The 104,404-nt window shown below is 40.8% G+C and overlaps 6 protein-coding genes and 2 long non-coding RNA genes across 13 annotated transcripts; 4 read left to right on the top strand and 4 right to left on the bottom strand.

Annotated features, from left to right (window-relative positions):
* The first annotated feature begins 8,898 nt into the window (after positions 1-8,898).
* On the top strand, positions 8,899-35,901 carry slc16a5a (solute carrier family 16 member 5a). 2 transcript variants are annotated; one of them, XM_085285322.1, is made up of 5 exons: positions 8,899-9,089; positions 16,060-16,528; positions 19,461-19,604; positions 20,687-21,526; positions 30,641-30,855. In XM_085285322.1, the coding sequence occupies exons 2-5, from the start codon at positions 16,162-16,164 to the stop codon at positions 30,715-30,717; spliced, it is 1,428 nt and encodes a 475-aa protein (XP_085141448.1). In that variant the 5' UTR covers positions 8,899-9,089; positions 16,060-16,161; the 3' UTR covers positions 30,718-30,855. The 2 variants fall into 2 exon arrangements, with proteins under 2 accessions (XP_085141448.1, XP_085141447.1); XM_085285321.1 differs by having other exon boundaries at positions 8,902-9,089; positions 30,589-35,901.
* Positions 35,902-37,017: 1,116 nt separating this feature from the next.
* On the top strand, positions 37,018-48,320 carry tap2t (transporter associated with antigen processing, subunit type t, teleost specific). Of its 2 annotated transcripts, XM_085285319.1 has the most exons (13): positions 37,018-37,339; positions 39,076-39,185; positions 39,554-40,103; positions 41,125-41,239; positions 41,350-41,480; positions 41,731-41,936; positions 42,088-42,285; positions 42,510-42,638; positions 42,715-42,894; positions 43,023-43,196; positions 43,739-43,898; positions 44,924-45,060; positions 47,307-48,320. In XM_085285319.1, exons 3-13 carry the CDS (start codon positions 39,599-39,601, stop codon positions 47,502-47,504), a joined length of 2,133 nt encoding a protein of 710 aa, XP_085141445.1. In that variant the 5' UTR covers positions 37,018-37,339; positions 39,076-39,185; positions 39,554-39,598; the 3' UTR covers positions 47,505-48,320. The 2 variants fall into 2 exon arrangements, with proteins under 2 accessions (XP_085141445.1, XP_085141444.1); XM_085285318.1 differs by lacking the exon at positions 39,076-39,185.
* LOC146568924 (uncharacterized) lies at positions 38,291-47,963 on the bottom strand. The gene is made up of 3 exons (XR_014893672.1): positions 47,235-47,963; positions 39,542-40,101; positions 38,291-39,260 (listed from the first exon to the last, which is right to left on the bottom strand). It is a non-coding gene; the product is annotated as an uncharacterized LOC146568924 (long non-coding RNA).
* Positions 48,321-49,279: 959 nt separating the features above from the next.
* acsf2 (acyl-CoA synthetase family member 2) lies at positions 49,280-75,855 on the top strand. Its single transcript, XM_085285320.1, has 16 exons — positions 49,280-49,492; positions 53,418-53,613; positions 55,573-55,701; positions 56,109-56,162; positions 56,290-56,408; positions 56,845-57,007; positions 58,443-58,538; positions 58,772-58,923; positions 60,572-60,663; positions 60,760-60,836; positions 70,846-70,953; positions 71,337-71,488; positions 72,345-72,486; positions 73,413-73,523; positions 73,609-73,677; positions 75,441-75,855. The coding sequence occupies exons 1-16, from the start codon at positions 49,377-49,379 to the stop codon at positions 75,489-75,491; spliced, it is 1,827 nt and encodes a 608-aa protein (XP_085141446.1). The 5' UTR covers positions 49,280-49,376; the 3' UTR covers positions 75,492-75,855.
* Positions 61,000-69,094, bottom strand: chad (chondroadherin). Its single transcript, XM_085285323.1, has 4 exons — positions 68,184-69,094; positions 65,429-65,592; positions 64,097-64,259; positions 61,000-62,051 (listed from the first exon to the last, which is right to left on the bottom strand). The coding sequence occupies exons 1-3, from the start codon at positions 68,967-68,969 to the stop codon at positions 64,112-64,114; spliced, it is 1,098 nt and encodes a 365-aa protein (XP_085141449.1). The 5' UTR covers positions 68,970-69,094; the 3' UTR covers positions 61,000-62,051; positions 64,097-64,111.
* A 2,891-nt stretch (positions 75,856-78,746) lies between the features above and the next one.
* On the bottom strand, positions 78,747-80,582 carry armc7 (armadillo repeat containing 7). The gene is made up of 3 exons (XM_085285324.1): positions 80,147-80,582; positions 79,314-79,457; positions 78,747-79,231 (listed from the first exon to the last, which is right to left on the bottom strand). The coding sequence occupies exons 1-3, from the start codon at positions 80,232-80,234 to the stop codon at positions 78,888-78,890; spliced, it is 576 nt and encodes a 191-aa protein (XP_085141450.1). The 5' UTR covers positions 80,235-80,582; the 3' UTR covers positions 78,747-78,887.
* On the top strand, positions 80,377-84,155 carry LOC146568919 (uncharacterized). The gene is made up of 2 exons (XR_014893671.1): positions 80,377-80,744; positions 82,736-84,155. It is a non-coding gene; the product is annotated as an uncharacterized LOC146568919 (long non-coding RNA).
* A 2,069-nt stretch (positions 84,156-86,224) lies between these two features.
* On the bottom strand, positions 86,225-103,931 carry ndel1a (nudE neurodevelopment protein 1-like 1a). 4 transcript variants are annotated; one of them, XM_085285315.1, is made up of 10 exons: positions 103,815-103,931; positions 101,713-101,809; positions 98,002-98,155; positions 93,863-94,011; positions 90,803-90,939; positions 90,501-90,674; positions 90,011-90,105; positions 89,775-89,911; positions 89,605-89,639; positions 86,225-87,282 (listed from the first exon to the last, which is right to left on the bottom strand). In XM_085285315.1, exons 2-10 carry the CDS (start codon positions 101,796-101,798, stop codon positions 87,272-87,274), a joined length of 978 nt encoding a protein of 325 aa, XP_085141441.1. In that variant the 5' UTR covers positions 101,799-101,809; positions 103,815-103,931; the 3' UTR covers positions 86,225-87,271. The 4 variants fall into 4 exon arrangements, with proteins under 4 accessions (XP_085141441.1, XP_085141442.1, XP_085141439.1 ...); XM_085285316.1 differs by having other exon boundaries at positions 86,225-87,279; XM_085285313.1 differs by lacking the exon at positions 89,605-89,639.
* Positions 103,932-104,404: the final 473 nt, after the last annotated feature.

The following is a 104,404-nucleotide window of genomic DNA, read 5'->3' as shown; positions in this document are numbered from 1 at the left end:
TCAAAGTCCTCAAAATCTTAACAAATTGTGCCAATCCTTACATGTTGCACCAGGCTGATTTATCACCAAAAGTGGAGAAGTCCGTGACAGAGGAGACAGAAGAGCAGGAGAGAGAGATGACTTTATGTCATCCATGAGGGATGCATTTGACATATGTTTCACATATTATAGCCCAACAAGTTACTTATAGCAATTTAAATACGAGCAATAACTTTTTGGCTATTGCAGTTAATAATACAACAGCTTCTTGCCATTTTTTGTGTTTCTTTTTATCGCTGTGTAACTGAGTTCAATTGAAAGCCTGCATGCGCTAGTACCTCTTGCCACAAGTTCCCAGAATCCTTTGCGGTTTTACCCCTGAATGACGGCACATTTTTGGTGGGCCGGTCTCTAGTCAAAATGCCCGGGCCGATTTTTTGTCCCAGTCCAGCCCTGCCTCCAAAGTACATGAGCTGCATGACTGTGCTGAGGTGGGAAATGTGACTGAGACTCGGACTAGACACTAGGGGGGGCAATCTAACCTTGCAAGTCTAATAGATTATTTTAAAGCTTAGAATATTAGTAACAGAAACTGAAAACATGCACATAAATTAAAATGCTGGATTTAATGACACTAAACCCAAAACAAAAAACATCAGAGTGTGATGTGTAATTGTTCTAAGAAGTGTCAATATACAAAATAGGATGAACTGAAAGCGTTTTCAGATTTTTTCCTCAGTTTTTTTTTATTTTGAAATAATTGCACTTTGGGTTCCTGCAACTGTGAATTTCTTAGCCCCATGTTGGCTTCTGCTGTTTTAATGCATTGCAATAGAACAGCATGTAAATGTTGGAGGGTCAAAATGTAGGACTGTGACAATGGACCTTGGTTCAAGAAATATCCCTGTCACTGAAATCTATCAGCAACATTTAAATGGTGCCTTATTAGTTTTTAACGAATTTAGAAATCCTGATTTGATTTTTTTCTTTAGAGCTAAAGATTGCAATCCTGTACTTATATATTAAAGAAGTGAACTTCAATTCTTAGAAAATAAATTACTTGAATTTTACCACAGATGGCCTTTGCTACAGGGAATGAATATCAGTTCTGTTAATCATCAGCTGATTTATTAGGTCAGATCTTGTAATATTTCTTTATACCTTAACCATTTGTAACTCTGGTTTTGCACATTATAGCAACATAATTGTCTTGTTGATCCTGCCAGACTATTGCTGAACATTAACATTACCAGCAATTGCTATTCCAGTGTTCTATAAATCCTCCATAAATCCTATATAAGTCCTCTCTCTCAGGTCTGACCAGAGGACAAGAGATGGTTGCCATGGTGAAGTGGGAAGAGTTGCCTTAATATTACAGTGAAAAGTTCACGCCATACAGGGCGTAATATGACCTGAGGGAAAAATCCAAGACAAATAGGAGGAGCCAAGTCTAAAGCCACGGTCTTCTCTCGACTTTCTGACCAAGCACATTGGTATTGAGTTTTTATGGCACATAATAAACTGTTTACTATTTGGGTGCGGCATCATTTGTCTCTAGGATTCCTTGAACGACAGAAAAGGTCTTTTTAGGAATCGTAGAATTAACTTGAAATAACAACTATTTAATAATAAATTTTGAACACTTATACTTTGAGCACTTTTGTCTTTTCACAACAAAACACAACACGACAGATGCCATCCCACAGCAGCGTGTGACCAAGCTGGTGAAAGGAAGCATTAGGAGGAGGTGCCAGGCTGTTGTGGCTGTGTATGGCTCTTCCACGTGCTACTAAAGCTCCAATTTGTTAAAGGAATACATTGATAAATTGCCCATATGTCATATTGATCATTTAAAAAAATGAAAGAAATACCTTGTGTTCAATATGATGTGTTCAAGATGGTTACCTCACATCTTAAAATGAAAAGCCTGGTCTTGTACCCCTGTCTTTCTGCAACATAAAGACATTTTCCCAACGACACCACCAATCAGCTCAATAATAACCACAATCGTTTTACAGACGTGACATTATGTACAGCTACTCTCAGTACCATTGATATTTATTTAGAGCATTAATTAATGTTTCAATCTTAAATATTATCAACCTATCTCTAATAATTGTACCACAGGCCTTCAAGGTGGCAGTGGTTAAACTGTTACTTAAATAGCCATCACTGACCCAGCTGTCTTAGCCAGCTCATCATCTGCAGAGGAACTGAAGAGTTTCAGTCAGGTTTCAGAGCTCATCACAGCACAGAAACGGCTTTAGTGAAGGTTACAAATGATCGTCATATGGCTTCTTACAGTGGACATATCTCTGTGCGTGTCCTGCTTGACCTCAGTGCCGTGTTCATTACCTTCAACCATAACATTTTATTAGAGCAGAGATTAGATTATGACATTTTAAAGGTATTAAAGGTACTGCAATGCAGTGGTTTGAATCATACCTATCTGATAGACTCCAATTTGTTAATGTAAATGGAGAGTCCTCTTTACACATTAAGGTTAATTATTGTACTCAGCCCTATACATCTTGGAGATATGGTTTCTCACACTGTGAACCTTTGAGCCATTTTTGACCAGGATATGTTTTTTAAATGCACATATTAAACAAATCTGTAGGATTGCTTTCTTCCATTTTCCCAATATCTCTAATATCTTTAAAACCCCTAACCGTACAATATCCTTTCTCAGAGTCATTCCAGAAAAATAGTTCATGGATTTATTTTTAGGCTGGACGACTGTAATTTGTTATTATCAGGATGCCCTAAAAAATCCCTGGAAAACCTTCAGTTGATCCAAAATGCTGAAGCACTTGTACATACAGGGACTAGAAGGAGAGAGCAGATTTATTCTATATTGGCTTCCCTTCATTGGCTCCCTCTTAAATCTAGAATCAAATTCAAAATCCTGCTCCTCACATATAAGGTCTTGAATAATCAGGCCCCAACTTGTAGTTCCTAGAGCAGGAATGTCCAACTCCAGTCCTGGAGAGCTACTGTCCTGCATTTTTAGATGCCTCCCTACTCCAACACAGCTGAATAAAATGGTTGGATTACCTCTTCAGCATGCCATCAAGTTGGGCAAAGGCCTAATAACAAGTATTCATTTGATTCAGGTGTGTCAGAACAAGGATGCGCGTAAAAGCTGCAATACAGTAGCTCTCAAGGACTGGAGTTGGACACCCCTGTTTTCAGGCTCCTTTTTTGTGGAACCAGCTTCCAATTTGGATTCAGGACACAGATACTATCTCTACTTTTAAGATTAGCCTTAAAACTTTTCTTTTTGCTAAAGCATATAGGGCTGATCAGGTGGCTGTAGCTCAGGTGGCAGAGCAGGTCAGCGACTAATCAGAAGGTTGGTGGTTCAATCCCAGGCTGCATCCTGGCTGCATGGCAAGATACTACTGGTGGTGGTGGTCAGAGGGCCCGGTGGCGCCTGTGTCCGGCAGCCTCGCCTCTGTCAGTGTGCCCCAGGGCAGCTGTGGCTACAATGTAGCTTGCTATCGCCTGTGTGTGAATGGGTGAATGACTGAATGTAGTGTAAAGCGCTTTGGGGTCCTATGGACTAGAAAAGCGCTACAAATGCAGGCCATTTACCCTGAACACTCCATTAGTTATGCTGCAAGTGGCCTAGGCTGCTGGGGGATTCCCATGATGCATTGTGTTAACAGACCTCTCTGCATTGAATCATTCTTAATCTCTGGCTCTCTTCCACAGTGTGTCTTTTGTCCCGTCTTCCTCCCCTCACCCTCACCCTTAAAATAAAGAGCAGTTTGGAGTCCATGGAGTTCGTTTTTCTTCTCACATGTTTACAATGATTTACTTGTTGCTGTGCAGGTTACCTGTTTGAATAACATGCACAAAGACTGCTTGTGTTTTAAAAGATATAAAGAAAACTTCTAGGCTTTTTTGATAATGTCAGTGATGCATCAAATCAAAACACAGTCATGGAATGTGGAAATTTATTCCCAGTTGTTGCTGTTGTGGCTTTAACAAAGCCTATATTATTAAAACCTTTCATTCATAATAATAATCACTGGTTCAAATTCACAGTGTGTTCATTCCTAAACTTATGGATGTCTCTATCTGAAAAATAAATGGTATTGTTACGACCTGTCTAGGGCCAGGCAATAACATGAGTGAGGCAGTCTCCCCCCCCCAAGACCTAAGCAGCCACATGAAACAAATCCGTCGTTATAATGTGATTTATTTACAATGTGGAAAAAAGGAACAACAAAACGGGAGTGTCAACACTTCAGGGTGAGCCAAGGCCAAAACAATAAACAAAACAAATCTACACAAATCCTGCACCCCTGACCTTACCAAAACAAAGTCAAAAATAAAGACAGAGGCTGACCTCCTTAACTAAGTCAAAACGGGAGAAAACGGGTGATCAAAAGAAACGGCAGCTCACCCCTACCCACTCCACTTCCACAACTTTTAAGCGCACTGCAGCCAGCGGCTGCCACAGGAACACCGCTTGGTTATGAGGAGAAACGCGAGGACCTCTTCCGCTGTAGCGCTCCAGCCTCCTTTTAATGGGCTGGTCCTCCAGCTGGAACCAGTCACATCGGGGTGGTGTATCCACGCACCAATCGGAGCAGGGCCCTGGCACAGCTGAATTAACATAAAAAGATATAACACCTGCACAAAACAAACACATGAACATGCAAGTTTGTAACAGTATACATTAAAAAAAAATCCCCTTAAAGTTTGTCAAAGGAATATTTATTGAATGTTAGATTTGTGTTCTCACGAGTTTATTAATATTAATTTTTCTTGTGTTGTAAAAGATGTTTTCTGATTGTCATTTTATTTTGGAAATGATTTTATTTTGGTGATTATAGGTGACTTCACTTTCTGTTCCGTATGTTGTGAAGCGCGAACTGCTAAAAATGAATGTATGGTTTTCCCTCCGGTGTTGCTGTCAGTAAAAGAAACGGGAAAAGTAAGCAACAAACAAAGTGTGTGCATTATTGAGAGAACATGGCCGAAGAAGAAGTAAACTCTTTGAGCTCAACAGGTTATGGGCCCAGACCTGACACAACAGGAGGAAGATGGCAGAGGTTAGTGTTCAACGGAGACGAAAACAGTTACGAACTTTGGGAGGCAAAGGCTACGTCCACACGTACCCGGGTATTTTTGAAAACGCAGATTTTTCTATGCGTTTGCACCTTTCGTCCACACGTAAACGGCGTTTTCGGTCACTGAAAACGGAGATTTCTAAAAACGCCGGCCAGGGTGGATAATTTCGAAAACTCGTTTTTGCATTTATGTGTGGACAGAAAACTTAGCGTCAAAGGTGTGCGCCTTTTCTGACGTCACACTGTGCGCCACGTTATTGTTTTGGTGAAATGAATTTCTACAATACTTTTACTGTTAATTGTACTCTCTGCAGTGTTTAAATGCTTACATATGCACACACAGTTACTGTCCCTCCACACATATGACTGTGCTGCTTCTATGCCCCAGCTTTGTTTACTATGAGGCTTCTAGACTTCTGATTGGCCAACATATCGCCACCTGTTGCTTTGGCATGTTCCTAGCAGCATTTTCCTTCATTTCTGCGTTTACGTGTGGACGGAATTATTTTTTTAAAACGAAAAAGGAAAATCTCAGTTTTCAAAAATACCCGTGTACGTGTGGACGTAGCCAAAGTTTCTCGGCCACATACGGATCATTGGTCTAAAGGACACTATATTATCAACCACTAACCCAGATGCAGAGAAGAATTCTGAATGCTACGCTGAACTGATTCATTTTCTCGATGATAAAAGCCTTTCACTGGTAATGAGAGATGCGACTGACGATGGAAGAAAAGCTTTAAAAATACTACGTGACCACTACGATAGTAAAGGCAAGTCCAGAATCATCGCACTGTACACAGAGCTGACGTCTTTACAGAAGAAACCAGATGAGACAGTGACAGATTATATTATCCGAGCTGAAAAAGCAGTGACCTCCCTAAGAAATGCAAAAGAAGTTATCAGTGATGGACGACTTATCGCTATGATTTTAAAGGGGCTTCCTGAAGCTTACAAGCCATTTGCTATTCACACAACTCAAAGCAGTGAAGATTTAACATTCACACAATTTAAAAGCAACCTACGAAGAAACAGAGAAATTTGATAACAAAGGAAAAGCGGAAAAGCGCTTCTCGTTTGACTCTCGGCGAAGGCAGTCGCACTTTTCTCCTCTCCTCCTTCCCCTTATCTTCCCTGCTTAGCCTCTTGTGTCCTTGTCTTGTCTCGTGTGTATTACTTTCCCTGGAACACTCTCTCACAGTCTGTTCTCTAAAACCTAAAAGAGAATTGTGGATTTGATCAACTGGTCTCTGAATGCTTTTGACACCCTTTTCTCAACAAGAAGTCTGGGCTCGGGAGAGGCTGAGTTCCCTGGAGGGACTTTCCCTGCCGGATACACGATGGACGGATGGCAGAAATGGAGGGTCGTGTGCCTGGCGGGACTGTCGATCGAGGACGCTGACGATATCTACCTCTTCGGAACCATGATAACAGGGTTCTTGCTGATCGGAGCTGGCTTGGCCCTGGCTTATCGGAGAATTAAGAGAGCGGAACCGGCTGTTCAAACCCCCCCAAGGCTGCCCGCTGGGATTGAAACGATGGGACGAGGCGTGACTTCTCAGAATGGGCTCACTGAGTGCAGCATGGTTAAGAGCTTGGAGAAGCTTACGGCTGCCGTGAATACTCAGAATAACACCTCTGAGCGAAAGTTGGATTACATCGTGGAACAGCTCACTGCAGTCGTGAGTTCTCAGAATTGGCTCTCTGAGCACAAGAATGACAACACCACGGAGCGCAAGTTTGATAACATCATGGAGAAGCTCGCGGTTCTCCAACGGGAGATTGAGAGACCAGTGTCGGAGTGTTAAAGAACAGCTTTGAAATTCTCATGAGCTGCTCGCATAAAAGAAAAATCAACAACATCAGCATCATAATGCGGATATCCCCTCAGCGCCAGCTGTTGGCTCAAGGCTTGAACCAAACAAAAACTCCCTGATAACGACTGTGTGTTGACTGTTCTTCCCACTCTGTGCAAGGCCACCTGGGTTGGCTGGTAGACTGTTTACTTAGCCTGATAGGGCGGAGGACACTGTCTCAGCTGAACTATGGACACGCACACACATACACTTACACTGATAAGCACTCACACATCCCCCCTCCCCTTCCAATGCCTTCGATGCTTATTGGCTCCTGGGAACATGAGGCGGGTCTGGGCCCGCCCTGGAGAGTCGGCGCAGTGGCAGGATGGCTGCTGTGTTGCCTGGGATTACTCCTTATCCCCTACCCAACCCTGTTGCTGGTCACGTGCTCCATAATGTTGTACTGTGGACATTTATGTGCTTTCTGTGCAGAGGAGTTTTTTTGTTTCCTGTTCTCATGCTGTCCTCTATAGCCCAGCATGAGTGGAGGTCTCTTTTGTTCCTCTTGTACTTTCCCATTGTAGTGTACATTTCAGTGTTTTTCTGTAATGCAACCGTTCTCTGACTTGTATCCCCATGTGATGTCTGTGTTGTGTGTGTAAGGTCGGGGGGCGGGTTCATTCCACTGCAGGGCAACCTGCCACTGCATGTGGCGAATAAAATTTGAACTTGAACTTGAACATTGGTCTTGCAACCACTACTCAGGAAAGCATGTATTTAACCCAACTGTTAAATGGCATGGACAGAAAAAGGTACACATGTACTAAACTGTTTGGGGATAACCAAGGGGCCATTGCTTTGAGTAAAAACCCAGTGAACAGACAGAGGTCGAAGCATATTGATGTGAAATATCACTTCATTCGTGAAGCGGTAAATGAAGGGAAAATCCGCATTGAACACTGTCCCTCAGAAGAAATGGCTGCAGACATACTGACAAAACCAGTTACAAGAGCAAGACTCAGAAAGTTTAAAAAATGGTTCTTTGGAAATGCATAAGATGCTATGGGTTAACAGCATGAGAACAAGGGGGTGGTAGATTTGTGTTCTCACGAGTAAATATATTAATTTATCTTATGTTGTGAAAGATGTTTTCTCATTGTCATTTTATTTTGGAAATGATTTTAGTTTGGTGATTATAGGTGACATCACTTCCTGTTCCGTATGTTGTGAAGCGCGAACTGCTAAAAATGAATGTATGGTTTTCCCTCCGGTGTTGCTGTCAATAAAAGAAACGGGAAAAGTAAGCAACAAACAAAAGGTGTGCATTATTGAGAGAACATGGCCAAAGAAGAAGAAAACTCTTCGAGCTCAACATTGAAGGATGTTTCAATTATCAGCAATTCGTGCAAGAGCAAAAGGTGTGATACAATTGCATTAACCAGAGTTAGGTGATGTAGTGCAGTTAGAATTTTTAAGGTTTAAAAAGTAAACAGAACGTCATAAGTAAGGTGCAGCACAGCCAGAGTAAGCAATCTCCTGTGCCAAAAGATGATCATTTGCCAAAAAAAAAGTGATTTCTGGTTTTTAAACTGCTATAAATCACCCTTTGGCCTGTAATATGTGAAATATATGTCTAATATAGCCCTCATACGTGAAATCAGCAAATCCCCTGAGACAGGTAGAAGCCACACCGTTTTTGGCAAACTGACTTCTTTATTTATCCATTTTAAAAATCTCACTGACATTAACCCCCCCCCCCCCCCCCTTTAAGTGTGAGGCCACGAGGGTAGCAGAAATATAACAAATATAACAATCGTTCTATGAAGATATTTTAAGTGTCCAAACATGGACTAAATTGATTATAATTTGGGTACAATAACGCGGTCATGTAGATAATTCCAAAACAGGTAACTTCTTTATTGTAGATATAGCCCCTTTGTAAACCCTGTTCACTAAAGTCTATTAACAATATAAATAAAGACACACATTACACATAGAAACACCAGATATCACTTTGGCACAAACACACAAACATCGGTGTAGCAGCTGGGGCCTGCGCAGCTCGCATCCCACCCTGCTGCTGTCTCCGCCCACGGACTGAGGATCTCCGTGACGAGCACACCCGCGGACTGCTGCTGCTCCTCCGACAGTCACCGTGGAGAGACGGCGCCCGTGGAGCTGCCGTAAAAACCCGGACACGGACGACCAGAATCGGCTCAAAAACAAGGCGAGTAACGGCTTTTATGTTTGTGTAGAAATTCACGGGAGAGGCTGATGTTTAAATCGCTTCCTCCTTGCTGCGAAAGTGCTGGATGTTAGGAATATTCGCCTGTCTGTTACACAGAAGGGAACAAAGCATATTAAAGGAACATTTGAGCCATTTCGATGGGGTCTGAGCTCTAGATATGCTTTAGAAATGCTTTCCTGCCATAAATAAGACGAAAAATGACGAGCTGCCACGTGGGTGAATGTGTGTGTGTGTCGGGGGGAAGTACGCATTTTAATGCAGATGAAATGTGGAGCAAGGGGAAATTCAATTTGAGTCTGATGAGTATATATACAGAGATACGTTAATATTAAATGCACTGAGTGACAGTTAGGAAGCGCTGCCATCCTCTCCGTGGGCTGTCCCACATGAAAGATCAGCTGCTCAGCATCTCTAATCAGCTGCTCAAAAAAAGGGAAAAAACTCCAGATTATTCTCCTAATATTTGCTTCCCCTCCTTTCAGACACCTCCAGCTACAGTCATGAGATGTGTAGAGTATCTGCAGGCAGCTGTGCAGTGTGCAAAGAATGAAAACGGGGAAACAGGATGTCAGACCTTTCATTTTCACCCACTCAGAAAGAGAGACATGTACACTTTATAGGGGAAAACACAGGAGGAGACGTAAGGAGCTGAAGCATGTCTCCCTCATAATAAAAACAAACAACAACATATGTGTGTTAAATTGTTCCCTGGGGTCTGATTTTTGTTTTTCTTGACATACATTTTCATCATAAATTAAGTGACAGAAGCTCTGAATTTCCCTGTGGGTGACTTCACTACTCAAACAAAAGCTGCATAGACGCCGGTTTTGCATAGTTGTTCAAAGCATGCCTAACTTTTAGCTCCGCGTCACAGAGCTAAAACCAAAGTACAATAGTACTGAACTCTAAAAGAGCGATGTAGCTTCCTGGGTTAAAAAAAAGGAACCGCTGTGTGCTAACCCTGAAAGTGATATCAACAATAAATCAAATGTCTAACTGTCAGAGTCAGTTATTTAGTTTAAGGTTTTGTTATAGTCGAGAAGTCAGAAAGCTACCACCAAAGTTATGTTTGACTAAGGTAAATCAGTGGCAACTTTATCAGTAATAGTTGTTCTTAAACCCGTTTTATCCTCAGACACGAGATTTGACAAGGTGCTGCAAACATTCCTCAGAGATGTTAGTTCATGTTGACTCGATAGCATCACACCGTCGCTGCAGATTTGTCGGCTCTGTGATGCAACTTTCCTGTTTCACCACATCCCAAGGTGCGTTTTCCAATTGAGATCTGGGGACAATGGGGACGTCATGGTACAGTAAAGTCCTTGTAATGTTCAAGAAACCAGTTTGAGATCTCAAACTGAGCCTCACTTTCTTCCCTAGCAAGCGTGACAACAGGGCAAATTCTCCCAGAGAAGTACCACTCACTGGCTATTTTCTCTTTTTGGGATAATTATCTGTAAACCTGCAGATGGTCCTCTTGAAAATCCCAGCACATAAATCACCTTTCTTCGCCATTCTGATGCCCAGTTTGAACTTCAGTGGTTTGTCTTGACCTTATCTACATGCCTATTGCCACATTCCAGATACCTCGGAACTTGGATATTGGAACTTGGGAGTGGCGTCACTCCCAAGTTTCAGGAAACTTATAGCATAATACTTATTTTTTTGCACGTAAAAATCAAATTCACAGATAGAGCCTGGTCAGTGCTCTGCATATGGCTTAGTAAGTCAAAAATACACAACAATGACTGTACAGATTCAGAGTTAACAGTTTTGGCACGGTTTACACTGTTTACGTTCAGTGCCGCCATCTTGGAATGCTAACTATGTGTGCTAACTATATGTTGGTCTGCTGGTCTCTTTACTAGTGGAAAATTCGAGTGAAGGGCATGCTCCACTAAAATTTTCTGACTTATCCAGAAACACACTGTTAATGCATTGCATATCTGTCAACTGATTGGCAGATTAGATATCTACATTAATGGACCATTGTAACATTAATTGAACATTGTAACTTAGCTGTAATGTGAATACAGCTAAGTTTAGCTATTTTGCTACAATTCTTTCTTTCAAAGTGATCATTTACCCAATGGAAAAAACATTTCAGGTGTCACCGAATAAAACAAAATGTTCACTTTTTAAAACATTGTCCACATTAGAGTGACAAAGGAGAATAAACCTTTTACTGGCTTGTGATTGAGTTGCTGTATGAGTGTATAATGTCCTGTTGTTTTACAGTTATGTGAAGGGGTTAGAAGGGTCTCAACAAACCCTTTAGTCTTTACCTTCACAGAAGGTGGCTAAGCAACATTTAATGTTATTCTTAACAGGTGCAAGGTCTGGAATAATGCTTAGGTGGGTGGTCTGGGCATTATAACAAGCTGATCAGGGTTACCAGTAGGGCTCGGTATCGTCACTGATTTCTAGAATCGATTCAATTCCGATTCACAAGGTCCCGAATCGATTTGATCCACGATTCGATTCAATTGATTCGATTTAAATCTGGGAAATTTTGCCTCAGACAGTCAGAAATGTTATAATTCAGATCAGTACATTTACATATTTTTGTATCTATAAAAAGGAAGCTGACACTCGCAAGACTTTATCAAAGGTGTGAGCATCACAGCACATGCCTTTGTGTCAAAGCAGCTGAAGATAAAACACAGAAAAACATGAAGGTGATTTTCTTTGCCTGGGATTTTATAAAAAATATTCTGCAGTACATCAAAAACGAAAGAAACACATTAATCAACTTATGAACATTACCTCTGAAGTTACAGAGGTTTTATCAGAGACACTGCTAAGCATTTTGCATAATTTTAAAAAGTTTAAATTTGTTCAGTAGCCCATTGAACAGCAGAAATTAGGTTTTCTTTTCGGAAGTAAGTAAAAGGGAAAAAAACAGCGGCCGACAGCGCTGTAAATTACGGTAGACTTGTGCGTAACAAGCAAGCAAATAATGCAGAAAACAGATTTTTAGACGGGAAACTGTTCTTGAAGTGTACTGTGTGTGTGAGAGAGAGAGGGAGAGCTGTGCATAAAGTGTGATTTTTATCGTGGTAGAAGCAAAACAGCAAAGGTCAGAGTGAATTCATGACGATGTTTATGTGAAGCGTAGTTTGGATCTTCTTTTGCTGCTGGTTCAGTCAGTATTGTTTGGAGAGAGATAAAACTAACAGCTTTAGAATCAGCGAAAAAATGACGTAAACACAAAGCGCGGAGCCGCCAAAACATCAGAATCGGCGAGCTGTCGGCTTTCAGCCTCGACCGTGTCCCTGCCGTCGGGTGAGAAAGGCGACATCTCACTGATTCTGATCTGCGGATCTGCGCTTTGTGTTTACGTCTTTGTGCAGTTCCTGCTCTCATTTACTGTTTTAGCTGATTGGTGGTTGTTGAAATTTTGTTAGGTTTCACCTGAGATTCTGGCATTTTGGGCAAAATAAATTTATATTAAAAAATCGATTCAGGATTTAATGAATCAATATCATGTTATCCAAGCCAGAATTGATTTTAATCGATAAATCGATTACCAAAACCCACCCCTAGTTACCAGCTTCAATGGTAAGTGGTTGTAATGTGCAAATTTCTGTTTGCATAGCACACTGGTGGTTAGGCTAGTTATCATGGCTTATTAAAGCGAGTGGAACCAGAGGGTGATGACTTTCGATGCCGTTGATGCAGGGATGTCAAACTCATTTTAGTTAATGATTGACACCCCTGCCTTTAGGTAACAACATCCACTTAAAACTTAAAGTTATAGTTGCAGTACTGTAAAGGTGCAAAATTGTGTCCACGTGAGTTGGGAATACAATCCGTGAAGATGTCTGTGAAGGTTCTCAGTCATCCAGGTCATCGTAGTCAAAGGAGCTTGCAAAGAAAAGCGTCTGGACTTCTTTAAGTTGCTTGAAGACGTTTCACACCTCATCCGAGAAGCTTCTTCAGTTCTAAGCCACTTCACAAACAGCCACTTCACAAGCGCATGGCACAACACAGAAGAGCCACCTCCACAGGACAAGACTCAGCAGTCCATCTGCATCTTAAGGATAAAGGACACTCTTTCGAGGATGCCAATGTTCACATTTTGGACAGAGAGGACAGATGGTTTGAAAGAGGAGTGAAAGAAGCCATCTATGTCCACTGTGAGCGACCATCTTTGAACAGAGGCGGGGGTTTACGACACCAACTCTCTGCCATCTATAATCCAGTTTTGAGATCCCTTCCCAGACGCCTTAACGCCCACTCACATCCTGGGCCAGCTGACCTCAGGAATTCGCATGATAAGGTGGGGCCAGGTTTCACAATGAACTCACCCGAAACTCTGGCTGATTGGGACCCACACCCAGTTTCCCACCTTGGCTCAGGCGATTAGAGGATCATCAGGGGGTCCTTTTGTCCCTCTGTGGGGGGTTACTCCCACTAGGTTTATATCTGGGACTCTCCACCATTTGACCTTAGAACTGAAGAAGCTTCTCGGATGAGAGGTGAAACGTCTTCAAGCAACTTAAAGAAGTCCAGACGCTTTTCTTTGCAAGCTCCTTTGAATCCGTGAAGATATTTCTCTGCTTTGTAGTTGACACAGCTGGAAATTGTATCTTTGGGAAATGTTTTGCCAGGGTACTTACAGTAAAATAGGGCTATTCATTCAAAGGTTTGCGTGAGTTCATGTTAGTGTAAACTTAAGTCTCCCTTTCCATGCCACGTTTGTCCCTCAACCTTTTTGACCCGTCTTTTGTCAGTGCGCTCACAGTCTAAACTTATTTTGAAATGCTGATAAGTGAAAGCCTTTAACTGGAAATGTAGACGCTGTAGTCCCGTGGGGGCTTTCATTCTGCACACAGGAGAAATCATGGGATGATTCATGACTGCAGCTAAATCATTCCTAATGATTGTGGCAACACAACAGTCACCCGTCTGTCGGCTGTTATGCGTTGCCAAGTTTAATTTCCTTTATTTCAGGATGTACAAACCTTGATTCCAGCCAGTGAGGTTATTATAACTCGGACATTCCCCTGGTTTTCCGTAACTGATTACCTGTTTTAATAAAGAGTCATTGTCTGATTTCCTTGTGTTTATAACCTTGGCTCTGCTGGCATTTTGTGAGTCCTTTAGGGTCAGAGCAAAGTGAGTAAAATTACAGCAGACAGTTTACCTTTTTACGGAGCCCTGCAGGGGACATGGGAGAAAAAAAAATTAAGACTGACTTTTGCGAGATCTCGCAAAAGTTCTCGCAAAACTTTTTGAATTCCAACAATGGCGGCAGCTACTTAGTTGTAATATTACTCTTTCTGGGTCACAAAATACACTTTTAAGATATTTTGAGACGTGAATGTAGTTGTGTAAACGTCAGATATCTGCTCGGTTTACAAGACATCACATATTTGCAAAAGTGCTCCGACGTTTTCAGAGATGTATGAAACTTTTGCGAAATCTCGCAAAAGTTTTGCGTCTTAATGTTTTTTTCCTCCCATGTCCCCTTCGGGGCTCCGTACCTTTTCAACAGTGGTTTGAGGTAAATATGGGTTCAATTAAGTTTTAAAAGCACTAATATTGATGAGATTTAATTGGCATTTTGTTTTTATTTTGTGTTGGTATTTTAATTCTGTTTTTAATATTTTCTTTTCTATTCTCATGTATTTTTATTTCTATGTTCCCCACTTTGGTCAGTGTTGCTGCTTTAGAAATAAAGATGACTTGGCTGAACTTTAAAACCTCTGGAACAGTGTTCAGTTAAAATGCGATGAACAACCTCAAAACCCTTTGTTAAAACTTTACCAAGGCTAAAGTTGTTTGTTTGATGTTTGTAAACATGCCCATGTGTCCTGTAATGAAGTTTAACTTTATAAAGGGATCTTAATGAAGCCGCTTAGCTTGCTAGCATGGTGGTTACTATGATAATAGGGCTATTAATTAAATTCAGTATGTTTAAACCACCAACTGAAAGAAGCACCTTAGCTTGCTAGGATGCTCGTCAGCATGCTAATACAAACACAACAATGAGGGTTAGCTTGTTAGAACAAACTCAATAAAGATGCTTAGCTTTTTAGCTGAGAGGCTATTCATTTGTTTATTTTGACTACTGTTTCAGGTTTTGACTTGTCATCTAATTAAATAGCTTTGTTATCTCTTAAGTATAGTACAGTATAGCATTTTGCAGAATGATATTCAATATTAGACCTGTTTAGTGTTTGAATGTTTTATTTTTTTGTTTAGCTTGTTAGCATGCTAACATGTATTAATATTGCTTGGACTTTATCCTGAGGTGAACATAAATGCTATATTTCTTAATCTTTCCTGTCATTTCACTTTAAACTCTTAAGACTTTGTTTAAAACATGGTTGGAGCCACTATAAAGTGTGGACTGCTGCATTTTTATTGTTCTTTGTTATTAACCAAAGTGACCACAATTGAGCTCTAGGGTGGAGTGCTGAAGTTATCAGATAATGCTACCTAGCTTAGTTAGCAAGGTGTAAAAGGTGCTGTTTGTTAAAATCATTTAAATCATAGCCTAATAGATATTTTGGACACCAATAAATCAGTATCAGCAAATAATTTTTATTTGTTGGCTGATAAATGAAAATTTTAAAAGTAAGAAATATGAGCATCTCCCTGTTAAGGTGTTTAAGAAATCAGCCGAGTCAAGTTAGGCTAAACATAAAGGTGTAATCCACAACTTGTTGTGATAGTAAAATTAATTGATTTTTAAATGCATTATCACATTATTTTAGTAAGATAAAAAAAATACAGGTATCAGATTTATAAAACACCAAATATAGGTATCGAGCTTGAAAATTATGTATCAGTTGGGCTCTGGTTTAAATCACATGGAGATCAGCACAGTATGTCTGTCGGTTATTTAGATAGTCCAACTAGTGCCAAAGTTTAACCTTACTTCTAATGAAAACCACTCACGATTATACCTGACATGTTGTTTGGTTTTTTTTGATTATAGGGTCTATAAAGGTTACAGCAGTTTCAGTGACATGGACAGCAAGTGCAATCACACACCCTCCAGAACTAACACAGGAGCCTTGCCTGAACTGCCAAGCAGAAAATGACTCAGAGAAATGGAATCAGCGGGACGAGTGATCGCATCCTCCACTCGGAGGCCTCCAAGATCTTCCAGCAGGCCAACGGTATAGACCATGAGAAAATCCAGGAGGCCGATGATTGTGAATTGGAGGAGAGGGGACAGGAAGGAGGGCGCCGAGTATCCGTGGCTGTAACAGGAGCAGTCGAAGCTCCAGATGGCGGCTGGGGCTGGATGGTGCTGGTTTCCACTATACTTGTCCTGGCTTTGACACTGGCATTTCCCTCCTGCGTGGGAATCTTCTACACTGACTTGCAGAATGAGTTCCACGCAACCAACAGCGAAACCTCCTGGGTGCCCTCCATCATGACGTCAGCGCTTCATGCAGGAGGTAAAGCTAGAAGACCAGGAAATAAACCAGACCCAAGTTTTTCCAAGCCTAATTTACTCATTTTGGTGTAATTTAAGAGAATAATAACTAGAATTTACCATACTACTGAAGTTGCCCTTTAATGCCCCCTGGCCTGAGGGTAGTTTTTAGTTTGCAGTTGCTGTTATTGTTCAGGGAAAGTATGAAACCAGATAGAGAGAGAAACTGAGGATGCTTTAACCTGTCTTGCTGTGTGATGTTGATTTAAAGGTTATTCCATGAGAAGCTGCAGTCCTGTCATTTCCCACAGCCTCAAGTGTTTCATTGACAGAAGAAATAATGCAAACCTTAGAGTGGCTATTTTCCTTCTGAAGTCTTCATTCCTGTGCTGATGAAAAGTAAAACTCAAAAGAAGCTCATCCTATCATAAATCAAAACTTTCAGATTTATTAGATTAGTTTAAAATAGCTGATTTAGCAATAAATTGTCACTTTTAATAGCAGTTAAACAAAACTAAACTGACGTACTTAGTCTGGCATGATTATCTAAGGTCTAATGTTTCCTGACTTTCAGAAGATATTACTGTTGACTTATTATTTACCGTGATCCTCTCTGTACTGTGTAGGGTCATGATAGACACTGGTTACCAAGAATAAAATGTACTGTATATAAATTATAAATATAGCCACAGTGACATCACCCACATTTTACATTCTCTTTTTGCACCCCCAGGCCAAACGGGTCAGAGAGGTCCAACAAAAACTCAACAGCGAGGTACTAGAAGTATAAATCTCAGTTATATTCTCCATAGGGATGTTGGTAATAAGCCATAATGTTGTATCCATCCAAAGTAGATTTACTATGAGTATGACATTATAAAACTATAGAAGTCTGTATATATCATCCTTAATCCTGTATACAGATGGATCGGGTATAAAGCAAATCAACCCACAGCTGTTAGGTGGAGGAATCCATCCACAGGGGCCAAAACTGAGAGACAGAGACTAAAATCAGGGACCAAATTATAGCACTTTTTTTATTTCTGATCTTCATATCTTCATCATTTTCATATCCGCAGATTGTAGATTTATGACAAGAAGGCGTCACACAATTATTCTTATTCTGTTGGCTTCCTTTTAAATCCATCCAAAAACGGAGATTAGTTTGGAGATTTAACCCCTGGTAACACAAGTTGGAAGGATTATGGTCCTTTATCTATGTCCAAGAGTCCTTTCTTCATTAGAAAGATTAGAAATAAGTTTTATGTGATGAGCGGGTGCACATAGTGCAACTTCTTATCTGTCTTATAAGTTTTGAACTGTCAATATTTAAAATGCTAGAATAAAAAGATAGTGGAAATCAGCCCATGGTTTATCTCAGTGTTATCGCAATGGTTGGATAAAGTTCCTCCTCTTTACAATTTCTTCACTCCCAAATAAATTTCAACAACATTTATCAAAAAAAAGTAATAAGCATCATAGTTTTTATTTGAGATGAGGGAAGAGTTCACACATTCAGTATAAAATGCAATTATATGCGAGCGTTTGATCAGAAGCAGCCTGTGGCCTACAACACCTGAACAACTGGTAACTGCCTGTTTAAGTGCACTCCTATGCAACTTAAGTTCCTCTCCTTCAAACTTCTTCCTTCCATTTTCTGAAAATACAGCACACTATTAGCAAAAACCCTTCATAAGGGCCATTTAAAGTCCTCACACGTTTACTGTTTACTCGAACAACATTACATCACGATGACTGTTAAGTATGAACAGGCGACATGCATTGAACAAAACGCAGACACAGAACGTAACATCCCTTTCACGGGGGGATAGTAAAATGAACATAATATATAAGCTAGTCAAAATAATCGGGATTTATAATGAATCTTTAAAAAACCCATACAGATAGTGATAATTGTTGTATGTGGCAATATTAGATTGACCGATAACAACGAGATCAACAATACAGGAGCTTTTGATGAAGAGGAAATTAGCTTTTATGTTATTTATGAAATGTAAAAGCAGAACTAGAGCATAAAAATGCCATTTGATACACATCAGAAAAATATGGGCTTGGGAAAGCTTTAACACAGCAGCACTTCAAGTTTATTTTTTAAGGTTTACGATGAGGATGTTATGCAGTAATGTCAGACTCATCCTTTAATGCTGCTCTGAACAAACCAGAGGTAAATGTATGTTTTGGTCTAAGATGTACACAATAATAGTTGTTTTGTTTTTTCGCATCCATTTCTATTCAAACAGTCAAGATGTGACTTGTGCAGACTTTTAGCTTTTTTAGAGGCTCAGAGCTAATTGGACAGGCTTAGGTTTATCTCCAGTAAATTGCATGAGGGAGCCTTGTCCCAGGCCTGATTTGTGAGCTTAAGAAGTGATTCATGAGTTATTAAAACTGTAACTTTAGAATAAACACAGTCTAAAAGATTCTGATAAAGAATAGCGTGATTAAATTTTTTTTTAATGGCGCAAAAACTGAAGTTTTAAACATGTTAGTTCAGTGATTTTCCCCCATTAATATCTAGCAGATCTGCTGTTTAACAACAGAGATAGGCCGTGTTAAATTTGACACCCCTGTTAGTGACCTTTAAACAGTGTACACTGCTATATTTGCTCAAGCTTTCAAGTATACACAGTGAGATTTTTTTCATGGCAGGCAGGTGAGTCAGGATGATGTGTTAGAGATTGAGAAATCTACACACAAAAGGTAGTGTAAGATGAAATCTAATCTCACTGGCAGGCAGGTGAGTAAGAAACAGATGTGTCATTATGTGCACAGTGTAAATGAATGAGCAGACATATTTTCAGTCATATGTTCGGTTCTTTTGAAGGTCATCCAGTCGGTGCAGATTACAAGTTATGTGAAATGTGCTGGAGGATTAAGGCCTTTGCCCACTCGGGTTCTGGTATTAAACTAAGAGCATTAAATTTGATCCACAGGTCCCTTTTGTAGCATGTTGGTGGAGAAACTTGGCTGCCGAGCGACAATCATGTTGGGAGGGGTCCTGAGCGGGCTTGGAATGGCTGCCAGCTCATTTACCCAGTCAATCACTGAGCTTTACATCACCGCCGGGGTCATTACAGGTCAGCAAGCACTCAGTAGATTTATTATCCCAGCACACATTTCATTGCCATGGGTACACACAGCTACCTGCCGAGCATCAAAGGGCAGGCACAGGTAGAGTTCAGCTGTGCCGAATATTTGTTTGGTTGTTGTAGACCAAAGCAGACAGATTTTGGACAACTGTAAATGCATCATTACATCTTTTATATCACTTAAATTTGACATACAGACATTCAAAAGAAGTTAAAACTCTAATTTCACTTCATAACAGCCTTGGTCTAATTTCCATAGTTGTGGCTGTTCATTTTTGTGGTAAACTCATAAAGATACAGATACAAAAATTTTACTGCTTTATCTTATTTTTTTAAAATGTTATCATTGGTACTCCCTGCATAAAAGGAGAAGCCTTACCCAAGGTACCTCTGGACTACTTCCATGTCTTTCCTCTTGGACTTATGCATCTGCAAGTGTTTCAAAATATAAACCTTTCATCATGATTTAATTTTCTGGGAGTGGACGAATTCGCAGTAAGTCAGATCTGTATAGTAGCACAGATGTTGAGTGACTTGTCTGGGGCCAGAATATGATATAAGAGGTTGGTGGACCATCTCTGAAAGTATTTGTCTTAAACTAAATAAATGGTCTAAGATAAAACATGCTTTCCATAGTGGAATATGGTTTCATAGAACCGAGGTTGCTCATGTAACCATGTTTCCTGGTCATGTTTCTGTCCTAATGAACTACACTTCAGGCTTTGTCATAGCTGGAGTATAAGTTCTCATCACGTGCCCTAATCCTAAAAATGAAAGCTAAATGTTTTAGTTTGAGGTTTGCAGTTAAATCACCGCACATGGTCTCACAATGGTCAGTACATGACTTCTACCAGCTGTTGTCCAGAGGTGCACAAGGAGGTTACCTTGAAGGGAGGTCTGACAAATTTAGAATAATAAAAATAATAGAATAAAAATAAAAGCATTAGCAAAAAACATTTAGTGTTACTCAGGATAGATTAAACATAATAGAACTTTTCTACATTTATACTTTATAATCCATTAGCACTATCGCTGATAATAAAAATGTCACTCATCTTTCATTGTTTCAGGTCTTGGTTTCTGCTTCAGCTTCCAACCAGCTGTGACAATCCTGGGACACTACTTTGTGCGTCGCCGTGTATTTGCCAACGCCATGTCCTCCACGGGGACCGCCTTGGGACTGTGCGCTCTGCCTGTCCTGGGAAACTACCTCCATACAGAGTACGGTTGGAGAGGAAGTTTTCTCATTCTGGGGGCCGTCCTGCTGAACTGCTGTGTGTGTGGAGCTGTGATGAGGCCCCTCCAGCCCAAAAGGCATCGTGGCCAGCCGCTGATGAACCACGGACCTCCTCCGCCAGATGAGAATAGTGAGAGCAAGAAAAAAGGGAGGGTGAGGACGATTTGGAGCTCCATGTTAGCTTTCCTGAGCAAACACATGGCCTTCAATCAGTTCTGCAATAACTTGCGCTACCGCGTGTACTCCATCGGCATCACGTGGACGATGCTCGGGTTTGTGGTACCTCTGGTGTATCTGGTTCCCTACGCCACAGCAAATGACATGGAGCCGAGTCAGGCTGCGTACCTGCTGTCCATCCTGGGGATCGTCAACATCGTGGTGCGGCCACCGTTTGGCATCGTCTTTAACATGCCATGGTTCAAAGGGCGACACGTTTACGTGTTTTCTGCAGCTTTGCTTGTCAATGGGCTCAGTAACAGCATCTGCTGCATCGGGCCCAGCTTCCATGTACTGCTGGCTTACGTGGTGATCTACGGGCTTTCCATGAGCGTGGTGGGCTCCCTGATGTTTACTGTCCTCATGGATGTAGTGGAGATGAGCTGCTTTCCCTCAGCCCTTGGCCTCCTTGCTGTCATGGAGAGTGTCACGCTGCTCATTGGGCCTCCACTGGCAGGTAAAGGAAATATAGATATTATCATGAGTGAGAGATGTGAAGAGAATGTAGGTCACACTTTTTTATCCCATGAAACCATAACCATAAAGCCAGTAAAAACCCTGGAGGTATAAATATGCAAAATAATTTTTGCCTGTAGTCTCTCTTCATGTTTTCTGCATCACTGGCTTAGATTTTGCATGATGTATGGGACTGGGGGAACAGCTAAAGAGCTGCTTAAAGGATTGGCTTAAATTTTTTCAGGGACTTCAAGGCAACCTCATGAACTCTGGAACAGGTTTGCTCAGGTTTATACTGGCCCTAAGGAGATTCCATCTAAGAGCACCATAGTATAAGGGATGGGGAGAAAATCCAAAGCCCTGTTAATACAATTAAACCTTCAGACTGAAGCTAATTTATGGTCTCAGGTAGACAGAAAGTATTTCCTCTTTGTGTTACTGTGAACTTTGTGTAGTATATATTCCAGACAAACAAAAGGAAGGACTCTGACACCTTTTTGTTTGGCTGCTGGAGCCTCATAACAACTTGAGACCTTTACCAGTAAGAGTCTGAGTGATGGAGCAATGCCAAAAATGCATGACTGTTTACAAGTTGCCAAAAAAGGGGAAAATACTTTCTATAGAAGTTTATCTTCAGTGACTTAAAAGTCCTTTCATACCCACTTTGGCCTTTCTCAGGACTTCACGTCACTTAAAGTTATTGCTTAGTTTAAAATGGATTTCGAGAAAAAAAAAAAAGACCAACAGGCTACAAAATCAAACATATCTTTCTAAAACTGACCAATCAACAGTGGGCCGCTCAACAGTGGGCCGCTCAACAGTGGGCCGCTCAACAGTGGGCCGCTCAACAGTGGGCCGCTCAACAGTGGCCTAAATGTGACCTTCCTTTTGAAATTAAAAATGAAACTGTTATGGTTAGATGCAACACATGACGAAATCTGAATCTGGTCTGTCTGGAAAATGTGATATAAAAATCAGTTGGTCTTAACCTCCTAAGACCCGAACTCTTCCACGGCATGCATTTTTAATTTCTCTTTGATATTTTGGCATATTGGGGTCTGATGAATGTAAAAACAAAGAATTACCAGATTTTTTTTTTTTTTTTTTACCTTATTTTTGTTTTTATGAAAAATAAGAGCCACATATGGCTAAAATTTAAAATTTTGATAGAACAGTAGCAGTATAATGTCCTCGTAAGTGGATATCAGGCCCTTGTACAGCAAAATAGAGTATTTTGGTCTAAATAACCCAAAATGTGATGTCCACATATGTGGACGCCAGGTCCTAGGAGGTTAAGCAGGCTCAGTTATTCCCAGGTAACCAGTATCATAGTTCAGACAGGGCAGGTGTAACAACAAAAGGTGCGTTTGATGAAGTAAATGTGTTGCTCAATACAGGCATGGAAACAATCCAAATGTCAAATGACAATGAGGCTGGGTAACGGCAGAAGCATAAAGAGAAACTCTAACAAAGGTAAACATAAGATTAGATAAGCACACTCAGATTAGAAAAGGTGGAGAAACCAGACACAAGAACCAGAAACGCCACAGAAACATCATCAAACCCCGATCTGAGGGGTGAAGCAAATTCAACATAGCCAGGCTTTCCTGGCAGAAGCTGATTTGACAAAAAATAAAACTCCCGTAAGAATGAGCGATTATCATGCCGACTGCTTCACTCTATATTCACATAAAAGTTTGTAATTCAGGCATCATTTAGCTGTTTTCTTTCACTAAACGGACAGATTCAGCGCCGCCTACTTCAGTCAGAGAAATGATCAGATAATGAAGATCTGTAAAAAATATAAAATATATGATGGGTAGCACAGGTGCTCCACTCACACAGGTGCGTGATGCTGCGGAAAAGCATTAGTGATTCGTAGTTTGCCGATGATTTTAAACCACAACTCCAGACCAGGTTAACAGTTCAGCTTAAGATCAAGCCAGGCTAAAAGAGCACTGTACTGAAAACTCGTCTCTCTAATTAGTTAATCTCGTGGCAGAAATACTTTCAAAATAAAAGTGGAGGCCAAAAGAACGCAAACTCAAACATATGACAAAAACATGATAGTTTGAGTCTTTGGTGAATTTTCATCCATTTTTTGCACCAGGTTGTTTCTTTATGGTTATTTTTTTCATCTATCCTCATGTTTCTTATCAAGTTACAGTGCACTGACCTCTATTGATCAGTGGCAGAGCTTTGTTGCTGTAGATAAGTCAGTTTAAAAGCCAGCAAGTCAATATTAATCCAGCTCCATCTAAATTCCTGCTCCATACTCATCTTTTCCTTTTATCTGGTTCAACCTATAAAAAAACAAAAAAGTAAAGCCTTCATGTGTGATTGCATACGCTTCAGTGCACATGTTTTCACATGTGTGTTATGTGAACGGCTGAAATGAAGGAGGAGGCGGCACTGCAGGGTGTTGAGGCCGTTTAGCACAGAGAAAAAAACAGTTTGTTCTTCTCAGTGGAGAAGCGAGCTCGAGCTGCAGCAGAGTGAGAAAAGGGCAGAGGCTTCCTCTCCCTCTCAGGGCTGCTTTCGTCTCAGATGACAGTTATGCTTAGACTGTTTATCTGGCTGCTTCTCCAGCTGAACAGTGACATAACCACAGAGACAAGTCACGGCAGGATTATGTTGCTTGTACATCTGACCTGATGTGCTGCTGATTATAACGGGGAAAAGGATTTTCCGAGGTCACGGTTATGGAAGATAAACACAGTTTGAAAAGATGTCTTTTTTTTCTTTTTCTTTTTTTTTGGTGGAGTCAGAATATATTATGCTGATTTGAATAGAGAACTTGCCTGTGAACAAATATCACACTGACCTCTAATAATAATAATAATAATTAAAGCTGCAAGCAGCGTTATGAGGGCCCTCGCACCCCCGGCACGTCGAGCCACTGCCAACAACTCAAACCGGCACGTCCGATGTGATGTCACATTGATGGATTTCATGCTTTTAATCACCAGCTAACATTTCATCTTATTCAACCAGGATTATAGTCATGCCACTAGGTGGCGCTCTAACCATTATTGACAAATAGCATAACAAACATTTCCAAGCTCGAGTCTCATCACACCTGCGACCTTTGGGAGAGATTGGACATTGTGTTTTTTAGTGACAGCAGATTACTGCTTTTTGCGAGTGATTGAAACTCTACGTGCCGCCATGACCACCCCGTTTCCCTGAACGGAAAAAGCTTCGCAATTTAACATCACAAAGGTCTTTAGATTCTACACACTGAAGAATGCTTCAATATGATGAAATCCCTTGGAGGAGTTCGTCAAAGTATGAGGCCTGAAAAGGGGGGAAAATGTCATCAAAATTACACATTAATTTTAAAATGGCTGACTTCCTGTTGGATTTGGGATATTGCTCCAAGAGACTTTTTTGTACATCTTGATATCTCCTATAAGCTTACCAGGTTTCAGAATCATACATAGAACACAGAGCAGGGGCTGTGGTTTTGAAATATTGTAGGGGGCGCTGTGGAGCCATTTCGCGCTATTCAATGAAAATGATCACATGCCAACAAAGCCTTCATCCATTTGGAGGTGTGTGCCAAATTTCAAGCCTCTATAAACTTTCCAAGCCCCTCAAAAGCCACTTCATCTTTCATGATGAACCGCGTTGCCACCAGGGTGCGCCGTTCAGTTTAAAGTCACAATTTTTGCACTGAAGCATCACGAGGGACTGATGGTGATATTCACCGCTTTTGAGGTGGCCACGATCAACCTGTGAAAATCAGTACAACAAAGTTAAAGCCATGACATTTCCTGTTGCCACTAGGTGGCGCTGTCCGTATTTCCGACAATGGGCATATCAATCTGTTCAGGGCGGGTCTGACATCATGCCTGTAAAGTCTGGTACTGATCAGACTGGATTTCATTGAGTTATACTAATTTGTTTCTTCATGGCGTGACATCAAAGTTCGCCATGCTGCTGGGGTCACACCCTTTGGCGAAAACTCACAGTTTTCACTGTAACCCAAGACCAACTCCTTAAGGCTTTCCTGGAGAAATTTGAGGCTGCAGATGTCACCCATCACAATACTGTACCCCAAAGTGTAAAACATGACATTTCCTGTTCCCACTAGGTGGCGCTGTCCTTGATGTCAAATATGGCAGTTGAAATATGTTCAGGGGTGGAGCCTTATCATATGTGTGCTCTTTGGTCCAGATCGGAACATGTATAACAGAATGAGAGGCAATAAGATTTTCATGGCGAGTCATCAAAATTCGCCATGGCGCCACGGCCTCATGGTATTGTGAAAACTCAAAAGCTCCGCAATTTAACATGGCACAAGGGTGTAGTTGACACTGTCCAAATTTGAAGCTTATAGGACCAAATCCCAAGGAGGAGTTCGTTAAAGTTCGAGGCATGGAAATGGCAAAATTAGAGCCAAAATGTCACCTTCTCTTCCAAATGGCGGACTTCCTGTTGGGTTTGCGTCAATGGACCCACAGACTTTTTTGTTCGTCTTGGCATGATACACATGTGTGCCAAATTTCATACATGTAGCTCAAACCATGTGGTCGTAGGGCTGCATTTAACAAGGCATAGGTGGCGCTGTAGAGCCATTTCCCAGTGCTCATATGTAAAACCATTAAAATACAAAATTTTTCACCAAACCTGGCATGTGTGCAAAATTTCATGAGTTTTTGAGCATGTTTAGGCCCTCAAAAAGGCCCTTGTTTGGGGTGAATAATAATAATAATAATAATAAGAAACGGAGCAGATACAATAGGGCCTTAGCACTCTCAGTGCTCGGGCCCTAATAATAATAATAATAATAATAAGAAACGCAGCAGATACAATAGGGCCTTCGCACTCTCGGTGCTCGGGCCCTAATAATAATAATAAGAAACGGAGCAGATACAATAGGGCCTTCGCACTCTCGGTGCTCGGGCCCTAATTAAAGCTGCAAGCAGCGTTATGAGGGCCCTCGCACCCCGGCGTGTCGAGCCACTGCCAACACCTCAAACCGGCACGTCCGATCTGATGTCACATTGATGGATTTCATGCTTTTAATCACCAGCTAACATTTCATCTTATTCAACCAGGATTATAGTCATGCCACTAGGTGGCGCTCTAACCATTATTGACAAATAGCATAACAAACATTTCCAAGCTCGAGTCTCATCACACCTGCGACCTTTGGGAGAGATTGGACATTGTGTTTTTTAGTGACAGCAGATTACTGCTTTTTGCGAGTGATTGAAACTCTACGTGCCGCCATGACCACCCCGTTTCCCTGAACGGAAAAAGCTTCGCAATTTAACATCACAAAGGTCTTTAGATTCTACACACTGAAGAATGCTTCAATATGATGAAATCCCTTGGAGGAGTTCGTCAAAGTATGAGGCCTGAAAAGGGGGGAAAATGTCATCAAAATTACACATTAATTTTAAAATGGCTGACTTCCTGTTGGATTTGGGATATTGCTCCAAGAGACTTTTTTGTACATCTTGATATCTTACACAAGCTTACCAAGTGTCAGACTCATAGATGAAACACAGAGCAGGGGCTGATGTTTTGAAATATTGTAGGGGGCGCTGTGGAGCCATTTTGCGCTATTCAATGAAAATGATCACATGCCAACAAAGCGTTCATCCATTTGGAGGTGTGTGCCAAATTTCAAGCCTCTATAAACTTTCCAAGCCCCTCAAAAGCCACTTCATCTTTCATGGTGAACCGCGTTACCACCAGGGTGCGCCGTTCAGTTTAAAGTCACAATTTTTGCACTGAAGCATCACGAGGGACTGATGTTGATATTCACCGCTTTTGAGGTGGCCACGATGAACCTGTGAAAATCAGTACAACAAAATTAAAGCCATGACATTTCCTGTTGCCACTAGGTGGCGCTGTCCGTATTTCCGACAATGGGCACATCAATCTGTTCAGGGCGGGTCTGACATCATGCCTGTAAAGTCTGGTACTGATCAGACTGGATTTCATTGAGTTATACTAATTTGTTTCTTCATGGCGTGACATCAAAGTTCGCCATGCTGCTGGGGTCACACCCTTTCGTGAAAAGTCACAGTTTTCACTGTAACCCAAGACCAACTCCTTAAGGCTTTCCTGGAGAAATTTGAGGCTGCAGATGTCACCCATCACAATACTGTACCCCAAAGTGTAAAACATGACATTTCCTGTTCCCACTAGGTGGCGCTGTACCTGGTGTCAAATATGGCAGTTGAAATATGTTCAGGGGTGGAGCCTTATCATATGTGTTCACTTTGGTCAAGGTCAGAAAATGTATGACAAAATGAGAGGCAATAAGATTTTCATGGCGAGTCATCGAAATTCGCCATGGCGCCACGGCCTCATAGTATTGTGAAAACTCAAAAGCTCCGCAATTTAACATGGCACAAGGGTGTAGTTGACACTGTCCAAATTTGAAGCTTATAGGACCAAATCCCAAGGAGGAGTTCGCAAAATTTCGAGGCATGGAAATGGCAAAATTAGAGCCAAAATGTCACCTTCTCTTCCAAATGGCGGACTTCCTGTTGGGTTTGCGTCAATGGGCCCACAGACTTTTTTGTTCGTCTTGGCATGATACACATGTGTGCCAAATTTCATACATGTAGCTCAAACGATGTGGTCGTAGGGCTGCATTTAACAAGGCATAGGTGGCGCTGTAGAGCCATTTCCCAGTGCTCATATGTAAAACCATTAAAATACAAAATTTTTCACCAGACCTGGCATGTGTGCAAAATTTCATGAGTTTTTGAGCATGTTTAGGCCCTCAAAAAGGCCCTTGTTTGGGGTGAATAATAATAATAATAATTAAAGCTGCAAGCAGCGTTATGAGGGCCCTCGCACCCTGGCGTGTCGAGCCACGCCCAACACCTAAAACCAGCATGTCCAATGTGATGTCACATTGATGGAATTCATGCATTTAACCACCAGCTAACATTTCATCTCATTGAACCATGATTATAGTCGTCCCACTAGGTGGCGCTCTAACTATTACTGACAAATGGCATAACAAACATTTCCGAGCTCGAGTCTCATCACACCTGCGACGTTTGGGAGAGATTGGATATTGTGTTTTTGAGTGACAGCAGATTACTGCTTTTTGGCGAGTGATTGAAACTCTAAGTGCCGCCATGACCACCCCGTTTCCCTGAACGTAAAAAGCTTCGCAATTTAACATCACAAAGGTCTTTAGATTCCACAAACTTCAGATCGGTCCAATCTGATGAAATCCCTTGGAGGAGTTCGTCAAAGTATGAAGCCTGAAAAGAGGGGAAAATGTCGCCAAAATTACACATGAATTTTAAAATGGCTGACTTCCTGTTGGATTTGGGATATTGCTCCAAGAGACTTTTTTGTACATCTTAATATCTTCCATGAGCTTACCAAGTTTCAGACTCATAGATAAAACACAGAGCAGGGGCTGATATTTTGAAACTTTGTAGGGGGCGCTGTGGAGCAATTTCGCGCTATTCAATGAAAATGATCATATGACAACAAAGCCTTCATCCATTTGGGGGTGTGTGCCAAATTTCAAGCCTCTATAAACTTTCCAAGCCCCTCAAAAGCCACTTCATCTTTCATGTTGAACAGCATTGCCACCAGGGTGCGCCGTTCAGTTTAAAGTCACAATTTTTGCACTGAAGCATCACGAGGGACTGATGGTGATATTCACCGCTTTTGAGGTGGCCAAGATGAACCTGTGAAAATCAGTACAACAAAATTAAAGCCATGACATTTCCTGTTGCCACTAGGTGGCGCTGTCCGTATCTCCGACAATAAGCACATCAATCTGTTCAGGGCGGGTCTGACATCATGCCTGTAAAGTCTGGTACTGATCAGACTGGATTTCATTGAGTTATACTAATTTGTTTCTTCATGGCGTGACATCAAAGTTCGCCACGCCGCTGGGGTCACACCCTTTTGCGAAAAGTCACAGTTTTCACTGTAACCCAAGACCAACTCCTTAAGGCTTTCCTGGAGAAATTTGAGGCTGCAGATGTCACCCATCACTATACTGTACCCCAAAGTGTAAAACATGACATTTCCTGTTCCCACTAGGTGGCGCTGTCCTTCATGTCAAATATGGCAGTTGAAATATGTTCAGGGGTGGAGCCTTATCATATGTGTTCACTTTGGTCAAGGTCAGAAAATGTATGACAAAATGAGAGGCAATAAGATTTTCATGGCGAGTCATCGAAATTCGCCATGGCGCCACGGCCTCATAGTATTGTGAAAACTCAAAAGCTCCGCAATTTAACATGGCACAAGGGTGTAGTTCACACTGACCAAATATGAAGGTTATGAAATCAAACCCCAAGGAGGAGTTCGCAAAAGTTCGAGGCATGGAAATGGCAAAATTAGAGCCAAAATGTCACCTTCTCTTCCAAATGGCGGACTTCCTGTTGGGTTTGCGTCAATGGGCCCACTGACTTTTTTGTTCGTCTTGGCATGATACATATGTGTGCCAAATTTCATACATGTAGCTCAAACGATGTGGTCGTAGGGCTGCATTTAACAAGGCATAGGTGGCGCTCTAGAGCCATTTCCCAGTGCTCATATGTAAAACCATTAAAATACAAAATTTTTCACCAGACCTGGCATGTGTGCAAAATTTCATGAGTTTTTGAGCATGTTTAGGCCCTCAAAAAGGCCCTTGTTTCGCCTGAATAATAATAATAATAATAATAATAATAATAATAATAATAATAAGAAACGGAGCAGATACAATAGGGCCTTCGCACTCTCGGTGCTCGGGCCCTAATAATAATAATAATGGATTGCATTTATATAGCGCTTTTCGGGGCCCTCAAAGCGCTTTACAATTCCACTATTCATTCACTCTCACATTCACACACTGGTGGAGTCAAGCTACAGTTGTAGCCACAGTTGCCCTGGGGATGACAAATGTAAGCTCTGGGTCAGTGATTTTCCACAGGTTTGCGCTTATGAGGACTGCACTATGAAGCAAGATTAGTACAACAGATTTAGCCAAGAAAAACCGCCAAGGATTTCTGGACGTCTCTGACGAGAAGCTATCATGAGTCAAAATGCTGACACTGTTGATGTTTTCTTTATTTCCAGGAATCCTGGTTGACAGAACGGGCCACTATTTCCATGTTTTTTTTGCCTGCAGTGCCGTTGTTGCCTCATCCGCCGTGTTCCTTATGGTGTCGTTTTGCTGGCTGGATAAAAAGGAGAGGAAGGCGCTGAATCAGGTGAAGCCACCCACGGCTCCCGACTCGGCGGCACCTACGATTGACATCGTTCCTGGTTGCCAATACAGCAGCGTGTCCACAGAGGGAGATAAAGACAAGGCCTCAGCTAACGGGGCGGAGTATATCACCAGCGTCTGAACCTGCTTACACTGTGTGTCACCTTTTAGCACACGTCACACCTTCGGTCAGACTGTTCTGCAAATGATTCCTAATATTTGCGGCCGCTTGCCTGGTGCGTCAGATGTGTCGAGGTTTATTTTTCTGAAAGATGCCACACATCCTAACATCTGGAGCACCATAAAAGTCAGAACAAATAGTACGAAGAGTAGGGATGGGTATCGTTTAGGTTTTATCCGATACCGGTGCCAAACCGGTACTTTTGAAACGGTGCCGGTGCTTAAACGGTGCTCAAACCGGTGCTTAAAGAATGGAGAACACAAAATTGGTCCAAAAACCTCTCATGTTTAGCTGGTTTTTTGTAAAAAGATAACAATGTTAGCCTTTTCTGCAGCTATAGGGCATATATGGTATCACTCTTGGCTGGAAGCAGTGCTTAAACAATGGAAAAAAACACAAACTTTGTCCAAAAAAATGTTTAACTGTTTTCCACTTTTTCTTTGGTCATTTTAGCCTTTTTGGCCAGGGTGAAGGGAGTATCTGCCATCAAACAAGAAGACAGCCGCATGTAGCTATGATGATGTTTGCTAGTTCACCTTACATGCATTAATGTAATAACGTGGTTAGCCTACTCAACGTAAATTACACACGAACAACGTTAAGCTACTCACGCAGAGAAGAAGTGTATCACAGCTCAGAAAAAAAAGCACCGAAATGTGCGCTGCTTTTCGGTCTGGTTACTACCGTTTATGTCAGAACCTACCGGTACCCATCCCTAACGAAGAGTTTGCACTGTTTGACCAAGGTTGCATCAAGAGATGTGCACTTAAAAACCACGACGTGATTGTACTGTTTATTGTCAAATGCTGCTGATTTTATCTACACAATCTATCACACATGAGGTATATCACTCTAATAAGCCAAGATACGTACATAATCCCTCATTAGAGAAATCAAATCTTTAGTAGTTGTTTGCTGGAACAGTTTTTTTTTTTCTCAATGGTGTGTTAGTGTACGATGAGCTTAGAGGCACAGAGAGTAGATACTCTTGAGCTTTGAAACAGAAAGGAAGGGGACGGTGCAGTAATATCAGTGGGAAACATTGTGGTGCAGCAACCTAGTGAGGCCTTATCAAGAGGGACATGTTATGTTTTTTTCTATTTCCTGTCATGTTACAGTGGTGAATAGTTGTTAAATACAGCCAAAACCAATGACCAAAAGATTTGAGTTTCATCCAGATCTTTCGAACAGTGTTTCCCACACCTAGACTTCACTTGGGTGTGCAACACAGGTATATGTTGCAATTATTTTTTTTATTTTTACAGCCATCTAACATCACTATCAAGCCCCTCACTCTTATTTTGACATTTCAATCGCTGTTAAACAGCTAGCTCTAGTCCTTTCTCTACAGGCAAGCTGGTCAAAGCATTATTCTGACAGGAGGTTGGTACTAGTTCTGCTCTGGAGCTCTTTCACAGCCCCGAGGGGCAGCTCTAGTCGACAGTTGGTCACTAGAGGACATTCGCTCTGTTTGCCTAGGTAACTCTCTAATGTAGAGTTTATGGGCCCTGCTTTGCCACAGGTGCATAAAATCAAGCACCCAGTCATGCAGTCTGCTTTCACAAACATTTGTGAAAGAATGAGCTCAGTGCACTCCAGAGTTGTCCTGTAACAAGATTCCTTCCTAACTATTCCACAGTCAAGTTTAGGTGATATAATTGCAAAGTGGAAAACTTTAGGAACCACAGCAGCTCAGCCATGTGACCACGTACAGTTACAGAATGGGGTTGCTGGGTGCTGAGGCATATACTGCGAGCTCCAAACCTCCCTGGCATTAACATCAGCACAACAGCTGTGCACCAGGAGCTTCACGGCATCTAGCAGCTCCTGTAGGTATAATGTGTAGGTGGCTCAGCACTTCTGTCCACCTACTGCGTCTATCACCTCTCGTATCAGTCTATTCTGCATTCTCACTCTTGTCTCAGCAGTTGCTTTAATCATTGACCGCAAAGTTAAACTTCACAAGAAGTCGCTCGACGTCACTCAATTTCTCAGTCTCTGCTTTCTGTGTGGGCGCCTCTTTGTAGACCATTCCTCTGTGGGATGAGGAACTTTCTTGAGAGCCAGGTGATGGCTCGGTATTTAATGTCTCAAAGTAGGGCTGGGCAATATGGCCTAAAATTCATATCGCGATATAATTTGAAGCATGTGCGGTAACTATGTATATCACGATATATTCTTTTCTTCTGTATAACGTATTTTCCACACTATAAGGCACACTTAAAATCGAGAGTGTGCCTTATGTATGAATTCTGGTTGTGCTTACTGACCTCGAACCGATTTTGGCTGCAGAAATCTGTTAAAAATGTTTTAGTACAACTTTGGTAAGCCGCACTGCTTGATGGATTGTCAGAGCATTACGGCTGCTGTAGTGAGGAGCTTCGCGGAGTAATCTGGGTCCAAAACTCAGCTGCATCCTACATCTATCTTGGCCAAATTTATATTGTTTCTATCGTATATCGTTTCTATCGCCCACCTCTATCTCAAAGTGTGATTGATATTATTTATTTATCAGTTTAGGACGGCGTCCTTTCACCTCTTTCTCAACAAAACCAAGAATAGATTTTTATTCTGTGGGAAACACCATTTCTACTTTAAGTATGATGTTAGAGGGGATAGCCTGAAAGTAGTCTCAAGAACTGAGTTGCGGGTTTGAGCATAGAAGCCCCACCCACTTCAGTTTCCAGCCAATCAGTAGAAAGTTGGCTTACCAGGAGAGGAATTAAAACACCTGGTTTGAGACAGAGGATGAGCTGAGGGGCAGCAGAAAAGCCCACTAAGATAAATGAGGATTATTTTGAATTGTGAATCATGCAAAGCTACTCTGGGAGAGTAAAAGAATAAAAATAAGGAGCCAGAAATGAGCAGAATAGGTCCCCTTTAATGGATCAGGGTTGTTTTTATTTTGTACTTATGACATTATAAAGACATCTTAAAAGACCAAAACCAACAATTTGTTATAGCCTGAGGATTAAGCCAGCAGACTGCACTATACACATTGATGTTAACAATCATAGAAAAGCTTTTCACATTTGGACTTCATGTTTTTTCGTAAAGTACCCACAGATTACTGAACACCGTGTACTTTAATGGCAATGTGAACAGCACAGTCAGACCTGTCGCTCACACATTTTTATCACTGATACCTAATCCAGAGTAAACAGGGGCGTGAAGCGCTTTAATGCCCTTCCGTGTCAGTGAAACTAAGCGAAAGCTGCACAGCAGAGTGTCGTGACACTTTTATGGTTTAAGGCAGATAATTTCAGGGGTGTGAATACTTTTAAACATGACTGGTGCTAAATAAAAAAAGGCTGTAGCTCTGAATGTGAGTTTGTGGTGACCTGTAGAAGGTGTACTTTGATAAGTGATTAAGAAAATAAATGAATGGATGAAAATTTAAACAACACCTCAGTTTAATGCGTTATTGGTTTGCGCACGCAACTGTTTTATCAGTTGCCACTTTAGCTATATTTCAGCTGTATTGAAAAACTCCATCTATTCTCCTTCACTTATTCACTGGAAACTATCACAGGAAAGGCAGGAAGTCAGGATATTTCCACAGCATGTGAAGTTTAAGAATTTTTGAAATTTATGTGCAGTTATTCAGTTTACATGATGTGCAGTGCCTGACATGGTGTTCATGTGTCCTGCTGTAACTCCAGCCTTTCATTCATCTAAATCATTTTAAGGTTAGACCTTTGTTGGTGTTGGCTGTGCCAAAATAACTCTTGAGAAGCCGCACCTGTTGGTCAGTGCTCACCTGATTTATGTCTGTACAGCACAAAAACACTGATAAACACACAGTTCCCAATATTAAAGCCTCTGCCTTATTAAATTTAAGTTCAATGCATCCCGTACTCAGTCTCGTGTTTGATAACAACTGATTACTTACTGCAGCATCACATGCCGGCATTGCCAACCTGGAGAACAGCCATACCGATTATGTTCAGCTTGTTTAAAAGCTAATTACCAGGAGCGGTCTGAGCGAAACTCAAAATTTATATCTTTTAAAATAAACCACAACTATACTTTACAAGTCCGGTTTTGTTCGTAGAAAGCGCCGAATCACTGCTGTCGTTTTTTTTTTTTTTCTTTTCTTTTTAATGAAATGTTTGTTTTTTAGCGGGAGTAAGTACCGTATTTGTTTGGGTCTATTTTCAGCTGCGGATGAATACATACTCGTGGCAATGAATGAACTGTGAAACAGTGGAGCTATATCAGACTTGTAGCATGAATTTATTGTTGCTTTTATTCTTGTTAGTGGTTGGTTCGTTTCAGGAATGATAAAGATGAAAAGGAAAGCAGACTGATAGCCCTGTGAGGTCTAAGTCATCATCGATGGTGAGAAATGACCCAGATTCTGCATTTCAGGAATAAACAGGAGCTTTGTGTTTAGAGGTGCTTAGACCTCAGAGGGAATTTTAACAAGGTGTAGTAAACGATATATTACTTTATTATTTTTGGCTTCTAAGAAGAATCATACATTTTCTTCCCACCTTGCTGAGCTGTTTGGTTCACTCAACATGGACCTAGAAAATTGTTGCCTGCACTTCAGAGTCATATATAGCAATTTAACATGTACTGTAATAGCAGTGAATTAATGATGTTTTTCTTTTCTTGTGCTTGCTTTTCATTCCTCAATGCAACAGTGCCTTTTTACATAGCTGCCGTGTTTCGTAAAAATTACCCACACTGATAATTTCACGTGCTTTCAGAAACAAAGAAGCAGATGGTTTCGCTTTTCATGTCAGACATTTGAAACATTTCTTCGAAGGAATATTTCAAAGGCGCTGATCACAGCTCACACTACAAGTACAAGCTATTATAACAGAGTATTGAATACACTTTTCAGGTATAAACTGTATTGCAGTAAACAAAGATGTAAGCACCAACAGAGGATTTTAGTAATTTTTAGATGCTTGTCTTGCTTTAATTCAAATAACTTTATTATAAATTCTTTATTTATATATTATGATTCTGGAAAATAAATGTTTGAATATCAGAGATGTCTCTTGGGATTTTTTTTTAATTTTATGTATTTTTACGTGCCTCGGTTATTATTGGAGAATAAAACACAGCCTCTCAGACTGAGAACTAATGTTCTTCTTATTTTTTATTAGTACACATAATATTGGTGCGTATTTATTTGAAGTATACTGAAAAAGGTTTGAGAGGGATTTAAGCTCCTGAAGCCCAGCAGTTGTTGGTAAGTGCCCAATAAATTAGTGGAAACAGTCAAAGTTTGATCTTACTAGGAAAAAAGACCATTTGATTTTATACCTAATAAAATTATAAAAATGGATAAGAGACACTTGGGAGAAACTCTGTTTCTCTGCTGACATTTTTACTTTGGCCCAATCAGTGACACTGTGTGTTTACACACTATAATACCCTTAATATAGTCCTTAGGGCTCCACAGCATATGATACCTGCTGAACTTGGTCCTCTCTCTATGTGCAAGAATCATTGAATGTCATGCTGAGGAGAAAGTAAAACTATATTATATGTGTTCTCTTCAAACTTGTTTTCATAAGTGCTTGTTTAAAAACTAGAACAAAAATAACAAAAAATATGTAATACAAGGCTTTATTATCAAATATAAGCCTGTATACTGTTTATTTTTTCTTATAGTATGAAAGGGTTGACACTGATTTTATATTTTCTTATAAGAATTAATAAATTCCACAAAAAAAATTTTTCATGGTCAAAAAGTTTGGTGTCAACATTTTATGATCAACTGTTCAAAAATGGTTGATCGGTCTCTGCTGATGCTGGTAAAATTGCACTAGTGTCTGTCTGTCTGTCTAAATTAATATAAAAAACTGGGATCTGACTTGTGCTGTAAAGGCCAGGCAATATGATAAGAAAATGACATCCAAGTGTCCCCTGTTATGCTACAAGAATCATGTGTAATGTTATTATTATGCTTTTATGTATTATACTATTTTTAGAAAATGCAAAAATGGGAATTTTCACCAGTAAACTGTCATATGAAATATATAAAACCTAACTTTCATGTAAAAACATTTTTTTAAGAGTTTTTGCCAAAATTAGTGTCACACTGTCAAAAGGGTGTAAATCTTTCCTACACAGACAATTAAACAAACCGCCGTGCCTTTATTGTGAAAGGGAGGAAGTAGTTTCCAGCAGCATAAGCAACGACGCAAACTGCTGCCATCTTGTGGCCAATGTGTGAAATGAGCCGTTTTCTTAGTGTAAAACTTTCCACAGCTGTCCCACAAACGTTGATTCGTGGTACAAAAACGATAGTTGAACAGACATGAGGACAGAGTTTGATATTTTGTGTAATGTCGCTCTTTTTTTTTTTTTAACGTGGTCTGAGCCGCGCAGGTGTCAGCTAAATGAAAGTGAAAGTAAAAGTGAAGCGGGTGCTGCAGACACTTAAGCTAGCTGTGCTCTGTGGAGGAGAGAGATATACGGTAGGTAATCTAAATCAATCCCGATGAACTCAATTTTAAATACATTTTAATGCGTCACAGGTGTATACACAGGTAAATGTGAAACGGCAGGTAGGAGAGCAGGTAACCTAAACGGCCTATTACTGAAGTTACCACCTCAATTAAGAAAGCTACAATGAGAACCAGCAGCTGCAGATATATTTTATGCTCCAGTTGCATTAAATATCTGTAAGGCTTTGTTAATATAACTATAACAGATATTAGTGTTAACGTTTTGCTCATATTTTCCATAAGTGTGATGTAGACAGTTTGAAAAACAGCACCGTTTTATCCCCTGAGTCACAAAATGTGTCTCTGTGGTACTTAGAGTAGATTAAATTAAAAATGCAGGACCTATATTTTTACTTTTTTGCATATTTTATTCAGTGATTAAGGATATATTTGTTGAGAGTAACCCTAATACTGCGAGAGTGGGTGCAAATAAACAAAAACTGAAACCAAAAAACGACACAAAGTATAACAAATAGAGAGGAAATGTGGTTATTTTTAGCCTTTTATAGTTTGGTCCAGTTTGTTATTACACCGTCTCAGGTGAGGTTTTGGTCCAGATGTTTGAGGCTTGAGGATGACCTCATGATCGTGAGCCAAATGCTTCACAAAGCGCTGTGTTTGTACTGTAATCTCTCCTCTGAAGTCATGAAAAATTAGGATCCTGACTAGTGTTATTACAGTATAAAATTTCATATTACTTTACCTTTTTTTAATTTTAAAATTTTAGTTTCAGTTTACGCTAGTTTCACTCTGTTGCCAGATTTGATCCTTCCATTTTGGAATAGGAAAGGTTTAGTTTCAGTTCAGTTTTACTTTTTATTTTCTCTGATATTTTCTATCGATATTTATGTTCTTATAAAACCACTTAAATGAATGTTGGGCCACAGTAGCAAAAGGTCCTAAATTAACCAAAAGTAATTCAGGCACACACACAGTCATACATACACACATTAAACTTGCGCAAATTATGTACCAATGAGATAGAATATCTTAAAACAGAATTACATGGAGAGATGTGAATTTAAACGTACACCTATGAGATCTAGTTTCCAGCTTCTGTGTGTGTGTCAGGCTTTACAGACCGATGCATGACCACTGATAGGAAACTTCATTTGCGGAGAATGGTTCCTTTTTTATTTAAATGTTTGTGATGAAGATTAACAGATTAGATATGTCCTCATCAGCCACTTGTATCGAAGTAGCAGAGGAGGCAGTTGATAACTGGCAGGTTCTGAGTACTAAAGACTGTAGAGGAGCTAGAAACACTAAATATCATGTAAACATCTCATGCACATGAGCTAGTTGCACACCAACTTTCTGCTGCTTGTTGGAAATGTGATCACATTTACATTTTTAAATGCATAAAGTTCTCGTTTTCCAAATTCTAGTTATTATTTTTATTCCACTAACTAAAAAATTTTTTTTCACTACTAGTTGCAATTTTTTAGTTTGTTTTAGTTAACTGTAACAGCTTCAGTGCTGACAAATACCCTTCATACTACAATAATTAATTTTAAAAAAAAAAGAAGATGAAACAAATTAAGCAAACACTAGAAACTAAATGAAACTAAACGAAACCAGATAGAAATTAATAAAGAAAATGTCTATTTAGTGTTGACGTTTCTATTTTCATCTTCTTGTGGAAGGAAAAATGTTAAGGACCATTTACACAGGGACCAATTAACTCATCATGCATTGCTTTGCAGATGATGGTTGGCCACTAGTGGACAGTCCGGGCTCCATGTAGTATTTACTACCAGGTCATATGCCAGTCAGTGGTTTCCTGTGCACTCCTTGTTAGTCGCTCACCTTGAAGGTAATGGCCGTTTGCTTCCTGTATGAACGGTTTTTGGTTGAAGTAGAAGCTTTTCAATCTGATTTAACTATTTTCCTGAGAGAGAGAAAAAGAAGATACTCAAATCAACCAATCAGAACGGTGAAGTTCAAAAGAATCACCTTCCCACTATGAGCTGCTCACACCTGCAATAGTTAACTCTGAACCTTAAGTCCTGTTTGCCCGATTTTCCCCCTCTGGCAGTTTCCACTGTCATTGAGATGATTGGGATTAATAGTTAAATATTTTACAAAAAGACACACGTTTGGGAAATATAATTGTTTTCCTGATAAAGTAAATCTAGATTTTAACACATCTTTTCTGAGTGACTGTAATACTTGCTGTTGTAGGATCCAATTGAGCCTCCTGCGTTTTCACCGCCAACCGAGGGTAAAATGACGGATGTGGCAGCCTCAGGATTTTTCGTCCTTGTTTTCGATGCAGTTCTGGGTTCATCGATGTGGACCGGGCTGCTGCTGCTCGACTGCTCCAGCTGTGGTGGACTGGAAGGCGTGTGGGCCTTTGGAGCTGTAAAATGGGTTTTCCTCCATGTTTTCACCTCTGTGTTGACTGATGGAAAGCCCCAGCCTGTTCTCCACAGGTTGGTGGCGCTCCTTTGCCTTCTTCCTCCCGTGTTTGAAAGTGGACGCTTCCTTAAAGCATCTCCATCTGAGCCTTACTCGGGCCCATCTCCCAATCTCAGCATGCTCCTCTTGGGCCCGATGGCCTCATCTCTGGCCTGTTTAATTTGGGAAAAGGGTCTCAGTGGGAATGGAAAAACAAAAACGGACAGCGTCAAACTGGATACCAGTGGGCTGCTTATGAGGACATTAAAATATTTCAAACCAGACACTCTCTACCTGATCGCAGCGTTCGGTTTCCTCATCTTAGGAGTCATCTGTAAGTATAAAACATTCCCATTTTATAGTGTGTTAGATAGAGCACATGTGTTTATTACAGTGTAAGACTTATGGATCAGAAACATGCAGGCAGAAGTAGCCGTGTTAGGATCAGAGGGTGGAGGGCAAGCTTGTTAGCAAGCACTCCCTCATAAAATATTTCTAAGAGACCGGACTTGCTGTTCTGTGTGCATCAGAGTGGAAACAGAAGCTGCAGAAGTTTGTTTATAGGTTAGGAGGCCTTGAATGTATGTATTTGTCTTTTTCTTCCTGGATTCCAAATCCTGTTAGACCTGAAAGGTCCTGCATGTTACTTAATTCAGAGAAGTAAACAAAACTTCTCTTTTACTCTGTTTAAGGTTTTTTTCTAATCAGCTGGAAGAGAAGGGACCTTTGAGTCTACAAATCCTCTCTAAAACACAGTATATAAGTAAAAATTAGACTGTGAGAGCAGATTTTCTCCTATCATTGTTCACTGATAGAGTAAAACCATCGATTCCTGCTGCTGAGTCTGTGTGCTGGGATGGCAGAATTAGCCACGTTGGAATATTTGTTCCAAAGACCAGCACAGATTTGAACCATTCGTTTATGTCCACAAAAGGGCAAATCAATACGAGAGACGAGTTATGTCAACATTAGCATGTTTTATAAGGTCCACGTGCAGGTTTTGGCATTTTAAAAAAATAGGCTGGGCAAGATGATTTCACCATGACAGCACTTTTCGTGCCTGCAGCATGTCCCGGCACCTGCACACTGACTCCACCTGCTCATCCAAGATTTGTCACTTCTGCTAAGAAACCCCTACAAAGAGGGGGCTGGCTTAAAAATGCACAGTCTGTCCTTTATATACGGTCTATCATCAGCACTCATAACCTAGTCAGTAACAAATGTGATTTCCACCACACACTACATGTCCTTAAATACTCACTACGGTTTAATACTGCTTTCGAAATAAGTTTTTAATAAATTTGTTGACTTTGTCCTTGTTTACCTTTGTACCTGTCATTCATCTTTCCTCACAGGTGATACGTTTATCCCGTTGTATCAGGGGAAGGTCATTGATATGCTGAGTGGTAAAGTACTTGAAGCCGGCTTCGGTTATGCGCTCGGAGAGCTGGTTCTCATTTCTCTCGGAAGGTGATGAACCAAAACTGTTCCCACCATTTCTTTGTCTCTCAGATATTTGTAGGAAGAACATTTATTTACTTGGCATCTCTCTGATTTTTTTTGTCTTTCCATCTTAACAGCGCGCTCTTCTCTGGCATGAGAGGTGGTATATTTATGTGCACCTTGGCCAGACTGAACAAGAGGCTGAAGCATTTGCTGTTTCACACCCTCCTGAAGCAGGAAGTGCAGTTCTTTGATGATAACAACCCCGGTGAGAGGAGCACGACATGTCTATTAAGATATTTAGGGACTGCATGAATTTGCAGGGTCAACAATGCCAAAGGTTCCCCTAATGAAAATATTAACGCTGATTTAACCCTCGGTAAATGGAGCGTCATCTTAAACTGCAATTGGCCCGACAAACTAGCGTCTAAAAAGCCTCATAATCTAAAACAAACATTGAAGCTGTGCAGATTTAAGCGGTTACTGAACTCTGTCCTTTTCTCTGTTTCACCATCCAGGTCGTCTTTCCTCCCGCCTGCACTCTGACGTGGACAGGATGGGCCGCACGGTAGCGCTGAATGCTAACGCCGTGGTTCGCAGCACAGTAAAAACCTTCCTCATGTTGGTAGTGATGTTACGCCTGTCCTGGGAGCTCACTGTGCTCACCTGCATAGAGATGCCACTCTTAGCTGTAGTGCAAAACAAATACAGCACCTTGTATAAGGTAGGTGTAAAAGGAAGAAAAAACAGCCAGACTTTTCTTTATCTTTTTTCGATGACAGGAAGAAAAATGTTTGCAGCTGGAAAGAATCAAGGATATTAAAAGTGGGAGTCATGAAGACTTTATTTGTTGATCCTGATTTGTTGTCTGACAGGAGCTGAAAGAGCAGATTCAGGACTGCCAAGCTCAGAATGCAGACCTGGCTTCCCAGACGGTCAGCGGGATTCAAACCGTCCGCAGCTTCAAGGCCGAGAAAGACGAAATCAGGAGATATCAGGAGGCTCTGGCGCAGATGCGCGTAGTCAAGAGACGTTCAGGAATCTACAGTTCAGTCTTTCTCCTAGTGCGGAGGGTAAGGCGACAGTCATGTTACAAGCAAGGGAACATGTTTCATTCTCAGCTCTAACTGCATATGTGCTAATATTTAAGCACCAAGAAGAAACGGTACCCTGGTTTCTTAAAGCATTTTAGTATTTCCCCAGTATTTGATATGTGCTGACATGATAATGGATCCTGCTTTGTTTGTTTTTTAGCTCCTTCGCAAGTAACCCTCCTCTCCAAACTCTCTTTATTTAGCTGGTGTCTCTGGGGATAAAGATACTGATGCTGTTACAGGCCCGCACTCTCATCTCGTCCGGAAAGCTCAGCATCGGCAGTCTTGTGTCCTTCTTCTTGTATCAGAAGCCCATGTCAGTCAATTTAAGGGTAAGCCGAATCATTCTGGATATTTATTAACATGTAGTGCCTGTTTTTGATATTCAACGGGTTATTTATGTCGCAGGAGATTTTGTACTGCTATGGTGAAACGGTGGCCACAGTTGGAGTGATTTCCAAAGTGTTCAGCTACCTGGACAGGACACCCAAGTGTAAGGAGGAGGGAGATTTAGCTCCTGACAATCTGCAGGGAAGAATTGTTTTCCAAAATGTCACCTTCAAATATCAAGAGAAACTTGCCCTGAAGGTAACAGTTTCCTAGTGTTACAGTGATGGTTGTGTTAATCCTACAGTGTCACTGTTGGAATGGTGTTAATCATTAATTTGTGAGAGGTGGACAGATTTATGAATGCTGCACTGACGTCTTCTCTCCAGTCAGTGTCGATGGAGCTGCAGCCAGGGAAGATGACGGCGTTGGTGGGTCCCTCCGGCAGTGGAAAGACCACCTGTGTCAGCCTCCTGAAGAGGCTGTATGAGCCCCAGGAGGGTGAGATCCTGCTGGATGGAAAGCCGCTCCACCTTTACAAACACAAATATTTCCATCAAAAGGTACAGACGGCTCATTGTACAGCTTAAATCATTGTACTAAATCAAATAATGTAGGGATGCTCCTGGTACATATGATCTCAGTACTTAATGTGTCTTTAATTGATGCAAACATGTAATCGTATGTTAGATATAGATGCAGTTAATGTTTAAAACTGTGGGTCTAATCAGCTTCAAGTCACAGACCTCGGTTCCTCAAATGAATGACACAAAGAGGTCGTCAGAGGGTTTCTGTAAAGGCTTTTCTTGCTTGGAAAGCTGCCGTGTCTAGTCTTGTCTTCAGCTCAAACACTCTTCAGAGTTTTGAGGCTGGAAGATTTTTGTTTGACTGGAGCAGCTGGACCAGTTCTGGGGACGAGGGTGTAAGTGTATTTGATTTACTAGTAGGTCTAGATCTTAAAATAGCACGTGGACAGTGAACCTCCTTCTTTCCACATGTAGCCCAACAAAACTTTGACTCTCAGGTTTTGTTCTTGTGAGACGCGTCAGCTTATTTACTTTAATTGTTTAAATGGTGAAACCACATTAATCCTTTCTTCGTGCAGGTAACCCTGGTTTCCCAGAATCCCGTGCTGTTCTCTGGCTCCCTGAGATACAACATTGAATACGGCCTGCAGGATTGCGGCATCGAGAAGGTGAAAGAAACTGCAAATAATGTCAACGCACACGACTTCATCTCTGAAATGGAGAACGAGTACGACACAGGTACAGAGCCATCTGTGGTATTGTGCCTCACCTCAATCACACGGGTCTAGAGACCACTTGGCAACTGTCTGCCAACCACTGGTTACAGTGGAAAAATGAGCATTACCTGACCAGTTCTGAGTTGTTGCTAAAGCTAATCAAAAGCCTAAAGAGCTGTCAGTGAGCCCCTGGTAACCGCTGGCACTGTGAACCTCGAGCAGGTTGCTTGTCTTTTCTATATGACATAATTGTCTGTTGCTCCTTTTGAAATGTGTCATTAATGCACAACTTTTATTTTGAAGACAAATGTCCTCAGTTTCCAGGAATGTGGAGTAGAGCCGAAAAGTAATAACAGTAGCTTTTAAAGAGATAAAATTAACATTGAGACGAACTGAGTTCAGCTTATTGGTCCACAGCAGTCCCAGTTTATCATGTGACCCCTTGGGAAAACGAAATCCCACCCCTGAAAGACCAGCACGCTTCTGCATATTAACTTTGCCCACAGCGGTGAAAATAATCACTGAAATTTGAAGAGTGTTATTAATGAGTACATACCTACAACATGGAAAAATTCAGATTCATGTTGTTTACTTTTGCTTGATTGCCTTTCTTTACATTACTTCTCTATCTACTCATACTGCATATTGCAGTGAGATATTTCTCTTATAAGCCCCTTGTGTGTGTTTTTTCTTTTCATTACATTCATTACATCAGGAAATAAAAATATATGACAGCTACAGAGGTGATCTAACAAGGAGAAAATGCTCAAGTCAGTTGACAAAATAATCAAGTACAGAGGCACATGTTTAAAATAGATCATGGTGAGCTGCAGATAGGTTTATGAAAGTTAATATTAACTTTTTCTGACAGATGTGAAGTAAGGAAAGTCAGATTTTACAGTTGTAAAATATCCAGCTGGAAGCTGGTAGCCAGGTAAACCACGAGCTATGTTTCAGTAATGATTAACTGTAAAGTTGTGATGGAAAAACCTGAAGCAGGTGCATGTTTTCCACTGTAACCTTGGTCTGTGTTGTTTGTCCTCTCAGATGTAGGAGAAGGTGGGGGTCGTCTTGCAGGAGGACAGAAGCAGTGCATCGCCGTGATCAGAGCTCTGGTTCGAGACCCGCAGGTCATCATTCTGGATGAAGCAACCAGTAAACTGGATGTCGAGGCGCAGCATTCAGTACGTATATAAAAATAAAGCTCAGAAACTTCCATACGACCCTCAGCTTTCCTCACGGTGACCAAACAAGGAAATCCTGCATGCAAGAAGCGCGAATGGGTTTTCTCTGTGTGTGGGTGTGAGTCAAGCAGCTGCTCTTACATATCTGGCGATGAGAAAGTTTGGGCAGTGGGCCAATAACACAAAAAGAAAAAGCAAACCTCCCCTGATTTAGATTTGGCTGGTCTCCTGTTCCTCTCAGGCGAGTCTGGACCGCTTCCATCATGATTTTTAATCTCTTTGATGAAGTGCACCTGAACTTGTACCTCTAGTATGTGTCAAAATGCAGATCCTTCAAAGTTATTTTGTTTTGGAAGTGGACAAAGTCACGGGGTTGCAAATCCATTAATCCACACAGTGGCCCACACCTGATGTGAGTATGTTCACCCCAGATGACTCAGGACAGTCTCACCCTGGTCCCTCTCATCACCCGATCCACCGCCTTCAGGTTTGGAAACTTGTCAGCTCGCGTCCTTCACTCCAGTCGTATCAGTTGGTGTTTGCTCTGTAGGTGTGAGGTTTGTTAAGAAATGACAGAGCTCATAGTGCACGTGGTCAAAATAGGGGTTACAGGAAGTGATCTAAACATAAACTCAGGGCTGTGCTCAAAGCATCTCTCCTGACCTGTGGCTCGCTCATCGAGAAGATGAGCGAGCCACATTTGAAACTAGAAAAATTTGCATTTCCTGCGAAAATGCTGTGTGGATGCCTTAACGCTGAAGATGTATGCCGAAAAAAGCTGAAAAAGTTGAGAAAAAAAAAAAACTGCCCTGAGCAGGATTCGAACCTGGCCCTCCTGGTCTAAGGGCTGCTATTTAGCTCATTCTCACAAAGAAGAGGTGGAGAGACTGACAATTGTGCTGAAATGAGCAGAAGCTGCTGAGAATTGTGCTGATAAAAGGTGGAAAGGCTGAAAATGTTTCAGAAGAGGTGAATAAGCAGAATTTGGGCAGAAAAGAGGTGAAAACTCTGAATATTTTGCTGAAAAGAGTTCAATCAGCAGAATTTCTTCTGCATAGATTTCAATCAGCAGAATTTCTGCTCAAAAGAGTTTTTTTCTGAAAACAGCTGAGATTTGTGCTAATAAGAGGTGAAAAGGCTGAAAATTTTGCAGAAAAGAGATGAAGCAGCAGAATTTCTGCTGAAAAGAGGTAAAGAAGCAAAACGTTGCGCTGAAAAGAGATGAATCAGCAGAATTTCTGCTGAAAATAGTTTTTTTCTGAAAACAGCAGAAAAAACTGAAAATTTTGCTGAAAAGAGTTCAATCAGCAGAATTTCTGCTAAAAATAGGTTTTTGCTGAAAACAGCTGAAAAAGCTGGTATTTGTGCTGAAAAGTGGTGAAAAAACTGAAAATTGTGCTGAAAAGAGTTTTAAAAAAGTTTAACTGTTAACTGAAAGAAATTTTGCCATAAGCGGGACTTGAACCCGGGCCTTCCAGTCTGAGAACGGATGCTCAACTCACTGAGCTAAAACACAGGTCAACCCGGCAAGGAAAATCAGTGAGGCCACTGATAATATGGCAGAAATGGGCAAAAAATATTGCAAAAAAAATTCAATATCTCAAAAAGTATAGAAGTTATGAGCACCAAAAGTCATAGCCAGAAAGAGCAGAATTTTTTAAAGTTTGAACGGAGAAAATTGGCTGAAAACTGAGGGAGTAGTTAACATCCAAAAAAACGTACGGAAGCAACTTGAAAAAGAAAAATAAAGAATAAAGAGAAACAGGAACTCAATAGTGTGGATGCCTATTACTATAAGACAGTTTTCTAATTTTATGGGCCTGTTGCTGGAACTTGAATGAACATAGCTCTGGCTGTGAGTGCAGAAGCCCCACCCATCTGTTTATGAGTGGCAACCAATCAGATGAAGGGGCTAAACTTGTAACTATAAATTAGAATAGAAATAACACAGAAGCTTAAAGCAGCAACACCCCCAGTCTTGACATGGAAAACAATAGCCCAAAGATATCTCTGCACACCTGAATCAGAGGCAGGTCGAAGGGAAACCTAAAGCTTTTTGGAATTTTTTAGGGTTTTATGAGTTTAGTATTATTGTAAAGTTGATTTTTTTTAAGACTAACCAGTTAATCCAGAAAGTATTTAGCTGATAAACTGATAATAAACACAACCACTACCTGCAGCCAAAGAGGGGAAGAGGTCCACAAAAGAATTGTGTTTGTGAAGTGGCCTCATATTTCTGTGTTCAGGTGCTGAAGGAGATTTTTGCTCGTGGCCGGACGGTGCTGGTCGTGGCTCATCAGCTGAAGACTGTGGAGCAGGCTGATCACATCATCTTCTTGGAGAACGGCGAGGTCGTAGAGGAGGGGACGCACAGTGAGCTGATGGCCAAAAAAGGGCGTTACTATCGTCTGAAGGAGGAGCTGTTCTCTCAGGACAGCCAATGACCTGCTCGTGCTTTCGTCGCACAAATACTTTCGTTTCTAGACAAAGAAGAAGTGATGTTGTTTACCTGTTTGTATCATGAGAAATGAACTGTTCATCATCAGAAAACTTCAAACGGCAGAAGTGTTACTGCAATGTTTGGTCGGTCAGAGGAGCTCAACTCGTCCATCCTCGTTTATTTATCTGGGAGGAAACGTTTGAAGTGGAGAGAATATTATAATCATGACCTTTAGCTACCATGGGTAACTACATTTTGAGAGTATAGTTCATATATGCAATTTATTGGCAGTATTAGAGGAAAAATGTGGGGTTTCCTGCCAGTAAACAATGCAAATAAATATGAATACTCCACATGGCAGCAGAACGGTCATGACATAAAGTGACTCAGATTTAGAGGTCGTCCTCTAAAATGAAGTGTTTTCTGATTCAGTCCTTGACATTCAGAGCACACCAACACTGAAGCCCTCCATCATTTTAAGGCAATTAAAATGATGGAGGGCTTCAGTGTTGGTGTGCTCTGAATGTCAAGGACTGTTTTTCTCACTGCCTTTTGTGCTCCATGTGTTAAAGCTTTGCTGTGAATCACGGGTTAAACTCCTTAAAGAAGCCCTCGCTCTAACAGAAGCTCCTGTTAAGGTGAGACTTTGTCACTGACATTCGTCACTCCTCCTGTCAGAGTTATCATCACCTGTGGTTTCCACCGTGAATCATGGTGTCTTTTCCTGAAACTCCAGAAATATTATTTTTAGTGGATTTTGTTCACTGATGTACTTTTTTAAACTATACTTATTAAAATTGCTTTTGAAGAAAAATTGATGGAAATTTTTGAGTCCTGATCCGTTCCAGTTTTTTACTTCGGTCGTTTCTCTTCCTTATTAAGACTTCCTCATTGGAGGTCAGCTTCATTTAATGTTGAAACCTCATGTATACTGAAGGATAACTTAGAGGATGTGTTTTTATATAAATCAAAAACTGGATTTTGTTCCTTACGAGCTCCACAGTGCAGAGGAGACACAAATCCCTGGGACTGTTATGGCAGGAGTCCACTTAAATGTTAATATCTCCTCCTGCTGCTGCCTCCTTTTCTATCCATGGATGATCACTGACAAGCTGATTTTTGCCTGCAAACTTTTACTGGAAGATGGAAAGAAAACAAAGCTGTAGAGACCAAATAAGTGGAATAAGATACCAAAAAACCTGGCTGAACAGAACGAGGTTCAAACACTGAAAAACAAGTATAAAATAAACAGATTAATTTAAAAACAACAAGTGTTTTCATCCAAATTCCCTCCAGGGCTATGAAAGGATATTTCCACATTTTTGACTTGCAAATATGTTTCTATTCTTGTGCAGATAAGCCTATTTTGGCTTCACTTCCGCATGTTCTTGGCAGGCTTTTACATCTGCTTTCTTGTTTTTATGTTCATGGGAAGACTTTCACGTTTCCTGTTTTGCCGAACCCCTCCTTTATCATTTTATTTAGCATCATTTGTAAACGCCGAAAAAATCTTAGGTCTTCAAAAACAAATTCTAAAGCTTTGAATAGTTCCTCTGTGTAGAAAACATTAACACTAGTTCATACTATGTAACACAATTTAATGGGCTACATGTTTAACTTCCAACACCAATAATAGAGTTGCTATTGTAACCGGTGTAATTATAACAAGATGTGATTTATGACCCTGTTACACTATGACACTATCAATATTCGGATCGATCCACCTACTTCGGCAGGGGTTCAACGTCCGAGTGAGAGAGTGTAAGCGGGTTGAGCCTTATCAGAAGAGGAGTTAACAGCCTGTCGCTCAGTTCTCTGCTGGAGACGAAAAACCTCAGCTCAAGCTTTGTGTCCCGGAAGCGGCCAGCTGCACACAATGATCCCCACCGTTGCCTTCTGCACTCCAACTATGCGCAATTGCGCTTTTTTCAGAGGTTTAAAGCTTTTTCAGAGGCCATGGACACGCCAGCCAGGACTAACTACATCCACTCGGTGAGTGAGCCGTGGAAGGTAAAATAAGAGAAAGCGCTTTCGCTTTAAAGCAAAGCTCCTGGGCGGGGGTCTTGGAATTGGAAGTGAGTAAACGCTCCTCAAAATAGCATCAACCGCAGAAAAACTAATGCGCTCGGTGGTATGTTAAATGACCGTCTTTTCTACCAAGAAACATCCGTTTGTATCGACTTGAAAGTTTTGTTTCCGTCTGCAGAACTCACCCCCAGGATTAGTGGTCTCGGGTCTAGCGTTGCGCTGTCTCAAGCTCGGATATTTTGTGCGCAGACTTTGCAGCTAAAACTGTTAAAATCAGAAGGAAATCAGAAAACTTCACAAATCCCTGAGGAAATTCTGTGGTCACAGTCGCTCCAGGATTTTGGAAACGGCGATAATACAACCCATAGCAAAGTGTGCATTATTGCAGTGTGTGTTGTTGTTGTTTTAGATGGAGGAGTTGTGTGGAGAGATCAACAGGCAGGAAAGTTTTCCTGTGGCTCGGTGGTGCAGCACGTCAGGGAGATCAAAGAAACTGAAGAAAATCTGTTTTCACAATCACGGATTTCAACATTATTTCCATTGTGTAGAGATGCAGATCACTGTGTCCACCTCTTGCATCGATGTGATACTTTGAACAGACACAGTAAACATTGATTTAATCAGTGTGCAGAAAGTTCTTTTCTTTATCTTTGGGAATTTTCACCCATGCTCAGCAGCCCTGAACCTTCCTTCCTTCATCTCTGCATGCAGTCAGAAAGTATGTAATGCAGTAGATTCATAAAAATCAAGTCAAAGGCAGTTTTTAAATAAAACAAAACCAAACCTGCGTTGTTGTGATTATAATAATAATAATAATAATACATTTTATTTAAAAATGGCGCCTTTCAGAGCACCCAAGGACACTGTACAACAAATACACAATATACACAATTATAAGAGTAACAGATAAAAGTTAAAAGGATGCAGAGGTTTAGACACAAGCAATTTTATGAAGAGAAATGTACCTTGTACTGTCCGGCTCTGCTTAACTTGTACAGTCAGCTGTTATGTTACATCCAGAATTGATTAAATCCATGAAAAACATGATGTAAAACTAGCAGATCTGTAACTTTTTGGGTTGTGACACATTCAGCTTTGTTATTTGAGGCCACGTTTCAGTCAATCTTTCACCAGTTTTACCCTGTCCCTCCAAACTCTTCAAATGATTTGACAAATAAGATTTTCATGTGAAATTGTTTAATATTTAACATAAACCAGAAGTGAAAAATACAATATATAGATATAAGGGGTGCAAAAACCAAAACAAAACTCCAGTCTTATTGTCTTACGATGCTTCAGACCGATCGATCCCGTCACTCTGTCAGTAAAAACTCGCCACACAATTACCGCATGCTTTGGCACTCATTTAGGTTGGTTTTAATTCTTCTGCCTGAGCTTGTTCCATCTCTGCTTGCCAGTAAATTTTGTCTTTTGGTATCGTGCCTTCATTTAAGCACCTGTAAGCAAACACAGTGTGCAAAGGCAGCCAGGGAGGTCAAAGGTCTGGAGCAGGGATGGGGAACTTCAGGCCTCCAGGGCTGGTGTCCTGCAGGTTTTAGATCTTACACACACCTGATTCAAGTGATTCATTCATTACCAGGCCTCTGGAGAACTTCAAGACATGTTAAGGAAGGTAATTTAGCCATTTAAATAAGCTGTGTTGGATAAAGGACACATCTAAAACCTGCAGGACACCGGCCCTTGAGGCCTGGAGTTCCCCCACCCCTGATCTACAGTCTGAATCAAATCGGTACAAAAAAGGGGGGAAATCCTTCAAGTTTCCTAAAGCTGACAAAAACAGCTGCTCTGGAGCTCTCCAGGATTTGAGGCCCCCAAAAGGTTCTCTGTGTTTCAGCTAGTTTACAGTAATCTAGTGCCAGTAAATCAGAAACAGAAAAGATGAAGGTTTACGTTGTTGAATCAAGAGGCGTTTAAAACACAGCTGTAAGATTTCAGGCAGTTTGTTTTTTTACACACATTTCACAAGTGTTATAAATCCTGCTCTGGTTCCTCGGTCAATCATTAAAAGTTTCACAAAGAACATGCACCTTTATTTGTATAAAAGCAGGCAATTAATTACTTTGCATGTTTAACCGTTTGATTTCAGTCTTGTGTTTATTCCTAATAGTGTTTGGTTTTTTGGGGGAGAATACTGGAGCTCTGGGCCCCAGACCAGTGTGGATTTGTTTGTTGACCTTTAGTCTTTTTAGTTTTTTTTCCCCCTTCTCTGTCTCTGTACACATTTTTTATTTATTTTTTTTAATTGGTTGAACTGGGATTTAACAACCCCGAGGTTAACTAACATGTAATCAGCATGCAGGGCTCTGTGGGGACTGGTGAGACACACAAACTGTTACTTAGTTTTCAGATCACTGACTGAACTCATTTTGTGACTCTGGTAAAGAGGGTAATAAGGAGAGATCTGCTAACCAGTGATAAGCAACAGACAAATAACTGACCAGAATTTCACTCAACACAGCAAAAACTTCTTGGACACTCGGTGTGGCACAAGAAATCTTATTCTTTGTCATTTAAATACTCGAAAGGGACCATCGGCTCATACATGGTCAGGAAGTCGAGCTCAGTGACATCTCTTTAAACCTGTTGAGTGTATGGTTTTCACAAGGAAGGGGGGGGGGGGGCATCCATGGAGGCCATAATGGCTCTTGTAGTGTGCTTAAAACGTGTATTTCTTTTTTCTTTCTTTGTTTTTTTTTCGCCTGTTCCGTTTGGTTCTTCTGTCATCAGAATTATTGTCTAAAGGCAAAGAAAGATGTCCAACATGTTTACTTTACCCGTAAATGGGCCTCCATACCTTGGAGGGCCTGAGATGTCCCTAGACATATAGACACAAACAAACAGGGGCACACACAGATACAGACATCCATTCCACCCTCATGCTCTCAAATGCAATTACTCAGCACAAAACGTGTATTTCTGCTGTAAAGTTGTACATTTTAACACTGGGTCTCTGTTGGGACTAGAGGAGTTGTGGCTTTAAGTATTTCAGCATTGGTTTTATTTTTCAGCCCTGCAGGTTTCTGCTTGTTCCAGACTAAAAACTGTACACAGACACTTGAACTTCCTGCTGTAGTTTGCCCCTATGCTACATATTTCACCGTCTATCCCTTTTTTTTTCTTTCTTTTTTTTGCTGCCTAGCCTGACCTGTCTCCCCAATGTAAGTTTTTATATTGTATGTATTGTCTGTATGGTCGACTAGGTCTGTCATTTCAGCTGCAGGCAACTGACAAATAAAGCTTATCCTTATCCTTAGTCGTAGGTTTAAAGTGTTTCTAAGCGTCCGAGCTAATAATGTCAGATGAGACCTAAGAAGATTAAATGTCTAACTCATTTCATGGGTCAGTTGGCTTTTGGTTTTTATTAATGCATGTAGATAATAATCAAGGAAAGATCCAGAAGAAGAATTAATAAATCTGATGATGGAGACCAATTAGTCTTAGAGGTCATCCAGGTCTTTGTCTTTAACTTTCTGCTTCCAAATTCAGATAAAACTGAGGTTATTGTACTTTGCTCTAAAAAATCTTAGAAATATGGTATCGAGCCAGCTGTTTACTCTGGATGATGTTACTCAGGCCTGCAGTAACACTGTGAGGAACCTTGGAGTCATTTTTGACCAGGGTATGTCCTCAATGGAAGCCATCAGTTGATCCAAAATGCTGCAGTGAGAGTATTGACCGGGACCAGAAAGAGAGACCATTTCTTTCCTATACTGGCTTCTCTTTATTGGCTCCCTGTTAAATCCATAATTGAATTCAAATCCTGCTGCTCACATACAAGGTTTCGAATGATCAGGCCCCATCTTATCATGTCCTCTAAATTTTCTTGCAAAGCTTCCAGTGTCTGAAAATCTTACTCTTTGCTTCACAGCGGCCTCCATGTGGACGGTCCGCCCATCATCCCGACTCTCACCACCAGCTATGTCCATGGCACATCTTCCACTTCGCTGCTCCACATGACGGTAGCAGAGAGCCTGCAGAGGTCGGTGGAGCACTGGCCCGACAGAGAGGCCATGGCTTTCCTACAAGATGGAGTCCGCAAGACCTTCGCACAGTTCCAACAAGATGTGAGTCCTTTACTTTAAAGCACGTAGAGCAAGTGTGTCGAACTTATTTTAGATGATGGCTCGCATAAAGACCAGTTTGAGCTCAAGGTTGATGGAATAGTAATCAGCTGCTTAATTATTTAATTTTCAATTATTAAAAAAAAACTCTGACTACTATCTGGGCCAGTCAGGTGACAGACATCCCTGTTCTACCCGACAACTGGAGATGCCATTTCCTGTTAAATTGTTTTTCTTGTTTAATAAACTAGAACAGCCCCTTTCTGCCTTTTATCAATATCTTTTTTTTTTAATGAGTCAAAGTACTCGACCAGAAGATTTGAAACATTGTTGCAAAGAAGAAAACAGAAATCCATTGCATTGATAAATTGGGGGATTTACTGAAAGCCATCCAGAAGAACTGGACCCCCTCGTGATCTGTTCACTCTTCCCTCAGTGTCCATAAATAAGAGATCAAACAGTACTGTTGCCCGAGCATGTACTAGTTGTTAAATGGGACCATAGTTCTTTTCTTCTAAAACCAAATCTGGACCCTTGATCACATCAATCTAAAAGGTCCCTCGTGACCTCATGAAAATTTTCATGGTGTTGTCAGGTTTACTGTTCTTCCACATGATCGAGGTGATCATCAAATCAGGTCTCAAGTGGATTCTGTGAAATGTCTGTGAAGGTTCTCAGTCATCCAGGTCATCGTAGTCAAAGGAGCTTGCAAAGAAAAGCGTCTGGACTTCTTTAAGTTGCTTGAAGACGTTTCACCTCTCATCCGAGAAGCTTCTTCAGTTCTAAGGTCAAATGGTGGAGAGTCCCAGATATGAAATATCTTGACCTTAGAACTGAAGAAGCTTCTCGGATGAGAGGTGAAACGTCTTCAAGCAACTTAAAGAAGTCCAGACGCTTTTCTTTGCAAGCTCCTTTGACGATTCTGTGAAATGTGCACATATGGTTAATGCAGAGATTCATTTTCTTGTTTAGAAAATCTGTACATTTGCTCTTTGATTTTTTTCCCCTGCTTTTTCACTTCTTTTAAAGACTACATCTTTAGATTTAGAATAGAATAATCCTTTAAATCCCCACAAGGGGAAATTTAAACAGGCACATTTGATTGCTGAGTCATCACTAGCTACATAAGTCATAACAGGAGCTTTAAACTGACACTTCACAGCAAACTTTGACTCCTGCCTGAAAAGCACCTCCGCCACTGATGCCCTCACCTTTTATGTCATCATGTTTAGTGTAAACATGCAAGTCTAAAAGTCACTGGTCAAAGTCACAGCAGCACCACAGCTATGTCCATGGCATTAACTTGGCACACTACAATCCCAGTATGCCTTTTATGGCGATACCTCTGCTCTACTTGGCAGCTCTGCTACGCTCTCCCTTCATGACATAAGAGAGAATGTGTTTGAGTTTCTGATATCTTCCTATGCCTGGCTCTGCCTGACTGCTTTATAGCAAAGCTAGAAAGGCGTTTTGTTAAGTTAATATCCTCATGACAGGATCTTAAATGACTTATGAGGAACATTATCCATTTAAAAAAGAAAAACACTCTTTAATGTATGAAAAGTGAGGGTAGTTCCTGTATGTTTCAGCCAATCAGGTGTTGGCTGTGGCTCTTTCAGTCGTGCTGAGTCTGCATCTCTGCTGCTGCTATCAGAGGAAATGAGGACAGATCCTATTTCAGAGCTGAGCTGCCTACAGCGTCCCCAAAAACCTGACTTTACATAAATTACTTTAAACAGCTGTTTTCTTTATTTGAAAGGGAAGAAAACTGTAGTTGTCACATGGAAATGTTGCTTTGCTAACACTATCGGTGCTTTCTCTGTAGCTTTTCATTGTGACGTGTGTGAAACATGGCAGACTGCTCTGTTGCTGGAGTAATGTAAAGCACAGTAATCTTTGGACCTGCAGCATCCCCTGGATGTTTGATGGTCTCACTGCACAGAGTTGTTTGTGTCTCTGCAGGTGGACCAGGCTGCAGCTGGGCTGCTGGCGCTCGGAATGAAGAAAGGAGACCGGCTCGGCATGTGGGGACCAAACACTTATGAGTGGGTCCTGTTCCAGTTTGCAACAGCCAAAGCTGGGATTATACTGGTGAGTTAAAGCTGGGCATGTTGCAGTATTGAGATTTGGTAAGGTTGAAAACTAAGTAGGGGCTGGTGACTGGCTAAAGTCGTGTAGATGCCTTCAGATACCTCACAAATGTCACTTATGTGTTAAGGAAATCCTGTTCAGTGGGTCTAAGTTGTGGACCCCGATAAGCAGGAAACTAGATGGATATCCAGGTCTGCAAAAGTCCTGCTGTGTGAGCCAGACGCCAAGAGGTGGCGTGGTCGGCCAGCCTGACCCTCAGGAAGTTATTGACGAGGACACTGGACTGCAGATCAATGCTTTCTGTCTGCCATGCTTCAAAGAGATGCCTGGACTGAAGATGATAAAGATGAAACTTAGTTTCTTGAAAGCTCTAGTTTCGTCTTCTTCCTAATGTTTACCTTCCACAGGTGGCTGTGAACCCAGCATACCAGGTGCAGGAGGTGGAGTTTGCCTTGCAGAAGGTGAGCAGTTTTCTTTTCAGCCTGATTATGTTTTCTTTTTTTTAAATTCTTGGACACAGAGACACATGCATATGTGTGACACGTGAAAGTTTAACTTCTCTGCTCCTTTTTTTTTTTTCCCTCGCAGGTTGGGTGCAAAGCTGTAGTGTGCCCTACGCAGTTTAAAACCCTGAATTACTGCGACATGCTGAGGAAGATCTGTCCAGAAATCGAGACGTCCAGCCCAGGAGACATCAAGAGCAGCAGGTACAGATCACCCGTCAGCCCCTCAGGTCGAAATGTGATGTTCCCTCCAAGCATGAAGGCGGCAGGTTTAACGGTTTAAAGATTATTGTGACACTAACACTGGCCATGAGGCTGATTTGTATCCTTGGAAGAACCAAAGATGAGCTTTTCAAATTCGACTGTGGAGAGACGTGGTGGTTGGAGGCTTTTAAAACAGAAGGTTTTGCATTAAAACTAGTGCAAAAACATACATGCTTCATATGCTGATAGCTTCTTTACATTGGACATTGCAAGGTTTGCTGTTAATCCTTTGGTTGGTTCAGTTCCTTTAAAGTTAACTGATTTCTTCAGAACACGTTGCTATTGTCTGTTTACCTGACTGATACTCTTTACTTACAGCTTTGCCAACCAACAGATCACAGCCTGACCGTCTGATTGTTTGCTTTCCTTCCACCAGACTCCCTGAACTCCGCTCCGTGATTGTTTTGGACAGCCGACAGCCGGGCATGCTTCACTTTGAGGATGTGATGCAGGCCGGCGGCAGTCAGCACATGCAGCAGCTTCAGGATCTGCAAAAGAAGATCTCGTTCGATGACCCCATAAACATCCAGTTCACTTCGGTAAGTGATGCGCAGTCACTGTTCTCTTCTCACTGTGGCTGGATGGCATGCAAAAGATTTTGTTGCCACAGGAAATATTTCAGAGTTCAACAAGTAATTATTATAAGACCTTAAACGACCTGCTGCAAGGTCATTAAAACTTTGAATGTTAGTAAAGTTTAAACTGGTGAGTCAAAGATTCACACACTGTACAGCTGCAATGAAGGGGGAAACTATCCACAGAGAACAAACTGTTTTTGTTAGAGGTGGTAAAGAATTTTTTTTCATGTCCAAAGTTTGATGCTTTAACATTCACGTGTGTGGTGCCTGACCAAGAAGCAACTTCCTGAAGAATGGAGCTGAGATTCTTGTTGACCAGATCCCACCCACAAGGATGCTGCAAATAATCCATAGTGTTGTAATCTCCCAGGGACGATGGGAAAGGATGGTCTGTGTCCCTCCATGGATATGCTTCTGCAGACCATCACTGACCCACCACCACACCAGTCATGCTGAACAGTGTTGCAGGAGCCTAATGTTCTCCACGGCTTCTCCAGAGCCTTTCACGTCTGTCACATGTGCTCAGGGTGAACCAGTTCTCATCTGTGAAAAGCGCAGGGAACCATTAGTGGACCTGGTATTCTATGGAAAATGTCAATTGTGCTCCACAGTGCTGGGAAGTGAGCACAGGGCCCACTAGAGATCCTCAGGTCACCCTCATGAAGCGTGTTTCTGATTGTTTGGTCATGCACAGTCACACCAGTGTCCTGCTGGAGGTCATTTTGCAGCTCTGGCAAGTCTCATCCTGTTCCTTCTTGCACAAAGGAGCAGATACTGGTCCTGCTGAGGTTAAAGGCCTTCTACGGCCCTGTCCAGCTCTTATAGTGTTGCTATCTCATGGAATCTCCCATATGCTCCTGAGACTGTGCCGGGAGACGCACCAAACCTTCTTGCGTTGACATGTTTTGATGTGCAATCCTAGAGGATCTAAACTACACCGACCCTTGCCAAATGCAAAACTAGTGAAAAACCATTAGAAAAGATGAGGAGGTAAAAAATGTCCATGGCGTCCAGGTGTAAAACTATTCCTGTTTTACTGGTTTGTCTCATTGTTGAGCCTCTAGTGCACATGTTGGTAATTTCATTAACACCAAAGCAGCTGAAACAGATTAACAACCTGCTAAACAACACAGCGAAACACCTGCAGTCATAATGAAGACAAAATCAATCATATCCATTTGACTGTTTCTTTCTTTTTTCTAGTCAGAAATTGTGAATATCTAATCTTACAATCCTAAACTCATTGCATAATTTCAATGTATTATTATTTTCTTCAGTGTTATCTGGTAATAAGGTATCATGCTGTCTGATAAACGTCTGCAAACACAAAGACAACAGATTAAGTCCTACTTTATGGCTTTATAAGTGCAGTAATGTGAGAATAATATTTTACCAGGGTACAACTGGAGCTCCAAAGGGTGCCACCTTGTCACATCACAACATCATCAACAACTCCTACTTTATTGGAAGAAGACTGGGATACCACTGGAGAGTAAGTGAATTAATCAGGAATTCACACCATTAAGACCTTTTTAAATAATTTACTGATTTTAATTAATGTCTTTGTTAAAGTTTGGGCTTTATTTTATTTCAAAAATCCACGAAAGGATTCAAACTAACGAAGAACTGATCCTGTTATAAACTACTGTGTTTTTGCTTAAAGTCTTTTCATTGCAAAGTTTTTTTTTTTCCTAATTTTGACTCCTTTATTTCCTCGTTTTCCAGCCTCACACTCGAGTCTGTGTGCCAGTGCCTCTGTACCACTGCTTCGGCTCTGTGGGTGGCGGGATCTCCATGGCCGTGCACGGCATCTCCACCGTCTTTCCTTCCAGGGGATACGATGGAAAGGCAAACTTGGCAGCTATCGAGAGTGAAAGGTAATGTCAGAAGTTCAGGCTAGGATTTAAAAAATAGGACACCTCTAAGCCTACAGGGCTGTGTTGTTGTGCGAGTTAACAGAAAGATATTTGATCTTTAATACGCTTGAACAAAAGGTCTGAGACTATAATCGCCTTTAAATCTGGAGCAGTGTTGTACCTTTGGGTTCCAGGATACCATCAAATTAAAGCAACACAAACTGGTTTCCACACGTCTCATGTTTCCCTGCTTAACGATGATTTAAAAAAAAAAAAATTTTGTAACTGTAATCTGAGTGCATCTCATTACTAACACAGAGGTCTGTGTCTGATCCTTTCTTACGGAATAATGGAGATTGTCTTGTGTATTTGTGGCATGTCTGCTGATTAAAGAAATGAGCTTTAGTCACCATTTAAAAACTTTGTGTTCATCTGAGTGTTGATCTCAGAAAGTCAAATATTGTTTTACTGCATGAGGCCGGTGAACCTTAGTCTCAGATACTTCATGAATGAGATCAGATATTTCCCAAAAGCACTTCCTGTGGCCTTGTAAACTGCCCCATTAGGATAACATAAACTCTGTGTGTGTGTGTGTGTGTGTGTGTGTGTGTGTGTGTGTGTGTGTGTGTGTGTGTGTGTGTGTGAGATGTCTCCCACGCTTGCCAAAGCGCAATGGATCCATGTTTTCATGTTTACAGCAAATTCTGAAAATTTAACAAATGTTGTCTCGTCTGACTCTCAATTTCTGCAGTGAGCGAATGTGAAGTGAAATTTAGTTATATTTATAGAAAACAAATTCAAAACAACAGTCACCTCAAGGTGCTTTATATTGTAAAGTGAAGACCCTACAATATTAGAAAGAACCACAACAATGAGATGACCCCCTATGAGCAGCGCTTGGGGTTAGCAGGAAGAAACCTCCAGCAGGACCAAGCTCAGGGAGGGGCGGGGCCATCTGCTGTGACCGGTTGGGTGTGGAAGAAAAGAGGAGAGATGTGAAGTTTGATAACTGCTATTTAAAATGTAGCTTCAGTTTCCTGATATTAGGTGACGGGAGTTGCGGCATTCCTTTTTTTTTTTTTTTTTTTTTTTCTTCTTCTATTGACAATTCTCTATAAACCTTAGAGATGGTTTACAGAAATGCTCAGTCCTGTGTATACACTGCCACCCCTCTTGTAAACGGAGTAGAATTTATAATTTATATTAGTATAGTATTGTCTTGTTTATTTTTGTCTATTTTTTTTCTATCGTGCTTACTATGACTGGGAGAGTTCTGCACAAGAATTCCAGTGTGCCTTGACTGCTGGTTTATGCACAAATGGACTTTGAGGCCTCAAAGATAGAGCTGAATGTGTGACATCACGGCGTCTGTGTACATCATTTATATACAGTCTCATCTGTGGTTACAGTTCTGCTTTCTCTGCAGTTGTTGAGTTCTTCTCAGACTCCTGTAGTCACCTGTTTGATAACAAAAGTGCATCATAACCTTGGATACAGCTAATTTGCACTTTTGGTTTTGGGGCCATTTCACACAGTTTTGTTTTTGTTTTGTTTTTTGTCCAGTTGTTATCATATGCAGATATTACATTTATATAAATACGTAATCAGTAACAAAAAGTGTTTTTTGTTAACGAATATTTTAAACACTGTCCAAATGTTCTCTTCTCAGGTGCACCTTCATCTATGGCACGCCCACCATGTATGTCGACATGCTCAACCAGCCGGACCTCACTAAATATGACTTGTCATCAGTGGAGGGAGGTGAGAAAAGAAAATGATTTTTAAAGTTCATTTTCTGATTTTTTTTTTTTTTTTTGCATTTATTTGCTTCTGTTTGTTTACATCTTTGAACTTTAGGCATCATGGCTGGTTCACCCTGCCCTCAAGAACTTGTGAAGAAAGTTTTCTCTGACTTGAATGCGAAGGAAATAACAGTGAGTCTTTTTTTGTTTTTTCCCCCCCCCAGTATAAGGTCAATGTTTGATTTATGAGTGATTTAATGGTGCAGTTTAACCTTTGCCCACTAGGGGGAGACAAATCCTCAGAAAAACGACATAATGGAGTGAGTTCTGATTTTTAAGGTAGAGACACAGGAAGGAATCTGTAAAAAGTTTATTGGATGTTAGCACTTCCAAAAGTCCAGGCTGAATATACATGAGCTATGTCTGAGGAAACCCTCTGATTTGCTGTTAGATGCTTGTTTAAAAAAAAAAAAGTGAAAAGTGACAATGTCTCACAAAGAATTTGCTACAATGATCCTGCATTCATCTTCTTATTGACCAGGGTAGAAAAAAAATGACGATTCACTGATCTTGTCCTCACTTTCAGTCTTTTTGGCCACTCTAAATGTCAGTGAAGGTGTGCATGCAGAAACGAGGATAGATAAAGTGTCGTTGTTTGTGCAGCTCTTCACGTTATCCTCTGTTTGAACTGAGCTGTTTTCAGCTCCTCCACCTTTTAAGCCAACTTTTGCCTGATAGGCTGTGTCTTGCAAACAGAAGGTTGAAACAGGAGCTGAGCGGGGCTTCCTCAAAGAACCACATTGAGGATATCAGCTCATCTGCTGGGGCTGAACTCGAGGCTCTTTAAAAACGTGGTTTAACATGTTGAAGAAGACACTTTTACCAAGAGCTGAACAGGAAGAAAAACAGACAAGCAAGCAACCACGCACAGGTGATTTTTGGTCAATGGTTGATGGGTGTTTCCAGTCTTTCTTTTTAAAGCTTTAAAGACAAGAATGGAAACAATCTCCTTGACACATGAGCTTATTTTAAGCTCATGTGTTTTGTTTTGCTTAGACTGATTCACGGTTTGTCCATTGTGCTGAAAAATTGAATGCGCAGGGACGGGATGGCGAATCTCTCCTCAACATTTTCCTCATTTACTTAAAAGCATCCCTTTTTTCCATCCCATCTGCTTCCACTTCATGCTGAAGTCTTCATCTTTGATATAAATGAATGAGAATTATATTTAAATCAAGTCGATGCGTGTTTGTGTGTAACTGAAGCAGACCAAGGGCGATGTGTGTGTCTGTGTTTATGCTGCTGACAGCCTCTGGCAGATGAATAGATGGAGAGTCTTTAAGTAGAAACAGTTAGCATTGCTTTCATTGTAGCCGGTCACCTGGATGGGCTCCTGCTCGGCGTCTCCTGTGGGAGAAAAGACACAAACTCAGCAGCCAAGTCAAACAGTCGGCCCTCCAACCAGAGACCCCGCGACCTGGACTCGGTGTGCTGGACCCCAGGGCCAAGATGGAAACGTTCAGTCTGGGATAGAGGGGGAGCACACGGAGTTCTGTGGTCAAAAAGAGAAAATCATAACAGTGCAACGCCAAATCTGAGCTACTCCAAAACCACCTTAAACCTCATTTGGGAAGCCGCTGTCACAATGCACCAAAGTCCAGCTGAAAACCTTCCATCACAGCCGAGATGAGACTTTATACTTGCACAAAACTGCACATCAGGCGTTTGTAAAGGCCAGCGAGCGTTTAACTGTCATTTAACGGTCTACAGTTTCCAGTTAATTATCGCTCTTTCAGAGATGTTTTCACAGCTATTTGTTTATCTGTCAGTAAGGCTGTAGAAAAACTACAGGGCTGACTGTTATGAAACTTGGAGAGGTGGAGCGGAGACAAAGAAAGAACTCATTAAATTTCTTCATGTCAGAGTGCTCTTCTGTTTTAAAATAAGCATCGTTTCACAGCCTGTGTGGGAAGCAGATTCCTCTTTAGATGTCTTGTCTTTAGGAGCTTTTAAAGATGGGAAATTTGCTGAGAGTTGACACTGATCACATGTTAAACGTTATGATCAGCTTGGCATCAGACACTCAGAAGCTGCTTTGCATACTTTGCATTCTCTAAAATGATTTAAATACAACCTCAAAAGAGCCACACGTGACAGATTAACTTGTAGTAATGACTTTCTCTGTGACTTGATCAGACTCTGGAGGAATTTTGGAGCACTCTTCTAGTGTTGCTTCGGTTCCCACCAACGTATTTTAATCAGTTTGAGGTCTGGTTCATTGCAGTGTCTTGATTCTGTTGTAGATTTGCTGCTGTGCTTTGGATCGTCGTCCTGTTTCATGTCCCACAGCTAAAGCTCGGCTTACAGAGGTCCTCACATTTGACTCTAGAATACTTTCGCGTTCAGATGAGTTTATGGTCGACTCGAGGACTGCAAGGTGCCCAAATAGCGACTTCTCAGCCACTGTGCTGACAGTTGGTACGAGGTGTATGTGCTGATGTTCTCCAATCTGTGCATTATAGCCAAACATCTCCACTTTGTTGCAGAAATCTTTCTTTAGCTGCAACTTTGCAAACCTGACCCAACTCCTGGCAACCTTTGCAAACGAGCCATCATAGTTCAGTCTTTCTATCTGTAGTGTCTGAGGTCTAGCTCTTCTGCAGTTTTGCATGCTCTGATCTTGGGATAATTGTTAAAATAAAGGACGACACAATTTAATGTGTCACTGGTTGAATTTTCTGCTGAGTTTTTGTCTGCAAAATATAATTAATTTCTTTATTTTGTTTTGCAAATAAAAATGTTAGCATTTATGTCTAAGTTAAATTTGTCCTCACATATAGTAGTAAAAAACGTTGTGTTTTCTCAACTAGAGCAACAACATCATCACTGATTTGTTATCTTTTTCTCTTATTCTGGTCTTATAGAAGGCTTTGAGACCTGATTTGTTATAATTTACATCAGAAAAGCTCAACTTAAAGTGACGGCTGCTCTCCCTGGAGTCAACACAAGAAAACAATCAGATAATTACAGAAAAGCTCCCTGGTATTTCCTAAAGCCCAAGTTAAAATGTTTAGATCTTATTTTTACTTGGCAACAGGAAAAACAGACAAAAGAAACAGAAAAGAAAACCAACAAAACTGTCTTCAAAACTACTTAAAATTGCTGACATGATCATTTAATTTATCAACTACTGTATTGTATATAAAAAGAAAAATAAAAAAGCCCCTGGAAGTCAGTGATCCCAAACCCTCCCAAAAAGTCAGAATATTAACACCTAAAAACCAAAAATAGTTTTCTTTAGAACTTCTTTTTCGATATTTTAATTGGTGATCTTTAGAGGTGCTGATGCTCCAAGCCCAGGTTTCTGGTCTTCATGCACCACTTCCTGGCTGCAGCTTCATATTCTGAGTAGTAATCTACATTTCCTCTTCTCGTCATGGCTTGTTCGGTACCTGTGGGCCGTGAGTTCATTGGCGCATGCCCTTTTTGGCCCTCGCTGTCTTCGGTCTGCAGCGCTTGAAGCCAGTGATGTCTCTGACCTGCTTGCCCTTATGCTGATTCGGAGATGCGCACAGTGCATCTGGACGGTTCAGGCTTGGGATCGAGTCCATCCACCTGGAAGAAGCCAAAATATGAGAAGCATGAAGGAGCATGTTTCTTATTTAATACAGTGTGTGAACCTGAATAGACACTGTTTCCTGTTCGATAACCGTGAAGCTGCTCCTGTGTTTGTAGCTGTCAGTGATGCTGCAGGAGTTTGCTGGTTGGCTGAACAGGCTGATTCTTTAGCCTCGACAAATGCTGGATGATTTAGCAAAAAACGTCGTGCAGAAAGTTCCCAGAGGAGGAATCATATGGCTTTAAAGTCAGTGGCGCTACCAGCAGAGTTTAGCGTAAAATTACATGAACGATACGAATGGATTGTATGTTACAAATTTCATGGCAATCAGGATGAAGAGAAGCAACGTTATTAAAGTAGCACAAAGACTTCATGTGAGAAACGGATGTATCCACCATATCATCTTTATGTGGGAGATTTAGCTTTTTGGGACCTCAAGGTTTTTATTTGTTTTTTGAAGGGACCATATTTAGGTAATATTAAAGTATTTTTTTAATGCAGTTATTTTATGCAAAAGAAACCTTGCATTCTTTCCAGTGGCCACTAGGGGGCAACTGACTGAAGGTTGAAGAAATCTGAGAAACTCCTTTACATTTCTTGATTTTATGACCTCGGGGGGGGGGGGGGATTCCTAATGAGTTTATTGTATTACAGAAATCTTATTCAACCCAGCATGATGTTCACTTTGTGACCGATTGGCTCGTGTAGAGTAAAAAAACAGATGTGAGATGTGAATTACTGCTAAACTGAGTCACTGTGAGTAATGGTTGTTTGAAGCACAGTATAAATGTGCTTTTTGTGTTGTCTTTAAAAAAAAAAAAGGTGAAAATTCTGAAATTAGAAGAATAGTTGGATTTTTTTACAACATAAATGTGCAATTCTGCCACAGTTTGTGTTTATAACATTTAAATATATCACAGTTATCATCACGTGCATATGATGACATTGCTGCTTTATAATCTGAGCTCGTTACAGTTACAATATGCATGAATTCTTTTGTGGCTTTTATTCTTTTTTTTCTAATTTCTTTAATTATTTTTTTTTTTTAATTTAAAAAAAAATTTTTTTTTGGAATGGAAAAATATCAAAAGTCAAAATATTTAAAGATCCCCTCATTCCAATAATCCTACTCGATCGTTAGTTGAAGATCAGCTTTGAGTCTTACTTGCGCAGTGGAGCTATCTGGCAGCTGCAGTTCCACGGGTTGTTGAAGAGGGTGAGGTTGGTGATGGTGTTGAACTGGAGGCTTTTGGGAATCGACTTTAGCCTGTTGTTTTCCAGGTGAAGCACCTTGACCGTCGTCACACCGGTAAATGCGCCGTCGGTTAACTAGAAAAATGCAGAGCAGCACATGAGCTGTATTTTATTTCTGTTTTTTTTTTTAAGGGAGTGGAAATCTACCTGAAACTTGCGTGAAATATTGGTAAAAATCTCGGGATATCCTCCATATCTGTCCAGGGTGTGGGGGGTAAGGGCGGGGGTAGAGCGAGGGAGTCGTGCCAGCGTTTTCCTCTTTGGATAAGTGTTGGTGCAGGAGGAAGGATGAGAGGTGGCTTTCATCCCAAACACTGACAGTCTGTGAACTCTTTCTTTCCTTCACGGGTGCTAAAAGCTTCAGAGAGGTGCTACATGAGCTGACGTACATCAAGTGTCGTCTCCACCAGCAGGAGGACACGGGCGGATGAGAGGGAAGCAGAGCTTTGCTTGTTTTATGTAAGACTGGAGGAGAAGAGGTCGTTTGGAAATTTCCACTGCAGAGTGAGAAGTCGCTGAGGCGCTGGTGTTTTGAAGGAGTGAAAGATGGATGACTTCCAGCCTGGTCGAGGTGTGTTCACTCCTTCTGTCGTCTCAGTCTTCGGGATGCTGCCATGAAGGCTCGCAAAGGCCCCAATTGTCCATTCAGCTGGGCCAATGGCAGGCTAAAAATACTCCTCTTTCATGCACCGTGGAACACCCTGCCTCTATTTACCTGTCTCCTCAACCCTCCTGACCTGTTTACAGGACCCTCACAGCCAAAGCAGAAAACGCCTCGCTGAAAATAACACTTATGCAATAATTAGACTCGGCCACGCTTGGCCATACTCCAGCAAACAAAAACAAACCAAAAATACCAGCATTTGGCTGGAAATCTGCTTAATCTGCCCCGGCCGTGTGTGCTGGAGTCGGCGCCTCCTGCTGCTTCCACCTGGCTCGCGCACAGCCTCAGCGTGAGAAGCTTGTTATTTTACAGTTTACCTTTCTGGGATGCCTCCATATTTTGGCACAGGTACACTCAAATATTGGATTAACCCTGGAGTATGAGGCAAACATGCTCTCGAAGAGCTTAAACTGTACGCGCTCCTGCTGCAGCTGATGTGGAGGAACAGACGGGCGTCCCACAGGCTGCTGTGAAAACATCTGTCTCATTAGGTTCAACTCACTTTCTCAAATGGGGCATTAAAATGGTTTGTTTTAATCTAATTTCTGGACACGTTCCAATTTAAATACAGCAGTGATGAGTAAAACTGCACTCCAGGGCACAAGGGAGGATCCACAGTTGGAGTCACTTCCTCTGACATGTTTGTATTGTACTTTTGACCTGCCGTCATTGAAGAGGCTGATTGGAGCGTGTTTTTAAAGGCACTGTTGAGACCATAAATGTAAAGTCCAGCTGGAATAACCAGTAAATGCATTTAACTCTCATTTCCCCTTAAAAGCTACAAAGAGGTTCAAGTCTTACCTCTTTGCTGACTGACAGGATTGGCTTGTTCCACCCTTTAATTAAATCTGTAATTGGATGCCAGGTGCCAAAATACTGAGTTTGTGCTTAATGGATGACACTGAATTATTTATCCAAAACAGTTTCTCAGTACCTGGTTACAGCGTGAAGAAAAAAATAAATAAAAACTAAGGGCCTGGTTGAAGCTTTAATGCACACCCCTGCTCTCAGATTCTATTGTTTGACAGGCTGAAGAAAAATCATTCTTTACACGCCTGCATGTCACAAACTTCTGACTTGTGACTCCTCAGATTAAAGTAAGCATCTCAAATTCCCCTGATTATGCAAACTGTTGTGCTCCTTGTCTTTGAAAAGACCTGTTGAATCACAGTTTTGATCACCACAAATCAAATCTCGTACATTTACCCTGACACCTGTCCTGCTTTATAAGTTCACTTATGCATCTGTCTGCATTTGCTAATTCACTTCAAAATAAAACTGAAGCTCAAGGTCATACTTGTAGAACGTTTTAAGACCCCACAAATTGAAATGTAGTACAGTTAGGTTTAATACGCACACGCTTCTCAGTAGATCAACTCTTAGAACTTCACAGCTTTTTGCTAAACTCCTGCTCTGATCTGCATCCGGAGAAAGATCCCATTTGGTTAAGCACATGTGTACCCTTGAGCATCAAACATCTGCTGTTTTCGAGAGATAGAAAACTGCAGCAGCAGCTTTGCATTATAAGCATGAACTGAGACACGTGTGGAGGAAGTGAGAACGCCCAAGAACACAAGACTGGCTTAAATCTCACTCTTTATGTAAGCTGTAATCACGGGATTAATGAGAGAAGACTATTGTGGGGGCACTTTTGTTCTTACCTGTTACAAGGAGGATGGTTTGGAAACTGCACTCATATAAATTTGTAGTTTTTTAGGGAAGCAAATATTAAGTCAGACATGCAGAGACCTTATTATGACATAACTGTTTTAGTTGGGCATAATGTTTTCTTAAAGCTGAGCCAATTAATTCAAAAGACCTTTACAAAGGCTGTCTTGTACGTTTCTTCTAAATAACCTGAAGATATTTAAGAGTCTACAAGTAGTTTGAAAAAGACCTAATTTCAACAGGTTGTTTAAATTTCAAGCCAAAACTTCTAGCAGTGACGTTTGCCAGGCTTGATGCTTTGCCAGTAATAAGCCCAGTAAAACCACAGACTGACCTTCTCCAGACCCATGTTGTCCAGGTGTAGTTTCTCCATATAGCGCCCAAAGCTCTGGAAGGCGTTGTCAGGGATAGTCTTCATGGGGTTCTTCCCCAGCGTGAGCTCCTCCACCACCCGCAGTTTGCTCATTGCCACGCTGGGATAAGTGGACATCTTGTTGCCGTCCAGGTGAAGTTTGGCGAGGTTCTCTACGTCGTCCAGAGAGCTCGTGTGCAGTGTCGTCAGCTCGTTGTTACTAATGTGCAGCCAGCGCAGGTCTTTGGCGCCCGAGAAGGTCCCCTGACGCAGCTCCCGCAGCTTGTTGTCGCTGAGCTGCAGAACAAAGAGGTTGATCATTGGGGAGAAGATGCCCTTTGGCAGGTCGCTGATCTGGTTCCCGTCTAGGTGGAGGTAGGTGAGCTCAGTGAGATCCTCAAAGGCACCGGGCTTGATGGTGCTGATGTCATTGTTGGACAGGTAGAGGTAGACGAGCTTGTTCAGTCCCTTGAAGGCCTGGGATCCGATCTCTCGGAGGTGGCAGTGTTGCATGTGCAGAGAGATGAGTCCCTTGCTTTCGCTGAAGGCTCCCGTGGGTATGCTGCCCAGGTTGTTCCTCTGCAGGTTCAGCAAACGGGTGGCCTCCGACACCCGAGGGATCTTCTTCAGCCCCACGTTGTCGCAGATGACATGCTGAAGGTCACCGTGGCAGTGGCACTGGCTCGGGCACTGGGCCGGGGCGCCCCGCACTACGATGCCCAGCATCAGGAGGCAGGTCCACAGCAACAACCAGCTCACACAGCGCATCCTGAAAAGCTTGTAAATGTAACTCGGGTCAGTTAGAAAAATCCTGCAAAAGTCTCAGAGATCTGCAGAGAAATGTGAAGAGCAAAGGCGAACGCTTGATCCTGTTTGTTTGTGCTGAGAAACAGACGGACAGAGGAGGAGAGAGGAGGTGGGCAGAGCTGAGAGACACTTTGAGAGGAGGATGGACAGAGCACACAGCACTATTTATAACATTTACTTGAGGAAAAATACTGAGGAGGGCCTGCCAGGGTGTTGGACTGAGAGATCTGCAGGAGGAAGTCAACTGTCTGAGAGTTTAACCCTAAATGAGCAGAAAGGTGAACCTCAACTAGTCTTTTTCTTTGCAGCTGGCTTCGTTTTTGCAGGATTTGCAATGAGCTTGCTGCAGGATGCACACCTTCAGACAGTTGATAAGAGTTTGTAACGTTTGATTAACTTCCAGGTGCATGTTAGACAACGTGGCACGAGGTCAGCTTGGCTCTGTGCTCGCTCCCAGACATCGCTATTGTTTTTTCAGTCTGCGGTGGCAGGAAAGGGAGCCACTCCTGTGTAGCTGTTTTATAACCTATAATAGTCTCCAGATGGCTTTTAATCCTATTGCAAAAAAAGATACTTCCATCATCACAGCAGTGAAAGTTTTAGATGCCACTTTACATTCCTGTGTGCATTCCTTTGTTTTGTGGTATCATGCAGTGGTATTTTTCCAGACCTCTGTGCAAATGATGGAGTGGCTTAACTTTTTTTTTTTTTGTAATGAATATGATTGGCTCAGGTTAGTGGATGGTTTGGCTTCAGGTGTGTGCGTTTATGAGATGAATGAACCCACCCAGGATAAACGGAATGTAGAGTTTACTTAACAAATCTAACATTTTATTGGCAATATTGTTTCCTGTGTGACTTTCCAGGTGAACGTTCTCACTGTAGCTCCTGTAAATTTCCCTAAAAGTCCCGTCTCCAGCAAAGTTGAACCTTTTTCTAGTGCACCTCCCGCTTCTTATAAACGTAGTAAAGAAAGTTAAATACATGATATATACCATAAACCAAATTTTAGAGGGTAACATGGTCAGAAATGGATGTAGTGCATGGCAGTAATTGAGTGAATATAAAAAGAGCTAAGAGCTCACATGTGTAGTTAAAGTAGAAAAATGACTCCATTAGTTTGACTTTGTAAAACTTTATTTTTCTGCCATGATGGATATTTTATTTTGAAATGTTGAATAATGAAGTACATTAGCTGTGTAATATGCAATAGAAAATAAAACACTGACTATGGTAAGAATTTATTACTGCTAAATTATTTTTATTAATTCATTTTTAAGTAATAACATCAGATATTTTCCATTTCCAACTTTGCCTCTGAAAATTTTAAGCCTTTTTCTCCTTTTATAAAGCACTGAGAACTGCTTTATTTTAGATCAGTGTGAGTTTTCTTGCTTTATTATTTTAGTTTGTATGTCTTTATTGTTTAACTGTGGTGGTGTCTAGTTTTATTTTTCCTTAACATTCATTACAAACTGTTCTCTTTGAGTGTTTCATTCATATACAGTATGATACTATGATGCAGTCATGCGTGTCGTCATAGTATCATAGCATTATGTGATTGGTCAGATCAGCCGTGTTGGTCCACTGTGTGCTGCCAAAAACCCCTCTGAGCCACTGGGGCATGGCTGGATACAGGACCTCTGGAGGCGCCCCCTAGTGTCTGACACTGGCACTTTCTTTGTTTATCTACAGGATGCATCAGAACAATTTGGTTTTTATTGTGGAGACTTTTGGCGTTTGTTTGTTTGTTTGTTTGTTTGTTTGTTTTTTTAAGTATTATTTGGACTCCACTGTGTTTCAGTCCCACCTGCTCATATCATTGCTTGTTTGACAGCTTGGATATGGCACCACAGAGAACAGCCCCGTGACGTTCCTCGCCTCCCCACTGGACAACGTGGAGAGAAAGACTGAGACTGTTGGCTACATTACAGATCACTTGGAGGTAATTTGGCATGCTTCTCAATATAAATACTGAAATGCATTAAAATAAGATTTATTTTGAGTGCAAAAACTCATCCAAACAAAACAATTTGGGGAGGGCTGAACACTTGAATAAAAATCAGCAGGGAAGAAAACTTTTATTGTGACAAACAGTTATCGATGAAGGTGAATATTGGGGGAATATAGGGCAAAAAAACAAAGTAACGGTTTCAAAGAAAGCTTGTACTAGCCTGATTCACTCAAGGTTCAAGGTTCAAGGTAATAATAAAGAACCTTGAACCTTGAACCTTGAGTGAATCAAAACTTCACTTCTTTAACTCTGTGCAATACACCAAAAAATGTTTGGTGAATAAAAGTATGAATCATGAGTCACCTGCTCCACAGGCTAAAATAGTGGACCCTACAACCGGGATGGTCGTACCTGTGGGTACCTCAGGGGAGATTATGATCAGAGGATACTGTGTGATGCTGGAATACTGGAATGACAGAGCAAAAACAGATGAGTGCATCACTAAAGACCGGTGGTACAAAACTGGGTAAGTTTAATATCGTTGACCATAGTATTTTATTACAGCGATGAGAGTATTCTGTTACAGGTACTGAACTGTGGTGGTTTGAATCATATCTTTCTGATAGACTCCAGTTTGTTCATGTAAATGGAGAGTCCTCTTCACACACTAAGGTTAATTATGGAGTTCCACAGGGTTCAGTACTAGGGCCAATTCTGTGTACATTATTACACATGCTTCCCTCACCAGTATCATTAGAAGGCATAGCTTATATTTTCACTGCTATGCTGATGACACCCAACTTTATCTGTCCATGAAGCCAGATAACACACACAAATTAGTTAAACTGCAGGAATGTCTTACAGATATAAAGACCTGGATGGCCGCTAACTTTCTGCTTCTAAATTCAGATAAAACTGAAGTTACTGTACTCGGCCCTGAAAATCTTAGAATACGGTATCTAACCAAATGCTTACTCTGGATGGGATTACCTCAGCCTCCACTAACACTGTGAGGAACCTTGGAGTTGTTTTTGACCAGGATATGTCCGTCAATTTCTTATATTAAAGTTTTAGCTTTTTTTTTTCCTTTCCATTGTCACAAAGCACTTGATCATATTCTGATTGTTGGGGTATTCTCTGTATCATTGTAGACCTCATAATATAAAGCACCTTGAAGTGTTTCTCTGTGACAAGTTTGAAATAAAAATATAAATTAAATCTAATTGAAGTCTTTAGTTAATCATCACTACTTTACAGCTGTTAGTATTGTCTGCATTTTCAGGCAGATAGGCTTTAAATATAACATCTGATTCTGTTAAAAGGCTGATTCTCCCCCATCCTTGTTCTTGGGCATTTAACTGTTTCTTTGTCCTCTTGGCCAGCGACATCGGCAGCATGGATACATACGGCTACTGCAGGATAGACGGCAGGATTAAAGACATGATCATCAGGGGAGGAGAGAACATTTACCCGGCAGAGATCGAGCAGTTTCTGCACAGACACCCCAAAGTTAAAGAGGCACAGGTGAGCTCAAACAGCAAGGGCTGAGCAGTAAACCTAGAGGGTGTTATAGGAAAATGAGAAGGGAGACTAACTGTACTCAATTATTCACTAGAAATTCTGTCGGTGAACTTCAGAAGCGCATAGAGTAAGTTTTATTTTAACATCAGACTGGCGTTCACTAAGATTGCTACAGCAGAAATTAAATTTTACTGAACATTGCTGCTTCCACACTTCAGAACAAGTCTTGTTAAAACTGTGTTAAGAGTGTGGCTTGATATTGTGTGTCATCAGTCTGAATTTCTTAACTTTTCTTAACGCCTATTGTGCATTACTTACAAGTCCAAAAGGCAGGGTGACCCCTCCAACACACCACTCCCCCCATCGATGTGGCTAGGTGCATAATTGTTGGAAAGACACAAGTTTAGTCTCTGTACACCACCTCAGTGGATTTTAATCCAGCGGTCAAGAATGCACTTTCACCTTTTTAATTTGGTGGGGAGTTTTTCGCATTCCAGTTTCAGTTAAAAGCCAACAAGAATGAGAGCACACATGTGATTTAGATTTTAAAAAAAAAAGTGTTATAAAGAACACGTTTAAAGTCGCACGAAAACCATAGAGTCAGTGGAACATGCAAAGCGGCCTCCAGACTTTGCCAGGTTTTCAGTTAGGACACCCCCAAGAACATTTTAAGAAAATGTTAACATTTAAAATATTTGTTTTTTTTCCTTTAAATTTTTTTTTTATTATATTAACCCCTTAAAGAGTGTCTTGACTTGGCTTAATCTTTTGGCCCTTCATGTGATGTCTAATCCTCTGTATTTGTCTTAGTTTCAATCTTCGTGTGCAGCGTTTGAATGTCCAAAGTTCTGTTCAGATATTTAAGATTTTGTACTGCTGACTGTTTGCTGTGTGATTCTAAATGTTCCTCGTTTCCTGCTGTTTTTCAGGTGGTGGGAGTTAAAGATGAGCGTATGGGTGAGGAGATCTGTGCCTGCATCAAACTGGTGGATGGAGCAGACTGCACTGCAGAAGAAATCAAAGCTTACTGCAAGGGACAGGTGGGGCACAGTTCCCGTCTTATATTTCATAATGAGCTGGAATTGTGTTGCACCATAATGAGCGCTGTTCATTTGCTCCTTTCAGATCTCCCACTTCAAGATTCCTCGTTACATACTTTTTGTAACCAGCTACCCACTCACGATCACTGGAAAGGTAATTTCCTCAGTCCTGGCTCCTCTACCGAGTTCATAAAAAGCAGGAATTTCTTCCAGGATTCTTACAAATGACATAAATTAATCAGCAGGTTTAATAAAATGTCATTCATCCTGAGTGAAAAACATCTGTATTTAGCAGCTGCTGTAACAGTCTGCAATAATTTAGGGGAAGGAGAAATCCAGGATGAAAACACAAACTCCCCTCTGGTTCTTGTGTTTCTCTCGTGGGATGCTATTTAATATCATTTACTGTAGACTTGGCCCTGTGTTTGAACAGGCCTGCCCTGAATGCTCTCAGACGGGAAGCTATTAGCTCGTCTGCACGTACACTATGGCCTGTTAGATGAATCCCAGAGGGCTGGCAGGCCGTACTCGACCTGGACCATCAGATCAGATAAAACCAAAACCTTGATTTGAGATTCCTTCTAAACGGAGCAAGTACGATATGATAAAACTTTCAGAAAAATGCAAAAAATGTTCTGCGTTCGTGTTATAATTGTAACTACTCATTTGTGTCTGCTCAGATCAGCGGGTGATTGTTTGTGGCATTCAAACACATGTGGGAAGTTGCAGAATGCCCTCTGATGGACAGAATATGCGACATCAATGCAACGTTGATTGAATGGTGTTTCTCTTGTCGTTTGTTTAATTTTAAATTTTATTTATCGTGGAATATTTTAGTTGAGCTCTAAAAATGAACGTCACTCAGATAAATATGAAAGTTACTGGTGCATTTTTGGTTTGCTTGGAGATTTCTGTGTGAAAAGAAAAGAAGCCAAACCACAGGAAAATGCTAAGAGTTCACAAACTGGGGTAAATCTGACCACAAGGGTGACGTCAGTAGTTTGTATATTCTGCTCTGATGTAGCTAATGCATTGTGTCGGTTTAAACTGATTTTTGCCATTTAAGAAAAAAAATACTGTTGGTATTTACGTAGAGAGCAGAGTGACAAGTTGCATGTAAGAGACTGATCCTTGCATGTGTATTTCTGGGAGTTCCTGTCTTGAGGCATAAAATATGGGGGATAATTAAATCAAGTGTGCACACTGATTTACGTTTACCACACGCTATTTAGCACTAATTCTGCCAACATTTAACGCAGAGAAAGAGCACGTCTTATTTTTTTATTTTTAGAAAACTGCACAACTTCTGTAAATCACCCGTAAAACTAACCACACCCATTAGCGCTATTTGGGGTTTGCATTCACATGTTGTTTTGTCCAATTTAGTAAAACTGGCACTTGTAATCCAAGCTGACGCACCAAAAACTTCACTATCTAGTTGTTGGATGAGTTGTTACGAGGTGGGAAATTATCCATAGAGGTCAGACCAGGCTTGTAAACATGTTTATTTATGCTGTAAAATTGTAACATGTAACATGGAAGTCTGTGAGGACTGACTCACTTTTGGAGGCAGCCTTAAGTGGTCATTAGAGGAAGTAATCGAATTAGATTCACTTGTAGTTTTGGCAATTTTCACAGAGATGCATTTGACATCTGAGTGCTCAAAGCTGTTATGAAAGACTCTTAGATTGATTTAAAATAATTATTTATTGTATTGACCCCAGTAAGTGACAGATTTTAATTTGCGTTCTGATTTCTTACGAATTAAATGGAATCACCAGCACACAATAAAACACTCGGCCCCATTTACTAATAGGTTTTTATATATTCATATACTTTGACGCTGCAGATTTGTCCATTTAGTGCTCCTGCAAAAAGTTGTTGTTGATTCGTGTCATTCTTCTTTTTGTCTTTCAGATCCAAAAGAACAAACTGAGTGAACAGGTGGAGAAGCAACTGAAGGAGTGAAAATGAAAAGCTACAAACTGTACAGAGGGAATTTAATTAATACGTGTGCGTATATCAGATACCAAAGATACAAATTGGGATTGTCAGAACTGGCCAACAGAAAACGCCTCAAGATCTTGTAACGAGTGGTTACAGGGACAATGTAACCCCCCCCAAAACAGTATCCTGTACCTGCTGCAGAAAATAGTCCCATATAGAAACACTATTTACTTGTAAGGGCCCTTTTTAAGTGCTTTTGTCTGTATAAGCAGGACAAAGGTTGTAAGGTTTTTAAAATGTTTTTTTTAATGATTTTTAAAAATTTATAAAAACAAAAATCTTCATTATATGAACTTGAAATAAACCTTTTTACAAATTATTAAAACCAGGCATGCAGGTTCCTCTTGTTACGGAAAGAATGAAGGGGTTTTTTTTTTTTATTTTTTTATTGTCCTCGATGGCAGGTGCAGGCCTCTTAAGCCTGCCATTCAGAAATATGCACACATGTTCCACTTTAAAAAATATGAGCTTTAAAGTGAGTGAGCATTGTTCAGAGCTGTAAAGAATTTCCTGACCAGGCTACATGTGCAGTTCACCTGACGCTGGGCTGCTGGATCGGATGTCATCTCCTGTCTAGACCTGAAGGACTCGGCCCAGAAATAGCCCCTAAGAGCCCAAATGAAAACAAACTGTGCTCCTGGCTCTTAAGAGAGAACCTCAAGGTTTATTTAGCATTTTTTATTTAACATATTTTGGGTTTGGATTAAATGTTTCAGGACATGGTATTCCTACCATGCGCCAAGTACAGGAGGTGGTTTTAACAGGGAAAGGCAAAGGAATGCACATTTCAAGGAGGAAAAATGGGATTTGAGACAAAGAGTGAGTTTGTTCTCCTTTTAGACTCGAGACTTTTGTTTTCAAATTGTCACCATGCATTCCTTTGACTGGGAGGTTATTACAGGTGATACTAATAACCAAACTGTTCTCCCAAGAGGTGAATGCATTGGTGGAGCAATGCATACAAAAGTATCTTGGACTCCCTCATGTGGCAGGAAAAAGCACACAAAAAGGCCAAAAATTTGTTGAGCAAATTTATTTTGGATGAGGAAAAACATCACTTGCGTTCTTGTGGCATTGAGTTAGGTTTGTCTTTTTCCTGCTTCAAAATGACAACGCCTCAATAAAGAAATGCTTGTCCCCACTTTGGTGTGGAAGAACTGCACCGATCTCTGAACCTCAACCACATCCAGAACCTCTGGAGGAGTCGGAGCAAGTTCAACATCTGGGGCCTGATGTATATCAGAATCAGAATACTTTATTGATCCCTGGGGGAAATTATTTTTTGTTACAGTGCTCCATTTTAAACCAACATTAAGACAAGACAGACAATACACTAACTAAGAATAGTACAATATATACATATATATATATACATACATACATAAGTCACTTATAAATAAATAGCTGTAAAAGAAACATGTGTAGTTGTAGCAGCAAACAGTGTGTTAAGTGGATGCGTTGTACAGGGAGATGGCCACAGGCAGGAATGATTTCCTGTGTCGTTCAGTGGTGCTTTTCGGTAATCTCAGTCTCTCACTGAACGTGCTCCTGTGACTGACCAGCATATCATGGAGTGGGTGGGAGGTGTTATCCAACATTGTCTTTATCTTGGACAGCATCCGCCTCTCCGACACCACCTTGAGGGAGTCCAGCTCCATCCCCACAACATTGCTGGCCTTACGGATTAGTTTATTAAGTCTGTTGGCATCTGCAACCCTCAGCCTGCTCCCCCAGCATGCAACAGCATAGAGGATCGCACTGGCCACCACAGACTCATAGAAAATCCTCAGCATTTTCTGGCAGATGTTGAAGGACCTCAGTCGCCTCAAAAAATAGAGACGACTCTGGCCCTTCCTGTAAAGTGCTGTGGTGTTTTTAGCCCAGTCCAGTTTATTGTCAATGTGTACTCCAAGGTATTTATAGTCCTCCACAATGTCAACACTGACCCCCTGGATTGAAACAGGGGTCAAGTGAATAAATACGTACACAAAACCATGCTTGGATTTTTTTTTTCCCTCTACACATAATGTGATATTTAAAGAGGAACAATTTGCAAACGACATGCAACCTTCAGGCCATGTCTACGTGGTAGTTTCAAACCTGAAAACTATTTTAGTGGGGAAGGTTGTGTTGGCTCGCATGTGGTGCACGTTTATGCACTAAATCCAGAAAGCTGATCTGGTGACTTATCTCTTCCAGTCAATGACTGTTAGATTAGAAAAATGCAAGCCATTATTATACAAAGTCAGGCAATTTTAGATTGAGAAGACAATTTAATCCTCCTCCCTTGTTATTTCAAGTAGATGACAGATTTAGAATCAATCTGAAGTGGTGTACTTATGTTTTGGTGGACCTAACTGTATATAAATGATGCATCATCTTGGTATTTTCACCGCCTTCCAGGAGATAAAACACAAGATCCGAACATAAGCCAGTAACAGACAAATACTGAGATATTCTTTGATGTCACATGTTAAGCAAAGAAATAACATGTTATTAGTTAAGTCTATTCTTGGTTTAGTATACAAGACGATGGTTAAGAGGGACAATAGCATTTCAAGTAGCAAAGGTGGAGTTTTATGTATTTCTGGATGTAGCAAAAGACTTGAAAGAATATGTGATGAGTGCAGTGATGTCAGGCTTTTGATTTAAAACGTATGATATAATGTATGTGCATTTCAACAGAGCTTAGGTTGAGTGTTTAGAATACAAAGCTAGATGAGATGGAGGCAGATGACCCCCCAGAGGGAGAAGTGGGAAGAAGAAGAATTTCCTGATCTTACTGACCACTGACAGCGCTTCAGACATGAAGTCAAATTTAACCACACGCTTTCATTTTAATCCAGATTTACTTAAATAGCACAAAATCACAACAATAGTCACCTCAAGACATTTAATACTGCAAGACCTTACAGTAATGCAGAGAAAACCCTAACAATCAAACTGCTGCCTCTGACCAAACACCTGGTGACAGCAGGAAGAAAGAACTCCCTTTAAAGAGAAAGAAACCTGAAGAAACCAGGCTCACAGAGGGGCAGCCATCATGTGACTGCTGTTTTGGTATTTTAAGGTATCTTGTTGATGCCTTAAAGACCTCAAACTGGGAGTAAACTTTTCATAATGAAAGGTTTACTCACAGTTAATGAGAGAATTACTTTATTAATTCCAAAAAAGCAGCATAATTTTTGTCAAGTGAATCCATTACTTCTTACCAGCGGATGTCCAATATGTTTTTATTTTTTTTTGAACAACATTTCAAATTTTGGCTCCAGCGGGTGAAACATCTGTGACGCTCTCACAGAGAGTGAATCACAGAGAGAGCAAACTTATAAAAAGATAAAGGTCTGTGCTGTGTCTTTAGTCTTTGGGCAGCGGGATGCCGACTGCCGTCTGCTGCCCCTCCATCTGCTGCTGTGCCTGCGCCACCTGCTCCTCGCTGCAGGAGTCCTGCAGAAACACGGTAGCCAGGTTGCGCAGACGCGGGCTCTCGGAGAGGGAGAAGCGCAGCATGCACTGCAGGATGGCGGGATCGGTGATCTGAGAGCGTGACGTGGGTGTTAGGAGGTTCACGAGGGTGGTGATGGCTGACAGGACAGTCTCTTCCCTCTGGCTCGACAAGCAGTTTGTGACTAAGCGGATGCCGTCGCTCTGCAGGACGACATCTCTGCACTCAGGGTCCATGCTGAGGTTACAGAGCCCTCCTGAGATCACGAGAGACAAAATCAGAGATAAAGGCTTGACAGTTGCTGCAGACAATGAAGGAGATGTCACTGTGACACCCACCCATCCCAAACTCCACAAAGTTCTCATTCTCCTCAGTCAGCATGTCCAAGAAGAGGTCAGTCACCTGCAGCTCTCTCAGATACTCCACGTTCTTTGGATCGTATGCAAAATTGGCCAAATTAGCCAGAACTTGTTCCTTTGCCTCTGAGGAGGAAAAAAAATCATCACATGTAATGTATGTAATCACATAAAATGAGAACTATGGAGTGCCAAGATTAAATAGGCAAATATTTAGTTAAAAGTCTAATTAATTCATTCAAATATTCATTTCAAATTATTTGTGGCTGGTCAACAGACCTTAAAATCTGATTGGTTACCCTGCACAGCAAGTTAAGACGATTGATCCCAGATAATGCTGCAGTCCATGAACGTCCTTAGCGTACTTGCTATTGAGAAACACCCACCGAAATAATCGACTCCCGAAAAGGTAAAGATACTGACCAGATCAGCATTAGCCCCGCCCCTGACTTTGACAGGTGAGGTTGACAGTAGAAATAAATTCATGACGTGTTGAAGCCCAGAACTATGAAATAATAACAACTGACATATATTTTAAATAAAACGAATTATTTCAATTTAATAAATGTGTATTTAATAATTTCAAATTTTGAATAATTATTTGATGACGTACGTCTCCAAAGAGGAGCACCTAGGCTTTCTGTAGGCACCTATTTTTTATGTTTTTGTTCTATTTACTTTATTTTATGATTCATATTATTGTCTTGTGGATCTTGAGTTGGAGCAGAAAGACGAAAAGGCAAGATTGGAAAAAAGATAACAGAAGAAAGCAGAGTAGTGAGTTTAAAGTTGAATCCAAACACAGCTGTTCCCACCGTCGCTGTCGGTGTCCTGAAACTCGGTGACCAGAGTTTGTAAATACTCAAAGCGGTCAGAGCCTCCGGACGAGCCGCTCCTCCACATAATCCACCACCAGCTCCGCTCTCCGCTTTATTCTTTTCAGTTCGTTCCCGGCGCGGTCTGACCATGAAATGCCTCCGTGTAGCTGCGTGGATAAGACGAAGGTTCCGTTTAATAGTTTTTGTTTTAAAATCAGTTTCGATCTGATAGCATACGGTCAAGCCGCGCTTACACAGAATCAAATCTAATTTACATTTTTCATACGCAGTTAAAGGTCTTCTATCATAGTTTTTTGTTAATGTGGCCCTAATACTCCCTCACACAACATGACACAAAATAGAAATACTGTCAAGCGGAAGCTAGTGTCACGTGGTACCGGAAGTTCCTAATAACTGTGGGACACGAAGGGGGTGTGTACAGCACCTCAGCCAACTGTAGGGGAAGGTCAGTGTTTAAAGTTCAAAATAAAGCCACGAAAATGAAGCAGCACAAACTGTCAGCCGGGAAACGGCTCGCCAAACCGATCCTGTTCGGGACGGTCATCGTTGGACTCGCTGCTGCTTTCATTAACAGGTAACGTTAAAGCCACCTGTACGTAACAGGCATGTTGTGCGTGACATTTGCACATGCAAGTGTTTACTGCACACCTTATTAATAAACATGCAGCTCCGAAAGAGCCGATCAGAAGTGAAAATTATAAAAGCAGCACGACTTCGCTGTTAAAAGGTACTGCAGGGGAAGCAGTACGACTGCGTATTAGGCCCATTCTGCAGTCCTTTGGAAGTCAAAGAGAAAAAGCTCAAAATTTTAGAAATTCGGCGGACTTACGAGAAAAATGGATAATTTACAAAAAAAAGCAAATTTTTGATGAAAGAAATGGGCAAATTTACATGGAGAAAGCATTTAAACTTAGGAGAAAAAATGAAAAATAAATAGCTAGTTTATTGTTTTAAAATGGCAAACGATCAGATTTTTTTTTTTTACCAGAAATAATGGAACAATAATGAGAAACAAGGACAAACTTATTTGAAAAAAGGAGCAAATTTATAAGGCAGTAACATGCTATACATACATACATACATACATACATACATACATACATACATACTTTATGAATGTCAAATTTCTGAGGTAGCAATGAGCAAAGTTCAGACGTATTAAATTACAAAATCAAAAAAGGTAAACTTATTAGAAAAAAAATAGGACATTTTAAAGAAGAAAATGAACATATTTCAAAGAAATTAGCAAAGGATACATTTAAATTTAGTTCATTATGTTTCCAAGAAAAAATGAGCAAAGTTCCAAGATAATAAATACCAAAATCTGAAAGAAAAAAAGACACATTCCCAAGGGGGGAAAAAAGAGAAGAATACATTTCAGAGAGTCTGGTGGAGCATTTGCGAGCGAGGAAACTCAGTATGTGGTGATGTCCATGGGCTCCCTGACTGACAAATACATTTCTAGTTCCCGTTTCCCAGCTATGAAGATTTGCTTCAAGGTTATTACGAGGTCTCATTAAGCAAAATTATTGTCAGAAATGCCGACAACGCCACGAGTAAGGTGTAACAGGACCTGGAGCTGCTCTGTCCCCTGTGCAGGAGCGTTATAAAATCAGTTTATGTGATATGATTTTGTATATTTGGTGTATTTTGAATGCAGATTTATTCTCCTTGTTGTTTTTGTATTGCTCTTTGTGCATGATTTCTGGTAAGCCTGTCTGTAAGCCAGCTTTAACAGCGGGAACAATCTGTGTTGGGCCTGCAGCAGACTGATAACCTGCTCTGTAACAGCTGAGATGGGCTCTAACCGCCTGCCTGGCTGTATCTAAAATGCCTTTAATCATATTTAAATCATGTTAAAGGTATTGAATTTGCAGATGTTGTTTTTAAGACCTCTAGAAAAGCCCTGTCAATACAATTAATTTCAAAGGTTTTTTCATTAACTTTTAGTCCCACTAACTCGTTCGTGCTGTTAGTGCACTAGAGACTTTACAGCACACTAGAGAAGCTCTGCAAATTGAACAGCTGTGTTTTGTCTGACCAAAAGTCCAAAGAGAAATCTTTACTGTTCAGTGCTGTGTTGTACAGACTGGACATTGTGGCACAGCTGGTTGTGTCTTTTTAATTGACATCCCTAAAAGCTTTGAAGGAGCCCTAAAATAACCTCATTATTGAAACTCCTGAAACTATTGAAATCACCGAAATCATTCTTTGGTCAAAATTCAACAAAAGAGAAAGAAAAGATGAATATTTAGTTACAGTGGACAACTGCTTGTTTTGGGTTTTTTTTTTATTGTTAGAAAAATGGAAACAGAGTAGGTTTCCATACACACTCTGGAGACTAATTGAAACAAAACAGAGAAAGTGAATATCCAAAACATTTTCTTTGGTAAAGCTATAGTTTAATATTTTTCCGTGAAAGTAAAATCAAAATCTGTTTTTTCACACTGAACCACCTACGTCACATTAGAAGAAAGGTTGTAATCTTACCATTAATCTTTTCTGGTTCTCTAATTAATTCTCACTTGTCATTTGTTTTCATTCGGTACTTCCTCTGTTGCGCAGACACAGGTTTTTTGAGGACGTCGTTGAACTCAGGGCTCAGGAGCGAGCGCGTAACGATGCCAAGAGGTTGGAGGTCCTGGAGAGGCGGCAGAAGCAGATCGATGATCTGACCGAGAAGAAGCAGCAAGGAGGGAGCGGCTGAAGGGGGCAGCAGCCTGAACCTCAGTGCCTCTGCAGCAGACTGTAATACAGAGCAGGTCTCCACAGGTGGACGCTGCACATGTCCACATATGCAAAGATGGCTTTGCTGAATATTTTTACTGAGGCCTGCTTACAGTAATGGATTTATTGAAGTAACCCTCACAGATTTGTATAGACATCTGGGCTGGACACAACACTGTCCAAGACGCCCAGTAAAGGAGCTTAAACAGCATCTTTCTTGTACTTGCGTGTTTTTCCAGCAGGGGGCAGAATTGACTGCAACCTAATGGACTGTATGAATGAAAATCTCTTTAACTATAAATTATTTGTGATATACATTGTTAAAGATCATTTATTTAAAATGCACGCCACAGAGGTTTTCATGTTTATTTTATTGGTGTGAGTTTAGTTTAATCAGGATTAAAAATCAAAGCACAGACGCTAATGCCGTACAACAAACATCAGCTCTGCCTTCAGTTTTTGCGCAATGAAGCAGGAAAATCAGACTCCTTAGTGTTGGGATGTATTCAGTCTGATGGATGCTAGAAAGTAATAACTGATGCTGATCTGTCAAAATATAAGATCTGTAATTTGTAACTAATAACTAAACATTGTAGATAGAGAGAAAAGGCCATTTAGAGCGAGTCCAGCATTCTACCGTAAAGAAGTACAAAATTTTTAATTCTCAAGTAAAGGTTTCAAAAATTGTGCTTAAGTTCAGTACATGAGAAAATGTGCTTGTTTGCTTTTCTCCACTCTAAAATAAAGAAAGCTACTTTCAGTTTTTCCGTTATTCACAAGGGATCAACACAGCAGGTAGCGCCGCATATTTGATTTGGCAGATTTTTTTATGCCAGATGCAACCCGCCAAGGGATTTGTGTCTCCTCCCGGGATCCAGCAGGGTATCTTTCGCTTGTGTACATCAGCAATTATGATAGTTAACAATAGAAAATAACAGATGCAGTATAACCACAGACTGTAAATACAAAACATGGATGGGTCTGCCTGTGCAGAAATCCCTTGACCAGCAGGCGGCATCTCCTCTGAGATTGTAATGTGCAATACCACCGATTTCCTTTCTGATCAGACACCAAGTCAAATTCAGGGCGGTATGGACGTTACCGATCCGATGTTGATACTTTGTACAAAAACATAATGTGTTATTGTATTTCAAATTATAGCTTCATAATGATTACAGGACATCAGACTACTTGTTCTTATTGTTTAATTATGAAGAATTATCATATAGAAATAAAAAAAACTAAATTTGTGTGTTAATTGATGCTATTTGAACACACTTTCCTTCATTGTCACTGTGCCACACTACAAATTTTGGTATGATACCAATACCAAGCAAATACAGGGCCAGTATTGCCGATATCAGTACCAATAATTATAAGTTACTCAGGCAGCTAACTGGGGGAGAGTAGCGTGCCATGACTTATGAGATGAATTCTCAAGTTTCAAATTCTGAACACATTTTAATCACCACTATGTTACTGTGATTATTACTTTCCACAATAATTAGTTAACACAGCAAAAAACACCTTTCAGCTTTTCATGTGTTTTGAAACTTGGTTTTAGTGTTGGTATCGATACTATCGATATTTGGATCGATCCGCCCACCTCTACTGCATACAAGTCTAATACTCACTGTGATGATAGTCATCAGTGTTCTGAATTTCAGTCACTAGTGTGAATTCTTATTGTATTAGGGTACGTGCAGGGCTTTCCCCTGGTGTAGTGGTTAAAATAGTTGCCTTGCATGCAAAGAGCCCCAGTTCAAGACCGGTAGGATACATGACATTCCTAACTAGCTAGTTAGGAAGGTTGTTAGGAATGTCATGTGGTGCAAAACCTGTGTGGCCAAACTTTACCTGTGTTTTCTAGTCTAAAAACTTTTTAACAAGCCGATTGCATTTTGTTACACAGAGTTCTGCTATTCAAGAACACTTTAACACACAGCCTGGGGGGTTTGAACCAATGACCTTCTAACTAGCAGACAACCCACCCTACCTGCTAAGCCACAGCTGTCCACAGGTAGATGCAAACACACAGGCCTTATTTGTCCATGAACTCCTCTTACACGATGTGGAGTTGCACTACCAAACTTGGTACGCTATAGCACCCTGAAGGTTCTTATCTGCATCAGATGTTATGTCATCAGGTTTCCTAAGAACAACCTAGTAACCAGCTAAAAGGACCTATTTTTAGCCTTTACGCACATGTCACACATTTTAAAAGCATTGTAGAATTTTAATTTCATGACATGAAAATTAAGTTTCAGCCACATAAGTTGAATAATAAAAACACTAAATGGTTCTTATATTATAAAGCCATCACGTTGCCTGTCAGCCACATAGCAAGAGGCCAAAATGAAACATTTTCAGCATAAAAAAAAAATATATATATCTACAACCTATTTTTTTTATTTATTCATTTTTTAAAATCTTTTACCTGAGAGATTAAGCAGAGACGGACCAAATCACTATTGTAGCACAGGCATGTACTAGTAGAATAAAGCAGGGTAAGATTCAGGGCGTGGCTATGAAACCAATAGGTGACATCACTGTGGTTACTTGTATCTTGTATCTGAAGTTCATTAGTATAGATATATGTAAGAATCTTCTTAGAGTATTTCTAGTAGTGGAACAATTTAAATTTTTTTTTTTTTTTTTTTTTTTTAAATCCACAGAAATAATTTCCAGTTTTCAAGTCTTCTACAGTCTTTTTAGACTGACATAAAAATATAATTTGACAGCATCAACACATCTGAGAACTGGGTATGGGTGTTTTTCCTGACGACGGGGCGATCGTGGCTCAAGAGTTGGGAGTTCGCCTTGTAATCGGAAGGTTGCCGGTTCGAGCCCCGGCTTGGACAGTCTCGGTCGTTGTGTCCTTGGGCGAGACACTTCACCCGTTGCCTACTGGTGGTGGTCAGAGGGCCTGGTGGCGCCAGTGTCCGGCAGCCTCGCCTCCGTCAGTGCGCCCCAGGGTGGCTGTGGCTACAATGTAGCTGCCATCACCAGTGTGTGAATGTGTGTGTGAATGGGTGGATGACTGGATATGTAAAGCGCTTTGGGGTCCTTAGGGACTAGTAAAAGCGCTATATAAATACAGACCATTACCATTTACTTATAGATTCAGTCAAATCTGATTTAAATAACATCTTCAGTTTTCTTGTTATTTTTCTGGACTACCAAAACAACACTAATATGAAAAGCTCACCGTATTCTAATTTCTAAACTGATACAACAGAAAAACAGCAAACATTAATATTTGAGAAGAGAATGAAAAGTAGTCTTTGCCTTGAGAATAACTTCAAGAACCAAGTAAAACATAATCAGTGTGGTATAATTACATATTTTATTGAAACATGCTATAAAAGAAATTTAAAATAAATTAAACCCACAAACAGGCAATATTGCACTCGAATGAAAAAAAAAAAAAAAAACCCAACAAAAAACAAAACAAGGTCAAAGTGCTTCACTTGCAACTGAGAAAGGTTTGTGCATCAATTCAAAGAACAAAATGTGGATAAAACGTTTCGACTACAGGCTGTAAGAATGCTGGTTAACTGGTCCGAACACTATGACAGCACTACTTTAACTGGCTGCCTGTCAATAACGATCAATATGACCAATACTGTACACGTCATGTCACACGGTTCAGAAGTTACATGGTGTGTTTGGCTCACTGAAAAACTCCCGACTCTGTGGAACTAAATAAGAAGTCAAATACAAGCGCATGAGGATGGCGCCAGAAGCCAGAATCACCCAAAAATCACTACCTGGAAAGGCTCTTGGAAACCTCAATAATTGGTGGAGTCACAGGCCACATGGCACAGTTATTTAGGACATCTGCATCCAATAAACCTGCTGATTTTTATAATTAGAGGGTTCAGCAGTGGTTTAACTGAAGTAATTTAAGTTAAAGATCAGTGAAGAGGCTGCTTAGATTTAAAAACAAAAAAGCAACTCATCATCATTTCCAAGACTAACTGCATAATATTTCCCTTTCCAGATGATATGCCATTCTTAGAAACCACTTCACATGTCAGGGGAGATCCTTGAGGTAAAAAAAAAAAAGCAGAGGGGGGGCTTTAACAGTCTTTGTGAGCAAACAGTGGATACAGTAACACATCATATACAGACTAATTTACAGCAAACGAAGCACAAGTGAGGACAGACAGAGAGAGAGGCAGCGCGGGAAGACGAGAAGATGAGCCACAGTAACAGTAAGTTTTACAGTATTAGCCTTTCGTGATCCCTCTTTTTGCGCCTTCTCTTCCTGTTGTGTTTCATGTTGGCATCACAAAGCCAGGGGCACTAAACCGTGGGAGGAGGCGGCGGGAGGCGCGGTGATGGCCATCCGGGTACCAGCTTCGAGTCCGTTCACGGTCCTGCTGCGAGAAAACAGACTTTTGAAACAAAAGGTCCCGGAAGCAGATACACGAATCCACCCGTTACCAGCCACCAATCAAAGCCTCCACACAGTTAAAGCAGTTTAATTTGAATGCAAACAAGGTGGTCAGTATGGAAGCCCATTGGTGCCAGATTATGAAAGCCAGGAATCGGATATAATAAAAATGATCAGTCATGAAAATAAATAAAGATAGATCAAATATATGTTTTTAAAAGCAGCTGAGATAGTCGATATAAATGTGTCCAATAATCTGTATGTTCTCAATCATAAACATAAAAGTAATAATCATCAATAATCAAAGGACCACCTGGCTGGCTGAAAAGGTTTTTAGCTTTCACTTAAAAATGGATAAAAACAGCTAAATTCATGACATATGTCAGCTGGCACACTTTCTATGCCAGGAGCTACAACTAACATAAATACAAAGATATAAATTTGGTAGAAATGTAAAAAATAATAATAGTATCTCTCATCCCAGTACAAATATTTAATGTGGCTCTAAAACACATGATTACGATTTCTCTACATCTACCTATTATATACCCATCCACCTATACTTTCCCTCAACAGCTGTTTTTAAGATGCACACAATTAGAAGAAAATTGGCTCAAAGTTATGGTGGCCCCAAAGGGGGAAGATGTCAAATAAATAAAGAAATAAAAGCTTGTTTGAGACAGAATGAACAGACACGCATCAATACTCTGTATAAAATAAAGACAAATTATTTTCTGCTCTAGTAGAGACTTAAGTATATACTTACTAAACTACTGTATTCAAGTAAAAATTTATCTACTGTATTGTAGATACATAAGGGAAAATGAGATCAGATAGCTTCAAAGCTTTGGTCGGTTTTACTTTATCAAAAACTGCCAACACAGGTCGAAGCACCGACCGGCGCAGCGGGAGGTGGCTCTGTCCTCATTATCAAACGCCCTTCATCTCACACAGGACAACAGCTGCATAGCAGACATGAGGCAATATTAGCAAACACAGGCATGTGCCGCTAAAAATAAAAGTTTAATGCAGAAACTGGGAAGGAAGCAGGAGAGTCACCCAGAGTTATCCAACTGGTTTCACCGCGTTCTTTTGTGGGTCACAGTTGGGGCATGAAAGGCATCCTCTGTGTGGTAGGAGTTTGAAAAGCACAGAAATATGAGCTTTGGAGGAGTGCCAGTGAAACTACATTTTCAAGACTGGGCTGGGCATTGTGTGGAAGTTTTCTTTACTGGTATCGAACTGGTGTTTCTGTGTATCCAAATTCCTGTGCCGACGGAAAAGCACATTTCTCAGTGTTACAAAGTTTTTCCATGAACGGTGTGAATAAAGTTACAAAAATCTGTCTGAATTAGGCCAAAAAATAAAAAAATAAGTCTACAACCCTAACTACGATGTATTGTCAATTATACTACCTGACACTTTTTACTTGTCATTTTTAAATAGATCTTGAAACAAAATTACTTTTATTGCAGCTCTGGTGATTTCTTGGAACTTCATTTATTGAAGTATAAAGTCATTTTTTCTTAATAAATGGCCAGACATAGCTGAATGTGACTGTACTCTTCATAAGACCTCCCTGCTCTGAAGTCACCCAGACAATGCCCTTGTTGTGCACACATACTCTGCCTATTTATATTTCTCTCGCACAGCAGAAACACTACACTTCCTCTGGCTGCCAGTCCCCACAGTAAGGATCTGTTGGCAACATAAGCATGAAGAGCAAAAAAATTCAAGCTGAACAAAACCGTTGTCATCATATACAACAATAAACCAACACCTGGATCCTGTTAGCAGGTGTTATTATATACTCATATTAGGTAGTGCTTACTAATAAGGTTCTTGAGCCACTTGTGGCTATATTTCCCAACTTCATCAGGACGTTGGTTTTCATTTTATGTTTGTTGTAAATTAAATTCATAAATATGTACACATCCATGTGGGAGGTGTTAGCACCCTAAATAAATCCAATCCGACTGAAGATTCTCTCGTGAATCATCTCCTGAGGGACTTCCAGCCATAAATTAAAACAAATAAAAAGGTATGGCAAAAACGGACTTTGTTAATAGCATTACTGGTTAGATCTGGAGCTGAAAACAAACACTTTATACTAGTATAGACAAGAAAAACATGAATCAGGTCACTTTAGAGTTGAGAGATTATTTCAGCAGCACCACGCTACCACCACTAAATGGTTATCCAGCCCACACTTATTTCTATGAGATGGGAAAAGAGGCTTGTTAAGGAGCAGCGGCAGCATGCATGGCCCTCTACACACTTGCATAACAGGTGAAGGAGCTACAATTACCCCAAATTAATGCAGGGAATATGACCATCTCAGTCCTGCTGGGGGGAAAAACAAATGCACACCATCTCAGATACTCGTCCTTATTCACGCAACAATACAACCATGCTGTCCACACTTACATGTGACAGTAATGGGCAATAAAACTACAGACTGAATGTGCTTTCACTCACGCTTTATCAAAATATGACGTATGGAGCGCTTGGGAGTAGTTTGCATTCAGCGCGTTGCTGTTGTCGAGAGCGAACGTCTTCCGAGCTTTCTGGTCTTTGGCAAAGTTCCTGCAGGCGGCGAGCTTCGACTCGAGAGCCTGTGAGGACACAAAAGATGAAGAGGAAAGATAGAGGACTTCCGACATGAAGCCAGAGGTGGAAATGAGAACCAGAAACAGGGAGGAGGAAAGACTCACCCCAACTTTCCGGAGCAAATCACTGACAATGTTGAGGGCTGATATTCTGGCCGAGGGGGTCAGAGGTGAGTTGCTGCCATAGCCATTTGATAGCACTAGTTAGAAAAAAGTAAAGAAACCAATTTATTCCTCCAATTTTTATTTTATTAAATCTTTTACAGAGTTCAAAATCATTATTCTGTTTAAGCAATTAGTTCCCCCTGTTTAATAACCTCTTGGCAGATTTCAGACACTTATTTATGAATATTTGTTAAATTAAAGACATTAAAATCAACTGTTAATCTGCTATATTTTTATAATTGAGCCAAAATATATTAAAAGGTTTTCATGGGGTCTTTGCTGCACTTTAACTGCACAAGAACTGATTATACAGCTGGGTCATTACAGAAATAAATGTTTTCTGCATGCAAATATACGCGCAGCACAACATTTAAATAAAGAGCTACATGTCTGTACTTGCATGTTGAGGGGAAAGACGTTGTGCAGCTACCTGTTTGGTTGGCAAAGGCGTTGTCCAGACCTTTGCTCAGTGGGGTAGCCGGCAGGGAGAGGGAGGCCTGCACAGCCGTGTCCATCTTCACGTTATCCTGTGTGGGTGAACTCGGAGCGGACATCCTGGTTACGTCTGCCTGCCTCTCTCGCACAGCGAGCTCCTGCCGTAAATCTTTTTTTTAAAAAAAGAAAAGATAATTGTAACAAATATATATAGGAAAACCCAGATTTTAACCTTCAGAGGAGAAAGACTGCAGCAGCTGCACATTAATGAGCTCGAGTTCATGAGTGAGTAATCACCTCTGGCTTCATCCTTTAATCTTTGCACCGAGACCAGCAGCGACTCCTTCTCATCCAGCTCGCTCTCCAGGAAGGCATTCCTCTCAATGGCCTGGTTCAGACGCTGCTCGAAGTTCTCAAGAGACACGATAGTTGCTCTAGAAGAAATATTTTTAAAAAGGAAAAAAGACTTCAGTAATTATGTGCAAATAACCTCAGAGGCATGTTCTCTGCAGACACTAGTGCTTGAATAATAATGAGTAAGTAATCAATATCTGAGGCTTATCTATTGATTTTAATCCAGCTTTGTCCAGCAATCAATTGACTTGAAGCCATTTGTTAATTGCAATGAGATCCTAGAATTTTATCTCTTGCAAATTTTTATAAAAATGTAACCAACATCACAAAGTAGGCAAGAAACAGAAGTGTGTTTGCACTTACTTAAGGTAGCGTCATTTGTTTATTATGCTGAATATTCTACATGATCCCAGCAACAAAGCTAAAACCTAAAAATCAAGTTGAAACTTTCAGAGGCTGAAAACAAATGAAGCCAATGTGAAGTAGCTACAGCTGCAGTTCCTCCAAAGGCCACTGGGGGCTGGCGCTGAAAGAGTCATTTTCTTGGCTATGCTGAACTGCTCTGCTCTTTGCAGCTTCACCCTTTACTGTTAGATGTGATATATTATCATCATATACTGTACACAAAAGATGGATGTAACTATCACGATATGACTTTTAACTTTCAGGATACTACCATATTATTGTTGTTGTGATTTTTGTTTTGTTTTTTTAGCTGTAGTTACCACATTTGGAGAAGAGGGTGGAGTTAGAAAAACGATGTTAGCAAGCTGTACCAGAGATAGATTACTGCTTTGACTCTTGCTCATCAAAACTGAAGCGCACATGACTGGGTGGTCTAGTAGTGCACGTAAATGCACAGTGATCTGTATTGTTTGTCCGATATTTTCATTAAAGGTGCATAAACACCACAAACATGGTCAAATGGTTCACACAGCACAAAGGAAACTTTGAGACTGTTTTATTTATTTAGTAAGTATCAGTGGCGGAGCGGGGGGGTGGCTTACTGGGCTTAAGCCCGGGTTGTTTTGTCAGAAGCCCGGGGTCTTTTGGAGTGTAATTTTTTCATAGTTAGATGCCTGGCTGACAACTGTATAAAACAAAAAACTACACACAATATTCGAAGCACATAGTGCACACTGTGGGAATTTAGGACTGTGTGTAAATCCCCCCTAATATTGGTATGATCCGAGCTCAGACACTAAGCGGGGCGGGGCAGCTGCTGCCTGCCAGTGCGCTGTTGGAGAAACGGAGCTAGGCAGACAGACAAGAACTGAAGTTTGACCAGGTTCCAAAGCAAATCATTTATACTGCACTTGACCCATATTACTTACTTGCTCTTCAAGTGAATCAACAAATGGTGAAATGAAAAGCTGAAAAACAACAATGCTGTTTCTTTAGAGAGTCTTAGCTTACATGTGTGTTTATTTCATATTTTCAGTTGTTACCCTCCACGGCTTAATAAGTCGGTTTCAGTAATGTACTGATATACAAGAATGGACATAAGGAGCTTCTTTCAAAGAAAAAACTCTGGTAGTATTTTATATATTATGCTTTGTATGTTGTTCAGTATATTTCATGTATATGCAAAACAAGAGGAATTTCAATACACAGCAGTATATTCACAGTTTAAACCAGATATTTACATACACTTTATGGAAAACACAAGAACATTTTTTTACTGTACAACATCAATTTAGAGTAAACTTGTTTTGTTTTGGATAAATAAATATTGAAATATCTTTTGAATTAGTTAAATGTCAGAATAAAGAGAGACAGAGCTCTCTATTTTTATCACTTATATCAAATTTAGGAGTACATATACACTAAGTTTATTGTTAATTAATTAGAAATTCCAGACGTTCCATTCTGAGCTGAAGAAGCTTCTGATAGGTTGGTAGAGTCCATGTGAGTAAATTGGTGGCACAGCTGTGGATGCATATAAGGCAAAACACAGAGACTGTTTCTTTGAAATGGGAAAATCAAGAGCTATCAACCAAAACAACAGGAAAAGAATTGTGGAGCTCCATAAGTGTGGCTCAGTTTTGAATACAATTTGGTGCCATTAAGAAATACAGATAGTTTCTCTCTTTACTCTTAAAGTTAACAAATACGTTTTTTATATTTATCAATCTAAAAAAATAAACATTTAGTCTGATTTGATGTTACAATTAAAAAAGTGTTTGTGTTTTGATCTGAAGAGTGTGTAAATATTTGGTTTCAACTGTATATTTGATGATTGTCAGCACAAAGAGGGAGAGAGAGGAACAGAGATGGAGAGAGAGGAACAGAGAGGGAGAGAGAGAATGAGGACAGAACAGAGATGGAACAAGAGCAGATGAGACACACATGTTAGTCAAATGGTCGTTTACCAAAAGTATCACCGTATCATAGGTAACTCATGTATCTCGTACCTAGTGTTTCTTTTTAGGTTTGTTATTTTTCAAGTTATACATTTATTAAGTTATGCAGGCTTGTTTGCACAACAAGGCTAAATAATTATATAAATTTTTCTCAATCTAAATAGTGGACTTTGGTAGAATTAAAAAATAAGTGTAGTGCAGGTCTATGATGATTTTTAGTGCTACTATCATCTAGTTCTGATTCTGGTTCTGTTTTGGTTAAGTCCTCAGTAGTCCTGATTTTGAACTGTTGTAGTCCTGTTTTAATTCCGGATCAGTTCTGGGTCTGGTTGAATTGGGGTTTAGTCCTCGTGCCTTGATACAGCCCTGGCCTTGTTCTGCCTTGCTGCTTAATTAAAAAACTAGTTTAAGTTGTCCTGCATATGTGATATATTTTTTTCCCTATATGAAGTCATTCTTTTTTGAACAAAACTCAAAACAGAGCCTATTAATCTTTCAGTCATTTCTACCCCCCCCCCCCCCCCCCAAAAAAAAAAAAAAAAAAAAAAAATCCCACATGCATACTATCCTTTAGGGCTAAGCCCTGGGTGTTTCAAATGTCTGGCTCCGCCTCTGGTAAGTATTAAGAGTCCAAACAGACCTTTTGGCTCTTTCCAGATCATCGTTGGACTGCTCGAGCTCTCTGACGTATTTGTGAAGCTGCTCCTTGATGCTGCGCGTTTGGCCGAGGTCGTCCTCCAGCATGGAGATCTGCTTGTAGCTCTGAGAGTACTGCTGCTCCATCTTCTCCTGAGGAGGAGAGCAGACAACATGTACTGAACATCTGACTGCATGCATTTAAACACATGATTGAACAGCTCCCAAAGCACACCGCCATACATTTTTCAGTGCTCCATTCATTTTCCCTTTCCATTTAAAAAAAAAAAAAAAAAAAAAAAAAAAGCAGCAGTGTGACCCATTTATCCACCAGCTCTGAGACAATTGGCATGATAAACACCACCGGGCCTGTCTGTGTGTCTGACCTACATCTGCTGATAAAGTAATGACTGAGCTGCAGCCAGCTGCAGAAAGGCCAGACAGTCCTCTCGTTCAGCAGGTCCAATTAACAGAGTTTAAAAGCACAAACGCTGAGATAAATCTGAAGCTCTGATTCTCGTCCTTTTAGATCTGAGCTCAGCCTTTGACACCATTTCTCACTCTGTCCTTCTAAGCAGACTTTCCTCTCTCGGCATCTCTGACACACCCCTCGCCTGGTTTCAATCATATCTCCTCGACCGTTCCCAGTTTATTCAACTAAGATCATTCCGCTCTCGTCTATTCCCCGTCACCTCTGGCTCAGTTTTAGGCCCTCTTCTCTTTATAATATACATCCTCCCTCTAGGTACCATCTTCCGCAAATTTGATCTTCACTTTCACTGTTTTGCTGATGACACCCAGTTATATCTCTCTTGCAAACCTGATTCCTCCCTCCCACCTTCTTCCCTTACAGAAGGTCTATCCGAGTTAAAATCCTGGTTTACCTCTAATTTTCTAAAGCTCAATGAGGATAAAACTGAGATCCTCCTTATTGGCACCAAATCCAACCTTTTGAAGGCAAACCATTTCTCACTCACCATCGATAACTCCACAGTTCTCCCTTCTCCTCAGGTTAAGAGCCTTGGTGTCATCCTAGACAGTTCACTTTCTTATAAATCACACATCAATAACCTCACCCGTTCTGCCTACTTCCATCTACGTAACATTAACAGATTGCTTCCTTCTCTTTCCACCCAGTCTACGTCCATTCTTGTACATAGTCTTGTTACCTCCCGTATTGACTACTGCAATTCTCTTCTGCATGGTCTCCCCCAAAAATCCCTCCATAAGCTTCAACTGGTTCAGAACTCTGCTGCTCGCATTATCACCAGAACCCCCTCCTACCAGCACATCACCCCTGTTCTTCAGGAACTTCACTGGCTCCCTGTGAAATTCCGGATAATTTTCAAACTTCTTCTGCTCACCTTCAAGGCCCTTCATAACCTCGCTCCTTCTTACCTTTCTGACCTGTTAACCACCACTTGTTCTGCCCGTTCACTTCGTTCTTCTTCTTCTGTCCAGCTTACTGTACCTTCCTTCCGCCTCACCACCATGGGAAGCAGAGCTTTCAGCTGCTCTGCTCCCAGGTTGTGGAATTCTCTGCCCCCTGAAATAAGAAATATTGGTTCTCTCCCCCAGTTTAAATCCCAACTCAAAACTCGTCTGTTCAAATCTGCATATTCACTGTGAATCCACTGTTTGTTCATTTTATCTTGTGCTTTATTTTATTGTTCTTATTCTGCCATTGTTTTACTAAGTGTTTTATCCTATTGTAAAGTGTCCTTGGGTGACTTGAAAGGCGCTCATAAATAAAATTTATTATTATTACTATTATTATTAATATTATTTTGCAGCAGTCTACATGCACAAACACAGCACGAGAATATTACTCACAAATCAGAAAATAACACTTAAGATTAGGTTGTGTTTCATGAACATCTGTAAAGGACTGCTTTCTTAATCAAACGTTTTCAGAATGTTAGTATATTTTCTGAGATGTGATGCATTATGAATGCTTTTAGTTCACCATAAAGAGTTTGATAAATGTGCATTTATAAAAAACGTACTTGGCCCCTCACCCAGGACCAATTTGCTTTGAGATAATCTGTGGAAAATGGATGGACGGAAGGAGAGAGGAGGATTATCCAGGATATGTTTGTTGACTTGTCCATTAAAGGTTTTTAGCCATTGAGTGTGTGCTCTCACGCTCGTAACGGCTTCAAACTCCAACATGGCACAGACATCTTTTCTTACAGTCTACGATAAATATTCACAACTTTATTCAGTTAGTTTTGTGCAGTTTATCTTTGTGGTTTGTTAGTCAGTCCTAGGCCATTTTCTTTGTACCCGTGTTATTTTATAAGGGTGCTGTTTTGTGTCCTTTTTATGTTTTAGGAAAAATTCAATTCCTACATCCTGTTTCAGAAATTTTTCCTTTAAAGCTTTGTTAAGATACAAAGCTATGGTGTGTGTAGTAAAATTAGAACCATGAGACATGCCCCAGTGTTGCGCCAACATCTCACCAGTGCTGCATTTCCTCCAAATCAAAGGTGTGAAGTCAGCACTGCTGAAAGTGAAACCTGTCAGACACCTTGGCACAAACATGTTTTCCCTGCAGGTGGCTCGACTCACCCGGCTTGAAACATGGACTCAGAAATGAGCCACTTGGATTTGGTAATTATGGAGCGAGAATAACAGCAAGACACAATCCGATGCATTATTTATGAGTGTGGCACAGATCAGCTGCATCAGTATACAGCCAGATTAGGGCAGAACAGGTGGTGAGATTGGAAGGATATACCTCAGATTCCCACTGCAGCGAGATTACCATTTAGATTGCACTTTAAAACATCTCATCTCCAGGACTGTACTCAGTTTTCATGGAGGCCAGTAAACTACAGGATAAGGTTACAGCTAGAAATCCAACAAAGGCAGGGCCACAAAAATAAGAGGTGTTGTTCTTTGAGAAGGCAGCCAATAAACATTTATTCTGCAAGACATCGCTTCTACAGGAGCAGCAGCTGTTACAGGCCCACTTCTCTTCACTCCCAGGAGACTACACTCAAGGGCAGCAGATGATAGATGGCGACGAAAAAAAAAAGCCCTCATATTTATTTCAAGGATACGTGTGAAGACACTCGCCTAATGTCTTGTTAATATTAGAAACATATATACATAATGCTGGCCTCATCATAAATGCAGAGTGAGAGAGAAAGTCACAGTGAAGGTCTTCTTTAGGTTCACCACATAAATCTGAAAAGCTTAATGAGATACAGTTTGATTGTTAAAATAAGCCATTATGGCTCAGTAGCAATTATTCTATCAGGCTTTTAATTAACCAATTAAAATCAGCTTGTTCGTAAAATGCCAGAAAATGGCACGAAAAGCTCACAAGGATTTTCCTGACCACATGGTGGCACTGACATGTTGATCACCTGATTCTCAGCTCTTAAATCTAACCCATCAAAAACATGTTAAAAACATTCAGGATGACTAAATTAACTTAGAACATGACCATTTATGGTTTAGGTAAATTAACTAGATTAAGAAAAAGGTCATTAGAGAGGCTTAGAGGTGCTGGTTATAGCTAGCTTTTAGCATGCTAAGCTATGCTAAACTACCAGGTGTTCTGGGAATCCATCCTACCTGTTGTTTCTGCACATGCGCACAACACAAAATTCAGTGCCAAACTGTCCTACCTATTGGAATTTATGCTAGAATTATTGTGCGACAGCGGAAATGTCCATAAACTACAAACGGTAGGACGGTTTGCCAAAGTGCGCAAACTTAAAATAATGTATTCTAGCATGCAGGCCTCACGGTGAGCACAACGACCTATCAGATAAAGCGGTTACTCTATATAGATATTAATTACGTGGTGTCATGTATATATTGCTGAAGTGTGGTCGGTCACATTGGACATGATTACAAGGGGAAATTGTGCATTTCCTGATGGGTTGGTGGAACAAAATTGGGAGCACTGCACCAAAGCTTACAGATTGCAAACCAAAAAAAACAAAACACTGCTGTGCCAGATTAGGCCCCCAGGGCTTTAGTTTGACACCAAATAATGGATGTAGCCCATACAATGCCACCCACTAATTAGTAAAAATCACATTATGATGCCTCAAAATATCTATGATGGAAGTCATGTCCATCTTTTATAGAGTCTATGGTCAGCTTTCCACAGACTGCAGCAGTTACCTTGAGAGTTTCAACCTCATTCTTGAGTCTGTTGTTCTCAGACTGCAGGTCCTTCATTCGATGCTCGGCCTGGCCAAGCTGTGCTTCCAGCTCAGCCTCCAGCTCCCTGCTCCCCTCCTGAAACTCCAGCAGCTCCTCCTGAGCCTCCTCACAGCTGTGGGCAGACACACAGAAAGCCATTAGACGACAAGTCGAGACAGAAAGAGGTAGACGTGCAAGCCTGGGAGACACAGCTGGTGGATGCATTCATCAAACTTTACAGCTGGATATGGTTTTATTTTTATCGCCGTTGCATCTCCTCTGGGCGCTCGAGATCTGACCCAGATACAATTCCCCAAACTCGAATGCAATTTGTGTCACCTACTTTGTAAAGGGGGTGTTTTAAGGGTTTTAACCCTTTAATTTCTCCTAAGAGATGAACTGCTATAAAATATTAACTTAGGAATTAATATTTAAAGACTAATAGTTGCTTTTGTGCAAAATTTACTTCTGCAAATAGTGACCGCTTTACCCCACATCCACACACCCGAACTACAGCGTCACTATAAAAACTGATTTATTCCCTGTACTTTGCTCCTTTTCTGAAATCTCAGATTCAGCTTTTGTCTTCAAGACTTTTTAACTGGGCCGGTTTTTACTCGTCTTTATGTTTATGAGACAAGGGTTGAGAGCAAGACTGAAGCCCATCCATCATCTGGATGGAAACTGCACAGATTTCTCCTGATGGAGCATGATTTTTCAACAGAGTACAGAAATTCTTGCTTGTCAAGTCAATTTTTGATGTAATCTAACACAACATAATTTACCAGAGACGCTCAATCAGATTAAGATCTGAAGAGCTTTCAGGCCATGGATCTGAAATGTTTTTGATGATCTCTGAGTCACTTAGTTATCACCTTCTCTTTGTGACATGGTCCTCGATTGTGCAGGAAAAATGCAAAGATTGTCACCAAATAGCTTGAGGGTTGTTACAAGAAGTTGAGGATGTTTTTAATATAGTCAATCTTTAAACAGCAGGTCGGACAAGAAGAATCCACAAATGCCAACGAAACAAACCCTGGTATGCTTGGAATTGACGTCACTGTTGAAGCTGCTGCTAACTTCTTACCATACCTTGCGAGTCTGTAACAGTCTGTTATGAAACAGTCAATGATTTACCATCTTTACAGCTTTACAGGCCGCTGCAGTCGATCTTGTCTAGTAAAAACAGCTGACACTATTGTGCCAGCTGACATGCTGGCAGTGAGGTCAAACTGAAATTTGTGTTTTAACCAAGAAGTGCGTCTCTGACTCTCCAATGTAACCTTCGAAACATACAACGAGCCACATGATCCTGGACCAGCTTTACCGCAAAGTGCTGATTATGTAAGTGTCTGCTGATGTGGTCACTGAGAGACTGATACACGGACACACACACACACACACACACACACACACACACACAGCTGTCTAAAAATGGCATCATGGGAGCTGAAGTGCTCGGGGTGGCACCGAGCCAAGGCATCCATTTGTTTTCAAAGCCACCGCGGTAATGTCGAGCCAGGCCGGGCTTTGAACTGGTTTCGCTCTGAAAAGGTTGGCTGTCACACATTTGCACACTGGTGCCTCCTCTTTCCCTACATTCAAAACCAGACAGCATGACAAGGGAACCCTTTGTGGGCCAAACACACTCATGTCATATTGTTTTGCTCATTCAAAGTTCAAACCCGAGGTCCTCTGTGTTATCGCTGTACAGTGGTGAAGAATCATGGTATTGCTTTGCTACTTAGCGCACAGGACAGCACTGCTGGGCTTTGTGAACAGCTTCACAGAATAATACAATGTACCTCTGTACCTCAGAGACACAAACTGGGAACTGTCCTTCACTTATATGACCCCAATAAACATGGCCTCCACTCTGAAGGAAGCCCATTGTCTTACATAATCAGGCGTAGGCCTGAGCTTGTTTCCTGTAGCACCTATTGTTGACATTTCAATCAGCTGATCTTAATCAAGCAGCATATAGAGCACAGAAATAGGTTTCATACAAATGCAGCAATCTTTACACGATGAATGAACAACAGTGAGAATCTGCACAGAAAAATCATTCAAAGATGGGACAAAGAGACGTGGGAGCCTTTTATGTTTAATGTGAAATATGAGCTGCCGCTGTGGGAAGAAATTGAGAAGGAAGATTTCACTGCTTGTCTCACAAGTGTCACCGGAGATGCCAACAGCGGCTGCTAATTGAAAGTCTAAGACTGACAGATAGCAGATAAAGCATTTCTCCCACAGACACAAAGAGCGGACTGGTTACCATCAGATCTTGTGATTCAAATGTCGCTAACAAAGACATCTCTCAGTTCAGAAGTAGCTGCACAGAGATCATTTACATAGGTTAAAGGTTGCAGCACCAGTAAGAAGTAGTAGGACTTCAGCTAATGACTGCATTACACTTGACACAATCACACGCACGTTTATACAAAAAGCTTTTTTCTATACTTAAGTGCTCTCAGCCTAATTTTAACACACTCACACTCTGATGGATGTGTCAGGGGTAACTCTGGGTTCAGTCCCTTGCCCAGAGATCCTTCAAAACAGACTAGAGGAGCCGGGGATCAAACCCCTGACCTACTGACTGGTAGACGACCTGTTCTGCCTTCTGAGATATAAAGGTGTATGTATAAAGATAAAATAACCAGTGCTAATCAACTGTAAACTGAAGTTTAATGCTCATTGTTTTACTTTTAACAATAAAACTCTAATCAATCATATTAGCTAAACATGTGTTGTATTACCAATTAAGTTTGTCATTTTAAAATGTTAAAGAATTATGAATTATATACATTTTACTGTACAGCATCGCCATGCTGGTGATCTCAAAGATGTTGGGTAGGTTTGAAATACTGGGGAGATATGGTTACTTTATGGTGCCTGCTTTGTGTACAGGGGAGTTGTCATGTTGAAACAAGGATGGGCAAAAACACCATAGTCTAAAACATCACTGAACTGCACAATGCAGCTTTGTTATATAAAGAATCAAGATCAAAACAACCTCCAACCTAAAGCAGAAGTCACATAAGGGGATCTTTATTTAAAGCAGTAACAAATGTATACTGTACTGGAATAAAAATAATGCTTTCATTTTAGCTCACATGTTCCAGTTTTGAATGACAATACCTCTGAAATGAAGGATGTATTGCATATCTTACCGATTACTGGGAGGAACAGTGGCACATTTGAGCTTTTACTTCCCATTAACCTTCATTTCAATGCTGTGCACGAGGAGTTGAATATATGCTTTGGTCGCCTCTGAGGAGGATTTTTCAATTTCCCCAGGTACCATATAAAAGCTTGGCTCACCTGAGTTTTATCAGGTTCAACGTGCATGAAAGAGACAGTGGTACTTGAGCATCAAGGTGCACAATAACCAAATGTACCTACAGTTAAAAGATTAAGTTTGTGCATTTTTTCCTCCTGTCAATGCATCTTCTACCACAAGTAACTCTTGACCAAAGAGAAGTTAAAGCCCCAAACGCTGAATTAGCAGAGGAAGAAGATGGGAAAACTAGGCTGGACTTCACCAGACAATCTTTTCATGAGATTTGTTGATTATGAGTAAAAAACACAAAACTATACCTGCATTATTATTTAACTAAGTGTTTCCAAAGGGCTGAGGCACTGATGTTACTGAAGGAGAAACAGAGCCTGCACAGTGTGTATTGTACATACCTTTTCTTGTACTTGAAGGAAAGAGCCTTCCAGAAGTCGATTTCCTCATCTTTTGAGGAGAATTTCGGTATCATATCCATTTCCATGGCAAAAAAATCTACACAGGAGGGAATCGGGAAACAAGCGTGATTTCAGTGGGATAAAGACAATCCTACAAAAGACGAAAGGTTAACAGATGAAGTATAAACATTTGAGAAAAACCCATTTTCTTCTCATAGTCGTTCTTCTAAGCCTTAAAGCTCTCTCAATCCCCAACAAGGCAGCAAACATCTAAAGACACAACATCAAGTGAGAACTAGACTCACAAATCAATGAGTCAAACTACAGCTGGGAGCTAATCATCAAAAGGACTCCCTACAGACTGCAAGAAACCCAACAGAGGCAACTGCAGAGCACACAGCATTCAAATGTGCTTTCCAGGCTTTAAAAAAAAAAAAAAAAAAAATAAGAGCAACCACTCCTGAAAAACAGCATTTTTAATTTGATGTAGAGCCTTCTGTATGATTAAATATATCATAGATTGGCCCAAATAAGACTCCACAGGCTTGTTTAGGCTGTGTATAATGCCTCCTATGCGTAGCACCCGATGGGCCTAGATGTTAATGCAAAGCACAGTTCACAGAGGTAACAATGAGACCGGGAGCCTCATTGATAACTTTTAGGGGGAATTTAAATCCCCAAACACCAAACCAGTTGTGAGCAGGAGCGGATGGGAACACTAGGCTGCAGATCCAGCAAGAACTGGACAAATGATTTTGGAGGATAGTTTTGCTCTCGTGAGATCTGCTGAGGTCTAAGTTAATCAATAGGCAAAATCAGTGAAGGTACCAGTCCAATTCCAACTCTGTCTCACCTTCTCTTAGAACATGAAGAATACCCGATGCAGACAAGAGAACACAGTGATAGTATGAAGCCTGACATTTTTCACAGGGGTAGCACAGCTTCTCTTTGGTGCTATGGATGTAATAGCTCCCACAGTGGGTCTACATTTCTAGTTTATTTGCCACATAAGGGAACAGGAACTGCTAAATGAGCATCAAAGCTCAAATTAATCTTTAATCACTCCTCTGTGCTCCACCACTGGGACTCACTCCTGAGATTCAAAACCACTGCTTTAAGCTACCCTTCTTTTTATTGGCTGCCGCTCATAAATAGAAAGGTTGACCGGTGAGTGGGTGGGTGGGGCTTCTGTGACCATATTAGCGACATCTGCTCTCTTTGACATCAAAGACCCAAGAGCAGGAAATAACTGTCTGAAATGAAGTGTTTAGAGCAGTGTGAAGTCTGGGCCATATCATATCTGGGCCAGCAGGTGGTTAGCTTAACTGAGGGAAACATCTGGACGAATTCCACTAAATCTAACAAATTAGCAGTAAATTTCACATTTTGAGTAAAATAACCGAATCTAATCTTGAACTAGGGGATGAAAAAAATAATAAAATAATTTGAAGGCCATTCAAGCAGAAATCCCATTAACTTTTTATAGCACAGGATGCAAAAATGTATTCTGTCATCCTTTGAATAATTCAGCTTTATATTATAGCCAACACTCACGGCTCGAAGGAGAAATTATAGCCGGGGAACAGCAGCACACACTGGAGCCGCTGTTTCCCAAATTAATGGGATTATTATTTTTCCATTTAGTTTTTATGAAGTCTGTCGATTTAAATAGGCGTAGGTGCAAACTAAGGGTGGTTTGAACAGGCCACATCACTGCAGGGTGAAATATTAACCTTTAAATAACCTGATCTCAATTCCTCACTCAGAAAAATGACCCTGTTGAACACGGACCATATGTCGAGCCAACCACAGCCCCGCCGAAGGTGATAAACATTTTCACTACAAGAAAAGCAATTAAAAAAAATCCACCTCAAATTAAATAATCGGGTTAGCGTTGGAAACATAACACAGGATTGGAGATGATACCAAGCTTGGCGGCTGAAAACGTGCAGATGATGTTGAGGAGGATGATGATGATGCGCTCAGCTGTCAAAACTGGGTGTGCAAAGGAGCCGAAGGAACCGACGACACGCTGCTCTCAGTGTTTCACCTCCATTTGTTTTCCACTACAAAAATAAAATAAAGGATAATGAACTCGGTACCTGAACATCGCTTCGAACAGAGCTGTTTATCGGTCCATCCTGCACGGCTGCCGAGGCCGACCGTCCCCTCCAACGTCTGCTGATCTCTGCTGCTCACAGGAGCGTTTAAAGGGAAACACACCCTCCACACAGATCCTTCTTATTTCCGCACCTCAGCTATAATTTGGATCCTTATGCCAGAATATTCACAAGGCTGAGAATATGTGGAGAATATTTTACTGATAATAACAATAATAATAATAATAATAATAATAATAATAAATATTATTTTGTCTGAGGTGAAAGATCCTCATAGTCAGTGAATAATGAGTAGATCAGCTCAGATGATAAAATTAAATATTTAATTTCTAATACAGTAAAGAGCTGTGTGTTTTGGTTGGCTGGTGTTTATATAAAGAAAAGAAAATGCAATAAAAAATAAAAAGTAAAATTATGGTTAGGAGTGGATTTCATCAACTCGTGCCTTTTTTGCTCGCGAGCTTCACTGCTGCTCACGAACTGCGCATAACACTCAGTTAATGTTAAATTATCATCACCTGGCGGCAGTGGGCTAGAACAGCAGTCTGTGTAGCCTTTGAATTGTGCCTGAA

The sequence above is a fragment of the Mchenga conophoros genome, linkage group LG8, assembly GCF_057382185.1.
Source record: "Mchenga conophoros isolate Kocher_MC1m ecotype Shallow Benthic linkage group LG8, M_conophoros_male_GT1.1, whole genome shotgun sequence".
Classification (NCBI taxonomy): Eukaryota; Metazoa; Chordata; class Actinopteri; order Cichliformes; family Cichlidae; genus Mchenga; species Mchenga conophoros.
This window is presented reverse-complemented; position numbering and strand designations above follow the sequence as displayed.

Coding starts and splice junctions, on each gene's coding strand:
- slc16a5a (XM_085285321.1), top strand. CDS start 16,162: ATGACTCAGAGAAATGGAATCAGCGGGACGAGTGATCGCATCCTCCAC. Junction 19,605..20,686: donor CACCGCCGGGGTCATTACAG/GTCAGCAAGCAC, acceptor TCATTGTTTCAG/GTCTTGGTTTCTGCTTCAGC. Junction 21,527..30,588: donor CATTGGGCCTCCACTGGCAG/GTAAAGGAAATA, acceptor CTTTATTTCCAG/GAATCCTGGTTGACAGAACG.
- tap2t (XM_085285318.1), top strand. CDS start 37,262: ATGAAAGTGAAAGTAAAAGTGAAGCGGGTGCTGCAGACACTTAAGCTA. Junction 43,197..43,738: donor ACAAATATTTCCATCAAAAG/GTACAGACGGCT, acceptor TTCTTCGTGCAG/GTAACCCTGGTTTCCCAGAA. Junction 43,899..44,923: donor GGAGAACGAGTACGACACAG/GTACAGAGCCAT, acceptor TTGTCCTCTCAG/ATGTAGGAGAAGGTGGGGGT.
- acsf2 (XM_085285320.1), top strand. CDS start 49,377: ATGATCCCCACCGTTGCCTTCTGCACTCCAACTATGCGCAATTGCGCT. Junction 53,614..55,572: donor TCGCACAGTTCCAACAAGAT/GTGAGTCCTTTA, acceptor GTGTCTCTGCAG/GTGGACCAGGCTGCAGCTGG. Junction 71,489..72,344: donor GACCGGTGGTACAAAACTGG/GTAAGTTTAATA, acceptor CCTCTTGGCCAG/CGACATCGGCAGCATGGATA.
- chad (XM_085285323.1), bottom strand. CDS start 68,969: ATGCGCTGTGTGAGCTGGTTGTTGCTGTGGACCTGCCTCCTGATGCTG. Junction 65,593..68,183: donor ACAACATGGGTCTGGAGAAG/GTCAGTCTGTGG, acceptor GCATTTTTCTAG/TTAACCGACGGCGCATTTAC. Junction 64,260..65,428: donor CAGATAGCTCCACTGCGCAA/GTAAGACTCAAA, acceptor GGCTTCTTCCAG/GTGGATGGACTCGATCCCAA.
- armc7 (XM_085285324.1), bottom strand. CDS start 80,234: ATGTGGAGGAGCGGCTCGTCCGGAGGCTCTGACCGCTTTGAGTATTTA. Junction 79,458..80,146: donor TCAGGACACCGACAGCGACG/GTGGGAACAGCT, acceptor TTTCCTCCTCAG/AGGCAAAGGAACAAGTTCTG. Junction 79,232..79,313: donor CTTTGTGGAGTTTGGGATGG/GTGGGTGTCACA, acceptor TCGTGATCTCAG/GAGGGCTCTGTAACCTCAGC.
- ndel1a (XM_085285313.1), bottom strand. CDS start 101,798: ATGGAAATGGATATGATACCGAAATTCTCCTCAAAAGATGAGGAAATC. Junction 94,012..98,001: donor ATGAGGTTGAAACTCTCAAG/GTAACTGCTGCA, acceptor TCTCCTCCTCAG/GAGAAGATGGAGCAGCAGTA. Junction 89,912..90,010: donor ATTTGCTCCGGAAAGTTGGG/GTGAGTCTTTCC, acceptor GTGTCCTCACAG/GCTCTCGAGTCGAAGCTCGC.